Below are 144,179 nucleotides of genomic sequence, written 5' to 3'. Positions count from 1 at the left end.
AGAGCAATTCTATTTTTCTAATATTATTTATTTCTGATTTTAAATAAATATTTATTAAAATAATTAGGGAATTAATTAGGGAGTAATAATTCAGAATTAAAAGTCTAATTTGGTCAAAATCTGGTTAAAAGTTTTTAACGGAACAGTTAGTCCAGGACCAAAAAATCCAAAAGATAATGTTTAGGACCAAAATCATAAAATGACCATACGTTCAGGACCAATTTTGGCCTTTACTCTTTCTTTATAGTTGAAATGAAATTTTTTTGCACGAAGTTTAAGAAATTGATGTTTAGTGTGCTAAGTAGATAAACTAAAAACATAAGAAAGTGAAAAAAGTAGACAAAATTAAGTAGAAATTGAATAAAGAAGAGAGAATAAATCTATACAATATATAAAAGAGGAGTTTTGAGAATATTCATAAGATTGCCACTATGAAATTTTTGTAATATTAATGAAAATAAAAATAAACGTGGGATGTGAGTGGTCATGGGGAGTCGCCTCTTCACCTCTTTTGTAACTCCCATTCCATTAAGTGGAGTGAGTGGGAAGTTTTACAAGAGTTATTTAGCATATAAATATGTCATTTAAAGGCTTGAAATAGTTGCTTAATTGAGTTTATTATAGAAATATAAATAGTTCTCTCATTTCACTTGTGTCGTCTTTCAGTCTTTTACTAGGACAAGCATGAGTTTACAGGATGTGAGTTTACATGGACAAATGGCAGAGTGTTTAGCAAGATTGATCGTGTGATGGTTAACGAAGCCTGGCACGATGCGGGGTACCTAATCACGGCAAAATTCCCTCCACCTGGGGCTCGGACAGATCACTCCACTGCAGTGGCCTCACTCTTCGGTGAAATCAGGTCGTTCCCTAAACCGTGTAAATTCTTTAATTTCTGGCTAACGCATGCAAGTTTCGATCGTTTACTTAAGGAGAACTGGAGAGTCCCAGTCATCGGGAGCAAACAATACGTTATCATGGAAAGATGCAAGGCTTTTAAGCACGTCCTTAAAGCCTTCAATTTTAAGGAATACAACAACCTCTCTCAGTGAGTCAAAGGCTACACTAACGAGCTGGAAGCACTTCAAATTGAGGCGGACAGAGACACTACAAGCATAGAGCTCCAGACCAAAATCTGGGATCTTATTCTGAAGGTGATCCACTATGGTGACTCGGAGAAGGCGTTCTCTGCGCAGAAGGCTAGGCTCAAACACATGATCCAGAGCGACCGGAATACGGCCTTCTTCCACTCACTTGTTAAGAGAAACAATACCAGGAATATGATCTCCCTGCTCACTCGTGAAGATGGCTCTGTCACCAAGGATGAAGAAGAGATCATTGATAGCTTTCTGCTGTTCTATAAAGGACTCCTAGGCTCGGACAAACCGGTGCAACCGCTGCTTCAAGACGTTTTCCAACAAGGCTACAGGGTGAGTGAGGCAGACAATGAGGCCCTAATGAGAGAGGTTACTGTTGTGACAAATAGGGCAATTGTGAATCGAGAAACAAAAGAAAGTAAAGAGACACAGATTTACGTGGTTCACCAACGTTGTTGGTTACCTCCACGGGCAGAAAACGGAGAACAAATTGTATTCAGAGTGTTTTCAGATTATGGCTGCAGATTGGATCTGTCAGATCACAGAATTATGTGTCCTACTCCCATGTAAATAGGCACACATAAAATCCTATCCTAATTCGGAAACATAATCCTATTCCAATTAGGAAACACAATCCTATACAGATTCAAGGCATACTAACAAATCTCCACCTTGACTTGAATTCACCTTGCAGATGCATCATTACAATGCCAGACTTCTCCTTCCTTGCCTCAGATTTTCCATAAACTGAATTCACCTTGCAAACGCATCATTACAATGCCAGACGAAGAAACTTCTCCCAAATTTGTCGACCTTCACGTTTAGAGCAGACATCTTCGATTTACCAGAAAACCCTAGCAGCGGAATTCAACCTAGTCCGAAAACCAGGCTCTAATAATTTGTTAGGATCGTCGACTGCAACAAACCTCCCCCTCAAACCAGATCACATCGGGACAGGCGCAGTTGACACAAACATGGGTCGCGGCCCGACCCATAGCCACGTAACCTAGACCTGCCCACGGTTCATGAACCGGCGGTTTCGGTTCGGAACCGGCGGTTTCGGTTCGGAACCGCCGGTTCCGGTTTTAGGAAATATGGAACCGGAACCGAACCGCGAGAAAGTTTCACGGTTTCGGTTTCGGTTTCGGTTCCGAACCGCCGGTTTTCGAACGGTTCGTAGCAGTTTAGGTTCGGTTTCGCGGTTTCACGGTTTTTTCCCTTAATTTTTTTTGCCATATAGTTTGAAATTATAAAATAAATTGGAACAAGGAAATGGATAGTTTGAATTGAGAGATTGAAGAGAGAAATTCTTGTTAACACTAAAATGAGGTGAGTGTAAGTGAGGATAGAGAGGAATATTTATAGATAAAAACAAAGAGAAATGAGATCCAATTTGAATTTAAAATCAATATTTAAGAACAAAATAAATAAATAAATAAAAATAAAATAAATGGTTTTTGTGCAATCAATTTTGAATAGTGCAGCCATCGTCCACCGCCAACCAATCATTTTTGAAGACTCAACTAATCAATTTTGAAGACTACAAATTTATTAACCAATGTTAATTTGAGTATTATACTTTATTTAAGTAATCAATTCTTCTAAGTTTTATTAAAAAATGTTCGATAAATATTTATTAATACTGATCCATACTCCTAGACTCCATACGCAAAAAACTATGTTAATTAATAAAATCGGAAATAGTATTATAAAGTTATTACCATAACCATACTCCATAGACTCCATCTTGTAATTTAATTATTTTTATTTTATTATCTTTTCTCTTATGTTTTCCAAATTACCATCCAATTTTACCAAATAGTATTATAGTTATTTTTGCTACAAAATTTTGTCCCACATTATTGTTTCTACGGATATTACCAAATCTAAAAATGAAAGATACTTATATAAGTATAAAACTCATAAACCGGATCATTCAACAATGTTTTATTTAATGGAGTATAGTTTTAATATAAGGATTAACCATGTTTAAATTTATCATTGCATTGGCGGTTCGGAACCGTGAAACCGCCGGTTCAGAACCGTCCGGAACCGGCGGTTCGGTCGCGGTTTCGGTTCGAAAAATTTGGAACGTTAACCGAACCACGGTTCTAAAATTCACGGTTTCGGTTCGGGATATTTTTTGCAGTTTCGGTTCGGAACCGTAACCGCCGGTTCGGTAAACCTTGGGCAGCTCTAACCTAACCTGGCTCTGATACCAGTTTGTTGTGACAAATAGGGAAATTGTGAATCAAGAAACAAAAGAACGTAAAGAGACACAGATTTACGTGGTTATGTTAGGTTTGGTATACTGAAAAGCATGTTTCGAGCAAGTTTCGCGCGAATAGGATCTTGCTTATGTAGGTAAAACCCTACAATCCACTTTTAACCCAATTCAGTATTATTCGAGCAGTCTCGCACGAATAGAATCACTATTATTATTACATTGTGTTTGCTTGTGCATTTATAAGATGTTTTACAAACATTTAAATGCATAAGAAGTAAACAAAGTCTAAGTCTTTTGCTTAGTAGACTGGTTGTGGGCGTCGTCCACTTTAAGGTAACACGGTCAGATCTATGCAATGCTTTGCAAAACAAAAAGAAGAATTTCACAACCTAGATAGGCTTTGGCTACCTATCGTGAAAGGTTGCAATGTCAGTCCGCATATTTCTAAGCCTTACTGAAAAAAGATGACATTGGTGTAGTATAGCACTGAACGGATCTAACAGCAAGACGTGTCTTTATGCTATCTACTGAAAGACTAGGTCTTGATAAAATACTATTTCTTAATCTACATATGTTAGCATTGAGCATACGGTATTGATTATGCACTACTTTGACTTATCAAATGGTGCGGGTTTTTCGCAACCCAATAATCCTGATATATTGGGTAGTGGTGATTAATATCTAGCGGTGCTAGGATTGCTATTATTTTGAAACGTGCGCGAGGTGAGTCTCGTTTGATAATGTCCTCAAGAGGAGCTCGAACAAAGTTTTATTATTCGAAAAACTGGCCAGTTGGAGTTTTATTACTCTATGAATAATAAATAAGTGTTTCTTGCTAAGTCCACTGTTGGAATTAATAAGATATTAATTAATTAAGTCCTATAGCAGACATTAATTAATTAATGGACATTTATATCTTAAGCGCGGGAAATAAATTATATAAATAACGGAAACCCGGATTACTTGTAATTTCAGATTTGGATGGGGAGAGTTCAATATTACTTCTGTAGTGACTGCTCGTAATATTCCAATATAAGCTTGTATTAAATTGTGGGTTCAATTTAATTAGTAAAAAGCTAATTGGGCGAGCCCATATCCAAAACCTACCATAGATCCCTGTCTGGGCCCAAAAGGAACTTAATATAAATAGGAGAATAAAGGAGACAGAAATCATTATTATCATTACTCATAATTTTCGTTCCCCTCTACCTAGAGGAGTTCGAATTTCTCTCCTAATTGGAGAAGGATTTCTTCTGTCTTCTTTATTCGAGTCCTAGTATTTTGATAAGATCAGCACACCCTGATATCGAGATACAGTTCGGGAACCAGAGAGAAGATCCGTGGTCTAGTATTGAAGATCATCACGTGGAGAAGGCGCGAGCAATCGTCGATTCTTTGGAGAATCAAATCGGTAACTCTAAACCATAGAATTCATGTTTTAGGATTTATTTTCTTTGAGCATGAATTATTTGCGTTATAGCATGCAATTATTTGTTTAACATGTGAATTGATTAATCGCATAATCGGTCAAATAGATCCTACGTCTGATTTATTTGTTTTGTACAAGTCTTCCGCTGTGCAAGGGGCACCAAACCCCATCAATTGGTATCAGAGCCAATTTTTGGCTCTGATTATGTGAATTAATTTCATGTTATGTGAATTGCTTGAATGCATATTTAGAATGACAACAAGAGCACATTCGGTGAGAACGTGCAGTCGGCGCTCGCGCCGGGACTGCACGTCACAGAACGCGCAAGCCTTGATGTCGAGTGATTTTTCTCATTACATGTAATGATGAAATGAAATCTTTGTTCTCTACAATTTGTTGCCATACGTGTATTCGTTTTTGCACAATTGAGTAATCATTGAATGGTTGATTAAACATTAGTTTGTTTCTGCATCATATTTTGTATTGACTTGAACATGTTTAATCTATATGTATGTAATGTTTACGTGCCTTGTGGAGTATATTTACATGGAATCAATTTTTGATTACCTGGAGTGCATATTACTAGCGGTGCGTAAGAAAGGAATAATCACCGTGAGCGCGGTGGAGGAAAATTGCTGCAGCGAGAACAGCGACTTCCGGGCAGCAGCGGCTGTGCTTTGTCGGCAGCGTGCAGCACAGGCGACCGGAAAGCAGCGGGTGCAACGACGCAGCGACAGCAGCGTCGGTATCCCGCAGTGCAGCGCCGGCGTCGGAGAAGTCAGGCTGGCCAAGCTGCATCGGCAGCCCAAGCTCTCGAGCTTGACAGTTTGCGTGAAGCATAACAGCAGCGACTCGCGAATCGAGTGGGAGCCCTTCGTGGGCAGTTCCCGGACTCGACGGTCGATGGAGGCGAGAGCACGCAACCTAGCATTGTCTCGTTATGTGACTTCTCTTTCCGAATTTGATTAGGGTTTTCAAATCCTTGGATTCAATTTTGGAAATAATTCAAGATTAATTTAGAATTAAGATTTGAATATATCTTGTGGATTTTATATATTATATGAGATTTGATTTTGTATTAAATCATGGATTAATTATGGATTTTATCCTTGTTTTATGGATTTGTAGGGATTTAATTACTAGACGAATCCTAGTTAAATTTGGATAATGACAATCTAATTTTTTATCTATATCCTATGGATTTATATGGATTTATTCCTAAACGAATCCTAGTTGGATTTAGATAATGATAATATTATTTTATTCTTATCCTATGAGTTTATATGGATTTATTCGTAGATAAATTCTAGATGGATTTGGATAGTGATAATATGACATTTTATTCTTATCTTATAGATTTATATGGATTTGTTCCTAGATAAATCTTGGATAGATTTGAATAATTATAATATAATATTATCTAATTCGATGGATTTATATGGATTTACTCCAAGAAAAATCCTAGATGGATTAGGATTAATATTTATATTAATTTATTTTTATCCTATGGATTTGAATAGATTTAATTCTATTAAGACAAATCCTAGATGGATTAAAAATAAATATTAATCCAAGTTATCCCTATCTTTTGGATTTATATCCTAGATAGATTAGGATATTGATAATATATAAGAAAATCCTTATTTAATTGGATTTAGATAAATTTATTTATCTAATAAATCCTAAGTAATGTTTGATATATCCATGATGTCTATTCTAAATAGAATTGAGATTGATATAAATCTTGGTTGATAGGATTTTATTTTTATCTAATGGATTATGATGGAATTGTTTCTATCTAGCAATATCCTAGTACGATATAAATAATGATAATCATAGATCAACGTTATCTTGAATTGTAGGATATGATTTTATCGAAATAAAATCTAGAATAATCCTAAATGGGTTTAGATAGTACATACTATCTTGACAAATCCTAAATGAATTGGATAAACATTATCCAAGATAAAACTTATTTATTTAATTGATTCTCCCTTGACTAGATTAAATAATTGTCGTTAATTATCATGTGTGTTTAAATGCCATGCATTAAATGGATTTATCTGTTTATTTGGTGTTTATCTATTTTAAGTGGATTATCTACTTTATCTGCTTGAGTGATAATTATGCAAAAACCATATAAAAATATCTAAGTGATGATTACAACAAGTGCGTTGTATACGGTCTCCATCGGTTGGACTGTCAAATTTTGTGAAGCTGATTTTCTAATATTATTGCCACCTGCAAAGTAGGGACAATAATCCTACGAAAACAGTAAGTTCATAAGGGCGGACTTCTCACATAATGAATAGAATGAACTAGAAAGTGGTTCCCAATATTATTGCCACCTGCAAAGTAGGGACAATAATCCTAAGGAACTGCGAATTTCAGGGTTCAATCAGAATTTATGAGATAGCTTGGTTTTGTTATCAGCACACATTGTTATGGGAGTGTGTTGTAGAAATAAAATTCTATAATGCTAAATCTGATGGTCATGCTTAGGCAACATTAGGCGTATTAACCTCCAAAGAAGGATACAATTTAATGCGTCGGTGTTGTGACCAGTAAAATTGTCAAAATTTTAATGCGTATTAACCTCCAAAGGAGGATACAATTTATTAATTTTGCTGTTGTAAGATACATAATTGTTTTGTGGTTATTTGTGATTATGTATTGAGCATGAGTATGTGATAATAAGTTTATTTGCCAAATCTTCATTATGTCATTTAATATTTGTCTGCAATCCTTAAAGAAAGAAAACTCGAATGCCTAAATTATGTAGACTGGAAACGAAAATGGATAAAATTCTCATCGCTGAAAGCTTAGAGTTTATACTCAATGATTCATGTCCTCTATTTCCTCGACATAATTCCACGAAGAATGTTCGAGAATGCATTATGCATGTACTTGACAAGCTCTTTGAGGAATAAGGTCAAGCTATGTTCCTTTAAGTAGCTCGACAAGTCTTGGTTAATGACAATGAAAGATGGATATCAATAGAATCTGTCAAGATGATTCGATTGGAATATCCTAGAGTGACAGAATGTTTTGAGGATCTTTTGATCACTCAAATAGTTTCTGACACAAGTCATCGCCTAAAGTAACAAGAAATGACTATAAGAAGGTTTAACTGAAAAGTAGAAAATCTTCAGAATAATAGTCGTTGTGTTACTATTAGAGGAAAGTAACATGATAGATGACGAATTCATAAAGGCTGCATTTTTCTTAAGTCCTAGTTCATTTGAACAAAAGACTAGATATGGAAATGGGAGAGCCTGGATTGTCATCGAAGTTTGTTTAAAGCGAGAAAAGATGCTTTGTGAGTTGGATTGACCTATTTTATAGAAGGACAATGACTTACATGACAATGCAACTTCTAAGTAAGAGATCTTGATCCAGTTATTAAAATAATATAAGTGCGACAAGGTTGAGTATTCAACAACACATCAACTTCTTAATCAATGAATGATAAAGTATTTATGGCTCTTAGCCTTAAGGCCAAGAAAATACTTAGAAATTGTTCGAACTGATCTAGACTATCAAGATTTTAACAATATGTTTGTTAAATAGCTTGAAAGTCGAGAATGTCTGTTTGATGCACTATGAGTTAGAATCGTTTGATTCAGAATACTTATAAAAGTGCAATATAGAAAGACTAGCGAGTCTTAATGATTTACACCATAAGAAGACGAGCAAAGGGTTATGATCAGTAGTGGGAGTCTAATCTCCATTAACGAATCCAAGCATTCATCTAATGAATGGGATAGTTATGTAAGAAGGAATCGAAGTCTTTCTAAGACAGGTTTGATTATGTGATGAGTTGTACTCATTAAAATCTTATCATTGATGGGATAAACATTAAAGAAACTACCAACATCAGTACCTTCTACAAAACACGAGTTGTGGACTAGAGCGTCTCTAGTCTAGCACATCTCAAGGTGTAATGTTGTTCCAACACGTGTTGGAAAAGTGTCCAAGAAATTGGAGTTGTGTACTGAGGCATGTTTTAAGGTTTGTCCCAAATGATGTAGGTTATAAGTTCTGTAATCTTCAAAGATATAATTCTTGTATGAAGATCTAGAGATGAACTATAAGCCTAACAGCGTGATAACTCTCAAAATAAAGAGAGAGATATCGGATTTTCCACATTACCAAGAAGTCATACCATTAGAAACTTTTGCACTAATAAAATCAACTTCAGTACCTAAGATTGTAAGAATCATATCGTAGTGGGAGCGTTCCACTGGAACACAATAAGTTCATGGGTCTAAGAGTGTCATAAGACTCAGTCTTAGATCAACTTGAACATAATCCCTTTAACTACAATGTAGTATTGGTTCATTTGGATATTCATCCTTGAAAAGGTGATAGATTCCAAACTACAATCTAAGATAGACAACATGTTGTACAAGACTTGCAAAACTATCTATAGGTTGTGTCAGTCAGTGGGAGCTAGTATATTTGCAAGTGTAAACATGGATCTCAAAAGGCTAGACAATGACAATGGGTTATGCCCAAAGAGAATTATCATCTCGCTATCGTTGTGCCAGGATTTATTCGATCCTATTGTCTATTAGAACTTACATAAATTAGAATGTATGTATTATGATTGTCAAGACAGCCTTCTATAAATAGAAGTCTTGAGGAAATCATTGTCACGCCCGCATTTTCTAAGGATAGAAAACACGGTGAATCGTGACTAGGGGAGGATAAAAGAAGCGGGAAAGAAAGGGAAAAACAATAAAACTCGACCCATAGCTCAAAATAAATGGAATAGCTCGAATAAAATCAGAGTATTACTCAACAATCAACAACTCCAAATGAAACTATCTTGACAATACACGAACTCAAAAGAAACATCATTCAGCGGAAGCATTCGAGAGAAGAATAATATTATGTATGAAGACATAATATATTCGGAACATTTAAAAGCAAACACAAATCTTCACTAGCTCTGCTCAACACCCACCGCGCTCGTCACAGCTCAACCTGCACATTTTTAAAAGAAATGCAGGGCTGAGTACTTGATGCACTCAGTGGACTCATGCCGAAAACATTTTATAAAAAGAATAATTATCATGCCACCATTGAGTGACCTTGGGGTTTTGAAAATGCCCAAGACACTAAAATCATTTCCATTGTAAAACTCGACTGCAGTCATTTTCCCATAGATGTCTACCATATCTGATCCATTGATGACAAGGAATGTGGCCACATTCCAAGTCACTAGACCGGCCGACCCAAAAGACGGCTCACGATCCCCATTGGTGTACACTAGCCTGAGTAGGGACTCACTCCCTAGTCAGACCCGAATTCGATTATCCATAGATGGCAAAATCCACAACAGATAGGTTCCATAGAATAAAATAAAACACGGCATGACAAATATTCATATCATTTTCACATCAAAATATACTTAGGACATAGCCCTTATTTAAAAAGAAAGCCCACCTTGTTTGTTTAAAACTTTAACATTGTGTTCCATTCCGTCCTCGGATAGCATGCTCAACGTCACCCATTGATTCGATGTATTCTAGGCCCAAATCTTAAAATTAATTCACATAGCACAAAACATTTAAAAAATATATCAAGCCAAAACTTGTTAAACTTTCCTCACCTACGTGATCAGTGTACTCCCAAAATGGGATTCGAAGTCCTCTTCTCATTTCACGTACTCAGCTCCCCCCCACCGTCTGGCTTCACCCTCTTCTTAAGCTCTATCTATTTCTCTCTTCTACTCGATCTCTCTCTATCTCTCAAAACTCCAAATTGGCTGGCGAGAACAGCCGCTGCTGCCATCTTCTATTTCTCTTCTCTCCGGTCTGCGCAGCTGCGTCAAATCGCACGCCCAAGTTCTATTTCCACCATGTTTCTGACCGATTCTGTTTCTCCTCACTGCCTCCTTTTCAATATCGTCACTCCTCTCTCCTGCCTTCGCTTCGCGGCGCTGTTGCTGTCACGGTCTGCCATCATCACCGAGCAGCCGCTGCTGAGGTCGCTCCCTGTCATCGCGTTCCAGCCGTGAGTCCATCGCCGTCACAGTCAGCCTTTGCTGCCCGTTGTTGCATCTGCAGCTCTCTTCTCCACGGCGCCACTACCCGCCTGGTCTCTCCGTCGCCGCTGCCTCCAAACTCGTCTCTTTCTCTCTCTCGGTCGAACGTAAGGCTGCACTTCCCTTGGTCAGAACGCAGCGCCGCTGCTGTCATGGCGCAGTCGACGTCGTCGAGCAGCACCGCTGCTGTCTGGGAGTCTCGCCGATGTCGTTCGCGATTAAAACTGCCGTTGTCCACCATTACTGTCGCCGGCCAGCCCCGTGGGATTCCTCCAGTCACCGCTGCCTCGCTCCCTTGCCGTGGCAGATTCACATTGCCGCCCGTCCGGCTACTGCTGATGTTTGGAATTTCGTGGCCAATATTTCCGTCGAAGACTTCTTCTTCTTCCCCTCCCAAGTCTCTCTCTTTTCACAATCAGAACTCCACCGTCGCCCGTCTCTCCGTTTCTTCCTCTCTCGGTTTTCTTTAGGGTCTTGAGAGAAATATGTAACTTGTGAAATTGGTTTTCCCCATTGTGTGAGCGTGGGGAGGATATATATAAACTGAACGTCGTGTTTAGTTGAGATTTAGCCAAGATTTGCTCTTTGTGGTAACCGAAAAGGAAGTGGGAAGGCACTAAATTGATGAAATAAAAGCTGACTTGTCTTCTCCAACAATTTGGGCTTCGAAAAGTAGTTTCATAAAAAAAAAAGGATTGGGCTTGGAAAAATAAATAAATTGGGATAGAAAAGAATAATTGTTATAGGTCCAAAATGATATACTCTTCTCTCGGAAAACGAAACAAAGCCGAAAATTTTTTTTTGGCGCACAAAACGATGTCACTACGAGAACAAATAAAAAGGTAGAAAAGTCGGGGTGTTACAATCATCTACTAGAACATTCTAATAGATATGTAATTAAGGGCAAGAAACGCATGATTGGAAGCTCATATAGACCTTCGTGGTCTTAGGCAAGCATCTAAATCATAATATATGTGTTTTATCTAAATTGTCAAATATTTGGAATTTGACTTGTGTCCTTAACAGTGCTGTAAGCACAAGGAAGTTGAAAGTGCATTACATGTGGTATTATTGGTACAATACGATGATGAAATCTACAAAAGTTGCAAACAACTAAGATTGGCATCTGGCGTAGGAAACTGGTTGTCTACCCAGTTTAAGATAAATGATTTAAGAGAAACTAATTACATTCTTAGCATCTAAGTCCTTTTAAGATTGCTAGAAAGAATGTTGAGATTCTCTTAGGAATCCTATATCTACACATTGCTTGGAACATTTAAGTATTAGAATTTCCATGCAAAGGTTTATACCTCTCAAGATGGAATTGTCTTGTCTCTAGTCAAGTGTCGTTTGACGCTTAGTGAGATCAAGAATTATGAGACTGGTTTCGGAGATAGTTGTCTCATGTATGCTATAATGTGTACTAAGTTTGATATTAGTTGTGCTTATGCGTAGCAAGTATATATCATATTAACCATGGCAAAGGATTTTGATTGAGGTAATGGATACACCCTAGTGCTTGAGAAAGACTAGTAACTATATTCTAGTTTACCAATCATTCATGTAATGTCCTTGGGGTTACACTGTCTTAGTTTTATGAGTAATCAGTGATCGAGTAAGTCATCCTCTGAATATGTGTTTACCTTAGAAATATCTTCCTAATAGCTTTAATCGTAAGTTTGAGTATGCCTATGAGTATTATTTTTGATTACTCTAGTGAAGGCTAACTCAAGAGACACACGAGTTTATTAAGCCAAGAAATCATATGGGTATGAAATGCATAAGAAGTAAACAAAGCATGTTTGGTTTGGTATACTGAAATGCATAAGAAGTAAACAAAACAATGAGAAAGCATGTTTTGAGTATAAGTGGGAGATTGTTAGGTTTGGTATACTGAAAAGCATGTTTCGAGCAAGCTTCGCGCGAATAGAATCTTGCTTATATACGTAAAACTCTACAATCCACTTTTAACCCAATTCAGTATTATTCGAGCAGTCTCGCACGAATAGAATCACTATTATTATTACATTGTGTTTGCTTGTGCATTTATAAGATGTTTTACAAACATATAAATGCATAAGAAGTAAACAAAGTCTAAGTCTTTTGCTTAGTAGACCGGTTGTGAGCGTCGTCCACTTTAAGGTAACACGGTCAAATCTATGCAATGCTTTGCAAAAGAAAAAGAAGAATTTCGCAACCTAGATAGGCTTTGGCTACCTATCGTGAAAGGTTGCAATGTCAGTCCGCATATTTCTAAGCCTTACTGAAATAAGATGACATTGGTGTAGTATAGCATTGAACGGATCTAACAGCAAGACGTGTCTTTATGCTATCTACTGAAAGACTAGGTCTTGATAAAATACTATTTCTTAATCTACATATGTTAGCATTGAGCATACGGTATTGATTATGCACTACTTTGACTTATCAAATGGTGCGGGTTTTTCGCAACCCAATAATCCTGATATATTGGGTAGTAGTGATTAATATCTAGCGGTGCTAGGATTGCTATTATTTTGAAACGTGCGCGAGGTGAGTCTCGTTTGATAATGTCCTCAAGAGGAGCTCGAACAAAGTTTTATTATTCGAAAAACTGGCCAGTTGGAGTTTTATTACTCTATGAATAATAAATAAGTGTTTCTTGCTAAGTCCACTCTTGGAATTAATAAGATATTAATTAATTAAGTCCTATAGCAGACATTAATTAATTAATGGACATTTATATCTTAAGCGCGGGAAATAAATTATATAAATAACGGAAACCCGGATTACTTGTAATTTCAGATTTGGATGGGGAGAGTTCAATATTACTTCTGTAGTGGCTGCTCGTAATATTCCAATATAAGCTTGTATTAAATTGTGGGTTCAATTTAATTAGTAAAAAGCTAATTGGGCGAGCCCATATCCAAAACCTACCATAGATCACTGTCTTGGCCCAAAAGGAACTTAATATAAATAGGAGAATAAAGGAGACAGAAATCATTATTATCATTACTCATAATTTTCGTTCCCCTCTACCTAGAGGAGTTCGAATTTCTCTCCTAATTGGAGAAGGATTTCTTCTGTCTTCTTTATTCGAGTCCTAGTATTTTGATAAGATCAGCACACCCTGATATCGAGATACAGTTCGGGAACCAGAGAGAAGATCCGTGGTCTAGTATTGAAGATCATCACGTGGAGAAGGCGCGAGCAATCGTCGATTCTTTGGAGAATCAAATCGGTAACTCTAAACCATAGAATTCATGTTTTAGGATTTATTTTCTTTGAGCATGAATTATTTGCGTTGTAGCATGCAATTATTTGTTTAACATGTGAATTGATTAATCGCATAATCGGTCAAATAGATCCTACGTCTGATTTATTTGTTTTGTACAAGTCTTCCGCTGTGCAAGAGGCACCAAACCCCCTCAGGTTCACCAACGTTGTTGGTTACCTCCACGGGCAGAAAACGGAGAACAAAATGTATTCAGAGTGTTTTCAGATTATGGCTACAGATTGGATCTGTCAGATCACAGAATTATGTGTCCTACTCCCATATAAATAGGCACACATAAAATCCTATCCTAATTAGGAAACATAATCCTATTCCAATTAGGAAACACAATCCTATACAGATTCAAGGCATACTAACAGTTACCTATGAGGAAATCAAGCAGGCGCTCTTTAATATCAACATCGATAAAGCTCCGGGGCTGGAAGGGTACACGTCGGCCTTTTATAGAAAAATTGGGCCTTTATTGGAGGGGATGTCGTTGATGTGGTTAAGAAAATTCTTCTCTTCAGGCCGTCTCCTCAAGAGCATTAACTCCACAGCAATCTCGCTGATCCCTAAGACTAACAACAACCTACGAGTGGGAGACTTTCAGCCGATTTCATGTTGCAACGTGATCTACAAAATCATCAGTAAGCCTTTGTTAGCGGAAGAAGCATAATGGATAACATCTATCTCGCAGAAGAAATTATGAGAGGCTACACCGTCAAGAGAGGCTTATGATTCTGTGAATTGGGGCTTTCTTAAGGATGTTCTCCACGGCCTCAACTTTCATTCGGGTTTTTTTAATTAGATCATGGAATGTGTTACGTCCCCCTCATACACCATAACTATTAACGGTAGCCACCATGGGTATTTCAAAGGTAAAAGAGGGTTTTGCCAAGGTGACCCTATGTCCCCCTCCTTGTTCAATCTTTGTATGGATTATTTGTCGTGTTTGCTATCCGCCCGCACTTCTGGGGAATTCAACTTCCATAGAAAGTGTAAAAAGGCGGGTATCTCTCACCTTGTCTTTGCAGATGATCTTATGCTCTTTGGCAGATGGGATATGGGCTCTACGCAGGTCCTGTCGCAAGTGGTGGCTCTTCTCGCCTTTCTCTGGCTTAGAAGTCAATCAAAGGGACATTACGAGTGCCAAAAGAGGATCTACTCCAGCTGTTTGGGTTCCCAGAGGGGACTTTTCTCATAAAATACTTGGGCATCCCGCTTGCTTCTAAGAGATTGGTCTCGTCGGATTACGGCTCTCTTATTGATAAATTGACCTCGCTCGTCAACAAATGACCAGGTAAGACTTTGTCCTTTGCGGAAAGACTGGAACTCATACGATCTGTTTTGCAGGGTGTTGAATCTTATTGGATCCAAGCATTTCCAATCCAGGGTACTGTTCTTAATCGCCTCATCAGCATAGCTCGGACCTTCTTGTGGGGAAAGAAATACTCTCATGTGGCATGGAAAGATGTCTATAAGACAAAGCAAGAAGGTGTACTTGGGCTGCGAGACCTAAAGACTTGGAACGTGGCACTGCATACAAAGATCCTATGGAATATACACATAAAGAAGAATGACTCAACCTTAATCAAAAAGCTTCTTTCGATCAGAGATCAGATGTTAGAGACTTGCTCGAGACAGGAGATCATTGCCAAGTGGACTTCTTGGTTCGATGTAAAAGGAGTGCACAATGCTTATGAGTATTTCCGTCCGAAAGGTGATAGGCTAATTTGGGCATCCTATGTGTGGAAGAATGTGGTTCCCCCTAAGTATTCCTTCATCACGTGGCTGGAAATAAGGGGGTGACTAGCTACATGGGACAGATTATGCTTCATGGATATCGATAGAACTTGTCGGCTTTGCCGCCGACAGGAGGAGACAGCAGCTCACCTCTTTTTCACGTGCCCAAAAACTTGGGCAGTTTGGGGGAAAATTATGCCGTGGCTCGGTGTTACAAGACGGTCTACTACCATCAAGAGTGCCATCAAATGGGCCAAAAGGAATAGCCGGGGTTCAACAATTGTTCAGACAGCACGACGTATTGCCCTCATGGATTCGGTTGCTCTAATCTGGCAGGGGCGAAATGCAGTAATCTTCGACGGAAAGGCATGGGATGTGACTCGGGTGATTTTTCAGATCAAGGAAGCCATGCACACTCTGCTTTACTTTCGTTTCAATAATGAGTAAGTTGTGCAACACCTCCCCGAATGATGTGCTTGAAGACTTTGATTTTAGAAGGCACGACTTGGATTTTTAAGCGCACCATGGGTTACTCGTCAGGGTACTCTATTTCCCCATGGGGGGGTTTATCCCACGGGGTTTTTCCCCCAAGGGGTTTTGATGAGGCCCGCCACATTGGTTTCGCCCACTTCGCCGGGCGAAACCAAGGCAAGAAATTCGTCCACTTCGCCGGGCGATCCGCAGTGAATGCTCTCAAATACTGCTCCACACCCCTGTTTTGGGCCTCCGTCTGCCCATCAGATTGGGGGTGATAGCCAGTTGAGAAATTCAATTTGGTGCCACTCAATCGCATCAGCTCTTCCCAAACGTCATTTAAAAACACTGAATCTCGATCCGAAACCAACTTCTTAGGAAAACCATGATGACGCACAACGATGTTGACGAACAGCTGCGCCACCATCAACGCATCAAATCGGCACGGTAGAGGGGCGAAATGAGCGTATTTCGATAACCTATCAACCACCACCATTATCGTCGTATACCCCCTCGACTGTGGTAGACCCGTGATGAAATCCATAGAAACCTCGTCCTATACCTGCGTCGGAATAGGTAACGGCTGCAGCAAGCCAGCGGGTTTCTGTGTGGAATAATTGGTGGTTTGGCATGTCACACATGCCTCAACGAACTTGCAAACCTCCTTCCGCATATTCAACCAGTAAAAACCTCCTGCAATCCTCCGAAACGTACGTTCATACCCCGGGTGGCCCGCAGAAGGAGAACAGTGGTACTCCGTCATGATCGGCGTTCTTGCCGACGTGCGTGCACTCACATAAATCCGCCAGTTGTAGTACACCAGCCCATCGATCAACGATAAATGCGGTGGGGCTGTCCATTCTTTAATTGTCGTTGTTATCTCCCTCATCTCCTAAGAAGAGATAGAATCGCGACGCAAAAAGTTTAACAGATGGGGGATCGGGTGGGCCGCCGCCGTCAGGAGTGCGCAGTCACGTGCGGCCGCAGCTTCATCGATCTAACTCTCGAATCTGCCGCGGTCGGGTTCGGCGGTCTTTGCTTCCTCACGCCGGGATAGGGCGTCCGCCGCGACATTCAAGCTGCCCTTCTTATACTCAATGGTGAATTTGTAATCCATGAGCTTACGAACGTATAATTGTTGGTGAGGAGTTTGGACCACCTACAATAACACTGCGCCGATGCGTATAGTTCCTTGTGACAAGTTGAAGCCACCTGGCGACGCAGCCCGAGCTTTCTACTGAAAAACGCGATTGGGTGGTTGTCCTGCAATAACACTGCGCCGATGCCCACATCTGACGTGTCAGTCTCAATACAAAAAGGTTTCTCAAAGTCGGGCAAGCGAAGCACTGGGGCCGTTGTCATAGCCTGCTTGAGATTGGTGAAACTCGCATCATCCTCCGAGGACCAGGCGAACACATCTTTCTTTAATAAATCGGTCAACGGGGAAGCAACCACCGCATATTTGGCTATAAAACGACGGTAATACCCTGTTAACCCGAGAAAACCTCTCAACTATTTTACATTCTTCGGCATAGGCCAAGCTGTCATAGATTCGATCTTTGTCGGATCCGCCTTGAGTATTATATCACCTATTAAATGGCCCAAATACTCAATCGTAGGGCTGCTGAGAAAGCATTTCGATAATTTAACAAAGAAGTGGTGCTCGCGAAGTACAGCTAAGACCGAATCCAGGTGCTGCCTGTGGAGCTCCTCCGACGGACTGTAGACCAATATATCATCAAAGAAAACAATGACAAATTTCCGTAACAACGGCTGGAAAATTATGTTCATCGTCGCCTGAAAAATTGACGGTGCATTCGTCAAACCGAACGGCATCACCAGAAACTCAAAATGGCAGTCATGTGTACGAAAAGCTGTCTTGTAAATATCCTGGTCGTGCATCCGGATCTGATGATAGCCTGAACGCAAATCCAACTTAGTGAAGACCTGCGCCTTCCCCAGTTCATCAAAGAGTTCTTCTGTCGTCGGTATGGGAAAATGATCAGGCACTGACGCTGCATTCAAGGCGCGGTAGTCGATGCAGAAAAAAAAGCACGACGTCTTTCTTGCGGATCAATAAAATTGGCGAAGAGAACGGGCTGCTGCTTCGTTGAATGATACCTTGTACCAACATTTCGCGGACCTGGCACTCGATCTCATTTTTTCTAAAATAAGGATAGCGATATGGGCGCATGGTCACCGGCCGAGTTCCTGGGAGCTGATGGACACGATGATCCGACGCTCGTTGCGGCGGCAGGCCCTTGGGAAGGCCAAATATGTCTCGGAACCTCTCTAGGACGCCTGGCACACCTTTCGGTAAATTCGACGGAAACTCCTCGCTGCGAGTTGTCATCGTCGACTGATCCTCTAGCTCTAGTAACAATATTTCATAACATTCAAAGCCCTCCGTCGCCGACAGTAACGAAGTCAGCGACTGAAAGTTAACCCGACGCGGTGGAGGAATGATACCCCTCAACACTATCAGTTTGCTCCCCTGTGTGAATTCCAACGTTTTTCCTGCGAAGTCCACTGTAACATTCCCCAATGATTCGAGCCAGTCCATCCCCAAAACAATGTCTGGTCCGTGGATAGGCAAAATGTGAAGGTCCACGAGGAAAATCCTTCCCTGAATTTTGAGCTGCGTTTGTTACGACACATGTGAGCAGAGGAGTGCCTCGCCATTCCCAACGACAACTCGAAAAGGGCGGATGAGGGACAGCGGTAAGTGTAGCTACTCTGCAATTGTCGGATGTAAGAAGTCTCTATCACTGCCGGTATCAATGAGGATGGAAACTTCTTTTTGTTGTAGTAGACCCACAACCCTTAGCGATCGTGAGCGGTGGCCCGCCTGCATCATATTATAGTGGACCATATCCCGAGTTGTGGTCTCATCCGGACGGACTTCCTCCAAGGCTCCCGCTTCGAACTCCTCATCGTCGTCAGCGTAACAGAGTAATCTATGTGCGCAAACATGGCCAATCACCCATTTCTCCGGGCAATGCCAACAGAGGCCCAGGCGTGAATGTTCCGCCTTCTCAGCACACGACACCAGTATGGGTGGCTGTCGTTGTTGACCCGCGGAACGGCCTGTTTGACTGGATGTCAAGCTTGATGCAGCTGCGGTCTAGGGCGACGGATGGGTCGTGTTTGATCCCGAAATCCCTTTGCCCTCTCAGTTCTGCCACTGTCGTCGTGTATTACTATTTGGTTGCGGTAGGGTTGCTCGATCTGCTTGTATATTTGCAAACTCCAAAGCCATTTCCATAGCGTTTGCGAGGGAAGCGGGTCGATGAAGCTGTAAGCGCTCCTGCATAGCCGGCTTAAGCCCCGCCACAAAGAGTGTGAATAACTCTGACTCTAGGATTCCCTTAACACGGTTTAGGTATTTCTCAAAAGTATCATGGTATTCTAGGACCGTCCCTAATTGAGTCAATTTGGCGATCAGTCCATAATAATTCTTGAAGCTCTGCCAGTCAAATCGGTGGCGCACATTCTCCAGAAACTCGGACCAGGTCACAAAATCATTATTAGCAAAGTAATTAAAGATCCATTCCGCAGCTGCCGGGTCAAACAACATGACCGCATAATGTAGACGTTGAGCTTCAGGCATCATCACGTGATCGAAATATTACTGAACCCTCAACACCTAATTTGTAGCGTCTGATCCATCGAAGCGAGGCGGGTGCATATTCACTCTGCGGTTTTTCAAACCCCGCAAAATTAGCTTGAAATCGTTGGGGAGGGTCCCAACACGAGGGTGGGCGTTCAAATGGCTGATCGTACCCTCCGGCTTGGTACCAAGCTGGCGATTCCCCTGAGATTCCCATCCAAAGCCGGCGCGGCCCCTGTTATCACGGCGCCCTCGTTCCCCCATTGGGAAATCTCGGTTCCCCAAATTAGGGTTCCGGACATGAAAACCCTTATCTCCTGTCTTTTTCCCAAAAGTCACTGTCGTCGAACCCGGATGGCGGTTCTCCATCACGGTCGAAGCCTAGATCGAGATTCTCGAAATTCCAATCAGTCTCATCCCTCCAAACTTCAAATTTATCGAATCTATCCAATAACTTATCCAGCTTGTGACCAACGGGGTCGTCGTGATGAGTCTCCTTCGTGAATCTACCTTCCATGTCGTTATCATCCACTTGTGGGCGTGGAAAACCCGCGAACTCGCGACGGGCAGGCTGTTGTCGTCGCAACATTTCATTTGGAATAGTGTCGGGTCATGGGGTGTCCCACGTTCCTTTTCCGTTGTTGTTAATGCGCTTCACGAGTACACACGTGAAAGCACCAGATGTTAAGGTTTGAATTCCTTAACGGAGGCCGGCGGCGTCGCTCGGCGGCCTCGAAGAGTTTCGACGCCTTCTTGTTATATTTGGTATACTGAAAAGCATGTTTCGAGCAAGTTTCGCTTGAATAGAATCTTGCTTGTATACGTAAAACTCTATAATCCACTTTTAACCCGATTCAGTATTATTCGAGCAATTTCGCACGAATAAAATCAGTATATTATTACTTTGTGTTTGCTTGTGCATTTATAAGATGTTTTATAAACATTTAAATGTATAAGAAGCAAACAAAGTCTAAGTCTTTTGCTTAGTAGACTGGTTGTGGGCGACGTTCATTTTAAGGTAACACGGTCAGTTCTATGCAATGCTTTGCAAAAGAGAAAGAAGATTTTCACAACCTAGATAGGCTTTGGCTACCTATCGTGAAAGGTTGCAATGTCAGTCCGATTATTTCTAAGCCTTTCTGAAATAAGATGACGTTGGTGTAGTATAGCACTGAATAGATCTAACAGCAAGACGTGTCTTTATGCTATCTACTGAAAGACTAGGTCTTGATAAAATACTATTTCTTAATCTACATACGTTAGCATTGAGCATACGGTATTGATTATGCACTACTTTGACTTATCAAATGGTGCGGGTTTTTCGCAACCCAATAATCCTGATATATTGGGTAGTGGTGATTCATATCTAGCGGTGCTAGGATTGATATTGTGTTGAAACGTGCGCAAGGTGAGTCTCGTTTGATAATGTCCTCAAGAAGAGCTCGAACAAGGTTTTATTATTCAGAAAACTGGTCAGTTGAAGTTTTATCGCTCTATGAATAATAATTAAGTGTTTCTTGCTAAGTCCACTCTTGGATTAATAAGATGTTAATTAATTAAGTCCATAGCAGACATTAATTGATTAATGGACATTTATATCTTAAGCGCGGGAAATAAATAATAAACAAAGTGGAAACCCTGATTACTTGTAATTTCGGATTTGGATGGGGAGAGTTCAATATTACTTCTGTAGTGGCTGCTCTTAATATTCCAATTAAAGTTTGTATTAAATTGTGGGTTCAATTTAATTAGTAAAGAGCAAATTGGGGGAGCCCATATCCAAAATCTTCCATAGATCCATGTCTGTGCCCAAAAGGAACTTAATATAAATAGGAGAATAAATGAGACATAAATCACTTTTTTTCCCATTGAAAAATAGCGTCTCTCTCTTCTCTTTAGTAGGAGACGATTTTTTCTTGATTTTCTCCTCCGTGAGATTTTCAGCTCCTCCTCCGTGAGGAATTTTTCTGTCTTCTTTATTCGAGTCCTAGTATTTTGATAAGATCAGCCCACCCTGATATCGAGATACAGTTCGGGAACCAGAGAGAAGATTTGTGGTCTAATATTGAAGATCATCACGTGGAGAAGGCACGAGCAATCGACGATTCTTTGGAGAATCAAAATCGGTAACCCTACACCGTAGAAATCATGTTTAGGATTTATATTTTTCTAAGCATGAATTATTTGCGTTCTAGCATGCAATTATCTGTTTAACATGTGAATTGATTAATCAATTCACATGTTAAACAGATAATTGCACAGCCAGTACCCTTGATCTCCGCCGACCCATAGTCGCCTAACTTGACCGGCGGACGCACATTCCGCTTCCCTTTCGTCGTCGCGATCGGAGGTTGCCTCCCAGAGGATCGCGACCTTCGTCCAAATGTTCCTCCTCGTGCTGCTGTTCCTCGACATCCTCCGGCTGCGCCGGCGTGCGTTGTGGTTGTATCGTATCGTATTATTTGTTTAGTACTTATTTTTTCCACTATTTTGTAGTATAAGGCTAAATTGTTGTTGCACACATATCTATTTATATTATTTAATGGCATATATATTACTTAAAATTTAAAGTAGTACTCTATAAAATAAATTAATTTCCCAGCATTCCATGGGTGTTTGAGCAATTTTACTACTTTCCTTTGAGAAGTTATCATATTTGGTGTTTAGATTATTTTTTCTTATTATTCATTTCTGAAAATATTTAGGTCGTGCATTGTCCGGGGTGGATACTAGTTAATAATAAAAGCAAAGTATTACTACTATTTATATATGAAATAACAAATAACTCAAATAACTTTCCGATGGAAAAATGAGTAACTAAGAGCATCCGCAATGGTCGGCTAGCGACCGGCTAGCCGATTCGTCGCGCTGGCCGATCGGCTAGCCGAACCATTGCAGTCGGCCAGCGCAAAATCGGCGAGCGGATCGGCGTGGGCTCGCCGATCGCTCGTCGCTGGCCGAAACGCTAGCCGATCGGCTAGCCGCCATTGTGGAGGCCCGATCGGCCAGCGATCGGCCAGCGCCGATTTTCGATTTTATTATTTTTTTTTTAAATCATATATAAACGCGATTTTCGTTTTATTTTCATTTGCACCACTTGTTTTAACGAGTTTTCTCTCTCTCTAACTTTCTGTTCAAGAGCATCATCGAGTGATGGATCACAACAACGAGTCCAGTCCGGCGACGAGCGGCTCTCAGACTCCCACAGTACCCGTGGGATCTGGATGGGAGCAGATGGGCCCGGGATTTAACATCCCTTGGAATCAGATGATGGGGATGATGGCTGGTGCGCCGGGGGGGGGGGGGCGATGGGGGGGAGCCGGGGGGGTATGCCGTGGGGGATGCCGGGCGGCGGGCAGGGGAGCGGCGGGCAGTCAGCGCCCGGGTGGGGGGGTATGCCCCAGATGCAGCAGCAGATGATAGGAATGATGTGGCAGGGGGGGATGTCGCACGGTATGCATCCCGGGATGCCGGGGGGGGGGTGCAGGGGTCACCGGGAGGGGACGCGGTATATAGGCCCTCGCTTGATTTTTTGACGGCTTCGTCTCACACGTCGACCCCGGTGGAGACGCAGTTCTCTGGCGATGACCTTCTGTCATTGCATGATATGGGGATCGATCTCGGGGACGATGATACTCCCGTTCCAGCGACGCCGGCCGCGCCGAGGAAGAAGACGAGGGGAAAGGGGAAGGGCAAGGCGGTCGGCGAGTCATCGCAGCCCGCTGCCACTGGCCGGAGGAAGTGGACGGAGGATGAGTACGCCGCGGTGGCCAAGGGGTGGTTGGAGGTGTGCGACGATCCACTGGTTGCGAACAACCAGCGGGTCGTCAACATGTGGGCGAAGATCAGGGCTGCCTATAAGAACCACTGCCCGCACGGGAAGGACTTCAGCAACGAGGAGGTCCGGAAGGGGTGGGAGCGCACCAGGGCCGCGGTGGGCCGTTTTGCGAATTTGTACGCCAACGCCCTCCGTCAGCTCAGAAGTGGGCAGACTGAGGACGACGCCCGGAGGATAGCCGCGAGTCAGTTCCCCTTGGAGGGGAAGTATAAGGAGTTCACCTTCTGGGAGTGCTTCTTGTTGCTGAAGGACTCGGAGAAGTTCCAGGCGGGGTGCGACGCTGGGTGGCCGAAGAAGCAGCGACTGAACTATAGCGGCGACTACAGCGGCAGCAGCGGCGGATCCCACGACCTCCCCCCGGATGCTGAGGAGTTTCCATCCCCTCCTTCTTTTACTGGTCGCCCCCGTCCGATTGAACACAAGCGGGCGCAGCGGGCTGCGAGGGGCGGATCCCCCCTATCACCCCGCGAGGTCCAGTCCTCCGCCCTCCCACCCGCCCCACTCGAGTACGCTCTCCATTCGCGTAACCAAACGCGGGCTCAGATGTTACAGGTCTTCCGAGAGTGGAAGAACGCCACTGACCCCACGGAGAAGAGGTTTCTGCACGAGATGCTCGAGAGCATACGTGCTGATTTAGAGATGGCGAGGTCACGGCTGGGGGGTTCCGACGTGGGCTAAGATACCACGGGCGGCGGCGGCGGCGACGACGATGAGGACGACGGCGACGGCGATGAGGAGTAGAGAGTGGCGGGGCTCGTTTGTTGAAGCCCTTTTTTTTAAAAAAAAATCATGTAATTTTTTTTTTTAAATCTTTGTACTTTTTTTTTAATGAAATGGATTATTTTTCCCGTATATGTGTCGTAAATTTAATTCCGTATATCGCAATTTTAATTCCGTAAATGTAGTATATTTTGAATTATTTTTATTGCGGCTGGCCTAAATCTGACGTGGCAGGTGGTTTTTTTAGTGTTGCTGACGTGGCAGAGGAGAGAATGGCTGGCCTATGGCTGGCCTATGCACCATTGCGGATGCTCTAAAGGAACGGTAGCCGAATACACTCTAGCTTCCCTTCATCTATAATTGATACTCCATGAGACGAGTATAAGTAAGCACAGCAACTAACAGCGTACGACTTCTGTAAATGGGCATACAACTATCAACTACGATCACTAGCCATTAACAGAGACAAGGGAGGGGTATAAAATTAAAAGACCTAATTTGAGTAGCAGACCTATGGGGGCAGCGTTAGTTAGACTTAGCGGAAGACATCATCTTCCTGAACTCGTCAAAATTGACGAAGCTGTCCCCATCGGAATCGACGTTCTTGATCATCCCGGCACAATCGAGCTCGGAGATGCGCTCCCCGAGGCGAGACAGGATCTGGTGGAGCTCCTTGACGGAGATCTTGCCGTCGTGGTCCTGGTCGTAGAGGTTGAAGGCCTCAAGCAGCTCCTTCTCGGCCGACTTGTTGCTAGGAAAGAAGGCGGCGAATTCGTCGAGGCTGATGTGGCCGTCGCGGTCGGTGTCGATCTCCTGCATCATCCGGTCCACCTCGTCGGGGGAGGCGGTGGATCCAAGGGCCTGGAGGACTCCGGCGAGTTCCTCCGCGGAGATCTTGCCGTCGCTGTTGGAATCGAAGCGCGCGAAGACTTTGCCGATATCGTTCATGTTGTTGGGCTTGGGATTATTGGTTAATGGATAAGGAAGAGAGAGAAAGGGGAAGATGAATTGTGCTGTAGGGAATGCTGTGTATTTTATAGGCGGTGCAACGCGTTTCATACATATCAAAGATAGGTGGATGCGAAAATGAAATCTGATTCGTGTCGCGGAGAAGGTGAAACCTCCGCATTCATTCCGATGACACGCATTCCTGTTAGCAATCATATTCAGATATCTTCATTAAACATTTTATTTTAATACTATAGTATTTTATTAATTCATATTATTTATATTTTATTATAAAATTATACATGTCCTGAACTTTCATCATTGCAAATGCGACGCGTCCTTGTGTATAGAAATAACAAATTTCCACCTTCTAACCTCATTGCTTCAATAAGTCGTTTCGGGTGGATTCTCAGTTTATTCATCATCTCAAGATGATCGATCGCCTTAATCCTTAGAAATGTTGTTCTTGCTGAGAATCCACCCCAAAGGGAATTGAGCCAACTGCGACACAAAGAGAATTATACAACGCGGAAGTTGTAATTTCTAAGCAAATGGACGAATTGTCATAAGGCTCAATCTCTACATAGCATATTGATGCACAATTTATTACAACTAAAATCATCTTTACGTATATAGTGAAGAAATAGTATAGCTAAAGATAAGCACGAGATATCGAACACAAAGATTAATAGTCAATTTTAGTACGCAATAAAGTATCATACACCATTTGGACAATCTCAATTTTTGAGTTTTTAATTAACTAATACAATTAAAATATAATAAGCAAGTAAGAATAAAGATAAATCGGACAAGATGAGGATTCTAGGGACATGCTTTGACTCTTCCTTTAGTTGAAATTCAATTTAGATATCTGAGTTGACAAAGCATTCGTTAGAGCGAATCTCCAAGCTCACCAACTTCTCCGTTTCAAACATCGAAGCCATTGTTGTTGTGAAATGGATCCCCAATTCCCTCAAACAGCACCAATTGTAAATAATACGACGAAAACAATCGATAATAAAATGAAGAACTTGCAAAGAATGTGTATTAAATTCGGTGTATTCAATCTGAGAAGCTGATTCAGAAATGTAATTGCGAAGAAGAGAAACTAAGAATCAAGTTGGAAATCTGAAAACTAAACAACAAACAAAAAAATAGTACTCCATAAACTAAAAACTAACTATTCTAACAGCTAGTTAGATCGACGGCCGAGACTAAGACATCTTAAATCCACCTCATCCAACGGTCACTGAAACACTTCAGTTGGAATATCAACGACTTGATCCCCATTCAATTTCTCCTCTTCTCTTCTCGATCAATGACTGATGATTCATGCGTATAGGAACCAACTCAGCAAGCAACCAACGGTACGAATATTAAATGATTATAATTTATAAATGTCACATCCGAATCAGAGAAAAGCATAAACCAACCCTTCATTAAATTAATACTAAAGGGTAGCATATGAATTCTTTCTTTTGTGTTAGTTCCTTGGTCATAGAGTGTAAATAAGATTATAAGAATATCTATCTATTGGGTTATATTTCGTCAAAAGATAAATTCTACGTTCGTTTCCACCAAGATGAAACCACCTCTAATTTACAACAAAGCATTAGAAAAAAAAAATTTACTTTGTGCCCAAGCTCATGCACAGTCAAACCCCTATACATTTTCCTGCAATAGAATCAGGCGCCAGAAAACCCACGTCCCTCCCTTCTTTTTTACATGGGCAAGACAACAATATCTCTTGGGTAAAATTCAATTAAGTTGAGGTGCACCGGGCTGCTGATGTGGGGGTACGTCACCAACAGCAACACGTCTCCTTCGACGCTCCCTTAGGTAAAGAACTGTGAGGAGGCAGACAAAGAGCGCCAGAATTGTTGCATTGCCTTCTTCCATGATCACGTTCTCCACCCATCCCTCCACTTTTGGATAAACTTCTGGGAGGGTATCAATCATACCAACCTGAAGAAACACGGTCATCATACAACAAATTAGGCACATACCATCATTCATAACAAAACCAAAAGCCTTGACCACAAATAATCAAATTCAAGAAAGGAAAAGATGTGTTACAGAAGAGCTGTATAACTCCAGAATATTATCAAACCAGAGGAAGCAAAGCTGAGTTATTTTGTCATTATGTAAAGTGCAGCTCATAAGTTAACTCGCCTTGTAAGTATCAATGGATCACAGAACTACAAATTAAGTTTACAAAATAAATGCAGGCAGTAAAGAGTTAAGTCCAATAAAAATTGAAAAGCACCATGTGAGAAAAGGAAAGTTTACTACTCATATATAACCATAGCTGGTGCTGCTGCTTACTGATTAATCATATCAGAAAATACTTTTGACAGAATGAAAACTTAGACATCAAGGATAAACCAAAAAGATAAATTGTTTTTCCGAGATTGAACCTCCACGATCACCTTGCACTAACGGCAGCACATATGCAGGAAAAAATACATTTTGCCAAAATCAAAACTTGGACATCCATCATCCATGTCAAACCAAAAAAGAATAATTAGGAAATAAGGAGGTAATTAAAATGTTCTGTATCTAACAGAAAAAACATAAAGCCATGGTCAGCTCCATATCACAGGCTCAAATGAAAACAAGGAGAAATAAAAATTCAACATATGGTGGAAAGAAAATAAACTCACGAGGAAACTGTTGCCATGATTTCTTCTAATCCACAGACCGACAAGGGCTAGTGCTACAGGTAACTTTGAAGCAGGATCAACTTCTAAGGCTTGATCATAGTAACGTTTGGCAAGGTGAAGATCCAACGGTAGTCCCAACCCATGCTCATGCATGTATCCCAGGTTGAACATGGCCTGGGCATTGGACTGAGATTTAGCGTGCATATATGCTTCAGCAGCACGATCAAAATCCCGTTCTGTACCCTACAGAATACAAGAGTGAGGAAAATAAGTGTACATATACTCTCAATAGCCCTGTAGATGCACTTATCTTAAGAAAGAAGATGTATAAGGAGTTACATCATTAAACAAGACATCCTTATTGATGACATATAAAGAATGTTAAATGTCGTTACTTACTCGGCCATAGTAATATGCATCCCCGATCAGCAAAGCAGCATGTTCATTTCCCTGCTCAGAAGCTCGCCACCATAGCACATGAGCTCGTTGATGCCTTTCAGCATCAGTGCAGTGCCCAGACACCCCCATGCACATACTCTGTTCCCCATACTTGTCCAAAATCCAAGCAGCATTACTTTGTGCGACCTCATACCCTATTTCTGCCATTCTTGAATACAAAAGGAATGCTTTGCCAATATCACCTTTCAGATAAGACTCCAGTGCCCATCTAGACAACGAACTCCATGGCCCACGCTCTGCAACAAGTTTGTATAGTGCTATTGCCTGAAATGAAATGAAGTGCAGAATATAATTACTACATAAACCCTAACTTGGTATTTGCAAAAAGGGTAAAGACGCACTCATTCTATGCCAGCAGAGATAATGAAAAAGAGGAAACGAAATTGAAGCACTAGTGGGCATCAGGCACTAAAACATTCTTCGATCTTGTCAGAGAGTGAAAATGAAAGATGCCATAATTTTTATAGTATGAGAGGAAGTATAGACTTGAATCTTACCATATGAAGATTCTTCTTGAGACCGACACCTGTATGAAACATCTTGGCTAATTGGTAGAATGCTTTTGGCTGACCTGTATTAGCAGCCAGTGCAAAGTACTTGGTTGCTATCTTCAAGTCCCGCTTAGTCCCAAGCCCCTTTAAATACATCACACCAAGGCTGTAGAACCCACAAGGTTCTTCGTTGTCAGCAGCTTTATCAAAGTATTCTTTTGCCTACAAAAGAAGGTTGGAGAATAAATATAAGAAGGAAAGATTGGAAGAACGACCAAATGATTAATAGAAGGCAAACAGGAGAAAACAATGAACTAAAATTAGATCACACCTTCGTGTAATTCTTTTTCTCCACTCCATAACCCTTTACATATAAATATCCCATGCCATTGTAAGCTGAATAAAGTTGTTGTCTTGATGCCAGGGTAAGCCATTCTAAAGCCTTAGTATAGTTACGTTCAACCCCAGCACCTCTGGCATACATCTCCCCAAGAAGTTCCATTGATCTAGCCTCTCCCTTCTCCGCCGCCTTTGACAACCACCGTAACGCCTTAGCATGATTGCGCCTCACTCCTCTCAACCCGAAGTAGTAAAATATACCAATTTTGTACATAGCACCTGCATTGCCTTTTTGAGCCTGATATTCCAAAATCTGGAAATCTTCATCATCCTCTCCTCTAGACTTCCTGAGAGCTTCTTTATTCTCCTCAGCACCAGTATGGATTCTGACTGGCTCAATTGCAGGCGAAATCTTTGAAATAAGAAAACTATTCACTGCTACCTCTGCCAGTTCAGCATACAACTTAACTGCGTTTTCATGCATCTACAACGAATTAAAACATGGATTAAAGCAACAACAAACAGTTTAAACTTTAAACTATGACTTCCAATTAATAGATGAAAAAATTAAATAGAAACCTTACTTCCTGGCAATAGTAAGTGTACGCCAAGGCCATCTTAGACTGCAAATTTCCGCCCTGCGCAGCAAAATAGTGATGCAGGAATGCTTTGGCGTCGTTCCTTTCCCTCCCAATCCCCATGCTATGCAAAAACCCCATGACCGACTGGCCATGCGGATGCCCCAGAGCAGAAGCGGCGGCGATATCCGCAACCGCCTCATCAATAACCCTAAATTCCCCTCCGGTCGCCGCATCCACCAATTTGCTCACTCCGTTGTAGTAAATTGCACCGTCGCCGTGATTAGGGCTGGGGATTTTGGAGTCGGGATCGGGCTCGAAAAGCGGGGACCAGGAGCCGGGATCAAGGAGCCAGTCGGGTTTGGACTCGGAATCGGGGAAGCCGTCGAAATCGGAAACGTCGTCGGGCAGACTGAGGGCGGCGGCGTCGGAGAGAAGGTCCTGGGAGAGGACGAGAACAAATGGGCGGGCGAGAGAAGCGGCGGCGGGGAGGATGAGAAGCAGAAGAGCGCAGCTCAGATGCTGGGTTTTTCGGCAGAACATTCCCGAACACCAAGTAGTACTTTGGGCTTTACGAATTGTTCCTAATTCATGTGCTCGTGCTCTGCGTCTATGTTTTTTTCCCGTTATCACGTACAGTCGCGTCGCGCCAGCTCAAGATCATTGAATATTTTTTATTAATAAAATATAGTAGGACTAGGAGTAGTATATTCCAAATATTCGAACTTGATTAGTGTTACTGTTACTCATTAAACTGATCCTCATACTTTTGGAACATGAGGTTTTGACGAAGAATTGTTTTTTTTTTTTTTGTATTTTTATTTTAGGTTTAAGGTGGAATTGTTTGTTGCGTGATCTTTTTTTCCTTGTTAACGACTCTCGTATACAGTAGAAACTATACAATACTACAATTGAGTGGAGGTCTGAGCTCATATGAGGGTGAATGTGTAAATTTGAGTTTGTGCTCTTCACTAAATGAGATGTCTTTATTCTAGAGGCGGATGCCAAAGCATTCTTCTAAACAATTGAGAGAAGAATCGTTATTGATTGTCACCAATCTTCTTTTATTAAGGCAAAATGTGAATAATATCTTGTTTGGTTCAGCAATAATTCACACAACAATAATTTATGTTGTCATGATAAGTGTGAGGACCAGATAGTAGTATTGAGATTTTTATATTAGACCTTGGATCACAATAGTATATGTAAATAACGGGACCGGGGTGTTTGGACTTTGGATCCCTGTTAGCTGCCAAAATTAGGGTTATGTAAATATTGTTGTCTCACTAATTCATTTTGTAATGCCTATTAGAACTAGTTTTGTAGTGCATATTTTGCCTAAAGAGGAAATTTCGGCTCAAGGTTAGTTTGTTAGTACTTTGTGATCATTTTCCTTTTGTTAACAGACCGGGGTGTTTGGACTTTTATGTTGGGCCTTGAAGCCCAAAAGGATCTATTCAATCCATATTGCCAGAATTGGGATTATGATTTATGACCAATCCTTTTTTGTAATCTCTCTACAAAGAGTTATCTTGTGTATATTTTGATTGCTTTTGTGCTCCTGTATTTTTTTTCATTTTAGATTTTTTCACATAAAAATCTTGGTGTTTTTTTTTCTATTTTATGGTCTAGTTGTGTCGCACTTTTTTAAAGATTGGTTGTTGCCTAATTAATTGTACACTTCGAGTTCTCAGCTCGGCTCTCCGTTGTGACTGAACTTAAGCATAAATCACAAAAGAGGGTTATTATAAGGTTTTCGACAAAAATAAAAATAAAAATCTTATATAACAAATCATTAATAGACTTTTATAAAGTAGTAGTAAATCATTAAATGATTCAAAGGTCAAAGCTCTACGACTTATTTTCAAAACATAATTTGATTGGTTGAGAAATTTTGAAAAGGTATTGAAAGAAAGTAGAGCTTAAGCACTCATATATAAAAAGCTCTAAAAAATGTAAGCAAAACAACATGAAAATTGAAAATGATATATTAGCGACTCATCCATAACAAGGCTTATTCATAAACGACAATAGCAAAATGGATTAACAACATCTGGGAATTCAAACGAAAAAACATTTCTTTTAACAAATCTAAATAACAAAACAAAGAAAATTGATGATCGAAATCGGCAGAGATCACTTGTTTAGAGTTGAAGGTGGTGATCAGTGCATGCCATGGAAGCCAGCTGAATCGAGGAGCACTGCCTTTATTTGGTCAGGGTTCAGCTCCTGCCCTTCTCCCCATTGCTGATCACACATTCCACACATAGTAAAGGTATAAACAATCAATAGTAGTACTATATATTGAAGATAGCTTAGTTACAAATAGATGAAAACAAATTATTGAAATTAAAATATACATTCTCAATCATCTTCAACTATCAAACCTTAATAGTAGTAACTGATGCTGTACAATAAAAATACCTCAGCTCGGAATATATCGAGTGCAAAGCCATTAAAGCAGCTGATGACAGCTTGTTGGATGTCTAGGCCAAGATTGTCAATTGCAGTCAGAGTGGAGAGTAGAATTCCGGGTTTACGGCCACAAAACATGTGGATGTTTACTGCATTTCCTTCCCTTAGTCTCACCTCAACCTATCAAAACATATAAGTATACTCTAATAATTGCACATTTGATATATATCATTCAAGTATATATATGTGGATTATCAAATTGAGTAAGTTACCCTAGCCGGTTGTCCGGTGGGGCTGCTCAACGGGCTTGCAAAGGCGCTCGGGCAGAGCTCTTCCTTGATCCGGGCAGGAATCCCAGACGTTGTAGGCGTCATTGGGTAGAAGCTCATGTTTGTGGTCGGGGTGGACGCACCCGGGATGGCCTCGAGTTCGTTGTGGAGGTCGTTGATCTTCTGCAGGAGCTCCTTCAAGTAATCAATGGCATCTCCTAGTATTGATGCCCTATCCATCTGTTTCGATAACATTGGATTTGTACATGTTGAGTGATAATTTGTATTAATACAGAAAATGGTCTAACAAATTTAAAACCAATCAATTCATCAAACTAAATGGTTACATTGGCTTGAATTATTTTTATCTATTCATTCAATTACTCAAATAAACGTGGCTTAAGAAACATCAAAATTAGGATTTCCATCTTTGATTGATTTTTTTTTTTTGCTCTGTGTTTTTTCAATTCTAGTTATAGTCAGAGCATGTATCTAGCTAGTGTCAGAATCAGTGATTGAAAATTGAATTTCCATTTTGTGTTAAGGAATGAATAAATAGTAAATGGTGGTAACAATAATGACAAATAATAAGTGATGGGGATGGGGCCCCATATATACAATAAAATTTTCAGCTGAAATTCAAATGTCATCTGAAGAAAATATAGAAAATGTGTAAATAAAAGTATACTAGTATTTGAATTTCTGGTCTGTGGTCCTGAATGCAACATGTATTTCAGAAAAATAAGTTCTTCATAGATTCCATGTGACCAAAATAAATGCTATCAGTCTACATCACACACTACTTTAATGTGCATGCCTCTCTCTCTCTCTCTCTCTCAATCAGTGTACATTATAACACACCAAACAAAACTAGTGAATTGTTAAATCAAATCAAAACATATATCACGAGAGAAATTAAAGAAAAAGAATGAATGAAGCTTGCAAAGAGCGTGAATGGCTAAAGAAACAAAAACTTATAATAGTAATTGAAAAGAATTAGTGATTAGAAGCATATATACCTTACTAATCTTGGGCACGACAGACCTGAGCGTGTAGAGTCTATCATTGAGCTTCTTCCGACGGCGGCGCTCAGCCATCAAATTCTTGGCCGGAAGGCCCTTCTTCTTCCCCTTTCCATCGATGTTCCTAACACTACTCTCTAACAAGTTATCATCGTCAGAATCACAGTTGAAATTAGATCCATCAATGCTCAAATCATCCCCACTGCTTCCTAATTTCCTCTCATGATTAGATAGTAATATCTGATTATTGTTGATATTTCTATCTAAGCTCAAACACCCCAAATTACTCCCGAGATTCTTCCTAAGAGCAGCCCTCTTCTGGAACAGCGTCGGCTGAGACCCCATCGATGATCCGAGCGGCTTTAAAACCTTGGATCTGTTGTTGAAGAGCAACAAATTACCCTCCAGCATGGCGTCGGCGCAGTTAGGAATCCGGTGATGAATAGTACTATTATTATTCAATGCGGTCTCCGGATATCCACTCTCCAAGTTGTTGTTTTGGATCAACAATGGCTTCGGCTGTGGAAAGTAGTTGAGTTGGTGGCTGAAAACGGAGGCTGATGTTGGAGAGCATGACGCCGACGAATCCACAGCCATGGGGTTGTTGAAGCTCGGTGAGAATGAGCCGTTGGCGATGTACCACTCTTCGTTCTCGGCTTCCAGCATCGATTTGAAGCTCGACATTTCCATCTCTTCATTAGTATTATTATTCGCCAAGCTCATGTCCCCGTTGTTATTGTTATTGTTGTTGTTGTCGTCGTTGTTGTTTTGTGGCGGATCAGGCACGGGCCAAGACGACGCCTGGTCATCGTCGTCTCGGCCTTTGGAGCCGTCCATCCAGACCATGCCATTCAACATCCTCCTTTTGTCTTCAATTAATTTCTGGATTGATCGTTTGGGGAAAGGAAAGGAAAGGGAATGAAACTTCTACTTAATGCAAAGAGATATAGAAAAGTAGGTTTGTTTGAGTCTTTGGTTGAGTGAGGCAATGAATGTGTCAATACTAATAGATTTCACTACCGGCAGCTGTATCTTTCATCTGCATAGTGATAGTGTATATATATATATATATATATATATAGGATTTCTGCATTTTGCACTAATTTATACTCACTCCATTTTACCGAGACGTCCACCTTTCAGTTTAAATGTTACTACTACACTGCATTTTAGTACTTTTTTGGAATCACACATTTTTCTTCTATTTTTAGTATTAAAATATTCAATTATATTTTTTTCTCAACTTTAATACACCTGGCAACTATATTTTCTTTTGAAATAACAAATTCTCGAACTTGCAGTTATTATTCAAGAAAAATTTATATGAAATTTTCTATGTATTTGGTTTCTATTTATTATTTCATGTTTTCTTGTACAAAAAAATATAGAAAAAATTGAGAAAAAATTTGCCCTCGATGAATAAGTAATTGTAATGTAAAATTAATAAAATAAACATAAAAATGATTGCAATGTAGTAAAAATGTAATACTTCATGCGTTTCTTTTCAACACGCAATTTAAGAAAAATTGTGTTAAGTAATTTAAGTAAATGAACAATAAAGTATGAAATGAAAAAAGTGGAGAGATAAAGAGAGAAAAGTGAGAGTAAAGTAAGTGATAAAAAATATATTGTCTTTTACTAAAAAAGAAATAACTCAAATACCATGGAACGTATCAAAATGGTAAAAAGACTCAAATAATAAAGAACGAATGGAGTACTAATAAGACAGAGATAAAAGGTGATTGGTCATGTTATTACAAGTTAAGACTAATCTTTATAGATATATCAAAATGAAAAAACGTTATTGATTGTGGATGCATGAAATGAATATTATAATATCCTGAAAATGGGGCTATTTAAGAAAAAACTAATATTTATAGATAAACATTATTGATTGTGGATGCAATAAATGAATACTTGAATATCCTGAAAATGAGGCTATTTCAGAAAAAAAAAAAAAACTACTTTTATACGAGAAATGTTATCTAATTTTACTGTTAAAAAATTGGAAAAGGAGGGAAATATAATTATTATATTATTTTCAATTAAAGATAATATATAGTAACCGGGAGTGATCAATTGCTAACTAATTAACAATCTCAAACTAAGACTAAATCTAAGTCATTATATTAGAAGATCTAGTGGTTGAAATAATGTCACAGATTATGTTTTTAATTAAGAAAATTAATAAATAAAATTAGAGGGTATTAATGCCAATTCCCTCTCATTAAAATCATCTTAAAACTTTAAATTTACGTAACTCTCTCAATTTAAATTATTTTTTCGCAAAAAATATATCAAATTAAAGATAATTTTATAAGGATTTGAACGAGATCTCAATTGCATATGTTCCGACGACGTTCGGATGATGAAATTTGATATTTTTTATTTTAGTTTTCGTAAATGTTGATAACCAGATTTTTATCAACAAATACATCAAAAAATCTCAATAAAACCAAGTAAAAATCTCAATAAAACTATGTAAAAATCTCAATAAATATGTGTTGATATTTTCTTATACTAGTGTTGATATTCTTATGTCATATTGTTGATATTTGTAATACACTATGTTGATATAAAAAAACATTCACGAAAATTATCATATGATAACATAATGACGATATTACCCTTTTGTTGATATTTTGTCTACTATTTATTGAGATTCGTAAGATTTAATCTCATCCATTCATTTTAAAATTTAAAAATAAAGATTTGGTCTTAATTTTGGATTAGGATGCTATAAGTATTAGAATATGACCCGTAGTAACTGAGTTCAACGATATCATAGTAGAAATAATTTTCTAGGTATTTCAGGCTTTTTTCAACAATATAATCTCACATATGTATATGTTGTTAAGGAAGGTACATCTGATTTATGATTCTGTTGTTATCTAAAAATAGAATGTAGTAAAGCAAATGATTTCAATTTGCAATACAGCTAATCACATTCCTTCCTTAACTTAATCCAGCAATATTAATATTTGCATAGAAAAAGAGAGTAGCAGACGAAAGAGAAAAGTATATTTATTAGTCTTTGTTCTAATATGATCAGAAGAAATTAATATGGAACGTCACAAAAATAAAATATTAATAATAAAATAGTACTATATTTAATGCGATTTCGTCGAAATCAATTCGTCTAAAAGTATCAATGTTTTATGGACTAATGTCCATAGACCTTAATTATGATATAAATATGGAGAGATTATAATTTTCAATTGGATTATTCGCTAACTCATCTTTTACCAAATCTACACAAACACTAATGCCACTTTGTAATATCAACGAATTGTGATATTCTAATGCTAGATCTATACTCTCAATATTAGAAATAGGTCACTTATTCAATCCAAATACGTGAAACTAGTATTCTTTATTAGAAATCCCAAATACATGTCGTTTCGTCCTAGATTATTGTAAATGATTGAAAAGAGGTTAATTAAGTGAATGGAAAAGAAGGGAAATATGTATTGTATACTATCAGATTATTTCTGTCAAAGAAAACACGCATATATATTTTTGTACTATATAAATATTTAACTTATAATGTATGGAGAACGAATTAAATTAAAATTCATTTTTGTAGTAACCTAAGGCTAAATTACTCTTTTAAATTGCGCCATGTGGAAGATATATGTATGATTTATTATAGGCATTAAAGGTAAATCAGAGAATTAATCTTTTTGTAATTTTTGGAATAAATAACAATTACTACTACTACTTACTCCATTAATCCTTAAAAAGAGAATATAATCAAATATAAGAAAATATATGAAAATTTAGTATTTTAGTTAGGTTCCATTTTTTTCATGTTTCTTGTTAGGGAAAACATAGGAAAAAAGAACAACATTACTCTATTCATTCACAATTAATTATTTTAATGGTGCATATTTAAATGAAATTAATAAAATATGAGAGAAAAAATAATTTAGATATTATTAGTGAACTGAATAAATAAGATATAGATAAAAAAAGTGATGGGTCATTCTTTTAGATATATATCAAAGCGAAAAAGCATGTTGTGGATGAAAATAATTTTATAATATCCAGAAAAAAGCATGTCGTGGATGAAAAATTACTTTTATAAGAAAAAAGTTATCCACTTTTAGTGTTAAAAGATTGAAAATAGATGGAAATATGTTTGTTACTATAATTTTCAGCTGAAGAGCTGACATCCATTTGTCTCATGTAATGTCTGGGTTCAGTGATTTTACAGTTGGAATAATTTGCAAGGTATTTCAGGCTTTTCGTTTGTTATGTAATATAGGTTGTTAAGCAACGTAAGCCTGATTTATTATTCTGTTGTGTTTTGTCTAAAAATAGGATGCAAGCAAATCATTACAATTTGCAGTACAGCTAATTTTGTAAGAAGAAGACAAAGGACTCAGATTAAACCTTGCTGAAAATATGCTCCATTTGAGAATTAGTGTGAATTTCCCTTCTTTCCTTCACTTTATCCAAATATATTAAACATGCCCCTCCAACCAATAAGAGTGAACTTCAAATTAAGCTTCTAGAAAATATATTAGTATATCGGGTTGTGATAAAATACAAACTCTAAACCTCCAAACTATGATCTTGACCATTAGAAAATGTCAACAGATGACAAAATAGTAGCAACATAAATAGTCAACACAATGTCAATTCCAAACTCAAAATAATAGCAACACTATCAATCATTGACATTGTGTTGACATTTTCTGTTGCTACTATTTTGTCATCTGTTGACATTTTCTAACGGTCAAAATCATAATTTGGAGTTTGTACAATTTTTAGAGTTTGCATTTAATTACTCCCTCCGTTTTCTCATAGTTGAGTCATTTTGCCATTTCGAGAAGTTTCTTCATAGTTGAGTCATTTCCATATTTGATAACTTTTTACCCTTTCTTACTTTACTCTCTCTTACTTTACTCTCTCTACTTTATTCACTTTATACTTTATTCTCTTTACTTTTTCCTCTCTCTTACGTTTTTATCTATTTATTTAACACAATCAACATTCCTTTCTAAAACTCCGTGTTGAAAAGTTTCACTTCAACTATAGAAAAACGGAGGGAGTACGTTCCTTAGTATATCTAGGTTATTGAACTATTGTATCACAAGCCTTTTCCACTTTTCCCATGAAAACATAATTAGTCTAATTCAGTAGTAGTAGTATTAGATTTGTATACTTAGGTTATTGAACTACTCCATATCACACAGGTCTTTTCCATTTTTCCCTGAAAATATAATCAGTCTAAATTCATTAGTATTTTTTCATTTAAAATTTAACATTTAAAGTTTATATGTATAACTTTTTTAATTTTAAATTTATAAAATAATATGTACATACATATATTGTTAATAAGTAAAAAGAGATAAACCTCACATTTTTTTTAAATTTATACTCTCTTCATCACATAAAAATAAATATTTTGGAGATAGCATGAATTTTAATGTCATCTTGATATAATAAGAAAAAAAATAGAACAAAAAAATAATTGAATTATTATTAGTGGTCTCATTTTATGTAACTGTTTGCAATTTCCATGAAAATTTTAAAATAAATACATAAAATATTAACAACATATACTTTCTCCATTCCAAAAAATTCCTATTGTCCTCCCACGGGAAGTGATTAATTGTTAACTATCTAGCCATCATAAATTAAGACCAAATCTCAACCATTAGATTATGAGATCTAGTGGTTGAAATAATGTCACATCAATTAGATTTTAAATTAAAAAAATTATTAAATAAACTCAAGACTATTAATGTTAATTCTCTATCATTAAAATCACCTCAAAACTTTAAATTAACGTAACTATCTCGATTTAAATTATTTTTTCGCAAAAAATATATCAAATTAAAGATAATTTTATAAGGATTCCAACGAGATCTCAATTGCATATGTTCCGACGATGTTCGTGTGATGAAGTTTGAAAATTTATATTTCAATTTTCGTATATGTTGGATTTTATCAATAAATGCAATAAAAATCTCAATATAGTGTATGCAAAATCTCAATATAGTGTAGGTAAATATTAATAAAAATGTGTTGATATTTTTTTGAAATCTCAATATAGTGTAGGTAAAATATCAATAAAAATGTGTTGATATTTTCTTGTCCTTGTGTTGATATTCTCATGTCATATTATTGATCTTTGTAATACACTATATTGATATAAAAAAACACCCACGAAAATTATCATATGATAATACAATGACCATATTACCCTTTTGTTGATATTTTGTCTACTATTTATTGAAATTTGTGAGTTTTAATCTCATCCACTCATTTCAAAAACCAAAGGTATAGATTTAGTCTTAGTTTTGGATTATGGTGTATAAGCATTAGAAGAGGACCCATCCTCCCACTATACACTAATACTATTATACTACTCTTCTCTTCCTTTCTCGTATTTTTACCAATTATGCATTAATTTTCGTGTCGTCCCAAATGTTCCTACCTATTTTTATGGACAGGAGTATAAACTTTTTTCTTGGTTCAAATATTTAAATTCCTATTGATTGAGTCTTAGATTTGAGAAAGCAAATGATGGTTTCAGACTTGTTCGAGAATAATATACTACATACGGAATGCCGTCAATAACGAATTCAGCATAAAAATTGACACCAATGGCGAATTTCGCTTGGCAGTAGAAATGCCAAAATACCATAGAAAATATTATCAACTGGTATTAATGTCTCACCTATACTTCAAAATGGCCATCTCCTTAATCTGTCAAAGTTCCAACTTCCAACTTTTAATTTAGGATATTGGCATCTAATATCACGAAACTTTCAAAAAGTTGGGTTTTTCCCACGAACTTTAAAATTGACAAATAATATTACGAACTTTACCCCTTGTTTGTTTTTTCCCACGAATAAAAAATTCTTCAAATAAACGGATTTTTTCGTAATTTCTCAACAACAATTTTGAGAGTTTCAAGTTTTTCAATCTTTGAAGATAGTTTTTTCTTGAAGCACACTCTCCAAAATTGTTCTTCAATCTATTAAAATAACATAAATTTTTTCATTCGTGGGAAAAAACAAACAAGGGATAAAATTCGTGATATTATTTGACAATTTTAAAGTTCGTGGGAAAAACCCAATTTTTTAAAAGTTTCATAATATTAGATGCCAATATCCCTTTAATTTATTCAAATATACCGAGAAAAAGTTTGAGCATTGTGCAAATTGTACTCTATTGATTACAACAAATTATGTCGAATCGATGAAACCATATGTTGTAACAAAACAAACTGCATAATGAGGTATTGTCCTCTAAAAAGATAAAATAACATTCTCATATAGTGTAGAAGCACCGCAACCCACTAGATATCGGAAAACTTGGCAAAGTTTCGAGAATAAAAGAAAAGTGTGAGAGGAAAGATTGTATTGGAAATGTGTGCTTAGAGCACTCTCAATGGTTTGGGGATAAACTCCCTTATTTCTCCCTAACTCCTGCCACATCAGCGCCACATCAGCACCAAAATTTATCCCCAGTTTTTAGCCAACTTTTAGCCAACCTCTGCAATGGTTTCTCCCTTATTTCTCCCTAACTCAACATTTCATTTTTACATCATCACTAATTTAATTGTTTTATTTTTATATATAATAAAGCTAACTTATTTAATTTATAAGATAAAACAAATAATAGTAATAAAGTTCGTTGTATTAAACACGGGTACACATTACAACGAAGAAAATTAAAAAAAAAAAAAGTACACGAATGGAAAAAAAAATCAAAAAAAAAATTCAAAGAAAAAAAAATTCAAAGAAAAAAAAATTCAAGGGCGGTGGGCGCGGTTTCTATTTGCCCACAATTCTTCGATGATATCGTGTTGTAGTGCTTGATGGGCCTCCTTCTGGTGTATGTCCATGAACGCCTGGAACCGTTCATGTTCGTTGTGCGGTACACCCTGGCGGGCGGACTCGGTTGAGACACCGTGACTCGATGATGCAACACTTGGGTCGTTGGTGACGTCGAGGACGCCTTCGTGTTCATCATCGATGATCATGTTATGCATGATGATGCACGCATACATGATATCGGCAATATCCCCCTGGTAGAAAAAGCGCGTCGGGCCCTTTACCAGTGCAAATCGCGATTGGAGCACCCCAAATGCCCTCTCCACATCCTTGTGCGCAGACTCTTGCGCTCGGGCAAAATACCTTCTTCTATCTCCGAGTGGGCATCTGATCGTCTTCAGAAACACGGGCCATTGCGGATAGATGCCGTCAGCCAGGTAGTACCCCATGTTATGCACATTGCCATTGGCCGTGAATTCGATGGAGGGGCCTAACCCGTTGATCCGCTCGTTGAAAAGGGGCGAGGAATTGAGAACATTTAGGTCGTTGTTCGACCCGGCTATACCAAAATAAGCATGCCAAATCCAAAGCCGTTGGTCGGCAACGACTTCAAGAATGATGGTGGGATGCGTACCTTTGTAGCCGGTAGTGAACTGGCCTCGCCACGCGGTTGGGCAGTTCTTCCACTGCCAATGCATACAGTCGATGCTGCCGAGCATCCCCGGAAAGCCGTGGGTCCTCCAGTGCCAATCCAGTAGGAACTGGCAGTCAGCTGCGTCCGGCGAGCGAAGGTAGTGCTCCCCAAATATCTCTCGCACGCCCTGACAGAAATTCTTCAGGCACTCGTTGCCAGTCGTCTCGCCGAATTGCAGATACTCATCGAACATGTCGGCGGACCCTCCGTATACCAACTGCCGGATGGCAACAGTGCATTTCTGTAGGGGCGATAGTCCGGGCTTCCCTGCTGCGTCTCGCTGGAGCCGGAACTCGGGGTAACGCGCGGACAACGCATTAACAATGCGCAGGAAGAGGGAGCGGCGCATTCTGAACCGGCGACGAAATACATCTGCCGGATAACATGGTTCCTCCGCGAAATAATCGGCGAACAGCCGATCGTGCGCACCAGTGTGGTTGCGAGGGATGTATCGGCGCCGCCGGCAGATTGGCCGTTGGGGGGGGTGGCTGCTGCATTCGAGCGATCTCGCTTTATATGTAGCGGGAGATATAGTTGTTGATTGGGTTGTTGGCGAAACCCGCTACATCCCATCCGGTGGGAGCGGGAGGTACCTCTTCTTCGGAAGAAGAATGTGATATTTCCTCGTCGGACTGAGCACGAGATGATGAATCAGAACTCATTTAATAAAGATGGAGAGAAAAAAGATTGAAAATTTGTGTGAATGAAGTTTGTGGGTGATGAATGGAGGAAGAGGATGAAATATTTATAGGGGTGGAAATTAGAATATGACCGTTGAGGAAAAAAAAAAAAAAAAAATTGATCATCGCCGAAAAATCGCCGAACAGCTCCCCACAGTGGCCGGCGATGATCCGGCGATAGCCCAGCGTTAAAACGCCGCTTGGCGTAAAATCGGTAGGAATTTCGCCGAAAAATCGCCGAACTCCTCCCAATGGCCGGCGATAAGTCGGCGATATCCGGCGAAAAATCGCCGGATTTTCGCCGTCGCCATTGGGAGTGCTCTTAGCCAACTCTAAACTCATGGCTATCAGTATGAAAAAGAAGGAAGTGGTAGTAGAAAATTCCACAATTGAAGCCCAAAAATTCGCCGGATTAGCGGTTATCAAGGTCGTTACAATCTTTTATTGTTCAAAATATAATGGAGGTTTTGTTCACCGGTGAATTTAATCGAGTTTACAATTCTCTATTCTAGTCAGACGACCTAAGCTCCAATCTTTTATTGTCTACAAAATAAAAGAGGCTTGCAAGTGGACTCGATTGGCCCAAACTCTTTGTTAGATGCTTGGAAATAAATTTGGATTCGGCAGAGCGGGTTTAAATTGATAGGTCCACAAAAAAAATACTCGCAACTACCATATTCGTCCTTTTGAAATGATAATTATTTACATTTTAGTTATTCTCTCAAAATTATCCACTTTTTAGAAAAATTATGCACATTAAAAAATATGAATAATTATGACCCCATACCCGCTGAGATGACACATTTCTTAGTAAACACGTGGAATTTTAGGAGTTGTTGGTTGCGGTCAGTGGCGGACGCAGGAATTTAATAATGGGGGATTCAAATTACCATTAATAATTTTTGCATATATTTAATGTCAACTACAGCATAAATAATTTTGACTTGAACAGTACATAGTTGAGATAGAGATGAAGAATGAGAAATAAATAATTAGAGAATGTACAATATAAATTAAAGATACGCATAGTGACAGTGACAGCGTCAAAATAATTAAAAATACTAGTAATATTTTTTAAATGAAAACTATATTTTACAATTAAAGTCACTAATATTTTATACTCCATCCGTCCCCGATTAGGAGTCACACTTTTACCGGGCACGAGTTTTAAGAAATGTAAAGAAAAGTTGGTTGAAAAAATTAGTGGAACGTGTGACCCATTTTTTTATATTGGTTTTATAATAAAATGTGAGTGAATTGAGTTAGTGGAATGTGGGACCTACTTACCATTTATGGTAAAAATGAAGTGTGATTCTTAATTGGGGACGTACCGAAATGGAAAAGTGTGACTATTAATCAGGGACGGATGGAGTAATATACATGCATTTTTATTGGGCTAAAGAAGTTTTTTTTATTCTTAGATTATAAAGAATGTCAATTAGTGATGTTAGAATCACAACATTTATACAAATTGGAAATTAAATAAAAATTACACAAAATTTAGTGTGACAAAGGAAAGAACGTAAATAAATTATGAATATATAATACTCCCTCCGTCCCGCTTAAGATGACACGTTTTCCTTTTTAGTTTGTCCCAACTAAGATGACACATTTCCTTTTTTGGTAACTTTCTGTCTCCAATTAATACACTCAACCACTTTTTTTCACTGCTATTAAAATATTCATCTTTCTTCATCTTTCTGCTTTAATACTTACACCCATCTTCTCTCCCTCCAATTAAGAGCATCCACAGCGGCGAGCAAAACCGTCTCTATCTCGTCTCGGAGAGACGAGACGGATAAGAGACGCCGTTGTGGGATGCATCCCGTCCCCATCCCGTCTCTATCTCGTCGCACGTCTCACGCGGTAGAGGCGAGCCGCGAGACGTCTCGCCACGCGCCTGGGCGACGTGGCGAGCTCTGATTCGTGCGTGACGCCCACTCGCCGTCCCGCGAGTGGGCGTCGTTTATATCCGTTAAAATTGATTTTTATTTTAAAAATTCAGAAAAAATTCAAAAAAATAAAAAATATATATAAAAAATTCCAAAAATTATACTAGCCGTTTATAGCCGTTTTTTTTTACAATTTTTTAATATTTTTAAATTTTTTTTAAGCCCCAAATCACTTCTATAAATACCAAATCATTCCCACAAATTATCCACCATAAAAAACTCTCTATTCTCACTCAAACACTCTACATTCTTCATCTCAAAACATTTTTCTTCTCCCAAATTTAATCAATTCATAGATCCATTTGAGCAAATTCGTCTAGTAATGGAACAATCGCTAGAAGAAGATCGACGTAGGGAGGAGGAGGAAGCCGCGACGCGTCAAAAGCGAACCCGGAAATACATCCCTCGTGACCGGGAGCAAGCCCCCGCAAGGTTGGTACGCGATTACTTCTCTAACAACCCGAGATGGGATGATACCTACTTCCGTCGCCGTTTCCGCATGCGGCGGGTGTTATTTCTGCATATCGCAAATACATTGGCGGCCCGAGAAGAGTACTTCAAAGAAGATTTTGACACTACTGGCCGTCCCAGTCACACGACGCTCCAGAAATGTACTGCAGCAATCCGTCAGCTTGCTACTGGACAAACGACGGATTTGTTCGACGAATACCTGCACGTCGGAGAAACCACTGGGAGACTTTGTTTGATGAATTTCTGCAGAGGCGTCCGGGCAGCCTTCACCGACGAATTTCTGAAGAAGCCAAACACCGCGGATTGTCAGTTTCTGCTCCAACTACACGAACAAGTACACGGATTCCCCGGGATGCTCGGGAGCGTCGATTGCATGCATTGGCAATGGAAGAATTGCCCAACGGCGTTGAGGGGGTCATACACGAGCGGCCACAAAGGCACCCACCCCACCGTTATACTCGAGGCTGTCGCCGACTACCGGCTATGGATTTGGCATGCGTATTTCGGGGTCCCCGGCTCAAACAACGACATCAACGTGCTCAACCACTCCGACCTCTTCACCGAAGTTCTGAATGGTAAAGCGCCGGCCATCAACTTCATCGCTAACAACCGCCAGTATAAAATGGGGTACTATCTTGCCGACGACATCTATCCGAAGTGGCCAACCTTCGTGAAGACGTTCAACATGCCTGCGAACGAAAAACAGGCTCTTTTTGCGCAGAAGCAAGAGGCTGCTCGCAAGGATGTGGAGAGAGCGTTCGGGGTTCTCCAAGCTCGATGGAACATTATCAAAGCCTCGGCTCGTACGTGGTTTATAGATAATATGGTCGACATCATGTATACGTGCATAATCTTGCACAACATGATTGTCGCCGACGAAGGACCTCAGGCGGGAAATTGGTTCGACCCTGAGACCGCGAGAAGCTCTACCGCAAGTAGTCCGCCTCGCAGTGGATTGCATCCGTCTTTGGAAGAGCAGATGTGTATTCGGTGATGGTGCTGGCAGCGGAAGCGGGCGCATAAATAACAATCACATAATAATCAGATCTATTTAGCAGATTATTTAAACAAAACCTATTCGCGTAATTATCACATGTATCATGCTCATAACTTGAATTAATCATACTTTAAGAATATTGAAATCTAAAACATGCTTTTCTACGGAGCAGAAAAAATACCTAAATAATTCTCCAAAGAATTGAAGATGGCTAGCTTCTTCTCCACGTGATGCTTTGAGTACTAGACCACAAAACTTCTCTCTGGTTCCCGAACTGTATCCCAATTTCAGTGTGGGCTGATCTTACTAGAATACTAGGACTTAAATAAAGAAGACAGAAGAAATCCTTTGTGGAATAGGAGAGGAATTCGAAAATTCCTACAGCTTGTGAGAGCTATAATTTTCGAAAATTTCAACAAATAAAAACTTGTGTTTTCTGTCTCCTTTATTCTCCTATTTATATTAAGTTCTTTTTGGGCCCAGACAGGGATCTATGGAAGGTTTTGGATATGGGCTCATCCAATTTACTTTTTACTAATTAAATTGAACCCACAATTTAATATAAGTTATAATTGGAATATTACGAGCAGCCACTACAGAAGTAATATTGAACTCTCCCCATCCAAATCCGAAATTACAAGTAATCCGGGTTTCCGTTTAACTTTCATTTCCCGTGCTTAAGATTAAAATGTCCATTAATTAATTAATGTCTGCTATTGACGTAATTAATTAACTTCTTATTAATTCCAAGAGTGGACTTAGCATGAAACACTTATTTATTATTCATAGAGTAATCAAACTCCAACTAGCTAGATTCCGAATAATAAAACTTTGTTTCGCGCTCCTCTTGAGGACATTATCAAACGAGACTCTCCTCGTGCACGATTCAATATAATAGCAATCCTAGCACCGCTAGATATTGATCACCACTACCCAATATATCAGGATAATTGGGTTACGAAAAACCCACACCATTTGATAAGTCAAAGTAGTGCATAATCAATACCGTATGCTCAATGCTAACCTACATTGATTAAGAAACAAATATTATCAAGACCTCGCCTTTCAGTAGATAGCCCAAGGCAAGTCTTGCTGTTAGATCCGTTCAGTGCTATACCACACCAATGTCATCTTATTTCAGTAAGGCTTAGAAATATGCGGACTGACATTGCAACCTTTCTCGATGGATAGTCAAATTCCATCTAGGTTGTGAAATTCATCTTTTTCTTTGTTTAGAACTGACCGTGTTACCTTAAAGTGGACGACGCCCACAACCGGTCTACTAAAACAAAGACTTAGACTTTGTTAGGTTAACTTATACATTTAAACATGCATTAACATCCATTAAATGTAAAACATAACAACATTATGACAAAAAAATAATCTGTTTTATTCCTTGGAAAATAAAATAAGAGTTTTACAGTATTCAATCACTCGAAACGTGATTTCTAGTATACAAACTCTAACATTCGGGCTAGGACATGTGATTCTACCGCCCACGCCCAACTCCAGGAGGATCTAATGGAGCACATTTGGACAAAATTTGGCAACGAGTGGACACAAATGATCTTCATTAGACAACTCTTTCTTCTGCTTCTTTGCCTCCATTTTTTTTTAATGGTGTGTTTTTTTAATTTTTTTAGGATTTTAATTATGTGTGTTTTTTTTTTTTTAGGATTTTAATTGTGTATTTTTTTTTTTTTTAGGATTTTAAATTGTAATTTTATTTTATTTAATGAAGTGTGTTTTTTATTAATTGGATTTGTTGAAAATAAAAATGAAAAATGAAATTGTATGAATAGTTAAGAGATGAGATGGTTAAGAGATGGATGGATGTAGGTGCTATCTCTTAGTTAAGAGATGGAGTGAAAAGTACAGTGGGTCCATGAATAGTGGAGATGAAAGGGTTAAGAGACGGATAAGAGACACCGCTGTGGATGCTCTAAGCACTTTAACCAATAACTCCTAAAATCCCGTGCCGACTAAGCAATGTGTCATCTTAGCCGGGACGGAGGGAGTAGTATCTGGTAAAACTTAATATTGCTGGATCCTAAGGAGCCCCATGCAACAACGTGGGTCCACCCCTAGTTGCAGTGGCTATTTGAAAAGTGAAAAGAGTGAGTATACTATTAAATGGAAGTGGAACGAGAAAGAGAGTTGAATGTAGAGAAAAAAGTGGTTGGGTATATTAATGATAAAAGGAAAGTTATCAAAAATCTTAGTTGAGACAAAGTAAAAGAAAAGTGTGTAGTCTTAGTTGGGACGGAGGGAGTAGTACATCTTAATCAAGTGTGGGGATCCTCTGCTGTTTCTAATACTTCCCTCTGTTCCTGAAAAATTATCATTTATTTCAATTTTCATCCGTCCCTAAAAATTAGCCATCTTTCACTTTTACCATTATTGGTAGTTGACTCTCATCTTACTAGCTTATTTTGACTCACCTTTTATTATAAAATAAAACTAAACCTAAAGTCTATTTTTGGTCCTATACATTAAGTTTGTGACCTTTTGGTCCCAAACAATGTGTTTGGTCCAAATTTAACCTTTTTCCGATAAAATTAACGTTCTAATTTGTTTGGAACCAAAAGGTCACAAACTTAATGTATAGGATCAAAAAGTATTTTAGGGCAAATGTAGAGAACCAAAAATGAACTTTAGTCTAAAACTAATACTCCCTCTGTCCACAAAAAATAGAATACGATTACCATTTTTGGTCGTCCACAAAAAATAGAGCACATTCCTTTATGGAAAGTTTTCAACAAATAATAACTCTACACATCATTCCATTAATACTATTTCTCGCTTACTTTTTCTCATTCTCTCTTACTTTACTAATTCTACATTAAAACTCGTGACATACACAAATTGCTCTATTTTTTATGGACGAATGAAGTATATAAAAGCAGGACCCACATGCTACTAACTTTTTCAACCTACTTTATATTACTTAAAACCCGTGCCAAGTTAAACGGTGACAAATTATTAGACGGGGGAGTTCATCGATAAAATAATACTCCCTCCGTTATTGAAATATAGACATATAGACAAACTTGTAAATGACACGAGTTTTAATGTGCAATTAATAAAATAAGAGAGAGATAAAATCATCGGAAAAGATCGTGGAAGTAGTGTTAGTGGATTGTAGGATTCACATTATTAGTGATGTGTAATTGACTAAAAACTTTTCATAGTTAAACTTAGTCAAATTTTGGAGATAGTCCAAAAATCTCGTATCATCACCTATGTATAAAATCTATTATGCGATGGGGGAATATTCTTTTTCTTATTTGAAAATTTTATTACTCCCTTCGTCCCCGATTAATTGTCACTCTTTGATCTGGTACGGATTTTAAGAAATGTAAAAAAAAGTTGGTTGAAAAGGTTAGTGGAATGTGAGACCCACTTTTTTATATTGGTTTTATAATAAAATGTGAGTTAAGTGAGTTAGTAGAATATGTGACCTACTTACCATTTATGGTAAAAATGAAGTGTTACAATTATTGAGAGATAGATCGAAATAGAAAATAGTGACAATTAATCGGGGACAGAGGGAGTATCCCACTAGAAATGAAATGTTTTCCTTTTTTAGTTGTCCAATTAAAAATGAAACGTTTTTTAAAATAGAAATAACTTTATCTCTATTTTTCCCACTCTCTTACTCTACTCTCTCTTCTTTAACTCACAAAACAACACTATATAAAATCTTGTACTGAAAAGCAAACGTTTCATTTTATTGGGATGGAGGGAGTACGTGAAACAGAGGATTCCTGCCCCTTTATTAACTTGGGATTGATGATGAATTGGGAATCAACTATTTTGGACTGACCTAGGTATCAGCTGACAATGACAAGTTTGATTCCAATGCACTTTTGACAAGTTTTTTTGTTTGAAAAGCAGAAACGCCGCCTTCACGGCTTCACTTCCCTCTCCTTTTCCTTTTCCTCTGAACTCGCACTCTCCCAATTTCAGAGGCGGCGTAAAAATCGCGCTCTCAAATTCAAATCAATCACTTCTTCCTATTCATTTTTGCAGTTTTAATTCTTCCAATTTGCATTATTTGAATTGAAGCCTAGGGTTATTGCCCCATTCATCCCCCTTTCTATTTGCAGCTGTGAACAGAATCACCAATGGCGCATGCTTTACTTCAACCAATCAGATTGCCTTCTTCTCCCACCTGGTTTGGGCAATTCAATGCGCCTAATAAAAGTAAAAATTTGCCGGCGACTATGCTGTGTTCCTCACGATCCGCTTCCATCACACTGAGCAGTTTCTCAGGATTGCGGCGAGCTAATTCCGTTGACGCGATGCTGCACCGAGGCCAGTCCAGTTTCCTATCAAAAGTTGCATCTGCAATCGCCGTCAATAGACGAGGGAGAAGTTCGCGAATGGCTCCGCGGGCCATGTTCGAGCGCTTCACGGAGAAGGCAATCAAGGTGATTATGCTGTCGCAGGAGGAGGCGAGGCGGCTGGGGCATAATTTCGTTGGGACGGAGCAGATATTATTGGGGCTCATTGGTGAGGGCACTGGACTTGCTGCAAAGACTCTCAAGGCCATTGGTATACACTTGAAAGATGCCCGTATCGAGGTGGAGAAGATCATTGGGCGGGGGAGTGGATTTGTTGCTGTGGAGTTACCGTTTACTCCTCGCGCTAAGCGTGTGCTGGAGCTCTCTCTTGAGGAAGCCCGCCAGCTTGGTAACTAATCTTCCAAAGCTATTAGTTTGTGGTGATGCTCTGTTTAAGTTGTTTTGTTTTCTTAGCTTTGGCTACTTATCGTGAAAAATGGCTCAATTTTCTGTTAATTGTTTTACAGTGAAAATATGAAGATAGATTCACTTTTGTTTTCCAATTTGATTTATTTGTGTTTTTGGTTCAGGACACAATTATATCGCACCAGAGCACTTGCTTCTGGGATTGCTTCGCGAGGGTGATGGTGTTGCTGCGCGTGTCCTGGAAAATTTAGGAGCTGACATGAGTAACATTCGAACTCAGGCAAGTATTTCCATGTCTTCCTAAGGTTTGGCTGTTTTATGGTTACCTTAAAATTGAAGGATTTTGCATTTGGTGAAGTAGGTCATTAGAATGATAGGTGAGAATCAAGAGACTGCTACTGTTGGTGGAGGAGATAGAAGCTCTGGTGGCAATATGCCTACTCTTGAGGAGTACGGTACCAATTTAACCAAGCTTGCAGAAGAGGTAAATTTCTACATTTTTTTATCTGTATGGTTGGACTCCTTTGGAGGTGTAATAGAAGCTGCTCTTATCTTTCTAGGGTAAATTAGACCCAGTTTCTGGAAGGCAGGAACAGATTGAGCGTGTCACTCAAATATTGGGAAGGCGCACAAAAAATAATCCTTGCCTTATTGGAGAACCTGGTGTTGGAAAAACAGCTGTTGCTGAGGGTCTTGCTCAAAGAATAGCTAACGGCGATGTTCCTGAGACTATTGAGGGTAAAAAGGTGTGCCAGTACTTTACTTGTTTATTTCATGAAATAGATGCAAACCTTTACATTATTTCAATCCTTGAATAATACTATTGTCTTTGATGAATGAACCCCCAACCAAATCAAGCAGCTCTGCCTTAACATCCATGCCAATATTGAATTCTATATTTGTTTATTTGGGAAATTCATGCCTTTCCTAGAAGAATGTATAATTATTCACTGGACAATGATGCAGATGCATGCTGGCACTCTTCATTATTTAGTCGGTCTATTGGTTTGTGATTATGATCATTTATCATGTCCAAGTTATCATTATGCTATTTAATCTTGTTTGTTGTACATTTGAGTTGAGTTCTATGCACTTGGATCAGAATGCATTTCCCGAATTAGAAATTGCCTTTTTCTTTTCTTCTTTTTATTCATTGTCTTTTCTTTTTTTATGTAATGCTTTCTTGCATATCAGGTGATAACATTGGATATGGGTCTCCTTGTTGCTGGGACAAAATATCGTGGTGAATTTGAAGAAAGATTAAAGAAGTTAATGGAAGAGATTAGGAAAAGTGACGACATTATACTTTTCATTGATGAAGTACACACTTTGATTGGAGCAGGAGCTGCTGAAGGGGCTATTGATGCTGCAAACATCTTGAAGCCTGCATTAGCTCGAGGTGAACTACAGGTTAGCTTCAGAACAATCATATGTAACAATGATGAAATTCGCTACATAAAGCATGAATCTTGCAGAGAGTGAGACAAGATACATTTCACTCATATCATGGCCTATCCCCTTTTTCTTTTCTTTCCTTTATGCCCCACTAGTATATCAATTTGACTCATTTAAAATCATAACACAGCCTGGAACTTGCTTATGATTTTGATTTATAAATTTGAATCATATTGCTTCAATGTCTTAGGTCATACACTTTGATCATGAGGTAGTTATTTCACTGTTTAAAATACTCTACTTTATGAGTGTATACCTAAATTTATTTAATTTAGATTTATGGATGCATTAAGCTTTTCCCCAACTAAATTTCCCTGGCCTTTCATCTCCATAAGTGATGTATTTTGATTCTTGTTTTAGTGGTTATGCAGTTTTCTGGTAGGTGATGTCTGTGTCATGTTTATGTGGATAAACAAGAATATCCACTGATCTGTGGTTAAGCATGAAAATCTCAGCCTGGGTAATATATAATTTTGATATCCTGGACTATTTGCATACTGCTAGCAATTCCAAAGAGATACTGGGATGGAGGAATTTTGGTGCGACTTTAACATGAATGTTTTCTGAATGCTAGTTATAACTAGTTTGGATTGACCTCATTATATGCAGTTTTGGCTCCTTATAGTTTCTCATTGGTGGACATCCTTTTTGTGGCTACTGTATCATACGTGTGTACACATCATGTAATTTCAGTGCATTGGTGCCACTACACTTGAAGAATACCGAAAGCACATTGAGAAGGATCCTGCATTAGAAAGGAGGTTTCAACCTGTCAGGGTTCCTGAACCTACTGTAGATGAAGCCATTGTGATTCTTAAAGGGCTTCGGGAGCGGTATGAGATACACCACAAGCTTCACTACACAGATGAAGCTTTAGTTGCTGCAGCTCAATTATCCCATCAGTATATCAGGTATGAATTATTAAGGAAATTGTCTATCATAATGATTATTTAACATGTATTTTTTGTGCACCAATTAACCTTGGACAGTTGTTTCCATTTCTTCTCAACCCTCAAGAAAAAATGAACTGCTTACATCAGTTGTACGTTGTAGTATTGTTTATCTTCTTTACAGACATTAAGAATGTCAAAATGAAAGGAATTTTATACCCATTTATTTGTATTCATACATTTAAAAGCAGCTGATGAATATCAACAGAAAAACTCTTTGATGGATGGTGTTAGATTAAAGTAGAACTAATCATAACAAAAAATAGAATAAAACATGAACCCTGAATCAAATACAAAATAACCTGAATATTTTGCCTCCAACCTTCATATGAATATTTGTTTGCAATTTGCATGTTGCAGCGACCGATTTCTGCCTGATAAAGCTATTGATTTGATTGATGAAGCTGGCTCCCGGGTCCGACTGAAACATGCAAAGGTAAGACCCTGACCTGATAGCTAACACAACCTTTTTTTCACCTTATGGTTATGATGATTATTAATTTGTTTGTAGCTTCCTGAAGAAGCTAAGGAGCTAGAAAAGGAGATCAGGCAGATAACAAAGGAAAAGAATGAAGCTGTTCGAAGTCAGGATTTTGAGAAGGTTAGTTGTGCACATAATTTCGATGCTGATATAGGTGTCCTGTATAGTTAAGATGTCAGATCCAGAATATGTTATATGTGGGTTGAAATGGAGGTATTGGGTCCTGAGCTTTTTATATTCTCTTAATTAATTTGTAGGCTGGGGAGCTACGTGATAGAGAAATGGATCTTAGGGCACAAATGTCTGGTCTTGTCGAAAAGAACAAGGAGATGGCCAAGGCAGAAAGTGAGGCTGGGGATGGAGGCCCTATTGTTACTGAAGTTGACATTCAGCATATAGTTTCAGCTTGGACAGGCATCCCTGTTGAGAAGGTCTCAGTTGATGAATCTGATCGTCTCCTCAAGATGGAGGAGACACTCCACACAAGGGTCATTGGGCAGGACGAAGCTGTCAAAGCCATTAGTCGTGCTATTCGCCGTGCCCGTGTTGGGCTAAAAAATCCCAACCGTCCTATCGCTAGCTTCATCTTTTCTGGTCCTACTGGTGTGGGGAAATCTGAACTAGCTAAAGCACTGGCTACCTATTATTTTGGATCTGAAGAAGCCATGATCCGACTTGATATGAGTGAGTTCATGGAGAGACACACTGTTTCAAAGCTAATCGGGTCACCTCCTGGATATGTTGGTTACACTGAAGGGGGGCAGCTTACTGAGGCTGTTCGCCGTCGTCCTTACACAGTTGTGCTTTTTGATGAGATTGAAAAAGCCCATCCTGATGTTTTCAACATGATGCTTCAAATTCTCGAAGATGGTAGGCTGACCGACAGTAAAGGTAGAACAGTAGACTTCAAAAACACTCTTTTGATCATGACATCAAATATCGGAAGTAGTGTAATTGAGAAGGGAGGGCGTCGTATTGGTTTTGATCTGGATTATGATGAGAAGGATAACAGTTATAACCGGATCAAGAGCCTTGTGACCGAGGAGCTAAAACAATATTTCAGGCCAGAATTTTTAAACAGATTGGATGAGATGATTGTATTCAGACAGCTCACCAAGCTGGAAGTGAAGCAGATATCTGATATCATGCTGAAGGAGGTATTCAAGAGACTGGAAGGCAGGGATATTGAACTTAATGTGACCGAGAGGTTTAGAGATAGGGTGGTCGATGAAGGATATGACCCGAGCTACGGAGCTAGACCACTCAGACGAGCTATTATGAGGTTACTTGAGGATAGCATGGCTGAAAAGATGCTTGCCTGTGAGATCAAAGAAGGCGACTCAGTTATCGTTGATGTTGATTCTGATGGCAAAGTCGTAGTCCTGAACGGTAGTAGTGGCGCTCCTCCAGAACCGTATCCCGAACCAGTGGTGTTCTAGATTTCGCTGTCTGTTCGATTTCTGCTAGTACGTTTGGTTTCTACAATTTGGAAGCAATCAGTTAAAATTTGATTTATATTAGGCTTATAAGTGCATGTTGTATGTTGTTTTTACAGGGGAGATAAGTTCTACATTTGAGTAGTTGGTAAGGGTTTATTATTGTCAAATGACAAGGATAGTAAAATATGGTGCCCCTTTAGTCTTTTTTTTTTCCTTCTGAAATTGGATGGTTGACATTGGATCTTGGAGGAAATAAATCAATAATGTACTATCTATTAATTTGATGTATTTGATTTGATGCCGGTTAGTAGTACATAATTTCTATTCTCTCGGTCCCATAAAAATAGGGACTCGTCGTGACTCTTCCTTCTCCACTCTCAAACACAATTCTTACCAATAATCATTAATTAGCAGTCCAAACAATTCCAAATTAAATTTTATCTAAATTTAATATTTGATTATCATATTCCGTTTACTTTGATGTAGTATCATGCAATGAGAAAGTCAAACAACGAACGCTCTGGCTCACCTATAATATCAGTAGTGGTTTTACTACCATAATTTATGGTCAAAAAAGAATACCATGAAAACTATAAATATTAAGGAAGATAAGATGTACTGTATTTGGGATTCAAATTTCTTATTCACAACTTTCGGCCAACACTAGAATTCCAAAGCTCCGTATCAAAAAGGTGAGATACAGAAACAACAAACTCAGAGTATTATACATAAGTTATCATCACAACAAAGTCGTTGTAGTATAGTGGTAAGTATTCCCGCCTGTCACGCGGGTGACCCGGGTTCGATCCCCGGCAACGGCGTGTTCTTTTTATATTTTGCATATGAAGCTACACAGTACATGTGATTCACTCTCATATAGAATAAAAACAACTTCCTTTCTTCATTAAATAATTTTTAAAATTCTAAGTCGTAAAAATGACTAAATGCATATATATTTACTTTCTTAGTATTACCATCAAACAAAATAATCACAATAGTCATTCATATCCATTAATTTCATCATTAAAATATTTTAAAATTCCAAGTTATAAAAACGACTATATGCATGTATACTTAATTTCTTAGTGATATCTCGAAATGAAATAATATTAGTATTTCACATCTAATAATATTATTACTCCTATTAAATAACTCTTAAAATTCTAAGACGAAGTAATAATAGTATTCCATATCCAACTATTTTATTCCAAGTTAAAAATACGACAGTATACTTAATTTCTTAGTGTTATCATCAAACGAAATAATCATAGTTATTCACATTCAGTTATCTTATTATTAAATGATTTTTAAAATTTCAAATAATCATAATCATTTACATCTAATTATTTTATTACTATAAAATTCTAAATTTTAAATTGAATAACTTTTCAAAATTTTAAATAATCATAGCTACTCACATCAAATTATATATATTTTTTTTGTTGTGAACATAAATTTCTTTAAGATATTAATTTAAGATTATAAAATAATTATATTTTCAATCTATTTTAGAATTATTTAAGTGTAATTTAAAAATAAAAAATAATTGCATTCTGAATAAGATATAATTTCAAGAAGATGGAATAAAATGACTAGGCAAACTATATGATGTATCACTTCTAAAATAGGCTGCCTAAATTTATTACAATTCAATTTATAAAATTTCTCTAATTAAATGGCACCATTTTGTTGCTTTTGTCATCAATATTTTTCATATTTCTATATATAATCCATGTAATTTCGTAGTGATTTAACCTAATAAATATAACAAAAGGGTAATCAAGTAAAGGAATAGTTTATAAGAAAACTGGTTTAAATAAAATCAATTTAAAATTTAATGACATTTTGTATATACTCAATTTTTGTCAATTTATCTTTACTTTTTTTATATGCATTTTGTGGAAATCAACTGAAAACTGCCAAAGTTCGGTTGATATAAAAGAACAAAAATAAGGTCACAACTAAAAAATACTAGGAAAATTATGGTCGTAAATTATTTTTAAAAGATGTATAGTGCTTGAGATGTTACAGTATTTTAACAGCAAAGTAGTAACTGACGCATTCCATTCCTATTAAACTAAGAATAAAGTTTGAAGAGACAAATCATTAGATTTAACTTTTAATATATATGTTGTCATGTTGAGTCTTGAAATTATGATTTTAATACATGGGGAAATAAAAAAATGAAATGGGCCGAAATATTATGAACGAAGTTGTTATCTGTTTTTGCAATTAATATACGCTTTAATACATACCACTATTTACATCGTTCCGCATTTTTTCTAAAAAAACTTTTGTTATATCGTCAATTGAAAAATTAACTTTTCAAAAAAGGGAATATTTTTTTTTTTTTGAAAATATCCATATACAAGAAACTAGAAAAGTAGATAAACTTTATCAAAGGTTGGGGCTAACAAATAAAGTTATTCATTTGCATTTGAATGACTAAATTAGTACTCTCCCGGTTCGATATTAATTGTTTGTCTTATCCGACTCCATTAATTGTCCACTTTCACTTTTTTTTATTATAAATGGTAAATAGGCCGCACAATCTACTAACTCATTTCACTCACATTTATTACTAAAACTAGTTTATACAAGTGGCATTCATGTTATACTAACTTTTTCAACCCACTTTTCTTTACATTTTTAAAATCTGTGTTCATTTCACTCACATTTTATTATAAAACTAATTTATACATGTAGGACCATGTTCTACTAACTTTTTCAATTCACTTTCATTTACATTTCTTAAAATCTGTGTTGGAATCAAAGTGAACAATTATTAGGGTATGTATGATATTCATGTCCATAGCATAAATATATCATTATTTGATAGATCTATAGCAAAAGCATTAGAGGAAAAAAATGTAACTTTGTGTTTTCTATCAGACAACTCCATCATTCTCTCAAGCTACTCCATCACTGAGAGCATCTCCAAAGAGGGGAGATCACCAAGAGGGGAGATAAATAAAGAGGTAAACTCTTATAACTACCACATTTACTTTTTTTTTCAAGAAAAATCATTCTCTAAGGGAAAAGATATTTAAGAAGGTATTATACCTTTTCCTATTTTGTAGAAGCATCTTTAGAGCATCCACAATAGAAATAGGCGCCACTCTCTCTCCCTGCCACGTCATCAGCACTAAAAATCCACCTGCCACGTCAGCATTTACTCAAATAGGCCAGCCGCAATAAAAATAATTCAAAAACAATTATATTTTACGGAATAAAATTTACGATTAAATTAAGGAAATAAATTTACGAGACATATACGGGAAAATTCATTCATTTCATTAAAAAAAAAGGTACATAGATAAAAAAAAAATACATGATTTTTTATAAAAAAAACGGGCTTCCACACATGAGCCCCGCCGCTCTCTACTCCTCGTCGCCGCCGCCGCCACCCGGGGTATCTAAGCCCGCGTCTGAAAACCCCACCAGTGCCCTCGAGGCATCCAAATCCACCTGCATGTTCTCGAGCATCGAGTAGAGAAACCTCTTCTCCGTGGGGTCGGTTGTGGCCATCCACTCTTGGAAGACCGTGTACATCCGTTCCTCCGTTTTTGCACGCGAGAATAAGGTGTACGCGCGTGGGAGTGGGGCCGAGATGACCTCCTGGGGCGATAGGGGGGATCCTCCCCTCGCTGCCCGTTGCGCCCGGTTTTGGCCAACCGGGCGAGGGCGACAAGTAGAGGATGGAGGGGACGAAAACTCCTCAGCATCCGGGGGGAGGTCGTGGGATCCGCCGCTGCTGCCGCTGTAGTCGCCGAAATAGTTCAGCATCTGCTTCTTCGGCCACCCAGCGTCGCATCCCGCCCGGAACTTCTCGGAGTCCTTCAGCAACACATAGCATTCCCAGAAGGTGAACTCCTTATACTTCCCCGGCAAGGGGAACTGACTCTCCGCTATCCTCCTGGCGTCCTCCTCATTTTGCCCACTAGTCGGCTGGCGGAGAGCGTTGGCGTACAACCCCGAAAATCGGCCGACCGCGGCCCTGATCCGTTCCCACCCCTTCCGGCACTCCTCCCCGCTGTAGTCCTTCCTGTGCGGACAGTTCCTCCTGTAGGCTGCTCTAATCTTCGCCCACATGTTGACGACCCGCTGGCTGTTCGCAACCAGCGGATCGTCGCAAACCGACAACCACGCCTTGGCCATGCCGGCGTACTCAACCTCCGTCCACTTCCTCCGCGCGGGGGTGTCGTCAACAGCAGGCTGCGACGACTCGCCGACCACCTTGCCCTTCCCCTTGGCCTTCTTCTTCGGCGCGGCCCGACCCGCTGGAACGGGAGTGTCCGGCTCCCCGAGATCGATCCCCATCTCATGCAATGACAAAAGGTCATCGCCAGTGAACTGCGTCTCCACTTGGGTCGACGTATGAGACGAAGCCGTCAAAAAATCAAGAGAGGGACGATAGACCGTGTCCCCCCCCCCCCCCCCGTGGTGACCCCTGCATACCGGGCTCCTGTTAGAGTTTGTATACTAGAAATCACGTTTCGAGTGATTGAATACTGTAAAACTCTTATTTTATTTTCCAATAAATAAAACAGATTATTTTTGTCATAATGTTGTTATGTTTTACATTTAATGGATGTTAATGCATGTTTAAATGTATAAGTTAACTTAACAAAGTCTAAGTCTTTGTTTTAGTAGACCGGTTGTGGGCGTCGTCCACTTTAAGGTAATACGGTCAGTTCTAAACAAAGAAAAAGCTGAATTTCACAACCTAGATGGAATTTGACTATCCATCGAGAAAGGTTGCAATGTCAGTCTGCATATTTCTAAACCTTACTGAAATAAGATGACATTGGTGTGGTATAGCACCGAACGGATCTAACAGCAAGACTTGCCTTAGGATATCTACTAAAAGGCGAGGTCTTGATAAATATTTATTTCTTAATCAATGTAGGTTAGCATTGAGCATACGGTATTGATTATGCACTGCTTTGACTTATCAAATGGTGCGGGTTTTTCGTAACCCAATTATCCTGATATATTGGGTAGTGGTGATCGATATCTAGCGGTGCTAGGATTGCTATTATATTGAATCGTGCGCGAGCTGAGTCTCACTTGATAATGTCATCAGGAGGAGCGCGTAACGAGGTTTTATTATTCGGAACCTAGCTAGTTGGAGTGTGATTACTCTATGAATAATAAATAAGCGTTTCATGCTAAGTCCACTCTTGGAATTAATAAGAAGTTAATTAATTAAGTCAATAGCAGACACTAATTAATTAATGGACATTTTAATCTTAATCATGGGAAATGAAAGTTAAACGGAAACCCGGATTACTTGTAATTTTGGATTTCGATGGGGAGAGTTCAATATTACTTCTGTAGTGGCTGCTCGTAATATTCCAATTATAACTTATATTAAATTGTGGGTTCAATTTAATTAGTAAAAAGTAAATTGGATGAGCCCATATCCAAAGCCTTCCATAGATCACTGTCTGGGCCCAAAAGGAACTTAATATAAATAGGAGAATAAAGGAGACAGAAATAACACAATTCTCATTATTGTTGTTTTTCGAAAATTCCACTCCTAAGCTGAGGAGAATTTCGAAATTCTCTCCTATTCCAAAAGGGATCGTCCGAGAGCCACCGAGGCGCCGGTCTTTTTCACCGGAAACCCTAGCAAAACCTTAACCCTAGTAAAACCCACCCTTCGACCACAACGGCGGCGCGCAACCGAGAGCAGCCGCGCCTTGCGCGGCGGTTGCTGGCACGCGCGAGACCGCCGGACCAGTGGGAGAGCGCCGGAGGTTCGCGGCTTTAGCTGCGCGGCTTGTGATCGTCGGGGTTGGGCCATCTCGGCGGTTACACGCCGGGAAGGAAGTAGGGTGGAAGCGGCGCGCCCAGCGCGCGCGTTTTCCGGCGGCGGTCGGGCGGCGAATTCGCCGCTCCGGCGAGCGTCTCCGGAGGATACGTTCAAATCTTCGTCGTGTAGATTCGTGCCAACCTCGAATCGCAAGATATTGACGAAAGATTATTTTAATGATTATTTAATTCCTAAATTAATAGATATCATTAAAAATAATATTATTTAATGAAATAAAATATTTTAGGAAGATTTCCCTAGATTTTAGGAATATTTAGATTATTTTCTATATCTATGAATATTTTATATCCTAGATGATATAGATGAGAATAATTTAATAGTTTCCTAAATATAATATATCTAGAATCTATAATAAGATATATATATATATATATATATATATATATATATAAGATTACATTGAATAATATAATTAATGTTCTTCCTAATCTTGAACTTGGAATTTATATGAATTTAATTTTTCATGTCTAATTAAGATTATAAATAATGTGCTTTATTTTAGATATATCTTATAGTAAGACATGAATAAGAATTAATTTCTAGATTAATAATTCCTAATACTAAGACTTTAAAGATTTTAAAAGATTTAATTATCCAGTCAATTAAATACCAACAGAATTTAATTAGTCTTAATCTGCCTTAAGGCTAAAGGATAATTAATGAAAAACCATAACTAAAATGTCTAAGCGATAATTATGAACTTAAAGTTTATATATGGTCTCCATCGGTTGGACTGCCAAATTTTGTGAAGCTGATTTTCTAATATTATCGCCACCTACAAAGTAGGGACAATAATCCTACGAAAACGGTATGTTCATAAGGGCAGACTTCTCACATAATAAATAGAATGAACTAGAATGTGGTTCCCAATATTATTGCCACTTGCAAAGTGGGGACAATAATCCTAAGGAACTGCGAGTTTCAGGGTTCAATCAGAATTTATGAGATAGCTTGGTTTTGTTATCAGCACATGAACATTGTTATGGGAGTGTGTTGTAGAAATAAAATTCTGTAATGCTAAATCTGATGGTCATGCTTAGGCAGCATTTGACATGTTGACCTCCAAAGGAGGAAGATATTGATGCGTCGGTGTTGTGACCAGTAAAATTGTAAAGTTTTTGATGCGTATTAACCTCCAAAGGAGGATACAATTTATTAATTTTGCTGTTGTAAGATTTTGAAAAGTTCTATGGTTAATCTACTCAATTTCCTTACATAAGTTTATGACAAATAGTAAAATCTTCTGTTTGCAGTGCAATAAAATCCGTCAAGATGTCTTTTAATCCTCTTTCTGCCATTCTCAAAGAACACAAACTCGAAGGCCAAAATTACATCGAATGGAAACAAAACTTGGATATCGTTCTCACAGCCGAAGAGTACAAGTTCGTGCTCACTACTCCACGCCCAGCTGTGCCGGCAGCTAATGCCGCGCAATCATTGCGAGATGCGCATAGACGGTGGCATAAGGCGAATGAGATGGCTAAGTGCTATATGTTGACTTCTATGTCATCAATACTCAAGCATCAGCATTCTGCCATGGAAACTGCCGCCGAGATCATGACAAATCTCGCAAATCTTTTTGGTACTCAGAATCGAACGGCTAAGTCTCAAGCCTTTCGGAGTATCATGACAAAGTCTATGAAGGAAGGCTCGTGTGTGAGGCAACACGTCCTCGAGATGATGAGTCACCTCAACCAGATTGAGGTGTTGGGAGGGACAATCGATCCCGAGTCCCAGGTTACTATAATCCTTCAGAGTCTTCCCCCTAGCTTCCAGCAGTTCAAGCTCAACTTCGAGATGAACAAGCGAAATTACACTTTGGCAGAGCTGCTGACTGAACTTCAGTCGGCGGAGGACCTTATGGTACAAGCTAAGGTAGCCATGTTGAGTTTGGCGCCCAATTCCTCTGGCTCTAAGCCTAGAAAAGGAAAGAAAAAGGCACCGAACCCAGTGGCAGCTAAGAATGCTAAGGGAAAGAAGAAACAGCGGGGTGACAAGAAGCAAACTGGAAAGTGCTTCAAATGTGGAGAGAAAGGTCATTGGAAGCCAGACTGTCCTAAGAAGGACAAGGCTACAGGTATGCACCATGCTCTAGTAGTCGAGTCATGTTTGGCTTCGACATCTACTCATACTTGGGTTATTGATACTGGAGCAACTTATCATATATGTTTTGATCCTGACTTAATGCAGGTGACAAGACGGCTACACGATCGTGAGATCGAAGTTCAGCTGGGCGACGCTACGAAAGTGGCGGCCGTTGCAGTGGGAGACGTTTATTTACGTTTTTCTAGTGATAGATTTTTGATTTTGAAGAATGTTTTGTTGATACCTTCTTTTAGAAGAAATTTAATTTCAGTTTCTAAATTGTCTTTTGATGGATATTCGATTTCTTTTAATGACAATTGCGTTATTAAGAAAGATGGTTCTTATATCTGTCGTGGTATCATGGAAAGCAATCTGTACACAATCACTTCTACACAATTTAATCAACGTAAATCAGAACTCAATAATACATCGAAAATTTCTAAGAAAAGGAAAGAACCTTCAAGTTCAATGAATGATACGTACTTATGGCACCTAAGACTTGGTCATGCCAACGAAAGAAGGATTCATGCGATGGTTGATCAAAACCTTATTAAAGGTCTTGAGAATGAACCGTTTTCGAAGTGTGAATCCTGTCTCGAAGGCAAGATGACTAAGAGACCTTTTAGGTCAAAGGGGAATAGGGCCAAGGAAGTACTTGAGCTCATTCACACTGATGTGTGTGGACCAATGTCAACCGAGGCAAGGGGCGGCTATCGATACTTTGTCACCTTTATAGATGACTTCTCGAAAGTTGGATATGTCTATTTGATGCGCTACAAGTCTGAAACTTTTGACAAGTTCAAGGAGTTTAAGGCTAAAGTAGAGACGCGTCATGGCAAGACTATCGAATGCCTGCGATCTGATCGCGGAGGCGAGTACCTAAGTGCCGAGTTCTTGGACTACTTATCAGTGGCGGGAATTCAATCCCAAACGACTGCGCCGGGCACACCCCAGCAGAATGGCGTAGCTGAAAGAAGGAATAGGACCTTATTGAATATGGTCCGCTCGATGATGAGTTATGCACGGTTACCTGTCTCGTTTTGGGGGCATGCGTTGCTTTCCGCAACTTATCTCTTAGACCACTTACCTTCTAAATCAGTTCCTACTACCCCATATGAGTTGTGGAATGGGCGAAAACCCAATCTAGAACATCTCAGAGTATGGGGGTGTCCGGCTCATGTAATGGAAAAGGATCCGACTAAGCTGGAGTCTAGGACTGAGGTTTGTGTGTTTATAGGATACCCTAGAGGAACGAAAGCTTATGAATTCTATAGTCTCAGAAATCAAAAAGTGATTGTGAGCACCCATGCCACATTCTTAGAGGAAGACTACGTAATGAATCATAAGTCCAGCAGTGAGATAGCTCTTGAAGAGCTAACTCAAGTCACAACTTCCATTAACCAAGAATAATTACCTAGTGTAACAACAACTCCAGAAATTTCAACTAATACTCCAGATATTGTAGTGCCGCGCCGCAGTGGGAGGGTCTCTCATGAGCCCGATAGATACATTGGTTTGGGTGAGTGCATGGATCACTCCTCGGACAGCAATGTACTTGATCCCTGGAACTTTGCAGAGGCGCAGGCAGATGTCGATCATTGCGAATGGGTGAAAGCAATGGATTCGGAACTACAATCAATGGTAGACAAAGACGTCTACGATTTGTCTGTCCTACCCGAAGGCTGTACTGCCATTGGGAGCAAGTGGATATACAAACGTAAACGTGGACCCGATGGACGAGTTAAAGTCTTTAAGGCAAGACTATTGGCTAAGAGGTATACCCAAAAGGAAGGCATCGATTATGATGAGACCTTCTCCCCAGTGGCCATGCTCAAATCGATCCGTATACTTTTGTCTATAGCAGCTTACATGGATTGGGAAGTATGGCAGATGGACGTTAAGACTGCGTTTTTAAACGGGAGTCTTGAGGAGACCATCTACATGGAACAACCCGAAGGCTATGTGGTAAAGGGCAAGGAACACATGGTTTGGAAGCTTAAGAAGGCCATTTATGGCCTCAAGCAAGCATCTAGATCATGGAACCAGTGTTTCGATCAAACTGTTCAAAAGTTTGGATTCGAGAAATGCCCAAATGAAAGCTGTGTGTATAAGAAGGTTGAAAAAGGAAATGTTGTGTTCTTAGTTTTGTATGTAGATGACATTCTTCTAATTGGAAACAATAAAAAGATGTTGTCATCAGTGCGAACTTGGTTGTCCAGCCAGTTCGAGATGAAAGATATGGGTGATGCGGGACACATTCTCGGTATCAAGGTTCTTAGGAACCGAGGTAAGAGAATGTTGTGCTTATCCCAAGAATCTTACATCGAAACAGTACTTAGACACTTTAGCATGCAGGATGCCAAGAAAGGTTTCCTACCTTTTAGACATGGGACCCATTTATCTCAAGAGATGTGTCCTAAGACAGCATCTGAGATAGCAGAGATGAGAAGAATACCATATGCCTCGGCAATTGGTAGTCTCATGTATGCTATGCTTTGTACTAGACCCGATATCTGCTTCGCTGTTGGCATGGTAGCAAGATATCAATCAAATCCAGGCCAAGGACATTGGACTGCCGTAAAGAACATACTCAAGTACCTTAATCGGACTAAGGACTATGTTCTAGTTTACAATGCAGCCGAGCTCTGTCCTTTAGGATATACAGATTCAGACTTTCAAGCTGATGTAGATTCGAGAAAATCAACTTCCGGATATGTGTTTACCTTAGGAGGTGGAGCCGTAATTTGGAAGAGTGTAAAGCAGAAATGCATTGCAGACTCTACCATGGAAGCCGAGTATGTGGCCGCTTCGGAGGCTGCAAAAGAGGCTGTTTGGCTTAAGAACTTCCTTCTGGACTTAGGTGTGGTTACGAATATGCCCAAGAGCATCACCATTTATTGTGATAATTCTGGTGCTGTAGCAAATTCGAGGGAACCACGTGCTCATAAAGCGAGCAAGCACATAAAGAGGAAGTATCATATCATTCGAGATATAGTGCAGAGAGGAGACATACAAGTGGTCAAGATTGAGTCAGAAAACAACCTAGCAGATCCTTTCACGAAGGCATTAGCGGTAAAGCCGTATGAAAGCCATGTTGAAGGAATGGGAGTTCGACTAATTCAAGACCTCAATCCGCTTTCAGTATAAGTGGGAGATTTAGACGTTAGCACATTTTTATGTATACTCGAAAGTGTTTTGAGTATAAGTGGGAGATTGTTAGAGTTTGTATACTAGAAATCACGTTTCGAGTGATTGAATACTGTAAAACTCTTATTTTATTTTCCAATAAATAAAACAGATTATTTTTGTCATAATGTTGTTATGTTTTACATTTAATGGATGTTAATGCATGTTTAAATGTATAAGTTAACTTAACAAAGTCTAAGTCTTTGTTTTAGTAGACCGGTTGTGGGCGTCATCCACTTTAAGGTAATACGGTCAGTTCTAAACAAAGAAAAAGATGAATTTCACAACCTAGATGGAATTTGACTATCCATCGAGAAAGGTTGCAATGTCAGTCTGCATATTTCTAAGCCTTACTGAAATAAGATGACATTGGTGTGGTATAGCACTGAACGGATCTAACAGCAAGACTTGCCTTAGGCTATCTACTGAAAGGCGAGGTCTTGATAAATATTTATTTCTTAATCAATGTAGGTTAGCATTGAGCATACGGTATTGATTATGCACTGCTTTGACTTATCAAATGGTGCGGGTTTTTCGTAACCCAATTATCCTGATATATTGGGTAGTGGTGATCGATATCTAGCGGTGCTAGGATTGCTATTATATTGAATCGTGCGCGAGCTGAGTCTCGCTTGATAATGTCCTCAGGAGGAGCGCGAAACGAGGTTTTATTATTCGGAACCTAGCTAGTTGGAGTGTGATTACTCTATGAATAATAAATAAGCGTTTCATGCTAAGTCCACTCTTGGAATTAATAAGAAGTTAATTAATTAAGTCAATAGCAGACATTAATTAATTAATGGACATTTTAATCTTAAGCACGGGAAATGAAAGTTAAACGGAAACCCGAATTACTTGTAATTTCGGATTTGGATGGGGAGAGTTCAATATTACTTCTGTAGTGGCTGCTCGTAATATTCCAATTATAACTTATATTAAATTGTGGGTTCAATTTAATTAGTAAAAAGTAAATTGGATGAGCCCATATCCAAAGCCTTCCATAGATCCCTGTCTGGGCCCAAAAGGAACTTAATATAAATAGGAGAATAAAGGAGACAGAAATAACACAATTCTCATTATTGTTGTTTTTCGAAAATTCCACTCCTAAGCTGAGGAGAATTTCGAAATTCTCTCCTATTCCAAAAGGGATTTATTCTGTCTTCTTTATTTAAGTCCTAGTATTCTAGTAAGATCAGCCCACACTGATATTGGGATACAGTTCGGGAACCAGAGAGAAGATTTGTGGTTTAGTACTCAAAGCATCACGTGGAGAATTAATAAGGTATTTTTCTGCTCCGTAGAAAAGCTTGTTTTAGGTTTCAATATTCTTAAAACATGATTAATTCAAGTTATGAGCATGATACATGTGATAATTACGCGAATAGGTTTTGTCTAAATAGATCTGATTATTATGTGATTGATTTATTTGCATGCGCTTCCGCTGCCAGCACCTTCAGCTGCATCCCTCCCTGCCACATCATCCCCATCATCTGCTGCATCATCTGCTGCTGCATCTGGGGCATACCTCCCCACCCCGGCGCTGCCTGCCCGCCGCTAGCCTACACCCCGCCCGGCATCCCCCACGGCATCCCCTTGGTCCCCCCCTGCATCCCCCCCGACGCTCCAGCCATCATCCCCATCAACTGTTGCCAAAGGACGTTAAACCCTGGGCCCATCTGCCCGCCCATCTGGCCCCATCTAGATCCCAGGGGTACCGTGGGAGTCTGAGAGCCGCTCGTCGCCGGACTGGACTCGTTGTTGTTGTCCATCGCTCGATATTGTTCTTGTACAGAAATTTAGAGAGAGAGAAAACTCGTTAAAACAAGTGGTGCAAATGAAAATGAAACTAAAATCGCGTATATATAGATTTTCAAAAAAAAAAATTTAAAAAAAACCAAAATTGGCGCTGGCCGATCGCTGGTCGATCGGCACGCCACAATGGCGGCCAGCGCATCGGCCAGCGTCGTCAAATCGGCTAGCCCAGGCCGATTTTCTCGCCGATTCTCGGCTGGCCGATTGCAATAGTTCGGCTAGCCGCTATTGTGGATGCTCTTAGTTAGTATTTTATTGTGGACGAGCCCTTGCTCGTGTTCACGTCGCCGCGTGATTACGCGAATTCTCCCACTCGCACAGCGCGATTTCCGAGGCATTTCCGGGACCGGTGGTCTTGCCGACGGCGCGCACGAGACCACCCTCGTCTGCGTGTCGCCGGCCGATCACCTCCCTCGCTCCCATTCGCTCGACTACCCTAATTGGATCGCATGTCGCGCGATTCGTCTCGGCGCAAGCGCCGACGAATCGCACGTCTCGTGCGTTCCAAATATTTGAGTTCTTTGTTTCGATAGTTCTTGAGTTCATCATGCATAAAAATATAACAACTAAAAACAAGAACATGCTTCAAAAACAAAAAAACATGCATACATGAATTTCGCGAAATTTAAATCCAAATAATCAGAGCCAGAGACTGGCTCTGATACCAATTGAAGGAACTGGCAGCGGAACCGCTCACATAAATCAATTACAAATAATTCAGATCTATTTAGCGGATTATTTAGACAAATTCTATTCGCGTAATTATCACATGTATCATGCTCATAACTCAAATAATAACATGCTTTAAATTAATTGAAACCTAAAACATGCTTTTCTAAGGTTCAACCATTATACCTTGATGATTCTCCAAAGAATCGAAGATGGCTAGGGCCTTCTCCACGTGAAGATCTTTTAGTACAAAACCACGAATCTTCTGACTGGTTCCCGGACTGTGAACTGATATCAGGGTGGGCTGATCTCACCAGCGCACTAGGACTTAAATAGAGAAGACAGAAATCCTTTCCCACGGAGGAGAAAAATTCGACCTCTACTAGGAGTAGGGGGGCCGAAAATTTGGGAGTAAAAACAAGTCTATTTTCTGTCTCCTTTATTCTCCTATTTATAATAAGTCACATATTGGGCCCAGACAGGGATCTATGGAAGGCTTTGGATATGGGCTCCTCCAATTAGCTTTTTACTAATTAAATTAAACCCAATTTAATATAAGCTTAAAATTGGAATATTACGAGCAGCCACTACAGAAGTAATATTGCACTCCCCATCCAAATCCGAAATTACAAGTACTTCGGGTTTCCATTACTTTATATTTATTTCCCGCGCTTAAGATAGAAACATCCATTAATTAATTATTGTCTGCTATGGACTTAATTAATTAATATCTTATTTATTCCAAGAGAGGACTCAGCAAGAAAATCTTATTTATTATTCATAGAGTAATTAAACTCCAACTAGCTAGGTTCCGAATAATAAAACCTTATTTCAAGCTTCTCTTGAGGATGTTATCAAACGAGACTCACCTCGCGCACGATTCAACATAATAGCAATCCTAGCACTGCTAAATATTAATCACCACTACCCAATATACCAGGCTTATTGGGTTGCGAAAAACCCGCACCATTTGGTAAGTCAAAGTAGTGCATAATCAATACCGTATGCTCAATGCTAACGTACATTGATTGAGAAATAATTTACGAGACCTCGTCTTTCAGTAGATAGCATAAAGACTGTCTCGCTGTTAGATCCATTCAGTGCTATACCACACCAATGTCATCTTATTTCAGTAAGGCTTAGAAATAATCGGACTGACATTGAAACCTTTCACGATAGGTAGTCTAAGCCTATCTAGGTTGTGAAATTATTCTTTTTCTTTGTTTAGAACTGACCGTGTTACCTTAAAGTGAACGACGCCCACAACCGGTCTACTAAAACAAAGACTTAGACTTTGTTAAGTTACTTATACATTTAAATATGCAATAAACATCCATTAAATGTAAAACATAACAACATTATGACAAAAATAATCTGTTTATTCATTTGGAAAATAAAATAAGAGTTTTAACAGTATTCAATCACTCGAAAGGTGATTTCTAGTATACAAACTAATATAAAAAAATAGGACCCACATTCCACTATCTTTTTTCACCAACTTTCCTTTACATTTTTTAAAACTCGTGCCGGACTCAACCGAGACTCCTAAAATGGGACGGAGGGAGTATAAATTATAGAATTTCACGTTATTTTCATTCATTGAGAAATAATAAACAAATTGTTTTCATGTTTGGTTCTGGCGAAAATCGCCCCCTAGCACCAATTTGATAGAACTTTATTCTATCGGGATTGCGCACACACGTTTATGATGAAACAAAAGAAAGATAAACCCTAGTTGAGGTACTAGGAGACTATTTCCGCCAGAACCAAGAATGAGAATAATTTGTTTATTATTTCTCAATGGATGAAAATGAAAATACTGTGAAATTCTATAATTTATAGAATTCTAAACTCTAAAATGTATAGCAAAATAATTAAATAAAATGTTTACAAAAGATATGGAAAATAAATAAGGATAGCTAACTAAAATAAAAGATACTGAATCAAATAAAATCAAGGTATATTGAAGATGATCTTCGGCGAGATTTGCTAAATCGAGGACCCTATCATACTAGTACTATTTTATTTTAGAAAATAATTTACCTTTCTATATACCCTTTTTTTCGGAATGTGTTACTCCCTCCGTCCCGCTTTAGGAGTACCAGTTGATCAATTTTGGGCGTCCCGCTTTAGGAGTCCCGGTTGAGATAAATTAATAAAAAAATACCTACAAAGTGTTAAAAGATGGTCCCAACATCCACTAAACTAATAAAAAAGTGTTAAAAGTGGATTCCAACATCCACTATAACATTTATTTATTGGACACTTAATTAAAAGTGGGTCCCAACATCCATTACTATATTTATTTATTACACACCAAACACTTTTTTCTTAAAACATGTGCCCGACTCAACCGGGACTCCTAAAGAGGGACAGAGGAAGTAATATACTTGTTTTTTTTCTTTGGAACGTGTTAATTTTTAAAAATGGTATATTTCACTTTTTAAGAAGATAAATAAAAGATATACCTCTTTCTCCTTGGAGATGCTCTGAGAAGAACAACAAATCCCCTTTGAATTATTTCAAATCTAATTCAACAAAGGGAACTGGACAAACGAAAGAAATAAAATTTAAGACTAAATAATTTGTGGAGAGAAAGAAGCTGGTATAAGACAGTAACGATTATATGGAATAAGACAATGACAAACGTAGAGTTGTGAGGATTATTGGAATAAGACACTGACAGACGTATCATATATAGTGAATGAAATAAAACTGGGCTGCTGTTTAGGCCCAAAAAATATTTTGGTATTTTTGAACCCTACTTGCAGTTAGGTCTTGAACTCCCAGCCATTTATGCGTTGGAGAGACCGCTTCTTATTTTGTGCCGAAGCAATTTATAAATCACAGGCTGAAACAGGTGAAATCAAAAGGCATTACTTGAATGCTACTGCGGGTACATACGAAGAGATGATGAAAAGAGCTATATTTGCTAGAGAATTGGGAGTTCCTATCGTAATGCACGACTACTTAACAGGAGGATTCACTGCAAATACCAGTTTGGCTCATTATTGCCGAGATAATGGCTTACTTCTTCACATTCACCGTGCAATGCGGATACCCAATTCAAAAGTTTTGGATACCCGATCCTGAATTTCCTAAAATCTAATGCCCAATATCCGATCCGATTTTAATTTCGAGTACCCAGTCCCAATTCAATTTCAATTTTTGATTTTTTTTTTAATTATCAACTACAATTTGTCTGCATCACATCAAGCCATACATGCAAATAATTTGAACTCCCACAAAACCTATATTCCCCACTTATTAGTAAAGATGTAAAGATTTAACCCCAAATTAAACTTAATAAAAAATTCTACAAATCAATAAGCTTTCCCATCGCAGCAACAGACGAGCCTCCTCTGCCATCAGCGGCGGTGGGCGTCGGCAGAGGGAGGCGCAGGCAGGCGAGAGAGTAGGAGAGGGAGGGAGGCGTGTTGTTGTCTGTTGCAGCAACTCATTAAAAACCCTAATATTTTAATTACTTAGACTTATAAATATTAAAATTAATATATGAGTAGTTAGAATTTAGAATATGAACAGCTGGGTAATTGGGTATTTGGGTTGGTAAAAAAATAGGCCTAATTAGAATTAATACACTATTTATTAATTTAAATTTTTTTTGGATAATTCGGGTATACCTGATAGGGTATCAGATTACTCGATACCCGAAAATCCAAATTTTTCAATACCCAATCCCGATCCGAAACCTGAAAATCAGGTTTCGAGTAACTAATTACCCGACTTTTTGCATATCGGGTATCCAATACCCGCTATCCATTTTGACTGGCCTAATTGCAGCTATAAATGATGGCTAAATTTGATGAGTAATTGAGATATTAATTTTAGTAAATTAATTTTCCACATTGAAATGGATTTCTGCATGCACTAATAAATGATGGCTAAATTAATTGAGTAATTGAGGTATTAATTTTAGTAAATTAATTTTCCACATTGAAATCATTTTATGTACTGTAGTAGTATTTTTTTAAAACGAAATACCGCATCACCCATTTCTTCCACCAGTTTTAGTATATTTCTTTTTATGTCTTCCAATTGATAATCACATTTCCAATTGAAAATCACATTTCATCGTACACCACAAACACAGTAGTTTAAAACTCAGCATACAAAAATCTACCTAACTTGTATTAAACTACAAATCCATTTACTAATCATAGAGCCGTGAAACATACAATATAACTTCTCTAGAGAAGAAAAAATTTAAGTAGGGAATCGAGAAACCAAAAGCAGCAGTTGAGAGATCGCCGATGCCAATGCTGATGCTTTACGATAACTAAACTATTAATCTATGGTGGGCAGTATTGTGGTTACGCCTGAGGCTTAGGGATCAAGACTTACTGTTCATGATTGATGGCTGCCAATGTCTGTTTCTCGGGGTGGTGTGGAGTTTGCAGCGATAACCTTGCGATAGTAGCCCCAGGAAAGATTTTTCTCCGTTATGGGCCTCTGGCCGAATGGGTTTTGCTTCACGTATTCTTGAACATTTTCTGCTTCGGCCAACCCCTCCAAGTAAACACGGAGATCACCTCCCGATCCTACGAAAGACAAAATAAGACATTTGTTTGTCACGTAATACCTATGTGCATTTGGGAAACGAGTGGGGAGTTGGGCAGAGAATAAAGTGATAACTATCCAAATGAAAAAAATATACTACTATACTAATGTACATCTTTCGATAAAACACCTTATCCCTTTCCAAAGTGGGCAGTGCAGCAAAGTGTTTAGAAATAGAGGACCGCTAAAATTCTATTACGGATAGTTGATGCCCATTATGTGCACAACTAAAAGAAACCAGAGCATAAGAAGGAAGTTCCGTGTAATAATGAGTTACATAGATTATAAAACACACCCAGACATGGCCAAACCAAACCGGCCCACCGGTTAACCGCCGGTTTTGAACCGGAACCGGAACCGGACGACGGTTCCGGTTCGAAATCCGGTTACGGTTCGACATACGGTTCGGTTACGGTTCAACAAAATTCGAAACCGTAACCGGCGGTTAACCGGAAATAAATGGTCATCGCCGGTAGGTTCGTAGGGTTGCAGGGGGACAGTCGGAAAAGGACGGTTAACCGCCGGTTTTCGGTCAGAAACCAGCGGTTCGTGTCGGAAAACCGGCGGTTTCTGACACAAAACCGCCGGTTTCCGACGGTTCGGGGGTAGGGTTGCAGGCGTAGGGCATAGGGTTGCAGCGTAGACCTGAAAAGGTGTCGGAAACCGCCGGTTTTCGGTCAGAAACCGGCGGTTCCGTCAGAAAACCGCCGGTTTCTGACCAAAAACTGGCAGTTCCAACCGTTTTCAAAATTTGAATTTCAAAATTTAAATTTAAGTTGAGCTCAAGTCCTTTTCCTTTTTTTTCTTTTTTTTTCTAATTGTTTCAACTTTACTTTTAATATATTTTTTGTAAATTGTAATTTTGTATCTATATTTTAAATTCAAGTGTATAGTTGTATACTTGTATTGTTGTATTTTGTAACTTGTAAGTTGTAACTTGTAATTGTATTGTAGAAATTTACATTCAAAGTTTCAAATCAATAAAATTGCAATTCTTTATCAATTTCTCTTTGGATTGTACTATAGAATTTAGAAGTAATAACTATAAGATTTTTTTTTTTTTTTTAAAAAGCAAACCGGAACCGAACCGGAACCGGCCCGGATGAACCGGAACCGGCGAAAAACTGGCGGTTATTAACCGGAACCAGAACCGCCGTGACCGCCGGTTAAACCGGAACCAGAACCGTCATAGCCGGGCCGGTTACGGTTCAAGCATGTCATGAACCGGAGCCGGCGGTTCCGAACCGGAACCGGCGGTTTTACGAACCGTGGCCACGTCTACTCACCTAATGAATTGTCCCTTACATCTCTGAACCGGTACGAGTAGGGAAAGACTGGAGTGTATCTCTGCAAACATATGCACAGTTACTTTCGTAGGTAAACTGTTATCAAAATCATGTACAAGACTGGACCTAATGTTTTATGTTTTTTACTGGAAATAGAAAGAGAGAATGAATTAAACTTACAGGGTTCGTTAAAGCCTTGTAGGGAGTATCATCTAATAAAAGCGTATTTGATTCGTTATACACTCCCCTCTCCCATGGGAGACCCGGCTCACATTTATCCCATAACTTTCTAAGTTTCTTCAAGAGAAGAGGCTTGTTTTTTTTCTCCGCAGTATAATAACCCGTATCAGTGCAATGCGATTGATCCTGTAAAAGAGGTTCCTAGTTAGAGAAAGAATACTTTTAAATGATGCATGCATTTAGTAAAGAGGCAGAACAAGTATATTTTTACAACAATCCCCATATGTGCAGCTGAAAATTCAAACATAACCTTTAATTTCCATGCAAGCAAATATATAAATGCAAAGATATGGAGGCAGGAAACCAAGAAATGGGCATAGATACACATGCTTTTTGGATCCCAGAAAACTCAATGAACAAAGTAGAGCGATATAGCAATATAGGGGGGAAAGCAAGAAAATGACTTGCCCAATGAAAAAGCAGCCTCGTCTTATTATACCCCAAAAGAAAATCTAGAAGTGGCTCCATATTTCTTCTGCAAAGGTTCCATCAGTGCACGTGGCATGTTAGAATAGGTGATATATATTGCAAGAAACCCATGGGAAAATTAGATGTGAGGAGAGACAGAGACATAGAGACTTAATCATAAAAATGCAAAGGTCAAAAAGTACTTGGTTCTTGAAGTCCAAAAACCCACGTTGAACTTTTGAAAGCAGAAGTTCAGAAAATCAGCACAGTGCGGCCTCCTAAATACTGATAGAAAATTAAAAGAATGTCAGTAAATAGCTGAGCAGCATTAGAAGCAATTAATTCATGTACCTGCTTTTTTCATTATGATATTATCTGGATCATAACTGTAAGGTATGTATGAGGATATATCAACAAGCAACCCATTCAAATCAAGAACGAGAAGCTTTTTCTTCATGTAGCCAGCAAAAGCTCTATCATCTTGAACATGAATGATTTCACGGGTAACAGCTTGTGTATCATCCAGCGAGAGATCATCATGTGATGCCAACGGATCACCATCAACCACACTAACAATTTCCTTGGCCTTCTCATGGGGTTCTTCCGGGTGATTGCTTACTATCATATTATCATCACTTTTTGTCGTTGAATGTGTAGATAGGCACTGATCCTTGATGCCCAGATGAACAGGAAAATCTTTGCAACATGCACCGCTACTAGAAGCTACTTGTGAGAGTTCATCTGCATCCGTCTTCGTAGATGCTACATTAAGCACTTCACTATCACCATTTCCACTTGTATCATCTGACTTTCCTGTAAGTTGGAGCAAATTTCCCTCAGATAAATCACCCCCTTCACTGAAAGATTCTAGAACACTCCTTGGAAGATCAGACAGGCCCGCCTTCTTCCGTCTTTTCCTCCGTTGATAAGTAATCATATCCTTGCCTTCTTTCCCTGAGCCAGACTCATATGACATTGCAGGAAGTTAATTGATTCGGCCCCACCTTGGAAAGAGTTTGTGTGTGTGCTTAGTTTGCTTCTGTCAAGTCAATTACAAGGTACAAATATTCCATGTCAGGTACAGAATCATAACTCTTTTTTTCGCTCTTCAGTCTTGTATATATCCACGAAAAAAAAACCGAACCTGCATAATCCAGTACCATTTTCAATCTTTTGGCAAGTAACAGAAGAAACAGAGTCACAAATAACAGATCAGATAAAGCTACAACAAAAAAAACCAACCACCCTCAGATACTTGACTCATTCGACTTTCACTTTGGTCAAACCCCACGAGCACATAGATCCCTCAGCATGCAACCTGCGAATTTCATTCATCACTTTCATCAGATCTCAAACAAATCAAAGCAAATCCCACGCAGAAAAGGATAAGTATAAAGCATATCAATCCCACGCAGAAAAGGATAAGTATAAAGCATATCAATCCCACGCAGAAAAGGATAAGTATAAAGCATATCAATCCCACGCAGAAAAGGGTAAGTATAAGCATATTACAAACTCAACTTGCAAAAACTCCAAATCATGTTCCCTCACTGCTGATTTATTCTATATCTTCATTTGCAACTCTAAACAATTCCCCAAAAATCTCCCTAGGTCTTGTTTCTTATTTCACACTCAACCCAAGAGCTCAATCTACAACGCCAACTAAATGCTCAAATAAATGTCAACACAATGAGCTCAATTCAACACTACAGTAGCTATTAACAGAAGAATGTTCAAATAGTAAATGCTATGAGCATTAGCTGACCTAACAGAAACTTAATGCAGAAAAATGCTCAAATAAATGTCAACACAATGAGCTCAATTCAACATGTCAACAACTAATCCGAGATGAAAAATCAAACAAATGATAACATCATGGCTCAATTAAACATAATGCAGCTCAATCCAACTAATCAGCACTAAACAAATGAGAACACAGTGGAACCGAAAATGCAAACTGAAACAGAGAGAAAAATACCGAGAAATCAAAGCTATATCAGTATTACAGCAACTTCAAAGCCAGCCGATCTCGAATTACTGAAGGATTCAAGTAAGGGGTGAGAGTTGAAGAGGTAGAGAGATTGAGAGAGAAACATAGGACGGTTGTTTTTTATTATTTTTAGCTTTTTCTGATAAATAAATATCTACTACTCCATAAATAAATATCTACCACTCCATAAATAAATAAATAGTATCTAGTAAGGAGTACTACTTTATAATTTAAATATATAATTAAAAATTAATATATGGATATAAGACCACAATATCCATAAATGTATTTTTTTTTAATCTAGTTATTTCGATTAACTCAATATGTACTCCTATCAATTTTATGCAAAGTCATGTACTCTGCTAATTTTATGAAATTTGTATTTTTTTTCTATTGTACAGTATAAATTTAATGAAGGTACAGTAGTATTTTCAATAAATTTTACCAAATAATTATAATATACTTCCTCCATTTTTTAAAAATAACAACTATTTCATTTTTGGACCGTTCCTTAAAAATAAAAACTTTAGAATATTTCTATTTTAGAACATGAACCACACAATCCACTAACTCTACTTTCAATACTTTTTTTTCCTTCATCTCTCTTACTTTATCAATTATTCTCTCTTACTTTACCAATTGTGCATTAAAACCCGTGTCATTTCAAATATTTCTGTTTTTTTAATACGGAGGGAGTACTATTATACGAAATGAAGAGGAAAGAATTGTGCACGTTTTAAAGTAGTAGGTATGCATAGTATTTTTGTGTGCAAGTAGATATTCGAACCGGGTAATATGAGTAGTTGTAATCGACGTACTATATGTGACGACGAATAAAGATGTTCGAAAGTGTAATACAACGTGTGTTAGAATGCTAACAATTCACGTCTATATTATTCCTGTGTTAAATTAGTTTTTGAAGTGAAGGTCTCGAGCATTTACAATCTACTGGATTTCAATCATTCTTAATGTGATTTAGGCAATGATTTGTCATCAACAATGATTCTCTCAATGACCTCATTTTTGGCCACTTCTGAAAATTGATTTGAACTGTAAGTTTCACGGGATAATTCTTCTTTTGTTCTAGCTTGGTAATAGCATTCCATTTTAATGAAGAACAATAGATTTGTTCCCAGTTAGGGAGTGACGCATAAAGGTTATGCGTCTTTATAAGTAAAACGCATATCTGTTATGCGTCTGTATATGATGACGCATAAGGGTTATGCGAGTAAAAACGCACAAAAAATTAGCGTTTTGGAGTGACGCACAACAATTATGCGTCTTTATTTAGTGACGCATATTATGCGTCTAATGTTAATGACGAATAACCACTATGCGTCTTTCATTAGTGACGCATAAGGGTTATGCGTCTTCCAGTCACGATTTAAACACAGAATCGGCATAACAGAGGCAGAAACACATTTCGAACGAGCAGGCAATTGGAGTCGCGATTTTCCATCGTCTCCGACGCTAGAGCCCATCTTTTCCGACGAATTTCAAACATATTTCGGTATTTGTTCTTCAATTTGGCTACATTCATCATTATTCATGTTTATTTTGCTCTACTTTGTTAGTTTTACCCAATTTATTAAAAATTAGGGCTTATAGAAAAAATGTCCCTCATTGTTGTTTTTGGAAAATGTTTGTGATGCAGAAATCATGCAAGTATTTGTGAGTTTGTCACTACAAAAAAAGTCTATATTAGTGGTGAAAAATAGTGGCGGAAATATTCCGCCAGTAGTACTGGCGGCATAGTGGCGGATAATCCGCCAGCAAATTTAGTGGCGGAATTCTAACGGACCAGTGGCGGATTTTAATTTGCAAATATCTGTGGCGGATTAATTCCGCCACTACAAATCATTTTTCAATAAAATATATAAATATTATAAAAAATAAATTATAGTGGCGGATTTTCCGCCACTGTTTTACTGAGTCTGAATTAAATCTAGGGCACATTTACGCTTTTCATTCCCTTCACTATTGCGCGAAATTCTCCCCCCCCCCCTCCATCATTCGCCGCTGCAGCTCGCCGCCGCCATTCGCCGCTCCAGCTCCATCGCCGCCGTTCGCCGCTCCAGCTCCGTCGTTGTCGCCCGCTCGCGTTTCACAACAACCGTCGTCGCCACCAGGTAATCAATGTACCATTCCCCCGCCTCTTCTCGCCATTTCCTCTTTTGCCTCTCAATTGAAGTTATCTGCGTGTCAATGGCTGCTCCAATTTTGTGAAAATGCGAGAGTACTCATTTCTTCATTGTTTAATTTTTCACTTTCCAAAACTTAATCTCTCTTTTAATTATGAGCTTATTTTTCCTAAACGGTGGATTTTAGTGCAGATTACTTTGTGATTCTCTTTTTGAAACTTAATCCTTGCTTGTTGTTGCAACAGTTTACTTTTTGGATCTCACCTCACCTTTGATTTTCAACATCGTCATTCCCCCCATCTAGGTAATGATGCAAGTACTAAAGATTTATTCCATATGCTTTAAGTATGCTCTTTTGTTTGTTTTCTTCAATATGCGTGTAAGTGGAAGATTTGAAGAGGATTATTATATTTGATTTGATTAGGTTATCCGAATAGCGTACATGCTTTATATTTGATCTGCTTTTGCTTGTTAAATATATGAAGATATTGCATGTTTCCTCTACCTAAGCTGTGGATGTTTCTAGGACATGAGTTTCACTCACTTTTGCTATGGCTTTGCAAGTAATCTTAGTATCTTACATATGGAATAACTCACATGAGACATCATTTTTAGCAAAAACTTTTCATCTAGAAACTGTTTAACTGTTTTTAGTTGTACTCACTCCTATTTGTTTAAATATAATATACTTAACCCTTAATATTGCCTCAATTATTTAGTTCAATTGTGCTTACTGCTAAGTCATTGTTAGAAACTGAGCTTCACCTATTTGAAGTTAAATAGGAGTAAGATCTTTAGGAGGATGCTTGTTTGGGATCTTAAAATTGCAACTTTGAAATCCAAGTTCCATTATTCATTCGTGTACAACTTTTGGAAGCCAATGATCTAAATTTTGAATGCACTTTGCCTTTCAAGATTTGGCATCTAGAGCTGACTTCTCTCCTCAAAATCTTTAACTAAACTTAAGTTCTACTATCAAATAAGTTCACCCAATTCCAAATCTCTGTTTTGGATTAGTAAAGACATTGTTGAATATTGTGTTTGTAGGCCTTGTTTGAGATTTTCCTTTGTGCACTAATTGAATTTTTTTACAATTTTTTTATTTAAAGAATGGAGAAAGCCATCATCATGGTTGGTTTGTTGAGCATATTGATTTGTTCAATTGCTCAAGTCAATGGCAATTTGTTAAGCTTTGAGAGTAGTGTCAATGTCAATGTATATCTGTTGTATTCTCTAAGTGTCATGGCGAGTTCTTCTTTCTCTCCCTCTTTTCTTTTGTAATCTTTATTTGCAGTTTTTCTTCTATTTTGTGATATTGGGAGTGATACATGGCACTTCTTCTGTTCTTGAATTTGTGAATAAAGTTGAATGTTGTTATGATATTTCCCTATTTTCTTTTAGGAGTATGTAAATTGCAGAGGTGTGCAGCTTTTCACTTGCAGATGGTTGCCTTTGTCTTCTCCAAAAGCTTTGGTTTTTCTATGCCATGGTCTCTCTCTCTCTTTGTGTGTGTGTGTGTCACGTGTTTAGTGTAAAGTGTGGAAACTTTATTTGGGTTTGCTTGTAAAAATTAAACATTGATGAATGTTGTTGCAGGTTATGGCATGGAGTGTAGTAATTTCATGAAAGGTATGCCCCATACTATATATAGCAACTTCATTATTTCTTATTTTACTATTTCAGACAATAACAACATCTTCATTTCAGATATTTCAGTTTTTAGCCTTACTCATATCTAAGATTTATCAGAGTAATAAAATTGGATTTTTAGTCATGATTTCCACTATTAGGCAACACCAACTTTCAATAATGATCGCAGTACTTTTTCAATAGTATTATTATTTTCCCTTAATTTAGTGATTTCTTGCTTACAACAATTTCCTTAGTGTATAAGAAAACATGAAATTAAGGTATGTGATAAGAATTTGAAAATGAGTTTGGTGGCTTACATTGGTTGATCTGGTAAATGAATCTTGAATTCATCGGCGAAGGAATGTATATCTGTTGTACAGTATTTCTTTTCCCATGCAGTTGCGAATGTTGAAACTAGGCGCTGCCCTTTCTCCATAATTTTTGTCCAACATATGATTAATTTTATGAACTCACATTCAGTAAAAGTGAAAGTTGTATACATTGTTTTACTGTAGGAGGAGATTGTTACAAATGACTACTTAAAATATAGCTGCTCAACCAATTCATTACACGAGAACTTCTATTCAGATATTTCCATTGTAATAATAAATAATGAATGCAAACTCTTAGATCATCACTTATGCATCCAATACATCTTTGTGTGAAAGATATTGACAATATAGTACATATTGTTATCATCTATGTCATGACTTATGGGTATTTTTGTAATGAATTTATTATTGTTATTGTTGTTGTTGTTGCTGCTGCGGCTGCTGTTGCTATTACTAATGCTAAAGATTTTTGTCTCTGTGTTTGTGTGCTTTAGAGAAAGGAAGCAAATATCACTTGCAAAAAGCTCTAGCTAACAGGTACTTGTTATTGCTAGTCAAAGAGTAGTTCTTATGATAAGTTTAGGAACAAGTTTTATAATCTTTATCATTATTCTGAATGCTTATATGATCTGGACGTCGTAGTATTTTATTATTCTTCAATTTCTCGTGTGAACCAATAAGATATGTTAGGCCTATATATATTATGCATTGCAAACCTAAGGCTGAGAACTTTTCTGGTTTCTTACCAACTCTTGTAGTTTCATGTATCAAAAGCTGGCTCAAGAGATGAACAGATAAGTTTGATCAAAGATTTGGAAAGGAAAGAGACGGAGTACAAGGACGGAGTTCAAGAGACTGAGAAAGAACAAGATATGTGTAGATGATAAATTTGCCAACAACATTTCCACTAGACATGAGACTAAGGAACATGAATCATTATTTGTTACTATTAACTAAAGTTTTAGAATTTGTATTGATGCTCAATATTATTACACTTTGGTCTTATGAGTAATTAAAGAGTATTGGTGTATCTATTGTTACTTTTATCATGAAATATGTACTGATTTGTTGAAAAAATTATCGCAACAGGGTGGGTATAAAATAAAATAAATAAAATGAAAAATCTGTATAAAATAGTGGCGGATTCATTCTGCCACTAAATAGTATTATATAGTGGCGGAAACAAGTTCCGCCACTAATAATGGCTCACCCAAATCCGCCACTATTTTAAACTTTTAGTGGCGGAATTGCTCTGGCGGACTATTTTCCGTGGCTAATCCGCCACTACATTTCTGTGGCGGAAAATATTCCGCCAGTGATATTTTAGCGGCGATTATATTGCCGCGGCTCTGTTCTGCCACTAAATCCGCCACTAACTCGTTTAGTGACGGAAAAATCACTATTTAGTGACGGATATTTCCGCCACTAAATAGCGATTTTTTTGTAGTGTGTATTGGGGTGGTAGAGTTAAACAACTACCACATATGGGTATTGGTTATGATCCACCTCGTGCGAGGAGCTCCATCGTATTAAATTCGTGTGTTTCCTATTCTGAATTGGTGGCAATGATATGTGATGCGATGAGAATAGATGTGAACCAACACACTATAGAATTATTCTGGAGACAATGTATAGTGTTTGCTTCCGGGATGAGTTATACATGTTCTGTGATTTGCAATGATGAAAGTGTAATGTTTATGTTCAACAATGCTCAAAATTCAAGTGGGTGTATTGAATTATTTGTTGAGTATTCACCTGTTAGAAGTTCAGAAATCCCACCAGTTGTTGATTTTGGTAGTGGATCATCTGCGAGGGTTGAACTTTTGAGCTCTGATTGTGGTATTGGATCATCTACGAGGGGTGAACATATGAACTTTGATCATAGTATGAATGAGCAGAGAGATGTTGTAGATGCTGTTGATGTTGGTGGTGGATTGAATGATGAGGTAGATGTAGCAAATGTTCTTAATGAGCCAACAACACTATCTGATACGGAGCCATAACCCGATCTCTGTGATGGTGATGGTTCTTCTGATGATGGTGATGGTTCTTCTGATGATGAGCTAATACCATGTAAACCTGTTGTACAAGGTGAACAACCACTTCCGGAATACAACAGTAGAGGGTTGAAATTCTTTCGCGAATTACCAAGGCGTCCTTCTGGAGTATCTGATGATCTACATGTTTGAACTCCAGTCACAGAATCCGGGCACAATTGTTGAGTGGAAGCACAACAAGCTGTTGAGTCAGAGACGTACAAATGTGTTCAACTATGTTTTCTGGGCATTTGGGCCTGCAATACATGCTTTCTAGAAGGCTGCACCGGTGTTAACAATAGACGGGACTCACCTCCGAGGAAGATTTAAAGGTAAGTTGCTTGTTGCTTGTGGTTTTGATGCTAACAAGACATGCTTGCCTATTGCATATGCTGTGGTGGATGAAGAAACCAATGACAGTTGGTCGTGGTTTTTGGATCATGTAAGAACTCATGTGGTGAAATACGAGAGGGAGGTGTGCATTATATCAGATAGGCATAAAGGAATCTTCAAAGCAATGGAGTCTGAAATCATGACAAGGGCCCCGCAGATACACCACAAATTTTGTTTGGTCCATGTGAGGGCAAATGTGTTGAAGAAGCACAAGGGCCCCAGTTTGAAGGCCATGACCTGGAAGTTGGGGGTCAGGTACGTAAATTTGACAGAAGAAGTCGAGCACTATCTGATGTCAGCCGTGGTGCGATGCGAATGCTTGATAGGATTACAAAAGAATGTTGGTCACTATACTACGATGGCACACTTCGATGGGGGGTGGCCACAACAAACATGTCGGAGTGCTACAACAACGTGTTGCAGGGTGTTAGAGAGTTGCCAATTAGAGCTTTGGTTGATTTGACATTTTGGAGGACGGTGAAATGGTGGGTGCAGAAGAAGACAACAATTGAACACACTGAAGGTGAGTTAACCCCGTGGGCGAGGGACATGCTTGCTAGGAATGACTCAAAGGGGCGAAAACATTACATTACTGTAGTTGACCGAGATACAGGGAAGTATCATGTCCGAACTCGAGGAAGAATAGAAAATGGAGTGTCAAAGGGCAACAATGTACAAAAAGTCAGGTATCTGGAGTCGACGTGTAGTTGTGGTAAGTGGCAAACGTGGAGAATTCCTTGTTCACATGGTTGTGCAATTGCTAGAGACAGAGGTCACGTCATGATTGACCTTATAGATAAGTCCTACTACCTAAGTACATGGAGATCACAGTACTATGGTGAAAATTCATTTGATGCACCAAGACACGAAGATTATTGGGTTGAACCTCCATGGAAATTGCGCATCACCCCCCAGCAGTTGATTCCTAGAAGGCGTGGCCGAATTAGAAGAAGGAGGATATGTAATCAAATGGATGTCCGCGAGGAAGATGAACCGAGAGCTCCCCGCCGTTGCAGAAATTGCGGGAAAGAGGGGCATGACCGAAGAAATTGCACAGACGGTGCTGTTCAGTAATTTCGTGGTATATATTTCCTAGCTTTTGGCATTGATTGAGTTGTGCATTTGAGAGCTATTAGTTTTTTTATTCACTATTTTTGTTGATTTGCAGGAACAGCTGATAAGAGAAGGCATGGCTTCGAAGCTGAATATCGTTGTTGTTTGTTTTTTGCTGCAGAAACTGATGGTGGATCTTATTGGACAGTTACTATGTTTATTTATCAACATTTTGTGGTAGATGTTGTTGACACTTATTATATTGACTTTTGTTGATAGTTATTATGTCAGATGAATATTGTTGTCATTTTTTTATCCAGGTGGAATGATTATTTGACAATCGATACTTTGTATTGTCAATTTTGTAAAAAATTTGCAAGAATTTACCTTAAAATTGCAAGAATTAAAACATATAAGTTCACACTAAAGATACAAATGAAGCCCCTATCAAACACCTATTTCCCCGAAGGCGTGAATTTTGTTGGAGCTTTCCCTTTGTTCTTCCTTGTTGAAAACCCCCTCAATACATTATGCATAGCCTTCCCAATCTTACTTGATGAACTCTTCACGGTTGGTTCGTCGCAAGAAGGGCCTCAACAGCAATTTCTTGGATCTGCCGTAACCGAGGGTTGTTGTCGTGTTCAGAGGTCAAATGCCATATCCCCTGAAGGGCCTCAACCTAGATAATACAAATATATAATCATTACAATCAATCTATACAAACATCAAACTAAATACATTTTTATATACAAAAACATAACATACCGTCAACTTCAACGAAGAGGCTGACTCGTTCATCCCAACTGTTGACTGCGTCCCAGGTTGAACTAGGTACGATACTGTGATCCTATTGTACCAAGCCATATAGCCCGGATGACAGGAACCTTCCATGGACGCCGTTGCATGGTGAAAAGTTGATTGGGACCTGTCGTGTCTCAAATCCCATTCATCTATGTAGAATTTATGTATCTTTGCCCAATCAGCACCCTTCCTCCCACGGCGGTGACTTTTAGACAAATGTCCCGCATTACCTAGCATCCTATCACGATACTCAGGAATACCTTGGTAGCGGTTAATTGTCGGCAAACTCGTCCAGCCTCGTGTGCCTCGACAAATGACCAACACACCAAGTAAGTGTCGCACAAGAAGGATGCAGTTGAATCAATGCAGTAATCAGGCAGGATACAATCTGTATACAGTGTCCACACAAACTACAAAAAAATAATATAAATATCAAAATTAATTTCATAGTTTAGAAAATAGTAAATTCATTAACTAACCCAACAAAAATAAATTTCACCTGATCGGGACGAATAAGTGATAACTGATTACGATAATGAGCTACTGAATATCGGGGAACATTTCCAATTTCAGTAACTCCGTGCCACCTATACAAAACATTTATGTCAAAAGTTAACAAAGAAACATAGTTTAAGTGAGTTAATGTAAAAATACATTACTTGGCTCCAGACGGGGTATACGGCGTGTGCATATAGACGATATAAAAAAGGATGGCCTCAATGTGGGCATTCTTTCCCACGCCCATAGCTGCAAAAGAACCATAGGTCCACCCACATCTCTTTTCTGTCTGCCTATAGATGCCTCGCATAAATAATGATACAGAAACGCTAAGGCAGCGCTACCCCAACTGATACTAGACACGTCAAAGGCATCGTCAAAGGCATTCAACCACATAAAGGGGACCTTGCACCCTGTGGTGTCCGGTATAATAAGACCCCCTAACAAGATCAGCGCATGAATACGTGCCCTTTGCATGTATACATAATCATACTGCTCATCTTCCAAAGGTATCGTCGTTTGGTGGATAAGAGATGTCATTAACAAACCGCCCTGCTTCGTTTCATTTTCTACGTCAGGTATCCATCCTAACATATCTCGACACTTGCTGGGCCAATCGTCATATCCGATAGGATAGTCACGGCCAGTGAAAACACGACCGTTTGCTCTCAAGCCCCACAAGCTTTGCACATCCTGTAAGGTTACAGTAACCTCTCCAACTGGTAGGTGGAAACAGTGTGTCTCAGGCCTCCAACGCTCGATCAAGGCAGTGATAAGCTCGTTGTCTATCCTCATCGGCCTTCCACATTCCACCAAGCCTTTGAAACCCCATACATCAAGCCAATGTTTCACAGTTGGATGTATTTGCACTGTCCAGACCTTACTTTCCGTCCGACGAACTCTAAACACATTTGATGTGCCATTCGCCAACAAGGAGGCTAAAATGTGTTCGTTTTGATGAAAGAGTAATGATGGATCCTCAGATCCATAACATAACTGTTCTTCAGAACTTGAAGATGCCATCTGCTTCAAAATAATAACCCAAATTGAATCAACATTCCAACATAATCATAAACTCTAAACCCAAATTGAATCAACATTCCAACATTCTTAAGTTCAAAATAATTACCCAAAATAATCACCCAACTTAATCAACATTCAATTTTAATCATAAAAACTCAACAATCCAACTTAAATTGCAACTACAACTGAAAAACACACTTCAATTCAACTTAATCAAAAAATTCAACTTCAACAATCCAACTTCATCAAAAATTGAATCACTTCCTAATTATATACATGTGAAACACACAAATAGGCAACAAAACAACAAAAATCGTCCGAAATTTCATCAATTTCATCCTAAACCCTAACTTTGTTAAATTAGGGAAAACATACAGAAATTAAGCAATAAGGGATGAATGTAGCCAAATTGAAGAACAAATACCGAAATATGTTTGAAATTCGTCGGAAAAGATGGACAATTGCGCCGGAGAAGATGGAAAATCGCGACTTTGCTCGCTGCCTCTGTTCTGCCGAGTCTGTATTTAAATCGCGACTGGAAGACGCATAACCCTTATGCGTCACTAATGAAAGACGCATAATGGTTATGCGTCACTAACATTAGACGCATAATGCTTATGCGTCACTAAATAAAGACGCATAATTGTTGTGCGTCACTCCAAAACGCTAATATTTTGTGCGTTTTTACTCGACGACGCATAACCCTTATGCGTCATTATATAAAGACGCATAACAGATATGCGTTTTACTTATAAAGACGCATAACCTTTATGCGTCACTCCCTAACTGGGAACAAATCTATTGTTCTTCATTAAAATGGAATGCTATTACCAAGCTAGAACAAAAGAAGAATTATCCCTAAGTTTCACTACTCGTGTTCACCGTGGCCTTTGGGATTTTCCTTTCCTTTTTGCCCCCTTTTGACCAATATGATTGCTATCATTCGAAATCAACTAATAAATCTGTATATTTTTGGCATTATTGTTTTTCAAATATTAACTAAAGAATCTAATTAAAGTGGTAAACTATGATACCACAAATTAAAACAAGTAGAACGGAGTAGATCAATTTCTAAACCATAAAAATTTGAGTTGTGGTCTTGATTGGGGTATTTATGAGACTAAAAATCGTCTTTCCTAACTTGGGATGGTTTTGGGGAGAATTGGAAGGTAGATGAAAAGATAACTTTGAATTTTGGTTGAAATTAGATCTACGACAAATAAACGGGGAAATAAACGGGTCGCTGAGTCAATATCTTCCAACTCAGTGGTCTACTGAGCGACTCCTAATCTTTCACTCACTCACTCACCGTTAGAATGCTAAGTTTGACTCTTGTCCAATCCTATGGACCACTGACTCATGTCCGAGTGTCAGTTTGGTTCTGATCTCTGTATATGTACTTATATTTTTTAACACTTTGTACTATGAAAATTCTATATAAACGTCAAAACACCAAAGTAAGTATATAAATGTTGACCAAAACACTCAATAATACAATTCATACTCAAAACAACTCAAGTCTAACCCAGAATCAACTCTTTGATTGTCCTCAATCAAGAAAAGATAAAAACTAAAATAACACAGAGATAAATGTTAAACGTCATCATTGCCTCATGGACTGATCGGTTTGTAACATTGTATATCGGGATTAAATATGTAGTTTGTTTGGTTAATAAGATTTCAAGTGATAATTAATCATAGTCTCATAACCACACAATCAAACTAACATTATCTCGCAACTTACTCATAAATTAGATACTAAAATAATCTCAAAACTTAATTATAGATTGGATCTAGTTTTAATTTTTATGTAAGAAACCAAACACATAGTAAAAGATGGTACTCTCCGTTCATAAAATTAGATACTAAAATAATCTCAAAACTTAATTATAGATTAGATCTAGTTTTAATTTTTATGTAAGAAACCAAACACATAGTAAAAGATGGTACTCTCCGTTCATAAAATTAGATGCTAAAATAATCTCAAAACTTAATTATAGATTAGATCTAGTTTTAATTTTTATGTAAGAAACCAAACACATAGTAAAAGATGGTACTCTCCGTTCATAAAATGTTGTACACTTTTACTATTTCTTATTTTTCTTTTCTACGTATTTTGGCAAATGGAGCTCATTTTCTACTAACTAATTACGGACACTATCGGTTGTGAATGGAGGGAACAGTTGGTGTTGCAGAAAAAGAAGCGTCCATTCTCCCGCCGTCGCACCCCTTATTCCATTGCTGATGGCTCAAACCAGTTCACATGCCGCCACCACCTCACCTGAGACTGGTCAAGGCGGGTTATTTTGCCGCCTATTCCCTATTTCCCCCTCTTAGTTTTCGCTGTGAAGGCGAGGTAATTTGTTTTGAACTTGTAGCGAAACCTAGTGAAGATTTTCCCTTTTCATTGTTGCTTTTTCGTTTTTATGATCGAGGAGATTGCCCTTTCTATAAAACAGAAAAGACAAACAATTTGAGTCTAGCCTATAATAATTTGCAAAATAATGTAATTGCTTTGCTCGCATAATGGTTGCTTTTATGGATTTAATACACCAATAGATTTTAAGTAAGATATATAATTTCAAAGTAAGGTTTTTAGTGTTTGATAGCATGTGAAATTCTCTAAATATGGCATGGAACTCCCAAAAACTGCTGATTTCCTTTTCGCCTTCTAGGTTTAATTTATCAGAAGTTCTAAAGCAGAATTTTCCATCTTGAGAGATTTTAGGTATACATTATGCATAGTCACATTTCTGCCCTGCTTCATGGTGAGGCGGCTCTGCTTATAGAGTCTGTCTTGTTTATTCCACTGTTCAATAAAAATCCAATAATTTTAAGTTTTGCTTTCTCACAGACAATAAGCTGTGCTGAAGATGATTGTCCAATGTTGTGATACTGAAAATAAACTCTGAAAAAAGAACCAGAAGGGAATTGTGTTATATGCTTGAGAATACTGTTTCGTCATGCATTTCTCCTGTCCTGGCTACAATGGTATGTATTGCTCTGAGGAATTTATATTTCTCTGATTATATTCCGGTGCACTTCTTCTCTAAATTATACATAACCATGCGTGAAAGCTAAAATATTGCCAGATCATAGATGCATTAGAAAGATGAAAAGGTGATGCATACAAGAGAGATTCTTGATAAGCAGCTTCTCTATACTTCACAGCACATTTAGCAGATCCAGTAAATTTAAGCTTCTCCAGGCAAATAATCTTTTTCACTGGTCAGCAAGACTCAATTTTTGGTTCTGGACTTAACTCACTGCATCAATTTAATAAAAATTAGGCACAATTTTAGTTGGTCTGAGCAGGGTTCTGTGGAAATCATTTCATTTCTTCTTGTTGTTGAAATCATTTCTTAAAGGTGGCCATGTAATATTCAAGTTGCTTGGCGAATAAAATTGGTTTTCATGAGAAACACATACCTTTGGAAAGGAGAGATCAAATTATTGTTATGAAGTTACTTATATCAACCATGAATCAAATATTTAAACTTCATATATTATTTTCTATTTTCACATGTCCATTCATTTGTTTGGTCTATCGCCCCCCCCCCCCCACCTCTTTGTTTATTCTTTTCCCCAAAATCATGAAAATCATGTCCCTTTTACAGAAGTTGCATGGTTTATATGGTGGCTCAAAATGGTTTGTTCTTATTTAAAAAAGTGTCGGTACGCATATTGTTTTACCATATTTATCTTTTATGGTTTACCAATTGCTATTATCTAATCAATACATGTATTTATTGCTTAAGAAGGAGGGATCACAATTCAACTAGTAAAGCTAGGTAGGGTCAAGTGTACCTTCATCTACCACGATCCTTGTAGCTTTGGGGTATTCATAACTTATATGAATATGAGTGACCGGGTTCATCCACAAAAGTGACATGTTTGGATGAGACACTGGATCTGTTTTCTCTATGGATTTAAGAAAGATGGAATAAGATATTGACATGTTACTGAGTAGATTTGGACTCTTAAATTTTTGTTTGAAATATACAGTTACAGATTTGCGCTGACGAAGAAGAAGCCTATTCATTCCTGTTTTCATGGTGTAAGGCTTTTATTAGTTACAGTACTGCTGGGGGATATAAACTGCCACTTGGTGCAGGGGATATTGAGATTGCACTTAAATGTTTGTTGCATTTCACTTTCCTATAAGAGATAGTCTCTTGTTTCGTTTGAATGTGCGTTTCAGTTTACACTGTTCGGTTCTACGTGAGGCAGGTTTTGAACACATGTATGAAAAAGAGAGAGAGAGAGAGAGAGAGAGCACAGAAGGTTAAACCTGGAGCAGCTTAATATAAGTGAAGTTTAAATTAGACATAAAAGGATAAAAAGGGAAAACAAATGAAGGCACAGAATAGGGAGATTGTATTAAACACAATATCTGTATTTATTGAATTAATGAGAAAGGGAAAACAAATGAAGGCACAGAATAGGGAGGTTGTATTAAACACAATATCTGTATTTATTGAATTAATGAAAAACAAGTTTGACCTTATGGAGTAGTTTAGAAAGTAATATGAAGGTATTAATGAGAGGTAGTTAATAACAGATAATGCTGACGAATTATCCTGGTTGAAAATTACTGCAATCACAAAGGAGTAACAGCAATTAATTTACTAGTTTAATGTAATGCCTGGTCACTGCAATCACATTAATATATTGAGAATTCCTTGTACTGTCAAATTCTTATTGTTACCTAGTACTGAACACTTGATTACTGCAACAGATAATTAACAGCACTCTGAGAACTTTATATTACCTACACATTAATTATTCTCAATGATGCTTGATTGCAAAATTTTCTCACTGGATTTCACTTACCAAAGTAAATATATCAATTAAATTTTGAGTTTCTCTCTCTTATTAGTGGCGTTTTTCCTAAAATGGCAACAACTTTTGTTTGCTAGAAAAGTACTCTTTTGAAATGTACTCCCACGGTCCCTGAAAAGTATGAACTTTTTCCTGTTTAGTCCATCCCTGAAAAGTATAAACTTTTTAATTTTGAAAACCCTTTTTCTCTAATGAGGTGGGACCCATTCTCCATTATATACTTTAAAAACTTTTTTTTTCTATCTCCTTCTTACTTTTCCAATTATGCATTAAAACTCGTGCCGAACCAAATGTTCATACTCTTTGGGGACGGAGGGAGGAATAGATTCTCTGTGTTGTTTCACTTATAAAACAACCCATCTTCACATTTTCTGCATTCTCTGTGTTGTTTCTGCATTTCGTTCTCCTCTTTTTTTTTGAATTTTGAGCAGCTTAGAGACAGGACTACATTCTCTCATCAGAAACATGAGTGATGCTGGTGCCCCTGATTCATCATTTGTTGAGAACTTGAAGAAATTTCTGATGAAGTATGGGGTTGAGCTTCATAAACCCTATGATTTTACAGAAGAGCTTATTAAAAGACTTGATGTAAGCTTACTTTCCCTTTGAGGTTTTTTCTCTAATTTTTTTTTCTCAAATTGAAGCAAGCTAAAGTAAGAAGGTACTAGTGTTTTTTGAGAAATGTCAATTTTCCTTATAAGAATGTGTATGCTTAATTCTGCATTTATATCTGTTTTTTCATATTGGTTAAAAACTCGATATCATTGTTACTCCTAGGCTGATGATCCCTTCCTGGATCTGCTATGTTTTAATTTTTTATTTTATTGCCTGTCAGAATTTGGATTATCTTTTACCAAAAACACTTCAAGAGCATAAGAAACTGGTGGAGACTTCTCTTCAACCGGCTAAAGAAGCTCTAATTACGGAAGATCTTATAAAGCACGATAAATTAGATATAAGAGTTTCCGTGGCTTCTTGTATCAGTAGATCATAAAAATATTAGCACCTGATGAATCATTTGGGGACGACAGTATGAAGGTAATTCGTATATGTCGTGAAGTACTCATCATTATCATCTTTTCTTCTTCTTCTTCTTCACTTTTCTCTTTCCCCAGTTTTGATGCCTAATCGATGAACCCTTAAATTAATTGCAGGAGTTTTTCTATATCGCTAATAGTGCTTTTGAGAGGTTGCCTTTCATGCATGGGCGAGTATATTCAAAAGCCGTGTCCATCCTTATTTCTATGTCACTTAGTCAGTCATGCGTGATGATGCTGGACCTCGAGTTGTATGACACTATTGACCACATGTTTCACCTATTCTTAAATGGAATTAGGTAAGAGCCGTCTGTTATAGTTATTTTCATATAGTTGCTTGATAGTCACTGTCATGGTATTTTCTCTATCCTGCATGTAAACTATTCCCGGATATAAAATTTTCCGTGGTAGAAGTACAATTATACATTTTTGTATACCTTAAAAAATCTATAATTCCTGTAGAAAATATCTTGTTAGTGAGAAAATTCTTTGTATGATGCAAAACTTTCCAGAATTTCATTGTGAATCTGTCTAGTCAATAGTCATTATTCCGTTCATCCCTTGACAACAAAAGAAAATTCAAACCTCAATCATATGATCCTATACAACAACTTATCAATGTGTTTAGTTCATCTATAAAAGTTCTTCCTCACTATGAGCTTTCGAATAAAAATATGAGATTCTACTTGATCAAATGGTTAGATAAGACAATATATTTCTAAGTTCTTTTCCCATTATTTAACATGGTGGCCAGTACTGAATGAAGATTTGTTTCTTATTTGTAGTAAACTCAACTAACTGTGACTTACAAGGTGTTAAGCTTTTATTATTTGTATCTCGTTTATTTTAAGTTCCAGTAGTTGTGAATAAATGCATCTTATTACCAGCAGAGAATGTAGATAATAATTCAGTGTATGTTTAGTAATTACTTTGACGAGTAGGAATTTAAGGAGTATACATTGATAAAAGTAGAAAATGCAGAGTAAAAGATTCTTTAGGCAGTGTATATCTTCATTTCTTTCTGATACTAGAAAAAGTCCAAAAAAAGCTATGGCACTGACGAAATATCGAACCAGATCAGAATTGTTCACCCGCTTTACTTTTTAATTTCATGTTTTTGGACTGGGAAAGAATTTATTGATAGTTCCGGTTTAATCCTAGAAGGCTAGAACCCAGCATCTTTACAAAGTTTTGATTTGGTTTTATATTTATTAGCTACTCATGTCTACCACTGATATATATATTGTTTGCTTACTTTAGAACTGAACATCCTCATGAAGTTTTCATAAGTATGGAGAAAATTATGATGACGATCATTCATAATAATGTGGACAATGATAAGTTCTCATTGGTGCTTGTTAAGATCCTTCTTAATAAGTTGAGAAGGGAGAATCAGGTAATTCTATCTTATCTTGTAAGTTTCTAGGATTTGCATGCCATATTACTGTCTCCTGGTCTTATTGAAATGAATTGTTCTTTTTGTTCAGAATGTTGCACCAATTTCTTTCAAGCTGGCAGAGAACACATTGAAGAATTGCTCTTCTGACCTCAAAACTTATCTTCCAGAAGCAGTAAGATGTTTAGATGTTCCAATTGAGGATTATGCCGAAGCAGTTGTATCACTTTTTCAGGATGTAACCCAAAAGCACATAATGGTTTGTCACCTTAGCCTTACCAGATTTACATTTTTTTACTGTAGTTTAAACTTTAAACTGAAGCAGTTTAGTAGACAATGCCAAAGCTTAACTGTTTATTTCATTTATGTGTGGTAAATAAGATTTCATGCTTTACCTTTTCTTTTATAACCAGTTAATAGGTCTCATCAGTATGTAACTAACAGTCTAACATTAGATTCCAAATACCTTCGTCATGATGCCTGGAAATCTGAAACAACAGAACCCACATAATTTTCTTGTGGTACCTGCCCTCATCCAAGAGTTTATTCTCATTATCATGTCTAGCGTCTTGCTCTAGGATGATACCTTTTATAGCTAGGGACTTCAAGAAAAAAGAGAAAGTTTGTTTCTCCTTTTAAATTATAATTATCAAATGCTTTCAGAAAGTGCAAAATCTGTTAACAACATAACATATTTTGGACCAGTGTCCAGTAAGCAGATACAATTGTTTGTAAATTATTGATTTTATAAGGCAAGGCTGTAAGGAATGCCGATAAGAATTTGGAAAGACAAGAAGTTGGGTATAGGTAGTTATGGGATCTCTATTCCTGTTGGCAGGATATTTCATATAGTACTATCATATGCAATATTTTACTTATTTTATTATCATGGTACTGCATTACCTCTACAACCCGACTAGAAAGTGATGACTAATGCTTTTGCATGATTCCTTTCCCTGACAATATCACTCAACTAGAAAGTTGGTGCCTTTTGTTATCTTGATTTCCATAAAAGGTTCTTTAACAAAGTTTTTGTAGACTATTCCTAGTATGAGGGCCACTCCAGTTATGTCATTGATAGTGCCTTATCCTGGTTTTCTGGGCCTGCTATACAACCAACATACATAGCTAAATTAACGATCTCCATGAAACGCATGGTTTAGTTTTATGCCTGGGATATATTTAACTATCAAACTGAATTTAGCAATCAAGTATATCTGTCAAATGAAAGGTAGAAACATAATGTTGGGGAAATTTTGTCTATATTTACTATTCATGCACAACTATCCTAATAGAACTAGGAAAGCACTAACTACTCCTACAAGATATTCCATATTTATCGATCTATTTCTAACTCTACCTGTAGTTTTAGACTTTCAGGGTTTGAGGCTATGCACCCTATATGGTTAATATTAGTAGAATTTCCGGATATCTTTGTAATTTGTGGTATTGTTATCTTTCACTGCTGAATGCTTTCATCTGTTAACTAAATATGATATTCCTTGTAGTAGAACACAATTAATTAAGTACTGTTGAAAATGTTTATCAGAGCAAATGTGATGACCTGCTTTTGCCACCAATTTTTAATTTTGCAGGGCTCAAAAGATACTGTTGAAAATGTTTCACGTCCAGGAAAATCAGGATTAGAAACAGAAGCTCATTTATGTAACTTAAGTGAAGGAATTGAAACTCAAAATTCCAAAAACGAACTGTACGATGAAAATCAAGGGGTGGCATCTCATTGTTTTGATAATCCTGATGAAGCAGGCAAAGCAATGCACGGGCAACAGGAACAAAAACCAGAAGAATTGCATACTGGGAGAAAAAGAATTCGAAGACCAAGTTCTCTACAGAAAGCAGAGGAGGGCTATGATCCTTTCTGGATGTTGATTGATTGGAGGTCGATGAAGTCTGTTTATAAAAGGAATAAGAACATTAATTTTCCAGCAAAAACCAAAACCTCGAAGGATTTGTTGACCAAGCCTGCTGACAAAAATATCAGCGATTCCATTTCTCCAAGGCCTGGTAAAATGAAGAAAGCGTCCAAAAGAAATGAAGAAGCCTCCGTGAATATAGCTTTAGAGCCTACTAGTGAGGAAATAATTATTTTGTCGGAGGACGAGGATCAACCTATAGGTATCTTTGTCAAGGTAATAATTAATGACCTTGATCTCATCGTAATTAGTAACTAAGAAAATTTTCATTTTTGGTCTTTAACTAGTAAATATTATGCCTCTTAACCGGATTCTGAATACACGCATGTATCCTATATGCTGACAAAAGAGAATGCAGTTATCTTTTAGATCACTATCCATTATGCCACATGTCAACATTTAATTTGTCAACCCGGTTAATACTTGTGCAGTAAATGTAATAAAATAATAATGCAATGAGATAATAGTGCTCTTACTGTACCTAGGAAACCACTGTCTGATAAGATGAAATCATTTTTATTCATGTGGTAGTTACAATTCTCTCTGATATTCTTGCTAATCAATTGTGGTCCTTTTCTTGTTAGCCGTGATTGATAAATTTTGCCACTAACTCTAAATCAAAAACCAACCAGCTAACATGATATGATAACATCTTGATGGAATACAGAGACGCTCTGGAAAAGGGAAAGGGCCTGTGATGAAGGGATCTCCTGTGAAGAAAAGCAGGAGAAAGGCTGTTGATGCTGAAGACTTGAACGAAGATGTCATGGTAATCACCAACCTTTTATAGATTCTGAGAACTTTACTCAATGATTTTAACCAACCAACTAACATGATAGCATCCTAATGGAATACAGAACCACTCTGAAAAAGGGCAAGGGTCTTTCACGAAGGTATCTCTTGTGAAGAAAAGCAGGAGAAAGCCTGTGGTTCCCGAAGATCTAGAAGAAGATATTGTGGTAATAAATGATCTTTTATATATCCTACGCACTTTTATTCTCTGTATTCAAGTATTTAACCCCGAACTTTATGGTCTTAGCAGATAGTGGCTTCTAAAGGTAGGCCTGTGTCTTCACAAGATGAAGCCCGATCTGTTGAAGTATCTAAACAAAACGAAAAAGGAAGTGTGCCACGTCCAAGGAAGAGGTCTGGCCTTGTTATCTGTTTTTCATTTGATATTTTGGAGCTCAGAGTTAAAGTCATCTCAATATATCTTTTTCAATATCCATAAAGGTCTTTTCCACTTGTCAAAAATATGCTTTTAGTTACATTTTAAGGCTATTGTAGGAGTGTGAGTTTCTGTTGGTTCAGTGCAAAACTGGACTGAGCCAAAAAGATTGAAAAAATTTGAGAGGACTCGATCAGTGAATCAATTACTACCCACCAAGTACTCCCTATCAGTGAATTGTTGTGCACCAAGTGCTTGCAGTTACACACTCTTCCATGGTGGTTGCTTCAAGATCATTTGCAACTTTACATTACTAAATACGTTAGCCCAACCATACAGACAGAGCAAATTTTTTTGGTTTAATTTATTGATCTACCAGAATCTGAGAAAAAGGGAAAACAAAATTTAGAGCTGAACCATTAAGTCAATATCTGAAGTTTGAGTGTAGGCGGCGGCTAGATGTTGGACCTCCGACCTCGGGGATGGATGATGCATATTGTATAGACTTTAGAGAAAAATATGAGATCATTGTGCGTACCTAGGGGCTTACATATGGAGGATATGAGATCGGAGATGCATATCTGATTTTTGAAATTTTATTCGTGACGTCCTTATCTCTGCTGGAACTACTTACATATAGGTTGAAATAGATTGCACATGTTCAACTTTTCCTTCATAGCTGTTTCAGTTTTATATTTGAGGTAAGCTGATTGGGTACATATGAATCCATGTTATATATATAGTACAATTATATATAACGAGAGGTTTAGTGCCCTTTTTATTGTTAGTCCACCTGTGTACTGAATCCATTGTGTAAGAAACTGAATCTGTTGTGTAATTTACAGCACTCATAGTTCACAAAACAATGAAATCTACTGGGGTTCAGGAATTACAAGTTGGCACAACAAATTTAGTAATCTTAAACATCCAGTAAGTGCAGTGGACTAACGTACTAACAATAAGAAGGGGACTGATAATAATTCACGCCTATATATATGTATCTAAATATTAGTTAAATAAATTGAGTTTTTGTTTGGATAAGTTAGTACTTAGTTTAGACCAGAAACAAGTTTGGCTTGGCTATGTTATAGAATATAAGTATCATACATCGGTTATGAGATTCACCTACTACTTTTCTCTACTATTTTTTTTATACTTTTTCACATGTCTCTATATTTTAACGTTCTACATGGCACCGGTGCGAATTTGACTCCAGTCACTAGTTTACTCTCGAAAAAAAAGCCATTAGTGTAGTCTCGAAAAGAAAATGAAAAATTAGGGTTAAGTCTTGGATGTGGGATTTAGGTGACTCTACCCATATTACTGTTACAAAATCCTTTTTGACATCTTTTTCTCCAACCTCTCTTCATCCGTTCGTCTCTTCATGGTGTGATCGTATCCTTCATTTGAGAAACATGGCATAGCGAATGAATGCTATATGACACCTGAAGCTTCAATTTAAGATGTAATAAGGCTGCATTGTTAGAGATACTTTATTGCCCACTTAAAATTATTACCATGCTGTTTTGTATTATCTTGAGTTGTCATTCACTGCAGTGCCCTCTTTAAATGATAGCGCTACTGATTTATTATTTGAGTGAGTGCTAACGAGTCGTCAACCATGCCCTTTAAATGAACTTCCATAGGAGGAAACTGTACCAAAGTTTAAACATAATTGCCATAAGTTACTTCAAGAGGAGTTAAGCCAGAGGTTGAATGATGCTAGTATTATAAATTTTTAATATAACTTTCAGCCCCAACAATCCAATAATTCCACCATCATGGATGTTAAAATGTCAAATATCAAAGATAAATTTCCACATAGTAATCAAGGACTCTTATCTCACCTTATGCCTTCAATTGATATGCGGAGGCCATTTTCTGCCTGGTACCCATTGACTAACTATATCCATAAATATATTAAAAAAAAAAAATACTTGGGTTGTGCTTTGAGACAAGTGACCTAGAATTCTCATTAAGTGGGAAAAAATTGCGAGCAAACAATGCCATCTAACCAAACAACGGTGTTAGGGGTGTGTCTGGGCGCACAAAGCGCGGTTTCCGTCACCTCAAGGTGACCGGCAGGGTGTGTTGGGGGCGGTTGGGGCGAGGCCAGAGCACCGGGGGGAGGCGTTGGCGCTAGTGTGCTAGGAAAGAAAGAAGATAAGTTCATATTTATTGTTATTACGCCTAATTAATGTTCCTTTTAATATTCTAAAGAAACCTAATTTATAGCCTCGTTCCACAAATTAATACCTTACCTTTTGAAACTAATGATTATTTAATTTTTCATTTTCACCTCCCATTAATTGTGTTTCAATTTTCGAAAAATCTTACGCTCCATGACTGCATTCAATCCTACATGCTAAATCAAACATTTATCTCTCCTTCATGAAGTGTTCATGTGTTTTGCTATAGTTGAACAATTTGTGCACCCCGATTCATGTGGCGCCCACCCTCCCCCCCCCCCCAATCGCACCGTTAACAAATCTTCTCGGTACGCCCTGTTCTCCTAACAACACTGCCAAACAATGTGTTCGAGGCCAATGAGATGACCATATCTAGAAAAAAATTATGACCACATCCACGATTTTAACAAAATAAGCACTTTAAAATCCATGTCGCATTTTCTACATGTGTTTAGGAGTAGGGAGTTGTAGCAATAAGTTGGAGCACAAGTATATTACTCCTTTCATCCCACTTTCCCTTTTTTTTCCCAACCATGATTTTACCCATTGCTAAAAATAGAAACGTTTATCTCTACTTTATTCTCTCACCACTTAACACAAAATAAAATTGCATAAAATCGTTTGCCGCCCAAGGAAGGGGTCATCTTCCTTGGGACAGAGGGAGTACTTGGTGAGAAGATGTTCCTTGGTCAGTTGTCTCCATGAGCTATTGTTTTGAGTGGATTTGAACAAATTAATTTAATGAGCTCAGTATACCAACCAAAGACATGTTGTCATTGGAATCCTTAATCAGTGTGTGGAAAGTTATAATTCAACATTTTACATGAATTTATGCAACTTTATTTTGTGTGTGAAGTGGAGAGAGTAAAGTAAGAGAGAGGGAATAAAGTAGAGGGAAATGTGTTTCAATTTTTAGTAATGGGTCATCTTAGTTGGGACAAACCAAAAAGGAAAGTGGGTCATCTTCAATGGGATGGAGGGAGTAATAAAATTGTGTATGAGGCATATGAGAAGACCACATTTAGGAAAAATAGTTGCCACAAGCATTAGATAATCATAACTAAACAAGCATAATAACACCATTTATAAATCCATGCTCACGTCTTCGAAATGCATTTAGGAATTGGAAGTAGTAACAATGAGTTGCAGTACGAGTATATTTACTTTTCTAATGAGAAGGACAAGGTTTGACAAACTTCGTTCTATGTATAATCAAGTAAGCCTATAAGAGTAAAGGAGATCCAAACCAGGTAATATCAATTCAAAAGGAAAGATAACTAAAAGGAATGATGCCAAGCAATTAGAAGGGAATATCTTCTCCCCATGGATCGTGATGCCTCTCTTCCCACATGGATCGTGGTGCTTTTTTACCACATGAATCGTGATTATTAGCTCTTAGTTGTGGTGCACAGTCTCTTAGTATGCAGGTGGTGGTATCAATTTGATAGTAAGGAATAGTGTGCATATTCAATGGGATTTTATTGACAAATGCAGAACATTTAAGATAAGTTTTCACACACTATTACGGACTTCCATATGGCAATATGTCATCGACTAATATGTTGAGCTCATTTTTCAGCTTGATACCCATTGGTTTAAAAACATCGTTAAAATTAAGCTCACAAAAGAAGGTTTTGTTTGGAGAATGGAGATAATTAATCTAGGATTCTTAGTTGGAAAATTTTGTGAGCAAAGAATGCCATCTTAGGGCCACGTGAGAGGAGTGGTCTCGCAAGAGGATTAACTTTTGTTTCGTTGTAATAAAAATATCAATAAATTTTCTGTTTGTCTTGTTCGTTCCAACTTTTCTTGCCTCTTTTCACTAACATTATAACTTAGCAAAACACCCTCTAAAGTATATATCCAAGCGCGTAACCAGTGCCGTCCTAAACAAGAGAAATCTTATATGAGTAAAGACTTCTTTTATTCTCTTTGGGCATATGAAGCTCAAGGCCAAAGAAAACTGAATCAGGCAGGAGCAGCTGTGCCTTTCTTCCTTTGAGAGTAAACTTAAGGACAACATAGGTAATATATAATGGGGTAGCAAGTTGACGATATGTCTGAATGATCTTGTAAGGGGGTAGAGATAAACTCTTCAATGAGCTTTGGAATACAAGTGAAGTATTGGGTAATTGAAGAGAAGCACTATAGTGTAGAATGCCTTTTACTGTCGATAACTTTTTTTTTATTGCGGTTATCTTCCTGAAAATTCCGCTTATTTTCAAGCATATATGTCGACTGACGTGTGTGCACAGAGTTGTTATATTTGAAAGCTTACCTCCTTTTAGAACTATCCTTGATATTTCGGATGCATTAGTTTAGAACCACCTAAACATGGCTACTCTCCTCTCTCTTTCTGCTCTGCTTGTGTGCATGAAGAACTTACCACTTCCTTTTTATTATTATTTTAAAAAATATGTTTTACTTTATTTCTTATTAATTAGGTTTAAATCGTATAACCTAAATGGGTGAAATATTGTTCCAGAAGATGTAATAATCTGGTTTGTTTTCATGAACTTATAACTTACCTGAATTATTGGAGCATGCTTCTGATTAAAGAGATTTCTATTCTATTTGCAATACACGAGTAAGGGCCCACACAGATAAATGAGTGCATTTAATATATTTGAGTCTAGCCGATAGTGGTTAGCAAAATAGTGTAATTGCTGGCAGAATGGCTGCTTTTAGAGGTTTGATACATCAAGATATATGATTTCAGAGTAAGGTTTTTAATGTTTGATAGCATGTGAAACTCTCTAAATATGGCATAAATTCTCAAAAACTGCTGATTTCCTTTTCTCCTTCTAGTCTTAATTTTTCAGAATTTCTAAACTCCAGAGATTAGCAGAATTTTCCATCTTGAGAGATTTTAATTATATGTTATAAGAGTCATATTTCTGCCCTGCTTTATTGTGAGGTGGCTCTGCTTACAGTTCATATTATTGTTCAATCTGATTATAGAGTCTGTCTTGTTTATTCCACTATTTAATTAAAATCTAATAATGAGCTTTCTCACAGATAATAATCTGCCGGGATCCTGTGGTTCAGCTGAAGATGATTCTCCAATGTTGTGATACTGAAGTCTGAAAATAAACTCAGAAAAAGAACCAGAAGGGACTTTTCAGTAAACTCAGAAAAAGACCCAGAAGGAGTGTGTTATATGCTTGAGAATTCTGTTTGTTCATGCATTTTCTCCTCTCTTGGCTACAATGGTATCACTCTGGAATTTATATTCTCTGGTAATATTGTTAAATATACAACTGAAAAGCGAAATCAAAAGTATTAAATAAGCTGGAAGTTAATAGAGAAATGTAATCATTCTGGTGCACTTCTTGTCTAAATTATGCACAATCATGCGCGAAAGCTAAAATATTGATATAGCCTGTTTGTGCAGGGGATATTGAGATTGCACCTAATTATTTGTTGCATTTCACTTTCTTGTAAGAGATAGTCTCTTGTTTCATTAGAATGTGCCTTTCAGTTTACACTGTGTTTGGTTCTATGGAGGCAGGTATTAATGATATGAATAGCATCTTTTAAGAAAAAGGAAATGAGAGCTAGTAAAAACAAAAAATGCTGACGAATTATCCTGGTTAAAAATTACTGCAATCACAAAGGAGTAAGAGCAATGAATTTACTAGCTTACTGTAATATCTGGTCACTGCAATCACATAATATATCAATTAAAAAAACGGTTTTGAGTTTCTCTCTCTTATTAATGGCGTTTTTCCTAAAATTACAACAACTTTTGCTTGCTAGACAATGAAATGTAAATGATTCTCTCTATGTTGTTGCTGCAAGCTTATCTGTCACTTATAAAGCAACCCCTCTTCACATTTTGTGCATTTTGTTCTCCTTTTTTTTTGTTGAATTTTGAACTACTTAGAGATAGGACTTCATTCTCTCAACAGAAACATGAGTGATGCTGGTGCCCAGATTCATCATTTGTTGAGAAGTTGAAGAAATTTCTAATGAAGTACGGGGCTGAGCTTCTTAAACCCTATGATTGTAGAGAAGCACGAAGTGTAGAATGCCTTTTACTGTCGGTAACATTTTTTATTGTGGTTATCTTTCTGAAAATCATGCATATTTTCAAGCATATATGTCGACTAACATGTGTGCACAGAAGAAATAGGGATAAGTTGAATTTGAAAAAATTATGCAGTGTGTGTGCAATGATGTGTGTGCAGTGTGTGTGCAATGTGTGTGCAGTGCAATCGGTGTGTAGTGTGCAATGTGTGTGCAGTGTGTGTGCAATGTGTGTGCAATGTGTGTGCAGTGTGTCATGTGTGTGCAGTGCAATCGGTGTGTAGTGTGTGTACAGTGTAGTGCAATCGGTGTGCAGTGTGTGTACAGTGCAGTGCACGGGCAACAGGAACAGAAACCAGAAGAAATGGATACTGGGAGAAAAAGAATTTGAAGACCAAGTTCGCTAAAGAAAGCAGAGGAGGGCTATGATCCTTTCTGGATGTTTATTGATTGGAGGTCGATGAAGTCTCTTTTTTAAAAAAATACTAACTCTAAAACCAAAATCTCGAAGGATTATATCAGCAATTTCATTTCTCCAAGGCCTAGTAAAATGAAGAAAGAGTCCAAAAGAAATACAGGAGTTTCAGCGAATAAAGCTTTAGAGCCTACTAATGAAGAAATGGTTGTTGTGTTGGAGGACGAGGACCAAGCTAGAGATATCTGTGTCAAGGTAATAATAATTCACCTTGGTTTTCATTGTAATGAGTAACTACTTACTATGAAAATTTTCATTTTTGGTCTATAAGTGGTAAATATTAATCTCTTAATTAACATTCTGAACATATGCATGTATCTTTAACGGACAAGGGTTTTAATTCAAATTCTAAAAGGGATCTTCTGTGGAGAAAAGCAGGAAAAAGGCTATTGTTACTGAAGACCTAAACGTAGATATCATGGTAATCACCAACCTTGCATAGATTCTAAGCACATTACTCAATGATTTTGACCAACCAGCTAACATGCTAACATCCTAATGGAATGCAGAACCGCAGCGGCTCTGAAAAAGGGCAAGGGTCTTTGACAAAGGTATCTCCTGTGAAGAAAAGCAGAAGAAAGACTGTTGCTTCTGAAGACCTAAAAGAAGATATCATGGTAATCACCAACCTTTTATAGATCCAAAGTACTTTACTCAAAGATTATGACTAACTACCTAACATGATAGCATCCTGATGGAATACAGAGATGCTCTGAAAAAAGGCAAGGTTCTTTGACGAAGGTATCTCCTGTGAAGAAAAGCAGGAGAAAGATAGCGTGGTAAGTAATGGCCTTTTATGTATCAAAAGCACTTTACTCAATGGTCATGGAGATATTCTCTATATTTAAGTATTTAACCGCTAACTTTATGGTCTTAGCGGACATTGGCTTCTAAGCAAGATGAAGCCCGATGTGTTGAAGTGTCTAAGCAAAGCCAAAAAGGAAGTGTGCCACGTCCACGGAAGAGGTCTGTCCTTGTTATCTGTTTTTCATTTAATATTTTGGAGCTCATGGAGAAAGTTATCTCGATATATCTTTTTCAATATCCATAATGTTATTTTTTTCTTTCTCACAGATAATAATCTGCCAGGATCCTGTGGATCAGCTGAAGATGATTGTCCTATGTTGTGTTACTGAAAATAAACTCAGAAAAAGAACCAGAAAGGACTTGTGTTATATGCTTGAGAATACTATTGGGTCATGCATTTTCTCCGCTACAATGGTATCGCTCTGCCGAATTTATATTTCTCTGGTAATATTGTTAAATATACAACTGAAAAGCGAAACCGAAAGTATTCAATAGTCGGGAAGTAAATAGAGAAACGTAATCATTCCGGTGCACTTCTTGTCTAAATTAAACATAACCATGCGCGAAAGCTAAAATATTGGGAGTGCCAGTTGGTGCAGGGGATATTGAGATTTCACTTTCTTGTAAGAGATAGTCACTTGTTTCGTTTGAATGTGCCTTTCAGTTTACACTGTGTTCCGTTCTGCATGAGGCAGGAATTAATGATATGAATAGCATCTTTTAAGAAAAAGGAAATGAGAACTAGTAAAAACAAAAAATGCTGATGAATTATCCTGGTTGAAAATTACTGCAATCATAAAGGATTTTGAGTTTCTCTCTTTTATTAATGGCGTTTTTCCTACAATTGCAACCACCTTTGTTTGCTAGACAATGAAATGTAAAAGATTCTCTCTGTATTGTTGCCGCATGCTTATCTGTCACTTATAAAGCAACCCCTCTTCACATTTTGTGCATTTTGTTCTCTCTTTTTTTGTTGAATCTTGAACTGCTTAGAGATAGGACTTCATTCTCTCAGCAGAAACATGAGTGATGCTGGTGCCCAAGATTCATCATTTGTTGAGAAGTTGGGGCTGAGCTTCATAAACCCTATGATTTTACAGAAGAGCTTATTAAAAGACTTGATGTAAGCTTACTTTCCCTTTCTCAGAGTTTTTTTCTCTAATTTTTTTTTCGAATTGAAGCAAGCTAAAGTAGGTACTAGTGTTTTATGAGAAATACCAATTTTCCTTTATAAGAATGTGTATGCTTAATTCTGCATTTATATCTGTTTGTTCATTTTGGTTAAAAACTCGATATCGCGTCCTGGATCTGCTATGTTTTAATTTTTGATTTTATTGCCTGTCAGTATTTGGAGTATCTTTTACTAAAAACACTTCACGAGCATACGAAACTGGTGGAGACTTTTCTTCAACCGGCTAAAGAAGCTCTAATTACGGAAGATCTAATAAAGCACAATAAATTAGATATAAGAGTTTCCGTGGCTTCTTGTATCAGTCAGATCATAAAAATATTAGCACCTGATGAATTATTTGGGGACGACAGTACGAAGGTAATTTGTACTACGTATGTCATGAATTGCAGGATTTTTCTATATCGCTAATAGTGCTTTTGAGAGGCTGCCTTTCATGCATGGGAGAGTATATTCAAATGCCGTGTCCATCCTTATTTCTATGTCAGTTAGTCAGTCATGTGTGATGATGCTGGACCTCGAGTTGTATGACACTATTGATCACATGTTTCACCTATTCTTAAATGGAATTAGGTAAGAGCCATCTTTTATAGTTATTGTCATATAGTTGCTTGATAGTCACTATGATGGTATTTTCTCTATCCTGCACGTAAACTATTCCCGGATATTAAATAGAATTAGGTAAGAGCCGTCTGTTATAGTTATTGTCATACAGTGCAGTGTGCAATGTGTGTGCGGTGTGTACAGTGCAGTGCAATCGGTGTGTAGTGTGCAAAGTGTGTGTAGTGTGCAATGTGTGTGCTGTGCAATTGGTGTGCAGTGTGTACAGTGTGCAAAGTGTGTGCAGTGCAATCAGTGTGCATTGTGTACAGTGCAGTGCAATCGGTGTGTAGTGTGCAAAGTGTGTGCAGTGTGTGTACGGTGTAGTGCATTCGGTGTGCAGTGTGAGTACAGTGCAGTGTGATTGGTGTGTAGTGTGCAATCGGTGTGGAGTGTGTAGTGTTGTGCAATCGATGTGCAGTGTGTGTAGTGTAGTGCATTCGGTGTGCAGTGTGTACGTGCAATCGATGTGTAGTGTGCAAAGTGTGTGTACAGTGCAGTGCATTCAGTGTGCAGTGCAGCGAAGGTGCCAAATTTTATGACTATTCAGATATCCAATTATCTACTTTTGATATGGAATTCATATTATGGAATTGGTAGGACTATTATCTCCAAGTATTTTGCGGTACAAAATATTGGTTTTGGAATTGAAGAATCCAATTCCAATTTAGCAAGCTCAGTTCCATGATATATAGCCAAATACAGTTTGTAAGGTGTTTAAAGCATATGTATTTAGATTGTTTCAACAGTTTAAAAGAAACAAATCTTATCTATCAAAATTAGAGGATGGGAAACATATGTACTGATTGACAAGGCCAGAGGCTCTAAATTTGTACTAGTGTAGTTATATTTTTAGGGATTCTCCTGACTTAGATATTACAAGCTGTTCACCTGTTCACGTGATTGAGCTTCTCTTATGCTTGCTATAAAAGAGTATAAAATAAAAAGAATTTAGTTTGTAGATAAATTTTTCGGTAGAGTTAGACAATTATGTTGTTTTAGTGGAGTTAGAAAATTTTATTAATCATGCTAGTCTTCGATTAAATTGTTTGTGAGATGCATGAATGTTTTAATTTCTTGTAATTTGCTCTTATGTATCCATCATGTAATGAGAGTATGAGACGAATGCTTTTTTTATTTGTTACACACACAAACAAACAATGGTTAGATGCTTAATAATTAAAGTCATAATCGTTTAAGTGTTAAACGTTACCTGTATTAAATCATTTTATATTCCTATCTAGCGAAAATTATTTTAAAATTAAATAATCATTTTAGTTTTTGTGAAGATCTGCTATTAATGTATCATTTTTGGAAGAAATGGTGGTAATAGCTTCATTGTTATAAAACCAACAATTTTATCTTCTTTTTTTTTTTCGGAATTCATAGTGTTTTTCAGAGTGAATTTATCATGTTTGATTGCCTGTAGTTCTTAGATTAGATAAGAAACACAACCATTCCTTTATGAGTAATTGTGAGTAATTATGCCAAAAAAGGGGTATTAAGAAACACAACCATTCCTTTATGCAGAGAGGATTAATAGAATACATGTTGTTAAGTTGAAGCATGCCAAAGAAATTCAATGGTATTGTAAAAATGGAAACTATACAGAACTCAAGGTTTTCTATTACAAAGCTTATGCATATACTCCATCCGTTCGTCATATAAAGACTAAAAGACCCCTTTTGACTCGATACGAGTTTTAAGAAATTATTAGACTTTGTGAAGAAAAATAAAGGGAGAAAGTGAGTGGAATGCAGTAGGACCCATTTTTAGTACTACTTATTGGTTTTATATTGTATTGCGAGTGTAAAAAGTTAGTGAAATGTGAGGTTCTATATGGTAGAATAATGTAAATGGTTCTATAAGTCGTGGACAACCAAAAATGACAAAATGACTCTTTAAATGGTGCAAAATAAGTTGGAACAATGGCGTAGGCCATAGAAGTGTGCCATGCTTAGATATCATAACACTTGGGGGCTGCTCGATTTGCCAAATTTAAGATTAAATATATAGTGTTTAGTTCACGAGATTGAATTTCACCACTTAACATGTGAATCTAAGACAATATGAATCATCTGTTCACCGAAATAGTAATGAGTACACAAAAGGAGACAAACAATGTTCTTCCCACAATTCTCCAATACATCAAAATCTCCACTATACCACACCATTATTTGTCAATAATTAATGTGTGGAACACATTATAAAAAGACTTCTCTTTGTTTGAAGATTGTAACCAATTTTAACAGACACATTTCATCTAAGATAAGGAAGAGTGGGGTGTGGATATTATTGTATAATAGTTTTTGCATGTGATCTAATATCATCATTAGTTATGCCCATACTGTTTATGGGCCATCGTATCTGTGCATGATTATCATACAAAATTTGAATGATGCATAAATTAATCATATCTGTTTTCGTTTTGAATGTGATTTATTAAATTATGTGTGCATGGTAATCCATAGGTAATGAGGCAGAGAAGTAAAATTAAATAGTGGAGAATATTTGTGTTCATGAACTGGGACAATTTGATGCCTTCTAATAATTAATGGCAATTACCGTAGATACATTGGTTTTGAACCAATTCTCAATCATCTGTTCATGTGTCATGTCCAAAAGAGAGGGAGAAATTATTATTATAATTGCTATTTTATAATTGGTTTGCCATAAAAATGACTAATACCATGCGACAAAATTATCTTAGGAGGATTTAGTTTTTCTGAAATGAACGAATTTTCATGTTTCCATCGATGAGAATTTTATTTTAAATTACAGCAATGCATATGGTTTGAAGTCGAGTTTGATAGTTATTTGTTTATAATATAGTTAAACTGAACTTATGAACTTAGACTCACAATGTATTAAATGGTTGCATATTACGGCTATAATTGTGATTTAGTAAATACCATATGTATATGTAATAGACCTGCCCAAGGTTTACCGAACCGGCTGTTATAATCGAAACCGTAACCGCCGGTTACGGTTTCGAACCGAAACCGTGAGAATTTATCCGAACCGAAACGCCGATTTTTGAACCGTGGTTTGGTTCAGGTTCAAAAATTTTCGAACCGAAACCATGCCGGTTCCGGGCGGTTCCAAATCAGAACCGCGAAAACCGCCGAAAAACTGTGAAACCAAGCCGGAACCGCAAAAACCAGCAGTTCGGAACCGTGAAAAACCGTAAAAAAAAACTGCCGGAAAAAACGTCGGTTCGGAACTGAAACCGAAACCGGCGGTTTTGGAACCGGAACCGTAACCGCAAAACACCCTCGCGGTTTAGTTCCGGTTCAACAATTTCTAAAACCGTAACCGGCGGTTCCTAAACCGTGGGCACCTCTAATTTGTACCTTCCAACATCAATTATAGGAGGTAAATATCTGGCTGTAAAATTTTATAAAATAATAAGTCATAAAATCTGGTCAAATTCTGATTGGGTCCATATTTTATAAAAGCAGAATAATAAATCACCGGGTTTTAAAAAATCGCAATTCTAATCGGATTCATATTTTGCCTACGTGTACAAATTTTAATGACATGGCACACACATGTCTTAATTTAAATAATGTTGCATAAATGTGTACTACTAATACTCATTTAAATAATGAAATATGATTAAAGTTTAGTCAGTCTCATTAAATTTTAAAATAAAATATTAAATTATTAAATTTCAGTTCTCAATTGTCATATCTGCGTACAAAACAACATCGTTTACTCGTGCTCAAATCAACATTGAAGAATGGTACAACATTCAGTTTTATAACTAAAAGAGAAGTTTTACTGTACATTTGATTAAATCTATCTGGAGGTTCAAGACCAATTATTGTTGTTCTATATGAGAAACCGTCATACAATTTAACAAGTTGATTTAAAGAAGAAAACTGGTTAGTTTGTTTTAATTAATGTTTTCATATCAGTTTTAGTATACCACATAGTAGTAACTAAAAATGACATTGAAACTTTCAATAGAGACAGGTATGAAAATGCTGGCTGTAATGTACCCTCAGCTTGTGTACATTCACATATTGATAATAAATAAGATATGATATTTTAAAACATAAATTTTTCAATAAATAGGAAATGCAAAATCTTGCTGTCAATTGTCCGTTTGTCGTGGCAGGTGGAGTAATAAACAATTTACCATATGAGATGTGTTCATTTTACATAGGGATCAATTACTGAAACCAGAAAAGAAGAAGGAAAAAAGGATATTAATTAGGATGTAGTATATATTTAACATGTGTTTGGACTCTATCATCCTTCGCATAAAAATACATGTATTTTGAATGATATCATATCCATATAAACTCATTGAAAAAAAGTGGTTAATGTAAAGTGTTTACAGAAAAAGATATTAACAATGAGATGAGCATGACACTTTGCTTTGCAAAAACATATGAATAATTTCTCAGTTAAAAAAACTTTTCAATTCATTCAAGTTTCAAATAATTCTGCTGGAAAACTATTATTAAGACTGTGATATATGCACAATTCTATTTTAATACTCTCCAATCTCCAACCAAAAGTCCTATTTTTAAAAAAATTGTTTTACTTTATAAATGAAAGTCGTAGAAAAAGTTAGTGAAATATGTCATACTTTTATATATTGATTTTATAATAAAATGTGAGTGAAATGAGTTAGTATAATATAGAGTCCACTTGCCAAAAATAATACTCCAGTGAAATGAGACATTTTAATAGGGACAGGACGAAAATGACGAAATGAGACATCTATTAAGGACTAGAGGGAGTATTAAACTGTAGAATTCAACATGAAAGTTGTTTGAATAATACCAGATGTCATAATTAGATTGTTTTTAGTTTATTTTAGAAAATTTGAATTTTAAAAACACCATGATAACTTAAAACGGTCCAAAAATGACTTTCCGTTATTTGCAAATCCGAATTTTCTCAATAAAGTATAACTATCTAAAAGTGACTCTCTTAATTTTTAAATCCGAATTTTCTAGAATGAACTAGAAACGATCTAAAAATAATATCTGTATTGTATAAAATTGACCTTCTAATTTTAATTATACGGTTTCATTAAGATTGAGTTTTGTTTCGACCACGATTCTAAAAGGTAGGGCTATTAAAATAGAAAATGTAACCCAACACCAACCTATCTTGGTAAATACTAAGGTCAACAAAGCACAGTATAATTCATTGCTACCACGTTGTTCTCCATTCATTCATCCAAATCATTATATTTACATCTCTCAACGAAGAAAGAGATAGAGAGAGAGATGGAAGGCGAAAACAGTAACGAAATGTACAAAGAATGCCTGAGGAACCATGCAGCCAGCCTCGGCAGCTACGCCACCGACGGCTGCGGCGAATTCACATCACAGCACACTTCCCTCAACTGCGGCGCATGCGGCTGCCACCGCAACTTCCACCGCAAAGTCTCCACGCACCACGCGGAGATGATAGACTGCGGCGGCGGATCTGCGGGGAACTCGCCGGGAAAGAAGCGGTTCCGGACCAAGTTCACGGAGGAGCAGAAGGAGAAAATGCTGAGCTTCGCGGACAAGCTGGGGTGGAAGTTGCAGAGGAAAGAGGAGGAAGACGAGATCGAGAGGTTTTGCAGAGGCCTTGGGATTACTAGGAAAGTCTTTAAAGTTTGGATGCACAATCACAAAAACTCTCCTTCTCTTTCTGCTTCAACTGGAAATGCTTCTTCTCTCACTGATGATCATCACTAGACATCATAATAACATGTTTTTTTTTTTTCCATTTTTTTGGAACAAAACCCTTTTTTTCTTTTATGTATGTGTCACTGGGGATTTAATGTTGTAGATGCATACATTTGTAACGGGAAATAATGTCAATTTCCATTTATGTGTTGGCATCCTATAGAACCTTCAAAATGAACCATGAATGCACTTAGCATTGAATAGAAAGAGGCTAGTTGAGATTTGGGAAAATGCATCTTATGTAGGACCGTTAATTTTTAATACGACACGGAAACCTGACATGAATTTGAGTCAAACCTTATTGGATTTGGATCCTTATCAGGTTAAGAACCCATTGATTTCGGGTTGGCTTCAGGTTACTTTTAACAAATAAATATAGTGCTAATTATTTAAAAACTTATTATATGATAATTTTGTTATGTAGATTTAAATCGTAATAAAGTTTTAATCATGTTATAGTACTATGTTTTAATTGTGTAATATTAGAATTAATCGTGTAATGTCATGTTTAGTTGTTATCAAGTTGTGTCAAGCTAAATTATATTGTAACTTACTACCAATATTAATGGTAGGGCTTACCATTTTTATCATGACACGGAGCACGAAGTTAATGTATGGAGACTTTGACCTTATTCGATCGGGACAATATCGGGTTGATTTAGTGTTTTTATACTTTTATTTAGTACTACTACTTTGTAATACGCCAAATTTAGGAAAGTCAATTAGTCTTTTTTTTTATATATAGATTAACATTATATGGTCTCCTCCGCCTTATATAAATTGATTTCCTTTCCTTTCCAATTTTTCACACTCCCCATTAATTTGATTAACAGGATATATATACATTGCTCAACTTGCTAATAATATTTCCAAATGATCTGTAAAAATTCTTCTGAAGATTAAAACTTTAGTCAAAATAGCATTAAGTTGGCTTATGATTCGCATGTTGTTGGTGTGTGAGTTGACTAATTATTTCAACAGCATAAGAAATGTCAGGTAGAGTATGAGAAAGATGCAGCGAAAGGGAATTCCAGAATATAGATTCCATTGCATCTTGATATTATTCATATTATGAATCCATTATTTAGTTTTCTACTTATCCTTTACTAGGACGATAACAAATGTTACCAATTACCTTTAGAATTGTTGATTGTAGTCTTGGCCCTAATATAAGTCATAAGATTTTCAATTTATAAAAGCTCGACCAAATTAAGTCCCCTTTTAGTCCTTTTAGTCCTTAACATATGACGATTTTTTTTATTTTGGTCCATAACATTATCTTTTGAATTATTTGGTCCTTAACAAATTAAAATCGGTCACATTTGGTCCGAAATTGACGGAGCTGTTAAAAAATTATCGGTCAACGAATTTTAAATCAATTTTGACCGGATTAAGAGTTTTAATTATGTTTAATTAATGTCCAATAACTAATTAACCAAAATCTGAAAAATTATAAAATTTTAAGTAAATAATAATAATAACTATTACAAAATTAAATTAAACATAAAATGATATAATAAAAGAAAATGAAATAGCGAAATCTCCCAATCTCTCTCAATCGCGAAATCGCGTTCGTCTCCCAATCTCTCTCACTTTGCACACCGGCGAAATCTCTCAAACAAACACCACAACAAAGAAACAAAATCCATTCATCACAACACTATGTAATTTCTCTATTGCCCTATTATTCTCCTCGATTGATGACAAAATCAAACTAAAACTCTCACATTCGGTCTCCGGCAACGACATTGAAGAAGTCACGGCGTCGTCTTCGTCGATTGGCTCACACCACTTGAAAAATTGGCAATCTTTTCTCTCACAAACAAAGTATAGCTTCCCCCTTGTTGGTTTTCCATAGGTGTTGACGATTCGGAGTGAAGCCCGATTCTTGCAATGACAAAATTTGTACCGGAATCGGAGGTCATGTCCACCGCCACTCCCACCGGTCTCTCTGATGTAGTTCGAACGGTCCATGGTTGGCGAGTTTTGGTTACTTGATGTTCTTCCAAGAACTAGGGTTTTGTCTCCAAAAAAAACGATGAAGAAGATGAAAAAAGAATAATAAGAATGTAAACTTATTCTAGGGTTTTTAAATGATACTAAGTAATTCTTTTTAATAAAAATAATTTCAAAAAAAATTAGAATTTATTTGAAAAATAAAAAATTTCTAATTTTTAAAACTCTTAATCCGGTCAAAATTGATTTAAAATTCGTTGACCGTTAATTTTTAACAGCTCCATCCATTTTGGACCAAATGTAACCGATTTGTATTTGTTAAGCACCAAATAATTCAAAAGATAATGTTATGGGCCAAAATAAAAAAATCGCCATATAGTAAGGATCGAAAAGGACTTTACTCTAAAACCTCCTAGATCCTCATGTACTCACACTTGATTAAAACATTCTTGGTTATAATTGACATTGTATTAATAATTGCTATGACTCATCTCGAGTTTCGTAAAAATATTTGTAAAATTGGACTCGTTGGACTGAATTTTAGTTTATTCAATTTTATTTTATTTTTAATTTGAAAATACATCATTTTGGATCCAAATTCACGACGAATCATATGCCATCCACAAATCATAATACAACACATGCAATGTATGTATGTCCAAAATCATACCACAATTTAATATTTTTTTATTTTAATTCGTTTTAAATGAGTATACTTCTATCTTGTAGTAAATTTTTTAATTTGTAAAATGAATTAAATCACTTAATTATTTAAAAATTCTAAAATTACATCTTAAATAACTTAATTATGGATCCAATGAAAATAGGGGATATAGTCCAGAACCGGCCCAATGGAATCCTGCTTCCATTCCACTACTGTCTATTGATTCGAGATCTTCCTCCGTCCAATTTCACCGCCGATTCCTGCTCCACGGCGCCGCCCTATGCCCCATCCAATGTCACGGCTTTGAATTTGACCCCGGCGTCGGGTTTTCCGACTGTTTAATTTTAGCGATGGCGGCATCTCAGGCAACAAAAGCTGGGCTGCCGATAATCAATCTTCTCCGGCTAAAAGGAATGCCCATTTTGCAGCAGCTGCACTTGGAAGAGAGGCTGCTTCGGACTTCCTCTCAAAACTGGTGCATCATCAACGACGGAACCACCCGCCCCACCATTGTCATGGGTGTTTCAGGGTCAGTACTTCACTACACTTTTTTCTTACTTTGTTGATCGACTCAAATCTCAATAGATTGTTGAAATTTTAGGTTTTAGCTGAATTAGAACTTTATATTCCCCAATCAATTCCGTCTCGATTTCACTTAATTAAAATTGCCTTTTGTATGATAGTTCTTAGGGCTTGTGTTTATTTGGGGAGAGGATTTAAAAAATTATGATAATGGCTAACTGCTGATGATTGTCTTTCATTATTGAGCTCCTCGGTGGCTTGATTGTGTATTGGAGTGTTGAAGTTTCAAGTTTTTTGTCAAATCATCGTGGAGCTAGAATCTGTGCAACCAAATTGATATGTTGGGAAAATATTTTGATAGGAAAGTTAAAGAACTTCTTGAAACTGATGCTGTTCTAAGAGATGAAATTCCAGTCATCCGAAGGTTTACAGGAGGGGGCACTGTTATTGTTGATCAGGGCACTATTTTCGTAACGTTTATATGCAACAAGGATGCTATTTCAGGTTTACAATCATATCCTCGACCGATCATGTCATGGAGCAGCCTAATATATAAGAACATGTTTCAAGGAATTGGGGAATTTAGCCTTCGAGAGAACGGTATGTATATTGTATACCGCCTCTATCTTATCATTGTCCCCGCAGTCCTCTATAACTAGATGTTATTTTTCTCGAATGAGAAGTTACTCGGTGGATTTATACAGTTCGATTTATACACTGTATATTATGTTTTAATATTAGACGGGTTCAAGCTTGTGGTCTTTTTGTTTACATCAATGTATCTCTCAGCAGCATTAACTTAGATATGAACTTGATATGCTCCTTTTTAACAGATTACGTGATTGGCAACCACAAGTTTGGTGGAAATGCTCAGTCTATTACCAAAAATAGGTGGGTTCACCATACTTCTTTTTTATGGGATTATGAAGTCAGTAACATGGGTTATCTCAAAATGCCAACACGAGTTCCTGAATATCGACAGGTGGGGTTATACTTTACAACATTTTCTATTTTTCCCCTAACAAAGCTGTTCCATTTTAAACTTTCTTGGAATCTTCGAATCACTGTAATCTCTGTAGATCTTTATTAATGATTTATGCCACTCGTAATTCCCTTGGCTATTTTTGCATGCTATGTAGAACTGTAGAAATGAGTATGTTTCCTATAGAATTATATATTAGATTTTCAAAAACTAGTTTATGTATTATCCCTTAGAAATTTATGACTTTATTTAGTGGTTACTAGTTAGTAGTTCGAGTAGGCTACAAGAGTAAAGGAGGTTACATTGACCCACCCCTAGGCTTCTAGCTATGCATGAAGAATTATCTTTTGCTAAGGGATTTGTGTATAGTCTAAGAGTAAAGGTGGTTGCATATACTGATAATAACTAAAGTTCAAATTGGTCTTGGACATTTGCTCAAATAAACTTTTTGGTCCTGACAAAGTATGTGGGTTAGCTTTTGGTCTTTGGTCCATATTTAACGGTTCCGTAAAGTCCAAAATTGATCCTGTACATTGCACAAGAAACCTATTTGGTCCTACACATTTTAAGTGGGTTAGCTTTTGGTCATCAACAATATGTTTTGGTCCATATTTTAACTCATCAATCAAGTCAAAAATCAGTTAACTGTTAATTTTTGACGAACCGTTAATGTGGACAAAAACATAATGTTTGGGACCAAAAGCTAACAAACTTAATGTCAAGGACCAAAATGTGTATTTGGGAAAATCTACAACATCAATGTTTGGTTCACATCCAATCTATTAAGTTGAGGCATGTTTCCGATTACTGTAATGTTATTAATAACGTTGAATGAAAGATTGATTATGCAGTTTTCATTTTTGCCTCTGTTGCTATATCATTTGCTGATTGCACTGATGTAGGAATAGTCTAACCCTGCTGCTGTCTTAGTTTGCAACTTATCTACAAATGCTATGCTGTAAAAAAAATTTGAGTAAATTTGTATTGTTCTTTGTGAAAAGGCTAGGAATCACGCGGAGTTTATATGCCGCTTGAAGGAATATATGTCAAGGTCAGATTTCATTGATGGAACCATGGATGGCGTTGCTTCCCATTTTGCATTGAGATCACTCAATGCAGACGATATCCAGAATTCTTCCTCTCAATTTGAGCCGTCCAGTCGGATATTGACTCGGCAGGAACTTGGAGAAGAAGCCTCTATGGAGCTCGTAGGTACTGTATCTCAGATCTCATATATGGCAGCCATATCTTCCACTTGTCCAACAAGCAAGATTGCCTAGGTCTATTACTCAAATATCATCTATCTTTTATTATGTTAAATAGATAGGTGTTTTGTATTGGCGAACAAATATATTAGACTCTAACTATAAAAAAAAAACTCCCTCCGTCTCATAAAAATAAGGACACTTTTCATTTTCAACCAGTTCATAAAATTATCTCATTTCTATTTATGGAATGTTTTACAAACTCATTACTCATATACATCAATTTATTTACCATTTATACCATTGTGATTCACCATTAAACACTAATAATATTGTGGCCCCACAATCCACCTGACACTATTTTAACTATCCTTCTCTTCTCTTTTATTTTACCATTTGTGTATTAATTCTTGTGTCATCACAAATGTTCTTATTTTTTTTGGGACAGAGGGAGTACAAATCTTGTGAATGTTTACGTGACAACGTTACTTTTAGGGAGATGACTCTATGTTTATAACCTTTGTATTCTTGCCCCTATCGTAATGGTATATTATTTCCAATGAAGCCCAAACTCAGATTTTTTTCTCATCATAAACTATGTGCTCCTCTGTCCACCAAGAGTGTGCAAGCTTGGTGAAGAAACAGATTTTAATAGTATAATGTTAGGTAGAGTTTAAGGAGTAAAGTATCACATCAAGGGCAAATAATGTGTTAAAATGGTGGAACATGAATATGTTTCTTTTGTTAATAAATAGTACTCCATTGTGAATGTAAATTATATGGGTCGAAGATGAAGTATAGTTCAATTGATAGGATGTTTCAACTCCAAGTAATATAAGGCAGGGATTTGAGTCATCATATGGTTAGATATCATATGGTTAGATGAGGAATAATAATAATTTTTTTTAAAAAAGGTAAATTGTAAGGGTCATAAAAAAATTGTATGTTCTACGTGGACATTTAATATGACAATTGTTGCATATTTTTGTTGGACGAAAAACAGTGTTGCTAAAAGCTTGCCTAGGGGTGAGCTTGGGGGTGTAGAGCATAGCGATGTGATCAAATGCAAACTCTAAATATGGTACAAACACAAAACTATGATCTGGACTATTGAAATATGTCAACAGATCACAAAAAAGTATCAATAGGAAAATGTCAACAGAATTTCAACGGTAGTCAATGATTGATGTTGTGTTGATATTGTGTTGATACTGTGTTGAAATTAAAATCTTGAAATTTTACAACTATGTTGAAGCTGTGTTGAGGAGTTTTGAGTTTGTACAATATATAAGTTTGCATTTTATCACTCCCCGTATGGCATAATGGGCTCGACTGGAATCATCCCAAGGAGCAATCATTTAAGATTATTTGTTGATTAAATGTATAGAAAACAAAATACAATTGAGCAAACAAGCCTACTTTTATATTATAGACTAATCGGTGGACCTATGGTTACTGAAGATCTTTCAATTGTTACATTGTAGAAAAAAGTAAATGACATTCTCAACATAGAGAGATGTGGATAATTTAAAGCGAAAAGGTTGCATAGTGTTGATCCAAAGTCACTTATTAACTTTGATGAAATACTTGAGAGTAGTATAAGTATGAATGAATAACTTTTTGCTTGATTATATCAAGTATGAGATCTTGGTAGTTATTTATATCCTAATCAATCTAAGTAATATTAATCACAATGTTGGAAAATTCTTCAAGCTTTGAATATAATTAAATCCAGCTACACATAGTGACGGACGCAGGATTTCAACTTTTGGGGGGTCCAATTTACTATTAACAGTAATAGAGTATTTTTCAATATTTATTACACCATAAGTAGTTGTATACGGATGCTAGGAAGTTACGAGATATATAGATAAATAATGAGTACGAATAATAAAGGTTGGTGACAATAATTCCCTCTTTCCCATTAAATGTGAAACAATTGTTTTTCTGCACATGATTTTATATAGTGTTATATTTTTTCAGTTAAGTAAAAAAATGATAAAGAGAAAAAATATAGAAATAATTATGCTTCCATTTTAATGGGAAGTAATAAATAAGGAGATTTTTTGTATTGCAAATTGGGTGAAATAAAAGAATAAAGTGTGTGTAAGCTAAAACTAAAAGCTTGTATATATTTGATAAAATGAGAAGTATTCTCCACAAGATTTTATATAAGTGTTATTTTTGAAGTTAATAAAAAAAACGATAGAAAGAGAGGAGAAAAAAATAGAAATGATGTTAGTTTTATTTTAATGGAAAGTAATATATAAGGAGATTTTTTTTTATTGCAAGAAGTTAAAACTAAAAATTTGTGTATTGGCAAAGATGAGAAGTATTAATAAAATATAAATTTCAGACACTAAAACATCTAATTTGTGCACGTGAAAATGGAAGCAGCTATTAATAAAAACGGTCAAAAGAGGTTTCGAACCTGGACATCTATGAAGACCAAGGAGTCAGCCACTTACACTCATGGAGAATTATATTCATGAAACTTATACTACGATACATACACAAATACACCTAATTATTTGTAGTTTCAAACAAAGACTGGCCGTCTCTCAGTGGTCTTGCACTCCACCTCCCTCAGCACCGTCATCAGCCCTTGCCCACCTCCATTAGCCATCGGGTGTATCGTGAACCGGTCCCTTCGGTTCTCACTCTCCTTTGCAAATGACACCTTGTACCGTTTCTCAAACTTTTTCATCATATCATATTCAAGGGGATAGTAAGATTCCGTTCATAATTTACAAATACTACAAATTATTTCACTTCCATTCATCCCTTAAAATATTACAATACACTTTCTATTTTAAGAGTGAACTACATAAAAAGTCCCTAACGTTTCCCTTCGTGTCATTGCAAGCCCCTAAAAAAAAAAAATTTCGCCTGACAATCCTAATCTTAAACACAATCACATATCGTGTTTTTTCTGACTATATAGCCCGTAAGCCCTAAAAGGGCATTCTGGTCATTTTAGTGAACCGCCTGACAGTGGCAGCCTGCATGCTGCGACTTCTACTGTTCATGACATAAGTGATGGTTGGTGATTGGACATATTTAAATATAAAATATTACTCCCTCCGTCCCAAGGAAGATGACCCCTTCCTTAGGCGGCACATGATTTTATGCATTTTTATTTTGTGTGTAAACTGGAGAGAGGAAAGTATGAAAGAGAGAATAAAATAGAGATAAAGATGTTTATTTTTTAATAATGGGTCATCTTGATTGGGGCAAATCAAAAAGGAAAGTAAGTCATCTTTAGTGGGACGGAGGGAGTAGTATAATTTTGTTGTCTTTATATATTAACATACATGAGTTCTAAATCAAATTAGTCTTTATAAATTTTAGTGAAAACAATTTAATAAAAAAATAGTTTTTACTTTTTAGCGTGCTCTATATTTTTCATTTTCAATTTGATTTTATTAACTATTTAAAAAAAATTGATTCGTCTCTCCAATATTACTATAAAAACTGTTACTAGTTTATGCTAATTGATTAATTAGAGTAATTTAAATTTATATTAAGCTATTTAATCAATATTACTTATCACATTTTATTTGTCTATATGAACAATAACTTTTATATACTCCATTATGATCAAAATTTTTATCTATAAGAACGTTAACGTTTTTCACAAAAATCACAAAAAAAATTTATTCGCAAAAGCAATAGCTTATAATTATTATACTCCCTCCGTCCCATTAAAGATGACCTACTTTCCTTTTTGGTTTATCTCAACCAAGATGACCCATTACTTAAAAAGGAAACCCCTTTATCTCTACTTTATCTTCCTCCTCTTATTTTACTCTCTCCATTTAACATACAAAATAAAGTTGCATAAAATCTCGTGTTTTCCAAGAAAGGTGTCATCTTCCTTGGGACGGAGGGAGTACCTTTTATGCATAAAAATAAAATTTTCTATTCACAAAAATAGTAATTTTTATTTCGCACAAACTTGTAATCTATTAAACTTATAGTCACTTTTGTTAGATAATAATATTGCTAAATTTTATTTACAATAACAGTATTTTACTCGAAAAAAGTAGTAATTTCAAGAATAGTAGAGTTTATTTATAAGCACAAAAACTTTTATTTATCGGAGTAGTAATTTTTATTTCTTAGAGTTATAACTTTCAATTTAAAGAAACACTTTCTATCACAATAACTCTTTTATTGACAAATATAGTACAAGGCAGTGGAGGTCTACAGTGTAGGTGTACAGGTTTTTGGTAAATTGACTAAAATGCCCCCGAAGGCATTTGGGCATTTTAGTCTGAAAAATGGCTACAAATATACGTTATGTGATTATGTTTAAAGTTAGGATTGTCTAATAATATTTTTTTTATTAGAAGCATGCAGTGACACAAACAAAAATATTAGAGACTTTTTATGCAATTCACTCCTATTTTAAAAGACCTTTTTCTTGTCTACCTTTTCTCAAGATCTAATCACCAACAAATGTAAAACAAGGCAACCTAACTTTCATCATAATGGCATAGATATAGACTACTCTCATTTTAATTCATCCCTTACAATGCACTTTCTATTTTATGAAAAAGTTTAATGTCAAACGAGACTACTAAGTACAGTCATTTTTTTCTTTTTTTATTAATTATACATTAAAATTTGTGCCTATTTCAAAAATAAAATTTTATTTTTGAAAGACGAAAAGAGTAATATTTTTACCCTGGGCGAGGTTGTCTTAGAGCTGGCCGTCACACGTGAGGGCCATCATTACTTGTGGTCCGGGGCGGAGCCACGGTGGGGCCAGGGGAGCCCCTGGGCCCCTCGGCCATTTTGATGATTAGTATATATACTATATGTATGCATTAATATGGTTATAATATGTTAGCGCAGTTGGTTTGTGTGGCAGCCTCTAATGCTGAACGTGAGCAATGGTGTAGAGTTCGAATCACAGCGGGAACGGGATTCTTATTTTCTTCTATTTTGGATTCATTTATGTTTCATTATATTCATATTAAATAGATTTATAATATTAGCAAAATTAATTTTATTCCTGTACTAGTTCATTTACCTTTTTTTCTTCTATTTTGGATTCATTTATGTTTCATTATATTCATATTAAATAGATTTATAATATTAGCAAAATTAATTTTATTCCTGTACTAGTTCATTTACCTTTTTTTCTCAAATTATTATTTTTTATTCTCTCATACTCATTTACTCCTACACTGATTTTATGCGTGTAAGTCATTTACTTTTATATATTAGTAAAATTGATTTTATGCTTAAATATATTTTATGGTTTTCTCACATTAGTGACTTCTCTTGATTTTTTTACTAGTAATTTTGTATGAATCATTTTAAATTGTAATCATAAAAAATGATTTTTATAATTACAAATAGAAAATAATTCTTTGATTCCATAAATATCATAAAATATTCTCTTGGAGTATATAATAATATTTTTAATTGATGTGCTTTATTAAAAAAAATATAGAAAAGAGAATAATTTTTTAATCTAATTAATATGTAAATATATCATATTATTAGTAAAATGGTGCTATGCTCTAAAAATCTATTCAGTAATTAATTTTCTCATCATTCGTTTTTAATGTGCGGCTTTTTATAATATGATCACGAGTTATTTTCATGTCATTAGCACTAAATGCACTCAGCAAATTTTAGTGGTAGTTTGGATCTCCCATCGCTAAAATTCTGGCTCTGCCACTGCTTGTGGTATGTCGACGGTCAGATTGTTGCCCGATCGACCTGCCAAAAGTGGAGAAGACTACCGCGTGGCTCATACGTTGCACATCAGCATGGCACGTGGAACATGAGTAATCAGGAATTTTGGGCTTGGGTTTCATTATATTGTGGACTCGTTGTACATTGGGCTGGCCCAACTATAATTAGTTTTATTTTCCATTACTTTTCCCAATCACATATTGAGATAAACAATTGGTTTGTTTTCTCTCTAGAATGTTGTTATTGAGACATTCTATAAATAATTGGTTTGTTTTAACTCTAGAATTGTGAAAGTTTAATTGCTATCCTTATGAAGTTAATTATTGTAATTAAACATAATTTAATTTGATTATTTTTAAGTGTGATGCGCGCACATGAGACTAACTCTGAACTTTTTCCTCAACTTTTTTAAAAACTTTTTCCTATGTTGAATATATATGCCGTTGTGATTTCCGCCTATATTCTTTTTCTCAACCATTTTTCTTTTTGTAGCAAGTTTTTTTTTTCAATTTAATATGCCAACACGCTTTTCACTGCTTACATTAAACTGCTTTCCGTTGAAATATGTTTTTCACACTTATGATGCCAGCGCACTTCTCGCTAGAATTTATTTGTATTCAATTCGATAATACCAACATATTTTTATTGAAATTTAAATAAACACAAACTAAAGATATGGGTATTAATACGCCAGCGCACTTCTCGCTGGAATCTACATATTTTTACGTTGAAATTTGAATACACTCAAACTAAAGATATGGGTTTTAGTAATAAATTATTTTTACTATTTCTTTCTTATTTTCTTTAAAACAAAATAACTGGTTAATATTTGAACTACTATGTCTTATGAATTAGTTAAAATTTTCTTTAACAAGTCAAATGTTAGATTCATGCCTCTTAAAATACTCCATCCGTCCCGCTTAAGATGACACGTTTTCCTTTTTAGTTTGTCCCAATTAAGATGACACATTTCCTTTTTTGGTAACTTTCTCTCTCCAATTAATACACTCAACCACTTTTTCTCACTCCTATTAAAATATTCATCTTTCTTTATCTCTCTACTTTAATACTTACACCCACCTTCTCTCTCTCCAATTAAACACTTTAACCAATAACTCTTAAAACCCCGTGCCGGCTAAGCAATGTGTCATCTTAGCCGGGATGGAGGGAGTAATGTTTATGTATACTTTCTTGTCTATATAACGGAGTTCCATCGCCACTTCATCTTTTAATATCCCACTCTCTATTTCTCACTCTCGGTCGCACTCTCTGTTTCTTGACCTAAGAAAAAAAAAATCGTCGTCAAGCAGAGTCATGGTCTCCATATCTAAATTCAAGGTTCGATTTCCTCTCTTTTCATGTTTATTTGCATAAGTTGATGTCCTGCGTTTAATTTCAGTGAAATTTGATCTGAGAATTCGATCATCAAGTAGTTTTGTTGAGATCATAAGGTAGTTAAGTGTTGAGTTTCTCCCCAAATTAAGCTTGCATGTCGTATGGTTGAATCATAGAATTTTCCTTTTGTTTTTATGGGGAAAACTAGCTAAGAAGGTGATGGATGCTATAAGCGCCTTCAAATTTGATGAGAATGGGGATGCGGATCCGAATTTATTTTTTATTTATTTTGTACTCGGGTTGATATCGCGGAAGAATGTACGAGGTGAATTATTTTTTATTATTTCCTCTGTTTGAGTGTTGAGTGCAGTAGAGCGATACCGCCGATACGTCTCTTGTAACGTATCTGTAGCAGCCTGTAGGAAATAATTTCGTTTATATTGATCAGTCTTGTTAGTAACTTAATTATGATCAAAATGTGTGGTTGAATGCATGATGTGATTAGTGACTTTGTAGTTCGTTGTATTTTTTGTTTATTAATTCTACTAATTCTTTGACAGAAACAGAGCGGGGAACAGGGGATTGATTCTAAAGCAAACTTGGCTGCGTCACTCTCACATATGAAAATGCAAATTCAGAATGAAAGATTTGTCTCAATAAGTGTAAGTTTTATATGTTTTCTCTTTTTTACCTGCCATATAGAGCATCATCCATAACAGGCTCTTCACTATTCAAGGCCTGTTCCACTTTTATTCATATTTTATTCTTGAGTAAAGGCCAAAACTAGTCCTGAAAATATGCTCAGTTTATGATTTTGGTCCTATATTTTATCTTTAAATTTTTGCATCCTGAACATTTCAACTCAAATCACAATTGGTCTTACACTAACAATTCCGTCAATTTTTAAACGGTTTTAATCTGATTGTGACTAATATTTAAACGGTTTTAACCCTAATAAGACTGTTAAAACCATCAAAATCAGGTTAAAATCGTTTAAAAATTGACGGAATTGTTAGGGTAGGACCAATTGTGATCCGAGTTGAAATGTTCAGGATGCAAATATTCAAAAGATCAAGTATAAGACCAAAATCATAAAATGAACATATGCTCAGGACCAGTTTTGGCCTTTACTCTTTATTCTTTGTTCTTAGCTAAGACACAACATCCACAATTATGTTCTTCACTATTCATGGGTCCCACTATTCTATTATTCAATTTTAAACTACAATTACTAAAAGCATTTCATTAATAATAAAATTTCATTAAAAATTCGAAATTACATGACAAATTTCTAAAAAATAAAAAATTACATAATTCAAATACTAAAAGTTTTAAATTGCTTAATTTAAATCTTAAAAATTAAATATACAAACCAATAAAACATACAAATATGTTCGATGAGAGGAACCGACTACATTTTGCCGAATTTTGCCCCAATTTGTCTGAACTGATGCAAAATAATTGTATGAAAAAGTATGAGTGAGACATAGTTTGGTTTGATGTAAAAAGTATGATTGACGAATGAGTGTATTTATAGATAATTTGGATGAATTGAGGATTAAAAAAATAGGAAAAAAGTCATAAAACATACTCCCTCCGTCCCACTTTAGGAGTCCCGGTTAGAATATTCCATAAATGGTATTAGGCCCCACATTCCACTAACCTTTTTCCACTCACATTTTATTATAAAACTAATATAAAAAGATAGGACTCACATTCCACTATCTTTTTTCACCAACTTTCCTTTACATTTTTTAATACCCGTGTCGAACTCAACTGGGACTCCTAAAATGGGACGGAGGGAGTATTTATTTTGGGAAATGGAATTTTTTTTTGGAATTTTTAAATGATTTTTTAAAAAATTTAAAAAAAAAACTAAATCAAAATGACGCCCACTCGGGGGGCGAGTGGGTGTCGCCGCTCACCCACGTCGCAACACGTGGGCGGGCGTGTCGCGCCGCTGCAAAGAGAGCGGCCTCTTCGAACGAGTCGGCACGAGCTGTGCGATTCCGAGTGGCAACGTTGTGGATGTTTTAATTGTTGCTTCTATTTTATTATCATAATAAGATATATTTAAAGCTTGTGCTATCATCCTTAAATCTAGATTTTTTGAGTGAATTATTTTGTTGATTTTTACACTGACTGTCGTGCGAGCACTGATGGTTGATAGCCACTATTCTTTGTAGGAAAAGTTTGAAAACAATAGCAAAAACGTTGAATCTTATGTTTCTCACCTTAAAGAATTGGCTGCATCTAGGGCTGATTCTACACCGAGTAGTTCAGGCAACCGCCTTTCTTTAAGGATGAACCATCCACTCAGTAAACTCGGTGGACTTGTTCAAGGATCTGAAGACGATGCTGATAATAGGAAAGAAGTTGTGTTCTCTAGAATAATCAAACTTCCTCTTGTTGAGAAGATACCTTCCTATACTATGTGGATTTTCTTGGATAGGTACCAATAATTGTCGTCACGTCTTCCTTTCCTTAATGCCAATAATAATGATTCTTTTCTTCTCAAGTATAGAAATCCTTTTAGTTTTACCTGCACATACTTGCACAACACACACACACCCAAGCATACACATACACACATACTATGAAGCGCACACACACACACACATACTATGCACACACACCCAAGCATACACCCATCAACACATACACACACACACACAATGCATACACATACTCACTCATGTGTATAGTGCAAAAAAAATAATAGTATGATCCAAAATATTTGTCAAAAATATTTTTGAATAAATAATTTTTTTATGGAATCAATCAAGGAGTAACAATTCAATTCCCTTTGTATTCCTTATGCTTACCAAGCACAAGAAGCCCCTTAGTTTTTGGGTTTAAAAATCATCTTTTAAAATAAACTTGTTCATGCTATTTTTTACTTGAGTTTTTTTCACACAACACAAAAATCAGAGAATGGCTGATGATCTCATAGGGCGTAGACGCATTTATTATGATCATCTTGGCAGTGAGGCACTGATCTGTAGCGACAGTGAAGATGATCTGGTGCAGTTGGAGGGTGAAAAACGTAAATTTTCTGATGGGGAGGATCGCTTTATTCAGTCAGTTTTTAATACTACTATGTTTTTAGAAAACCAAATTATTTTTGTTGATATGAGAATGTTATTTATTTAAGAAATCATAAATTATGGCATGTTTATTTTGGAATCACAGCGTAGCTTTTTTAGAGTGTGGGATAGGGAATGAAGTTGTTACTGTGCTGACCCAGTTTGTTGGAGGATCTTCTCAAGAAATTAAAGTAACTTCTCTGTGCAAAACCTTTCAAGTAATTTCTACTGTTGAGATGTTGAGATGTATTCATTCTAATGATATGCACGAGCGTTGCACTATGCTCATGGAATCAGATCAACAAATGGAGATACGAAAGAAAACTTTGAAGGAAGAGATATCTAGAGATAATGTGTACCTGGACCAAAGCCTCAGTACTGCTTTAGATTCTTTTGACAATCTATTTTGCCACCGTTGTCTGGTAAGTGGTCTTGCCTTGTGTATATAGTGTGTGCGAATGAGTGAGTTTGTGTGAATGTGTGTGTGCAGCGTGTGTGTGTGTGAACGCGTGTGTAGTGTGTGTTTGTGCAGCATGTGTGTGTGAATGTGTGTGCAGTTTGTGTGTACAGTGTGTGAATATGTGCAGTGTGCGTGTGTAATTTTATACATAATCGGAATTCCACTACTTTTGATATGAAATTCAAATCATGGATTTAAAGTATTTGGAATCGTAATTCAATTCCAAATCCAAGTATTACTAAACATTAGATTTGGAATTGAAGACTTCATTCCACACCCCCAATTACATGTACCAAACGAAGCTTATTTTTATTTTCTGTACATTGAGATTGCAAAACGGTGAACACAAGCTTCTTATGCCCATGTCAGTACGCCTAGTCCACATAAATCACGAGGTTCATTTCACATCGATGGTATGTGAAAATTGTTTAACTCTATATGTTTATTTCAAAAAATATTGAATACGGATACAAATATAATTAAATATCGATTGGCTAATCCTCCATCGTTGACCGCTCAATGGTACTGTAAAAACCAAGTAGTGCATCATCCAATTTTTAACCGTCGAAAAATAAATAATACTATTAATGTTAGTTATGGTTTACACTTAATAGTTCGGGCTACACACTGTGCTAAAGCTAAACTTCAGAATATGTAATTTGCAGTATGATGGGTTTTAATCAGCTTGTGGGTTTCACATTATATTTTTTTTTATTACATGCATATACATTTTCTTTGTTGCAGGTGTTTGACTGTCGTTTACATTGTTGTTCCCAAGCTCCAACCAGTCATGTAAGCAAAAGTTTTGCTTGAGTTATTTTCAGTTGCTTGATATTCTCATATGTTGATTTGATTAAGTTATGGTTGGCAGAATGAAAAGCAAATTGGCCAATTTGTTACAGAAGTGGACCGTAAGCCCTGTGGAGATCAATGTTATGTTCAGGTATTGTCAAAGAATATCCAGTATAATAGATTATCATCCATATAAGACTTGGCTATGTTCCATCTTTTATCTCAATATGATTTCATGCGAATATCATCTCTGTGAAGCAGCCATGCAAATCTACAGGAAATTCAATCAAAGCTTAACATAAATGAAGCAATTGGAACCCTTTGGAGAAAGACTTATACCTCAAGAGATTATAAATATTTGGAAGAAATAGGTAAGTGAAAATTGATTTCATGGTCAAGAATATCACCTTGATTGTATCTGGTATCATGAATTTTACTAGATCAGAGGTCTTTAAAGTTAAATTTGAACTTGCTTAGAAAGGTTTATTTCAATATATCAACTGTATACCTGTTTAAGTCAGAATATCTCTTGCTTTATCTCATACCAATAAAAATTTAGAATATATGCGTTTCTTGTACTTCTAGGAACTCTTAAACCTTGTTTCTCAACCTATTTTTGCAATATCGTTAAAAGCTAATATAGATGTCTTGTTCATATAGTTGTTATATAGCTCGGAATTTGCTCCCTGGTCTGAAAACTTACGAAGAAGTATCTAATTGCATGTCTGGTGATAGAGCTGTAATGCCTTGTGGATCTTCAGCGGGCATGGATTCCATGGTTTGTAGCCTTTTCCTAGGTTTTTATAACAATTAATAGTCCTTATACATCCAAGAGGTCTTTTTGAGTTTGAAGAGAGAAGGAAAAGGAACTATACCTGTTATTTCTGTGTTATGAAATAGGTTGAACAACTTAACAATTTGTTTATGTTGAATGTTTAATGATTTTACTGATGATACATCAGGAGCCAGATATGAAGTCTAGATATGACAGCCAAATCAAGAATAAGTCATAATGGGAAGAATGCGCGAGGGAAAGGTGAAGTCTTTAAGGAAGTACCGTCGGTCCTTGTGGAGGATGATTTCGGAGGAAAGGACATCCCATATAAGCAATATTCTCCATGCATGTACCAGCCAACGTGTGGGAAGCAGTGTCCTTGCCTTCAGAATGGAACTTGCTGTGAGAAATACTGCGGGTACTTGAAATTCCATCTCATTTCATACAACAGTATTGAGAAAATGTATAGTTCAATACTCAGGAATTAATGTGACACATCTGTGCTGACTAGACATTGAATAGCCAAAAACCTTATTGTGTTGTGGTTCCTTCATTTATTCTTTTATTCTTTACTTACAGGTGCTCAAAAAGTTGCAAAAATCGCTTCAGAGGGTGCCATTGTGCTAAAGGTCAATGTAAAAGCCGACAATGCCCCTGCTTTGCAGCTAAACCTGAATGTGATCCAAATGTTTGCCAGAGTTGTTGGGTTAGGTATTCAATTTTAGTGTTTATTTATCACTTCAATTGGCTTCATCTCTATTCACCAGTCCATCATGGCTTGCATTTCCCTAGTATCTCGTTTTGCTTTAGATTAATATCCCGCATCTCAAAATTATTTTCCTCACATAGATAGAAACATAAGTGTTGGTGGTCTTATTGAAAAAAGACAATGCATTCGTGATACTAAAATATGTTATTTTACTCATTTGGAGAAACATAGGTATAAATAATGTTATTATGTTATTCGTGATCTACTACTGATTCTTGTGCGTTTTCAAAGTTATAAAGCAGGTTTTAGAAACTTTGTATGTGAAACTAATTATTTTTACCAATTTTATTGTGATGCTGATTCTCTGCCCCAATATTTTCCATTCAATCTCCACGGGCACGTACATATTAATGTGTTCTCTTCGAACTTTCATTTCACTCATACATTATACTTTTGAGGTTCCCTTTTGATTGTGTTTATGTTAAATACATCCAAAGAGAAAAATAAGAGTGTTTGGCTACCCTGAGAAAAGAATTCAGTCTTTGTGCAGTTGTGGTGACGGTTCATTGGGGGCCTGCCAAGACGAGGAGACATGCCAACATGATGCTCCTTCTGAGGCAACATAAAAGGGTAAATGATTTTGGATCAAATCTAATTTCACCATATTCCTCTCATGTAATGAACTCTAACTAGAAAACTACTTGCTTTTTCCATTGATAGATCCTCTTAGCAAAGTCAGATATTATTGGTTGGGGAGCATTTGTTAAGGTACTAAATAAATGCAGTCTATCATCATGTTATGGTTAGTTGATGATAGACTGTAGTCGTGTTATGGTTAGTTACATTGGGATGTTTAATTTCAGAATCTTGTCAACAAAGATGATTACCTTGGAGAATATACCAGTGAATTGATCTCCCATCAAGAAGCAGATAGGCGAGGAAAGATATATGATCGTGCCGATATATCTTACCTCTTTAACTTGAATGTCAAGGTAAGCAGCATCTTCTTGACCAAACCACATTTGCTTTAATTTATCTCTATACCACTTCTTTTTTCAATCATTTTGGGGCTTCTTGGCATGATGGAATGAAATAAAATGGAGATAGGAATGGAATGAGGATGGGAATGGGAATACAAATGGAATGGGATTATGTAGTGTGGGTAAATTATGTGTAGTGTGCGTGGTGTGTGCAATTTATGTAATGTGTGTATAGTTTGTGCGTATAGTGTGCATAGTGTGTGTGTGTGTAGTGCGTGTGTGTGCAATGTGCAATGTGTGTGTAGTGTGGATTTTTTTAATAATTAAAAATCCTTAGTTTGAATGTGTCAAGGACAGCATGTATCATTAGGCCGAAATACAGTTTTGAGTATGTGTGTGTGTTTCTCGATGTTGTTAAACAATATGTAAAATCCTAGTGGCCATGCACAACATTTTTATAGAGTTGTCTTGTTTCAGTATGTCATTGATGCATACTGCAAGAGAGACAAGTTGAAATTCGCAAACCACTCATCAAATCCAAACTGCTACGCCAGGGTATTCATCTTCCATTGATTGTTTTCTATGACAATGTCCAATTCCGTTGTTTCATCTGAGATAGGATTCAATATATAGGTAATGTTGGTGGCTGGTGATCACCGTGTTGGCATCTATGCTAACGAGCAAATCCAAGCTGGTGAAGATATTTTCTATGATTATCGATATGGTCCTGATGAATCACCCGCCTGGGTCCTGAAGCCCACGCTTTCAAAGAGAGATGTTATGCCACTCCCTCGTGGTCGAGCAAAGAAGCACAAATCTGGTTGAGCTGCCGGTCTTGTCGTCATTATGGAGTATTTCTTTATCGTTACGTTTTTTTATGCGCAATCTATAACTACATTATTTATTCACAATCTATTACTACATTTTTGATGCATAATCTATAACTACAATTTTTTGTGATGCATAATACATAACTACATCTTTTCTGTAGTTTAAATTGGAAAGTATTTCTTGAGTATTTTAACATTTAAATTGGACAGTAGTAGATAAGTATTAACTTCTTGGCCGAACCACATTTGCTTTAATTTATCTCTATATCACTTTTCTTTTTTCAATCATTTTGGGCTTCTTGGTATGATGGAATGAAATGACATGGAGATGGGAATGCGAATACAAATGGAATGAAATTATGTAGTGTGGGTAAATTATGTGTAGTGTGCGTGGTGTGTGCAATTCATGTAATGTGTGGATAGTTTGTGCATATAGTGTGCATAGTGTGTGTGTAGTGCGTGTGTGTGCAATGTGTGTAGTGTGGATTTTTTTAATAATTAAAAAACCTTAGTTTGAATGTGTCAAGACCAGCATATAACATTAGGCCAAAATACAATTTTGAGTATGTGTGTGTGTTTCTCGATGCTGTTAAGCAATATGTAAAATCCCGGTGGCCATGTACAACATTTTTATAGAGTTGTCTTATTTCAGTATATCATTGATGCATACCGCAAGGAAGACAAGTTGAAATTCGCAAACCACTCATCAAAACTGCTACGCCTGGGTATTCATCTTCGATTGATTGTTTTCTATGACACTGTCCAATTCCGTTATTTCATCTGAGATAGGATTCAATATATAGGTAATGTTGGTGGCTGGTGATCACCATGTTGGCATCTATGCTAACGAGCAAATCCAAGCTAGTGAAGAGATTTTCTATGATTATTAATATGGTCCTGATGAATCACCCGTCTGGGCCCTAAGCTCATGCTTTCAAAGAGAGATGTTTTGCCACTCTCTCGTGGTCGAGCAAAGAAGCACAAATCTAGTGAGCTGCCGGTCTTGTCTTCATTTATGGAGTATTTCTTTATCGTTACATTTTTTATGCACAATCTATAACTACATTATTTATGCACAATCTATTACTACATTTTTTGATGCATAATCTATAACTACAATTTTTTTTATGCATAATATATAACTACATCTTTTCTATAGTTTAAATTGGAAAGTATTTCTTAAGTATTTTAACATTTAAATTGGCTAATATTTTTAAGTAGATAAGTATTAACTAGTACTACTACATCGTTACCGAAGTCATATATATTAGAAAGTATTTTTAAGTAGATAACCACTCCCTCGTCCCGCAATAGGAGCTCTATTTAGTTATGACACTGGTTTTAAGAAATGTAAATAAATGTGGATTGAATAAGTTAGTGGAATATGGATCCCACTTATATATATTAGTTTCATAATATAGAGTGAATTACACAAAAGATCCATAAACTATGCGTTTCGCACGCAAACGGTCTCTTACCTTTAAAAATATCATGGGTAGTGCCCGAACTAAGGTGTAATACATTCATGGTACTTTTTCACTATATACTACAAATTTGCACCAAAAATACCCCTAAGGCATGAAGGACATTTTTGGACATTCATATCTAGTACACATATTTTTATGGGACGGATAGAGTATTTTTTTTGTTAAAACAAAAATATTTGTAAAAGTAAATTACTCCCTCTGTCCCTTATAATGTGTTACCATTTGACCCGACACGGATTTTAAGAAATGTAAAAGAAAATAACATTAAGACCTAAAACCTGCCATCAAGTTTAGCCGGTGTGAACCAGTGAAACTGTCCGGCCGAACCGGTCGGACCAGTAACCGGTTTGTTTTCATTTTCAAAATATTTTGTTAACATTTGTTCTTGCAAGAACTTGAACCCATAATCTCTCCTCCAAATATCAACACTTCTTCCACTCCACCACAAGGCCTTGATGGAAAATAATGAACATTGATTATTTTTATAAACATGAAATTTTATGCACCCAGTTACCCAAACTAATAAAATAATTAAATTTAATTATATATTCTATAAATAATTTTTAATTATAATATATATTAAATTATAATTATTATATCTTGAATTTTAATCATGCTTACTAAATTTTATTGTTACTTTTATAAGATATAGTATCATTCATATTTTTTTACATATTATTAGTTATTGTTTACTATTTATTAAATATTTTTTAGAGTATATTTTTATTTAAAAACTACCTAATAATTTTTTAAAATAGTTTTATAATATTACTTTCGCCACGTACACTTTTTTGAAATAACATGAACTTTATCTACATTTATACATATAATATTATATTTTCATCTACACTAATTGATAGTTTATGTATTTAATTATATTTATTAATAAAAAAATTATTCAATTTTAATATTTGAATACTAGTTTTTTATCTATATCATATCTAAAACTAATTATTTACAAGGTTTAATATTTTTTACGTGTTATAAATTATACTTTATCATTTATTATAATTTTGTGCATTATATATTTAATTTAATATATTTATAATAGTATAACGGTTCGACCAGTAGTTAATCCGGTCCGACCGGTTGAACCATGAACCAGTAGCTTTACCGGTTCGCTCACCGGTCCGGTTTTTGAAACATTGGAAAATAGATTGAAAAAGTTAGTGGAATGTGATTCCTACTTTTATATATTAGTTTTATAATAAAATGTGAGTGAGAATGAGTTAATAGAATGTGAGTCCATTGTGAGTGAGAATGAGTTAATAGAATGTGAGTGAAAATATAATACAGTGGAGTAAACAAGCCTACTTCTATATTAGAGACTGGTCGGTGGACTCAGTTGTTACATTGTAGAAAAAAGAAAATGATATTCTGTGGATAATCTGAAGCGGAAGTTTGTTAGTGCTGATCCCAAGTCATTTATTAACTTCGATGAGACACTTGAGAGTGGTATAAGTATGAATGGATCACAATTTGATATGTACATTTTGCTTAATTATACCAAATATAAGGTCTCGGTAGTTATTTATATCTTAATCAATTCAAGTAATATTGATCATAGTGTTGGTCATATACTACTTTTTAGTTATCAATATGTGCGGGTTTTTGCAACCAGTCAACGAGAAAGATCTAGTTTGGTTAATGTATACAATCGTGTCTTGGCTTTGTCGGAGTACATATTGCCCCCAAATGATGTTCTTATCAAGTTTATGCTGCAGATAAACCTTTCAATACAATTAAGGTCGTTTTGGAACTCTTATCACTCTTTGGGAAACTAATATGAGTTAATTATTTAATGGAAATAGAATATATCTCAATAAACAATCCGCTGTATCACGATAGTGACACTAATTAATACTCCTTCCGTCCCAGAAAGATTGTCCCAGTTTATTTTTTGCACTCGTTTTGCAAAAATAATAATAAATAGGTAAAGTTGAAAGAGAGTAAAATAAGAGAAAGAATAATATAGGTAAGACTATTCTCTACGTTATTCTCTCTTTTACTTTACTCTCTCTCTATTTTAACTATTTATTATTATTTTTGCAAAATGAGCGTGAAAAAGGAAATGGGATGCCTAATATAACAATTGCTGCATATGTTTTAGGGACGAAGATGAATAATATTGAAGTTCATATTATCCAAAAATGATCATATATTATCATATGTCTATAAAACACAATATTCATCAACACAAAAAAAGTTTGATAATATCATAAAAATATAATCAAAATTTTAACACATCATTGCTCATCAACATATATTATCATCAACGCACCATTGCAATTAATCAACACAACAAACAATATATTATTAAGATTAAAGCTCAAATTTGGTTCTAAACATATGATCTAATATGAATTAAGGTCAATATTATTAATAGTTTTGATGATATTGTGCTTGAAGTTTGATGATATTATGTAAATGAAAATCATCTTACGATGATCATGCAAATTTATTCATATAAAACTATACAATTTGTATATTAGGTACTTTATAAAATTAAATTAAATTTAATATATATTGTTTGAAAATAATTTAAATTAAAATACATATATGTAATTTAAAATTCTGAATTATTTTAGGAGAAATTAAACTCATAAAGAAAAAAATATAAATGTACTAATTCACATCCTTTATTTATCACCTAAAATCTGAACACTGATCAAGCATGCATAAAATTTATTACATAAAATATGAAACTTTATAGCATGCAAAATAGATATCATCCATGCATAATATGTATCACGTAAAATCTGAAAATTAATAGTAAATAATATGTAAACACATGCATAAAATTTATCGCATAAAATCTTAAAATTGTTTAACCATTTTCTAACTCGCCTAAAAGATAAATGGTTAACCAATTTTAAGATATTAAGCGATAAATTTTACGCATGTGTGACATTATACTATAATTATTACATATTATTTACTATTAATTTTCAGATTTTAAACTACAGACTCCAGATTTGTAACAGACAACATTGTGCAGTTAGCATAACAAAAGTTATAGCCATTAATTACGCATGCCAAGGTTTTAATGCGGGCCATGCAGAAACTGTAAATGACAAACCAAACGTGTGAAATCGATGGTATTAATGCATTTAATACTCTTAAATGTCAAACCAAACACCTGATAAAATGTGCATCTATAAATATTATCCTCTTTTCATTTCATTTAATTCAAGTTCAAAATTAATTTGTTAAGAAAGATGAGAATCAACCATATTAGTCATCTTTGTTTCTTGGCATCAATATTAGTCATCTTTGTTTCAGTGTCATGCAAGGTTGATAGGAAGGATCCTGCCACTCAAGTGAGAATCAACCATATATGCTCATTAACCAGTGATTACAATCTATGTCAAATCATTCTCAACAAAAACTTATACACACCAATTGCAGATTTCAAACTTCTAACCCAAATATGCCTTGCTCAAACAATTATATACACAACCGATACCATTACATACATAAAAAGAGCAGAGAGAGAGGAGAAGAGCCAAACGCAACGAGATCTTTTCCAGATTTGTGATTTTGGGTATGGAATATTGGTGGGTCAATTTTCAGATGCCTCTTTTGATTTTGGAAAAGGAGATTACAAGTCTATGTTGTTTGACATAGAAAGGTCAGAGAGATTTGTGAATGATTGTGAAAATGTGTTGGGCAACAAGTTGACTGAATTGCATGACAAGAATATTCATACAAGAGTTCTTATTCAAATGTCCAATGCTAGTGGCAGCCTTATTGGATCCGAGTTTTGATAAACTTATCATTCTTATATATGTTTGAGTTATGTTTTTACTATGAGAAAGTAATTCAATTCATTTTCCTTTTATACTTTTCTAGTCATCCAACTGGTAAGCTTTTATTGTAAAGATATATAGTGAAAAACTTGTTATGCAATGGTTTATATATATTGGAAAACCTAAATTTCCAAGTTTATGAAAAGAAATTTATTTATCACATGGTATATCATTTCAGATTATTTGTTGATTAAATTTATAGAAAATATAATACAGTGGAGTAAACAAGTCTACTTCTATATTAGAGACTGGTCGGTGTACTCAGTTGTTACATTGTAGAAAAAAGAAAATGATATTCTGTGGATAATCTGAAGCGGAAGTTTGTTAGTGCTGATCCCAAGTCATTTATTAACTTCGATGAGACACTTGAGAGTGGTATAAGTATGAATGGATCACAATTTGATATGTACATTTTGCTTAATTATACCAAATATAAGGTCTCGGTAGTTATTTATATCTTAATCAATTCAAGTAATATTGATCATAGTGTTGGTCATATACTACTTTTTAGTTATCAATATGTGCGGGTTTTTGCAACCAGTCAACGAGAAAGATCTAGTTTGGTTAATGTATACAATCGTGTCTTGGCTTTGTCGGAGTACATATTGCCCCCAAATGATGTTCTTATCAAGTTTATGCTGCAGATAAACCTTTCAATACAATTAAGGTCGTTTTGGAACTCTTATCACTCTTTGGGAAACTAATATGAGTTAATTATTTAATGGAAATAGAATATATCTCAATAAACAATCCGCTGTATCACGATAGTGACACTAATTAATACTCCTTCCGTCCCAGAAAGATTGTCCCAGTTTATTTTTTGCACTCGTTTTGCAAAAATAATAATAAATAGGTAAAGTTGAAAGAGAGTAAAATAAGAGAAAGAATAATATAGGTAAGACTATTCTCTACGTTATTCTCTCTTTTACTTTACTCTCTCTCTATTTTAACTATTTATTATTATTTTTGCAAAATGAGCGTGAAAAAGGAAATGGGACAATCTTTCTGGGACGGTGGGAGTATTAATCATTAAAAACTTTAGTAAAATAGGCTAATTTAGCTAAAGCAGAGTCTATTAGTATAAGGACTATCAAAATAAGCTTTTATCCGTAGTAAACTTCATTAAATATTGTTTAGATATGGATCGTTCTCTCCCATTCTTTTACATCGACATCTACATCTCCACCTCACTCTCTTAGAGTTCTCCATAGTCCGCGTCAACTTCGCGACTAGCCACAACAAACCACCTATGCAAAAATTTTCCACATCAGCTAACGGGTGGAATATTGATGCATTGGTCAAAGTTCGTGATATTATTTTTTAAATTTAAAGTTTGTGTAAAGAAATCACAAATTTCAAATTTCCGATATATTATTGATTTAATAGGAATTCACTTGTTAATACCCTATGAATTGATTAAAACCTAGATTCATATTCGAACCACGGAGATTTAATACAAAATCCTAAGCTAACCTGAGGACGCCGAGTAAGAACTCTCGGTTGATCACGTATATCATGAATTAGATAAAATGACTATAAAAAAGATATTTTTCTTTTTTCAAACAGGTTGTATATTTTTCGCCGCCGGATACGAGATCAAACATCCAGTATGAATCATAGTTCAAATATTTATTAATACCGTGATGTTAGGCGTAAATAACCCAATAAAAAATGACTATTTTTTGGATGTATTTATGTATAATGTATTGATTGTTGATAATAATGTATCACTCTTGGGGATTTTGTGGACTATTCCAATATCTGTAGGTGGAAAGGTGATTTGATTTCAATTCTCCGTAATTTTATATTCAATCTTATATCTGATTTTCCACTTGTTTCCAACATTACATTACTATCATCAAAATATTATTTCGACCATCATATTATACTTTTGTGGAGTCAACATTACCAGCCTAATTAAAAGAAGGACTATATATAATCCTTTTTATTTTCCATCTACACCAAAAGTTTAGAGAACATTATATCATAGAGAATGAAGTCTACACTTTGTTGCTTGGTATCAATTATAGTCATCTTTATCTCAATCTCAGGCAGAGCTAGTGGTACTGATCTAGGCACTCAAACAAGAATCGAACATGTCTGCTCGGAAACAAGTGATTACAAACTATGTCAAGATGTTCTAGGCAAAAACTTATACACTTCCATTGCAGATTTCGATGCTCTAACCCAAGTATGTCTTTCCAATATACTTATGTATATCTCCGACACCCTAACGTTCATAAAAGACGCGGAGAGAAACGAGACGAGTGAGAGACAATTCGCCGATTGTGATGAAGGGTATGGATCTATGCTGACTAAATTTGAAAATGCAGCATTTAAATTTGCAAAGGGAGATTACAAGTCAATGTTGTCTGAAATAGGTGACGTTAAAAGGTATGTGACTCAATGTGAGACTGCTTTGGGCAACAAATTGAGTGAATTGCATAAGAGGAATGTGGATGCCAAAGTTTTTATTGAAATGTCCAATGCTAGTGGAAAACTTATAGGGCAGCATTTTTGATTATGTGATATTTGTAATGTGTGATCATAGTTATGTTCTTCAACTTAATTGTTTATTTGTTGTGGAAGAAAATAATTGTAGTGCATTTTCATATATGCAAATGGCTGGGAGTTTTATTTAAAAAAATTAAATATATATTGTAAATGCATATGCATGGATTCGTCTAGTGTTATGATAGTGTTGTGTTATGGTTTATTTTGGAATTATATCATTGTAAATAAGAAACGTGTATGTATGATTAATGAAACTGTGGGAAAATGTGTTGTGGCAATTAACTTTTGAGGTCTTTTATGCTCCAAACATATTTAGGACGAACACTACAAAAAAAACTTAGTAATATCTCTTAAGGACACAAAAATCGAGATGCAATTATTTGTGTTAGAATTTTTTTTAAAATAACAACAATTAAGGACGAAAAAAAAGTTTTTAAATTAATGATAAATTAGTTTAGTGTTTTGTTTGTTTAGGATGTTTTAATTTGCATCCTCTAATTTTAGCTGGGTCGTCAACAATAAGAATACTTTTTGAAGCGGTGGTGATATATTTAGATACACAATTAGCATTTTTAAATGCATTTAAAAATGTCCTTAACGGGTTTTTTTTAATGGAAGGGCGAAAACATCCCTTGAAGTTTATGAAAATCTAATACACTCAATACCATTACTTTTTTACACGCTATTTCTGAAAATGCAAATCTTTTTAGTGGTAGTATAACACTATAACGATTTAGACCAAACAGATAGTAGTATAAGACAGGTATTATGAATTTAGGGTCAAACTTGTTATTTTGCTTGAATTTTAAAATTAGTAAAACATTATCAATTTTAAGAGTTGTGAGAATTTTTCAAACCGATCGATCCACCTTGATTCTTGTTAATTATTTCTTGAATCTTGTCGCACATATCACAATGATCATGTCTCATCTATCTATATATATGTAAATAATAATCCTTTTAGTTATGAAGTATTTTAATGGATGAGCGACTCATTTCTAAATTTCCTCCGTCCACTATATCTAATTTTTACTGTTCGGATTTTAAGAAATTGTTTCTGAGTAAATGAAAATGAGTAGAAAAAGTTAAAAAAATATGACTATTACTTTTATTGATGGACATATAGAAAATGGAAAAAAGTTACTCCTATTATATTAATTTTATTTAGTAAAATATGGAGTTCACTTGCCATAAAGAGGAAATATCATATTATCAAGGATATAATGCAACGATGAGACATTGGACGAAACCAAGATTGCATTAGAAGAAGGATTAAAGTCCTTTTTTTTTTTCTAAACATATTATAGGCTATTTGTAATAGTGAACCATAAATTTAGTCATTCAATTATGTGGTTTATGTGGTGATATCAAATTCGGCTTTCATTCTTTAAAATTATCCTCAATGATGTAATATTGTTGGAAGTCATTTTCTATTATATTTTATACTCCTTCCGTCCCGTTTTAGCAGTCTCATTGACTTTTCTGTCCTCTTTTTGTAAAAATGATAAAAAATAGTTAAAGTGGAGAAACGGTAAAGTAAGAGAGACAATAATATAGAGAAGAGTCTTATCTACATTATTGTCTCTTTTACTTTACCATTTCTCGACTTTAATTTTTTATCATTTTTACAAAAAAAGATGACAGAAAGTCAATGGAAGTGCTAAAGCGGGACGGAGGGAGTAATTTTGTTTTCCCTTTTGGTAATTTTTTTCACCCACGGGAATGCGGGATGTTTTTATACTTTTGCTATTGATCAGAGAAGTGTAAATTTAATACCCGAAGTCTTGAAAACTGCCCAATTTCATGCGGTCGGTTTGTCTGCATCAAAACTTGAAAGCCCATGTTTAGGGCTTAGCCCGCACTGTTTGGTCCATATATTGTCTGATATATTACTTCCAAAATGCGTAATATACATATCTGAAGAGCCCAGATATGAGTGACTGTTCATCTAAAAAGACAAATTCACCCTGGTTGATTTGGACTCATCCCCCGTTTCGGTGAGCGTGCGGTCAGCAAATCAGGATTGCTCTTCCGGTGAGCGTCGGAGCCGGAGCCAGAGCCAGGTAGCAGGCTCCCCTTCAATTTTGTTTCCCCCAATTTCAGACCTTACTTTCCAATTCCAGCCACCGAAAGAAGGGTTTCATACAACTCAATACTCAAATTCCGGTGAGTTTGAATCGCTGCAGCTTCTTCTTTAGCTGCCGCAAGGCAGCGACGGAGTATAATTAAAGGATCAACACCCGCATCTGTGCAAGGAAGCACCCGAGGCGGTGGATCGTACGAAGGAGGAGGGAAAGCCTGCGAAGGCAGCTACAACAGAGGAGGAAGTAGAGGTGGAAGCCATGGATATGGAGGTAGCGTGGCTATGCCGCAACGGAGCACATGAAAATGGCGGACTATGTTTTTTACATTTGCCACAGGCACAGCTTTAGGAGGAGGTTCAAGGGTAGGGCGTAGAATTATGAAAATAGTTGGAGGGGTTTTTCGTCAATTCAATCATATTGGAGGCCCAAATACATAGCAATTCAGGCTAACTGAACGCCATTTTTTGTTTCAGATTTGTGGGCCATATCCGTTTCATTTCTGCCAAATTACTGATCCAGTTATATTTCATTAGAAATGCTAAATGGCAAAGCGAACGGGTAATATCAAACTTTTCTAGAGGAGTTCATGTTCTAGAAAATTCTTCGGTGGGTATTAGCAGTTGGTTGCTTTATGATAAATTAGGTGTTTCTTATATATGTTAGTTTCTCTTTTCGGGCATTGCCCGCATTTATGTTTCATTTTAAGTGGAGTATTTCTAATTCGATACGAGATTTTATATGGTGTTATTTTGTTAGTAAAATGAAGAGAATAAAGTAAAAGAGAGAGAGAGTGATGTTCCTATATTTACAAATATGTCATTTAGAGTGAGACATTTCCAAACTGAAAATGTGTCACTTAGAGTGGAACAAATGGGGAATTACTCTAATTACTTTAATAAATTTGTATTAAAATGGGTGAGTTCGAATCTCTCTTTTATAGGAGAAATATGAATATTTGATTTTGACACGAGTTTCAATGTATAATCTCTATTTTTATGGAAAAAAGTTAATGGAATGTGAGGCCTAATACCATTTATGGAATATTTCAACCGGGACTCCTAAAGTGAGACACCCAAAAATGGTAAACCAAGACTCCTCAAGTGGGACGGAGGGAGTAATATAATTTAAAATAGGAGAATTCTTATATTTGAGGCATAATATGATAAAAAAAAATGAGTATATTATAAAAAATCAAAGAAATTACAAAATTAATAGAGCGAATCAAAGCATAGTACACAACCTAATATCTAGAAAAGAAAATAGGAGTGCAAATAATTACATAACTATAAAAAACTAATTGCATAAAACTAAAATATGAGTGCAGAAATAGAAAATAAGAGTGCATATTATTACTACTACTGAATACTACTACTAAAAAAGAGTTCAAACATAACTAAAATAATTAAAAATGAGAGTAAATACATATAGTAGTGCAATACTAAAATTTTTTTTTTTTAAAAAGAGTCAAAATTCAATAATATGCAGCTCATGAGAATAGAACCATGGATAGCAGACATAATATAGTAGCGAGTTTCTACTTGACCACCAAACGATTATGTGATGAATACAGTATTATATTACGAAATTTGGGAATACAATAATACCCCATTGTTTGCACCTGTATATGCCCGTGGCTTTACGTCATTAACAGTGTAA

The 144,179-nt window shown here is 36.7% G+C and overlaps 7 protein-coding genes, 2 long non-coding RNA genes, 1 other non-coding gene and 4 pseudogenes across 14 annotated transcripts; 10 read left to right on the top strand and 4 right to left on the bottom strand.

Annotated features, from left to right (window-relative positions):
* Positions 1-24,832: 24,832 nt before the first annotated feature.
* Positions 24,833-25,572, bottom strand: LOC125203953 (calcium-binding allergen Ole e 8 pseudogene; annotated as a pseudogene).
* A 1,336-nt stretch (positions 25,573-26,908) lies between these two features.
* LOC125207644 (ERAD-associated E3 ubiquitin-protein ligase component HRD3A-like) lies at positions 26,909-30,572 on the bottom strand. The gene is made up of 6 exons (XM_089061846.1): positions 29,931-30,572; positions 29,339-29,830; positions 29,014-29,229; positions 28,457-28,780; positions 28,058-28,300; positions 26,909-27,359 (listed from the first exon to the last, which is right to left on the bottom strand). Exons 1-6 carry the CDS (start codon positions 30,465-30,467, stop codon positions 27,153-27,155), a joined length of 2,019 nt encoding a protein of 672 aa, XP_088917972.1. The 5' UTR covers positions 30,468-30,572; the 3' UTR covers positions 26,909-27,152.
* Positions 30,573-31,894: 1,322 nt separating this feature from the next.
* On the bottom strand, positions 31,895-34,672 carry LOC125206117 (transcription factor ICE1-like). The gene is made up of 4 exons (XM_089059930.1): positions 33,628-34,672; positions 32,612-32,848; positions 32,349-32,519; positions 31,895-32,171 (listed from the first exon to the last, which is right to left on the bottom strand). The coding sequence occupies exons 1-4, from the start codon at positions 34,486-34,488 to the stop codon at positions 32,088-32,090; spliced, it is 1,353 nt and encodes a 450-aa protein (XP_088916056.1). The 5' UTR covers positions 34,489-34,672; the 3' UTR covers positions 31,895-32,087.
* A 15,385-nt stretch (positions 34,673-50,057) lies between these two features.
* On the top strand, positions 50,058-55,542 carry LOC125207360 (ATP-dependent Clp protease ATP-binding subunit ClpA homolog CD4B, chloroplastic-like). Its single transcript, XM_089061275.1, has 9 exons — positions 50,058-50,912; positions 51,094-51,209; positions 51,291-51,413; positions 51,490-51,675; positions 52,124-52,339; positions 53,078-53,295; positions 53,695-53,770; positions 53,846-53,935; positions 54,073-55,542. Exons 1-9 carry the CDS (start codon positions 50,345-50,347, stop codon positions 55,252-55,254), a joined length of 2,775 nt encoding a protein of 924 aa, XP_088917401.1. The 5' UTR covers positions 50,058-50,344; the 3' UTR covers positions 55,255-55,542.
* Positions 55,543-56,003: 461 nt separating this feature from the next.
* Positions 56,004-56,075, top strand: TRNAD-GUC (transfer RNA aspartic acid (anticodon GUC)). The gene has a single exon. It is a non-coding gene; the product is annotated as a tRNA-Asp (tRNA).
* Positions 56,076-72,913: 16,838 nt separating this feature from the next.
* On the bottom strand, positions 72,914-77,472 carry LOC125203979 (uncharacterized). Of its 2 annotated transcripts, none has more exons than XM_048102511.2 (8): positions 77,336-77,472; positions 76,600-76,675; positions 75,709-76,501; positions 75,561-75,642; positions 75,358-75,424; positions 74,890-75,075; positions 74,710-74,770; positions 72,914-73,404 (listed from the first exon to the last, which is right to left on the bottom strand). In XM_048102511.2, the coding sequence occupies exons 3-8, from the start codon at positions 76,331-76,333 to the stop codon at positions 73,211-73,213; spliced, it is 1,215 nt and encodes a 404-aa protein (XP_047958468.1). In that variant the 5' UTR covers positions 76,334-76,501; positions 76,600-76,675; positions 77,336-77,472; the 3' UTR covers positions 72,914-73,210. The 2 variants fall into 2 exon arrangements, with proteins under 2 accessions (XP_047958468.1, XP_047958469.1); XM_048102512.2 differs by having other exon boundaries at positions 76,603-76,675.
* A 3,423-nt stretch (positions 77,473-80,895) lies between these two features.
* On the top strand, positions 80,896-82,444 carry LOC125208514 (uncharacterized). The gene is made up of 3 exons (XR_016132287.1): positions 80,896-80,977; positions 81,085-81,117; positions 81,947-82,444. It is a non-coding gene; the product is annotated as an uncharacterized LOC125208514 (long non-coding RNA).
* A 657-nt stretch (positions 82,445-83,101) lies between these two features.
* LOC148923082 (uncharacterized) lies at positions 83,102-84,955 on the top strand (annotated as a pseudogene).
* Positions 84,956-90,112: 5,157 nt separating this feature from the next.
* On the top strand, positions 90,113-104,521 carry LOC148923081 (uncharacterized; annotated as a pseudogene). Its single transcript, XR_016132447.1, has 13 exons — positions 90,113-90,247; positions 90,874-91,313; positions 92,530-92,686; positions 92,934-93,136; positions 93,253-93,434; positions 94,396-94,531; positions 94,623-94,790; positions 96,127-96,681; positions 97,133-97,234; positions 97,323-97,424; positions 97,505-97,611; positions 102,841-103,034; positions 103,734-104,521. The product of XR_016132447.1 is annotated as an uncharacterized LOC148923081 (transcript).
* A 132-nt stretch (positions 104,522-104,653) lies between these two features.
* Positions 104,654-106,918, top strand: LOC148923080 (uncharacterized). Its single transcript, XM_089060281.1, has 7 exons — positions 104,654-104,747; positions 104,836-104,943; positions 105,014-105,105; positions 105,204-105,292; positions 105,401-105,547; positions 106,149-106,256; positions 106,479-106,918. The coding sequence occupies exons 1-5, from the start codon at positions 104,745-104,747 to the stop codon at positions 105,460-105,462; spliced, it is 354 nt and encodes a 117-aa protein (XP_088916407.1). The 5' UTR covers positions 104,654-104,744; the 3' UTR covers positions 105,463-105,547; positions 106,149-106,256; positions 106,479-106,918.
* Positions 106,919-112,087: 5,169 nt separating this feature from the next.
* On the top strand, positions 112,088-112,630 carry LOC148923079 (zinc-finger homeodomain protein 11-like). Its single transcript, XM_089060061.1, has one exon. The coding sequence runs from the start codon at positions 112,172-112,174 to the stop codon at positions 112,628-112,630; it is 459 nt and encodes a 152-aa protein (XP_088916187.1). The 5' UTR covers positions 112,088-112,171.
* Positions 112,631-115,453: 2,823 nt separating this feature from the next.
* On the top strand, positions 115,454-118,165 carry LOC148923078 (Biotin/lipoate A/B protein ligase family). 2 transcript variants are annotated; one of them, XM_089060248.1, is made up of 4 exons: positions 115,454-115,770; positions 116,125-116,363; positions 116,597-116,654; positions 117,752-118,165. In XM_089060248.1, the coding sequence occupies exons 1-4, from the start codon at positions 115,592-115,594 to the stop codon at positions 118,023-118,025; spliced, it is 750 nt and encodes a 249-aa protein (XP_088916374.1). In that variant the 5' UTR covers positions 115,454-115,591; the 3' UTR covers positions 118,026-118,165. The 2 variants fall into 2 exon arrangements, with proteins under 2 accessions (XP_088916374.1, XP_088916373.1); XM_089060247.1 differs by having other exon boundaries at positions 116,597-116,745; positions 117,747-118,165.
* Positions 118,166-125,313: 7,148 nt separating this feature from the next.
* LOC148923077 (histone-lysine N-methyltransferase EZA1-like) lies at positions 125,314-132,722 on the top strand (annotated as a pseudogene). Its single transcript, XR_016132864.1, has 16 exons — positions 125,314-125,322; positions 125,558-125,659; positions 127,184-127,443; positions 127,916-128,077; positions 128,190-128,274; positions 128,356-128,505; positions 129,288-129,335; positions 129,415-129,486; positions 129,613-129,706; positions 130,318-130,528; positions 130,690-130,821; positions 131,370-131,449; positions 131,540-131,587; positions 131,683-131,811; positions 132,277-132,354; positions 132,433-132,722. The product of XR_016132864.1 is annotated as a histone-lysine N-methyltransferase EZA1-like (transcript).
* A 9,520-nt stretch (positions 132,723-142,242) lies between these two features.
* LOC148923076 (uncharacterized) lies at positions 142,243-143,262 on the top strand. The gene is made up of 2 exons (XR_016132660.1): positions 142,243-142,885; positions 142,997-143,262. It is a non-coding gene; the product is annotated as an uncharacterized LOC148923076 (long non-coding RNA).
* The last annotated feature ends 917 nt before the right edge of the window (positions 143,263-144,179 follow it).

Source organism: Salvia hispanica, chromosome 6 (genome assembly GCF_029641045.1).
Source record: "Salvia hispanica isolate PSC_SH4W2 chromosome 6, Shi_PSC_v1, whole genome shotgun sequence".
Lineage (NCBI taxonomy): Eukaryota > Viridiplantae > Streptophyta > Magnoliopsida > Lamiales > Lamiaceae > Salvia > Salvia hispanica.
This window is presented reverse-complemented; position numbering and strand designations above follow the sequence as displayed.

Coding starts and splice junctions, on each gene's coding strand:
- LOC125207644 (XM_089061846.1), bottom strand. CDS start 30,467: ATGTTCTGCCGAAAAACCCAGCATCTGAGCTGCGCTCTTCTGCTTCTC. Junction 28,781..29,013: donor TCAAGAAGAATCTTCATATG/GTAAGATTCAAG, acceptor ATTTCATTTCAG/GCAATAGCACTATACAAACT. Junction 27,360..28,057: donor ATCATGGCAACAGTTTCCTC/GTGAGTTTATTT, acceptor GTGTTTCTTCAG/GTTGGTATGATTGATACCCT.
- LOC125206117 (XM_089059930.1), bottom strand. CDS start 34,488: ATGTTGAATGGCATGGTCTGGATGGACGGCTCCAAAGGCCGAGACGAC. Junction 32,849..33,627: donor TCGTGCCCAAGATTAGTAAG/GTATATATGCTT, acceptor TTATCGAAACAG/ATGGATAGGGCATCAATACT. Junction 32,520..32,611: donor CCACCGGACAACCGGCTAGG/GTAACTTACTCA, acceptor ATGTTTTGATAG/GTTGAGGTGAGACTAAGGGA.
- LOC125207360 (XM_089061275.1), top strand. CDS start 50,345: ATGGCGCATGCTTTACTTCAACCAATCAGATTGCCTTCTTCTCCCACC. Junction 51,210..51,290: donor TGAGTAACATTCGAACTCAG/GCAAGTATTTCC, acceptor TTGGTGAAGTAG/GTCATTAGAATGATAGGTGA. Junction 53,296..53,694: donor TTATCCCATCAGTATATCAG/GTATGAATTATT, acceptor TGCATGTTGCAG/CGACCGATTTCTGCCTGATA.
- LOC125203979 (XM_048102511.2), bottom strand. CDS start 76,333: ATGTCATATGAGTCTGGCTCAGGGAAAGAAGGCAAGGATATGATTACT. Junction 75,643..75,708: donor TATCATAATGAAAAAAGCAG/GTACATGAATTA, acceptor ATTTTCTATCAG/TATTTAGGAGGCCGCACTGT. Junction 75,425..75,560: donor TTTTGGACTTCAAGAACCAA/GTACTTTTTGAC, acceptor GAACCTTTGCAG/AAGAAATATGGAGCCACTTC.
- LOC148923080 (XM_089060281.1), top strand. Junction 104,944..105,013: donor ACCTAAAAGAAGATATCATG/GTAATCACCAAC, acceptor CTAACATGATAG/CATCCTGATGGAATACAGAG. Junction 105,293..105,400: donor GTGCCACGTCCACGGAAGAG/GTCTGTCCTTGT, acceptor TCTTTCTCACAG/ATAATAATCTGCCAGGATCC.
- LOC148923079 (XM_089060061.1), top strand. CDS start 112,172: ATGGAAGGCGAAAACAGTAACGAAATGTACAAAGAATGCCTGAGGAAC.
- LOC148923078 (XM_089060247.1), top strand. CDS start 115,592: ATGGCGGCATCTCAGGCAACAAAAGCTGGGCTGCCGATAATCAATCTT. Junction 115,771..116,124: donor ATTGTCATGGGTGTTTCAGG/GTCAGTACTTCA, acceptor ATATTTTGATAG/GAAAGTTAAAGAACTTCTTG. Junction 116,746..117,746: donor GAGTTCCTGAATATCGACAG/GTGGGGTTATAC, acceptor CTTTGTGAAAAG/GCTAGGAATCACGCGGAGTT.